This window comes from Loxodonta africana, chromosome 20 (assembly GCF_030014295.1).
Source record: "Loxodonta africana isolate mLoxAfr1 chromosome 20, mLoxAfr1.hap2, whole genome shotgun sequence".
In the NCBI taxonomy this organism is placed as follows: Eukaryota; Metazoa; Chordata; class Mammalia; order Proboscidea; family Elephantidae; genus Loxodonta; species Loxodonta africana.
Window position 1 is genome coordinate 69,413,467 of NC_087361.1, and position 143,545 is coordinate 69,557,011.

Consider the following 143,545-nt stretch of genomic DNA (forward strand, 5'->3'; position numbering starts at 1 on the left):
TCCGCCTCACAGGGTGTTTTTTTTCTAGTGGACCTGACTGGGTGCACCTAACCACAACTGCAGGCCTGTGTGTGTCTGGCAGGGGTTGGCCGGGGTGGTGACTTAGCTGGAGGGCCACTCCACAGCGAGATGTCGGACAAGTGGGGCACAGTGCTCTGTGCTGGCATCCCAGGAAGCTGCCGCCTGTCTCTGGGAAGTGACTCCCTGGCACCTGCCACAGCAGACAAAAACCTGAGAAGCTTTACCCCTTCAGAGCACTGGTGAAGTAGCCTCACAAAGACTGACAAAAACGTGTTAAATCTCCATTCCTTCCATCAAACTGGCTGTTTGTGGTGTCCTAAGGCTTGGCCCTGCCCCAGCATGTGGGGCTCCCACTCTCCATGCTGTTCTGGGGGACACTCCCTCTTCTTTTGGATCAGACTTTTCCTCTCTAGGTTCTGCCTACAGGAATTATCCAAATGGGGCTCCAATCTGGGCAGCTTCTTTCCACCCCAAGCTGCATGCGTAGTGCACCACACACAGCCCTCTTCATCTCAAGGGGCCTGGACGTGGACTAACCCTTGCCAAGGCAGTCTAGGAATGTGGATTGTTGTTATTCCCTCAAAGTACTGCTCAGCAATCGGGCTGCAGTCTGCTCTGTGTGTGCGCACTAGGTTTGGGGCCCTGAGGTGCTCTCTGAGCTGGAAAACCCACAAACATCCTCAAATCTGTTTTCACTCCCTTTCCAAAGCTATTGTGTCCAGGGGAAATATGAAAGCTGCGTGCGGGCCCAGGTTGCAGGCGCACCTTGCAGGTGAGCAATGTTGGCACTCGCGGACTCTCAGACACGTGGACACTTCTCCAGACCTTGGGACTTTCCAGGAAGGAGGGGGACCAGATGCCTCCAATATTTCAAGGAAAAGGGAGGGAGCTGGTCTGGTTCTTCCTTTAGCTTAAACTCAACCATTTCCTCAAAAGCAAGGTGGGGAAGGATGGGCCCCTTCACCTTAACCCAGGCAAGGTGGGAGGTAGTTCTCCCTGGCCTGTGGCGGTGTACTTCTCAAAATCTGCTTCCTTGCCCCTTCGGGTCATTCCACGCCCCTCTGTGAAGACAAGCAGTCAAAGGAGGGACTGAATGGGAGAAAGAGAGGCACCAAAATGCAAACAGGTTAAGCAATTTGCCTCACTAGGCAAAGAGGCTCGAGAAGCCGGACCGTTCCTCAACCCCACCCTCCAGGAAATGACTGCTCCGTTCTGCCCAGCCTTGCTGACCAGACTGACCAAGTTCTTTCCTCTGAGGCCTCTCCCTCTGATCTTGGAGCCCTCAGAGGCTTAGGCACTCAGAGAGCAGAGTGGCCCCAATTCAATGGTCGATGGGTCCCAAGGCCCTGTTCTAAGACGGTAAGCCTCTTGAGGGCAGGGACCACATCTTACTTGCTCCCCATGGTATCCTTGGGGCTTGGCTCAAGCTACGTGCCCAAAGAGCATTTGCTGAATGAATGAATGAATGCATGAGTGAATGAATGGACAACCGAGAGCACAGGAAGGCCCGGCTCTAAGGCTGAGTATACCAGGAGGGACGGCAGCACAGTCCATGGACTTCTGGTTGCTGCAGGAGGACCTGCACCTCTTCCCTCCCAGCCAGACAGGCTGAAGCACCGACAGTATCACCCCTCCTGGCATGGCTGTGCTATGTCATGGGGTGGCTGCTGGACAATACTGCTTTCCTGCTGAGCTGGAAGGGGCTGCCTCCTCAACCTGCAAGTCCACGCACCTCAGATGTGAGCTCTCTAAGCACCTGCCATCTTTGCTTGGAGAACACTTGGTTCTTCAGTCCCGATTTGCTCCCGCCAGGGGGACTGTGGACATGGGGTAGTGGTGGGAGGACAGAGCATGGATGGCTCTCAGCACCCACAGCAACACAGCACAGCAGCCCTGGAGGGCCCAGACATTACGTTCACACCCGGAGGACAGCACGAGATGGCAGAACACTGCAACGAGGAGCAGACAGATGCAGACTCTCCTCTCCCCAAGACTTCACAGTGGAAGCAGCCCTTTGTCAGTCAACCAGTTTGTGTGCAGATGTTTCTAGAGGTGGGGCGTGGTGGCGTAGCAGTCCTCTCCTGCCCTCAGAGCCTGTTTGGTCTAGTGATTCACTGGGGTGTTTCGTGCAGTATGAAACGAGTGCCTGAGGAGTGGACCACTCTGCTCAGATCCAGAGTGTTTTCTAGAAAGGCTAGTCCTTTGAGTCAGCTCACAGGCACACTACCCTGACACCCCCTTTCGGGACTGTGGGCCTGGGCTGCAGGAAGGCCCAGCTGTATCCAAGCAGGTATTGGAGGAAAACCCTGAGCTCACTCCCAGCCTCCCTCTATTTACCCTGTCCCCTTTCTCCACGAGAGTGCTGCCCCCCAGGCTTCCAGGCAGCGGCTGGTGCTGGGCCTGACCTTGCTTGGGCCAAAGGACAGTTACTCTCAGGTTCAAACAACATAAGTGGCTCAGCTCTGGGATACAGTTTCTTATCTGCAGACACCGCGTATATGAACTTAGCCTTCACCAGATGACTGTTCAGTGATGCAAGCACTACTAATACCTTTGTGGCTTAAACATGTGGCAAATGATGGTTTAATAAAGTCTTTGAAGAACCCAGCCCTGTCCCTGCCCAGTTGCCTTGGCCGGCAGCTGGAGGGTCACACCAGAGGTTGTGGCCAGGGCAGGTGGTCCATCATTGGAGTTAGCTTCACCCTCCAAAAACCGACTCTAGCTGCAGGGCTACTCAGGCTCGGGATCTCTCTCTCTCTCTCTCTCTCTGAGGCAAGGTACCTTTGGTTTCAAACACGGATTAGGCGGGGAGAATGAAGGCAGCACCTTCGGTCTCGAGAACTGCAGGTCTGAGTATCTCCATCTGGGGCCACAGGCTGCAGGGCAAGTGCTGAGTGACTGCTTCTGGTCCTGCTGTGACGTGTGCATAGGCCACCCCCTTCTCCTTGAGACAGACATCTCTGGAGGCTTCAAGGCTTGCAGGGAGGGGCTGGGAACCTGGGACTCCAGGGACAGATCAGAGCTGTGTAAGGCATATGAAGAGCGTTGAGTCTCCCCCAGGCAGCGGCATTACAGCACTGTCAGCAGGGCGGTACCCCAGCCCAGGGTCTCCTGATATGTAAATACCCGAATGAAAGCACAGCCGGGCTCAGTCTTGGGGCAGCAGGTCCCCGTCCACACACCATGTAAAACATGAGTTTCCACATCACACTGAATTGACAGAGGAGATTATATCTGCCGTGCTAGAGACGAGACGGGGAGTAGTGCTGACACCCCAAACACAGCAAAGCTTCTGTGTTCACAGGGCTTCATTTCCTTGAGGGCAGCAGCATAGACCCCTGGCCAGGCTGGGAGCATCCTCTGTTCTGGACGTAATGGGGGTAGTCCTCTCTCCCACATCTTGGATTTCACTAATGAGGAGGAAGGAAGTCCAAACCCAGAGCCTTTTTGCTCTCTCTGTAGAGGTGAGCACAGTCCCCAGGGACCAGACACCTGATTTACTTCTGCTGGGGTACATGGTCACTGGAATTCAGTCCTTTGCCTTCAGTGCCTGCTCCCGTTCCCTCAAGCTTCTTCTTCAGAGTCGGCGCAGCTCCTGTCTTGGATACTCTGTAGGAAGGGCAGGGTAAGAGCGGGGGGGAGGGTCGGGGGGGCAGGGCAACTGGTAAAACTACCTCCCAACTGAGCCAGAGAGAGGCAAGGAGGCCTGCCCACCCTCTCCCTGCCAAAAATACTGTCATTTTCCAGAAAGGAGCCAAGCCCAGCTCAGCAACGGACAAGGCTGTGGAGGAAGGGTTGGGAGCGAGGGGAGGCATATGGCCAGAAAGGCATCCTTGGGAAAGACATTGGCCCCACGGTGGCTTGAATACTACAGCTTATCTACTATGTTCTGTTACTCATCAATCCTTTCTGCCTATCTTTGCGGTTTCCTGGGGGAGAATCCACCTATTCTTCCTTTCTCTAGGGACATTTCTCCAAAAGGCAAAGAAAATGGAGATGTTGGGTCTGGAGGGGAAGACGCAGAAAGCAAAAATGAAGACAGTGGAAAGTACCACAACCAACAGGACATCAGTGAGCGTGTGCCAAGGTCAAGGGCAAGCAGTGTGGGGGCAAGCTCTGGGTGGCTGTCGACTGAGCATGGGAGCCGGGTGCTCCAGCTGAGCTCTGGCTCGGGCCACGCTGGTGGCGGCCCGGGGCTGTGGGTGGTGCCATTGGGAGGGGGCTTGTGGTTGGCTGGGCGGTCACTGGTCCTCACGGCTTGGCAGTCCCCTGTACTGTGCCTTTGTCCCTGAAGGTGGTGGTGGTTGGTGGTAGGTCGGCAGCGGTTGTCTCCCCCTCTCCCTCCTCCCACTTGCAAAGTAGTGGCTGTGCTCGAATGGGCTCTGTTAGGCCAGAGAGTAGATGGCATTGACGGGGGACGTGGCCTCTGAGCTTTCGTTGCCTTCTGTTTCCTCCTTGTCCTTTTTGACTGTGTACTGGCCAATGAAGGAGCCGTCCTCGTTGAACTGCCCCTCGCCACCCTCGCCGTAGTCCACCAGGCTGTCATCACTCTCCTGCTGCTTGATGGTGCCGTCCAGGGATGTCTGGCTGCCCTGCAGGGGCTTGTTGTCCTCATCGCTGCCCAGAGAGAGACACAGGATCAGGGGCATCCCACCTCCGGCCCAGAGCATACGCTGCCCGGCTCAGAGAGGAAGGGGCTGTCCTCATTAGAGCCCACCCTGTGCAGCCCTCCCTCGCCCTCACCAGCCAGCTAGTTCTACAGAAGGGAAACTGAGGCCTAGAGTGGACAGGGTCTTCTCCAAGGTGAGGTGGCAGGCGGGTGTACAGCTGGGACAGGAGCTGGCCTCCTAGTCTGGGGTCCTTTCCATGTCCTGGGCTACTCCCCATGGGGGCAGTGTGGTCTGGGGTCCTTTCTGTGTCCTGGGCAACTCCCCGTGGGGGCAGTGAGCAGAGGACAGCAGCTACCGGGTAAGGAGAGTCACAGTGAGAACATGCAGGTGGGAAGGTCAGGGGCTGGGAGTGAAGAAACTGGTGTTCTGGTCCCAAGTGAAGGGGCCCTGGTGGCGCAATGGTTAAGTGCTCAGCTGCTAACCAAAAGGTTGACAGTTTGAACCTATGCAGTGGCTCTGTGGGAATAACACCTGGCAATCTGCTCCTGTAAAGATTACAACCCAGGAAAACGTATGGGGCAGTTCTCCTCTGTCCTATTGGGTTGATATGAGTTGAAGTCAACTTGATGGCACCTAACAACAATGATCCTGAATGTGCCACTGTGTGGTTTTGTGACTGTGGGCTTCATCTCCCATCCTGAGGGGCTGGACCAGCCCTGACCTTCTATGACTTGTGGCCATCAGGAAAGGCTCTGCCCTTGACAAAAAGCAAGCGTCTGGGCCTCAGGCAAACACAACTCTCTACTTGGTGGTGTTTCTCTCGGCTATTTGGTTTATCTACAAACAGATGCTGTTGCTTTGGGTCTGGTGATTAAAAGAGCATGAGGGTAGGGGGCGGAGGGCACGCAGATAAAGTGTGGGAGGCTGGCAGACCGGTGAAGAAGACTGGCAAGGCTTAGGGCGCCCCGCATCAGCCCCCAGGTCCTGTCCCTAAGCCCCTCTGGAGCCAGGGGAGCTGCGGGGGCTGGCGGGTAACATGGCATCTGTCCTCTGGAAGGGATGCCCAGTCAGGACGTCTGCTGTGCTCCTGAGGGGCCGTGGCATCTGCTTGGTACCACATCCTTTCCCCGCTGGAAAACTCTTGCCCTTTAGGCCCAGGGGGGTGCCAGGTGCTGCTGGTGGCACTTCAGAGGGGAGCAGAGCTAGGAGTCAAGAGGAGACAGAAGGCCAAGAGGACCAGCAGGAGGAGGCAGGATGAGAGGACCAGCAGGAGGAGGCAGGAGAAGGCAGGAGAGGCATGAGGCCGAGAGGAACAGCAGGAGGAAGCAGGAAGCAGAAAGCTGAGAGGAACAGCAGAAGTCTGGGTCCTGGCAGGCAGGACCACAGCTGTGCCAGGCAGTCAGAGCAGACACACAGGGCACCCTCCCCTGCCCCCAGCACATACTCAGTCCTTGCTGGGCTGGAAGGCGGATGGGCAGGAGGAAAACAGCCAGCTGAGTTTCCAGTGGAAGGGGCAGTACTTTCTCACTTCTAACCGCAAAGACAGCTGTTGGGGGAAGGCAGCCAGCCAGAGCAGAGGGAGGAGCAGAGGGGGTGGGCATCGCTAGATGGAGAGCTCTTAGCCCAGACCCCCAGAGCTGTGTGGATACAGCCCCACTAACACCGCCTCACCACCTAACTGCACTCTCTGACGAGTGCCGGGAGGGGCTGCCCGCAGTCTGTGCAGGGAGTGCAGCACACCCTTTGAGAATTGGCGAATCTTAAGTGCCAGGCTCCCCAGCCCAGTGTGATGTGCTCCCCTCCTTGGGCCCTTCACCCCACCTGCTGGGGCATGAGGACTGGGGCCACGTGATTCACAGGAATTTCTGCCCTGGTTCCAGGCTCAGTGGGTGAGAGGAAAGAGGAGGGTCTTTAGGGGGTTAGGTCCTTGAAGGGGAAAGGGGGTCTAGGTCTGAGAAGAACAGACTCTCCCACCTGGGCTCCCTCCACCTTTCCTCGTCCTCCTAAGACACCAGCCAGATGTGATAATCGCCCTTACCAAACCCAGTGCATCGTTGGCTCTTCCCTACCCTGCTCTGTGCTGAGATTATTTCTTTTTTTGGGGGAGGAGCCAGGATTACTAGGAGTGGTCTTGGTCTACCACCTGTCGGCCTGCCTCTCAGGAGAACTTCAGGGACACACAAAAAAGAGACAGAAAGCTCCCCATCAGAGTGTGACTCAGCAACTTGGCCACAGGGTGCGGTCAGGGCTGACACCCTCTCCCTTGCTTCTGGCCCCGCCCCCACTGAAAAAACCAGTTGCCATATGGTGGATTCCAACTCATGTGACCCCATGTGTATCAAGGTAGAGCTGTGCTCCAAGGGTTTTCATGGCTACTTTTTTTGGAAGTAGATTGCCAGGCCTTTCTTCCAAGGGACCCCTGCATGGACCGAAATCTCCAACCTTTTGGTTGGCAGCTGAGCACTTTAATTTTTTGCACCACCCAGGGACTCTGTTCCCTACTAGAAAGTCGTTTTTTCTCTGATGTATTAATTTCAGCTTTTTCCAAGTTTGGTACTTGGACTCATCCAAGTGGGGGCTCCAGGATGGACCCTGCAGACTCCCAGATCTAAAGCAGATGGGTGTGATGTGTGTGTGTGTGTGTATGCATACATGTGTGTATATGTGCACACATGTGTACATGTGGGCACATGTGTGTACAATGGTGCTGGCATGTCCATGCGGCCTCAGTGTTTCTGCTCAACAACTTTGGTGTCTAGGAGAGGAGAGGTGAGTGAGGAAGCAGCTTTTCTGAGCACAGGTGTCCCGGGCCCATATTTGAGGAGGTCATTACCCTCCTCTGTGGGCAGCTCTGGCTGCCACTGATCTGATCCTGTTTGGCAGGCTGGTGATGGTCAGAGTGGTGGAGGCCCCGAAAGGGTAAGGAGAGGTGAGAGGAGGAGAGGGGTGACCGGGTCCAGGACACAGCTGGGTGGGGCGGGGAAGGAGGGCTCAGATTAGAGCGCCTCCTCCCACCCCACTTGGTCTGGGAACGATACCTCCATGACCCACCCTGCTTCCTTAAAATATACTTTCTATCAAAACTGGCAGATACCCAGGCCCTCCCAGATCTGAGGGAGCACAGGCATAGAACAAGAGCCCCAGCCTGGAAGTCAGCCCTGGCTTTCAGCTCTGCCCTGTTCCCCTGAGAGCTGAGTGCGAAGTCTTAGGCAGGTCCCTTCCCGTCCTGTGCCTTAGTCCTCTCATCTGTGAAACAGGACGCTGCCCAGGATGGCCCCCCAAGACTTAGGCCAGTTGGTCTAGAGCCCAGAGATAGGCTCAGGTGTATGGGAAGAAGGCCCAGGACCCCTCCCCCATCATTCCTCACCCAGGTGAGAGGCTCTAAGGCAACACATTCCCCAGGGTCATGATGGTCAGGGCTGGGGCGGGGTGTGGGCAGAGGGGAAGCCTGAACGCTGGGCTCATTTCACAACATGAGGACTTTCAGACTCAAAAGTTGGAAACACTCATACAGACAGCTCAATTTGAGTTGTGCTGTTGAATGAATGAAATGCCTGCTTTTGAAGTGTGTGTGTGTGTGTGTGTGTGTGTGTGTGTGTGTCGGGCAGTGTCTCCTGGGGGAGCAGCCTTGTCCAGGACCAAGAGGATGAGCAGACTCTTGAGCACACTCAGCAGCACCCCCTCATCCGCGAGGCAGATGACAGCCTGATTAGGGAGGACGTCCACGCTGTGGTCTCTCAGCCAAGCTGAGCTGCTCTGAGAGACAAGCAGCTGGAGGCACAGAGGCCGGCTGTCCAAGGACAGTGAGGGCAGCAGGCCCGACACAGGGGAGACTGTGTCTGTTCAGGAGAGGAAGGAGGTCACATACCTGTAGTCAAAGGAGCCATCGTCTTCTTTGGGGTCTTCAGGGCCAAGAGGAACATCCTTCTTTTCTCGCACTTGGTCAATAAGAGAAGCAAAGACACAGATAGGATGACTGAAATGTGTGCCCCCAGGCCCTGAGAGTAAAGCCAGGAGACACAGCCCCGGGATCCGATAAAGCACCATCGATACCCCTCTTGTTCTTGCTTCCCGCACCCAATCAGGTGCCTAGCCCCCAGGTTTCCTTACCTCTCCTCTGACCACTGAAATCTCTTCCCACCTGGCCTCCCCACCACCTCTCCCCAAGGCTTCCTAAAAACCAACTAGATGAGATCTTTCCTTCATCAAAACCAAGCGGTATGTTGCTTGCACATTTCTTATCTTGCTCTGTGTTGTAGTTATTTGTTATGTTTCTTATGCCCGTAACCCTCGTTCCTTGAGGGTGGGGGGCTGTGTGCTTCTCCAAAGCTCGGAGCAGAGTGCTCTGTGCTACACATCTCTGTGGAATGGAAAGTGTCTTCACTGTTCAAATGCCCCCTCTTCCCAAACCACCTCTCCTGCAGGCCCTGCCTTCTCGTGCTGATTGTTCCTTCCCTGCTTTTCTGAGAGAAATGCCTCTCAGACACTTACGTGAATGACTCTTCATGTATCCTTTTTGAGGTATAAGGCAGAATAATCTCCCCCAATTTAGGTGAGGGAAACTAGTCCTTGAGAGGTTAAGATGGTGCCACATAACTAATTAGTAACTAAACAAAGACTAGAGTCAACACTAGAATCCAGTTCTGGTTCACTCATCATTCTACTGTACCCTGTAGCTGCAGAAAAGAAGGTTAGCTTTGAAGAACATTCTAGAACGGGACACTTTCTAGGTGGGCAAAGAAGTCTCAGAACTCATCTGGAATGGGGGGCTGAACCTAATGAGCCCACCTAAGTCTCAATGTCAGATGGAAGACCAGCCTTCTCCCTAACTTTGGCTTTCTCTCTTATATAAGAAAAACAATTCCAACGTAGCAAAACTAAGTGAAAGAAAAAATGTGTCACTCACCAACAAAGAACTTTAATTTCCTGCCCTCCCTCACTCAAATTAGAGGCGTAAATCTTTAGGATCCTAGTGGGCGCTTGGGAAGAGGGAAGGAAATAAAATGGGATCTTCTCTCCCTTCAGTTTCCTTTGTGTTGCATTTTGGGGAGACGCTGGGGAAAGACTTGTTCATAGAGATGAGGAGAGGCAGGTACTTGGAGAACTAGGGGTGTGTTTGGTGACAGGGCTTTGGGGTGCAGGAAGCAATTCCATTTTGCAGTCCAGCAGGGTTTTCACTCTCAGGGTAATCCATTTTCCTGTCTCCTGTCAGGGTCCTACCACCCATCTTCCCCCATCTTAGACAGATGGCTCTCTTGCCTCATCTGAAGAACAATCAATATTTCCAGAAAAAAGAATGCCAGAGGTCCTTGTCTTTGACCTTGGTTTGTCTGGGCTGGAGGAGCCTGAGTCCTAAAGAAGAGAGAAGCCTCTTTGCGACTCCAGGGAAGCCCAAAGCCCCGTAAGAGCCATAGGGGCCCCTCAGTGCTACCCGCCACTTAGCCCCTACCTGCTCCTCATGTAGGAGCTCCTGAGCTGTGCCAGAGGGGTCTGTGATTAGACCCTAGTCACACTGAGTGCCCATCTCTACAGCCTCTCATGGGTGTCTCCTTGTGTCCAGACCCTCCACTCCCTGTTCTCTCTGACATGATTAGAGAAAATGCTTCTCTTCCTTCCTCCTTCCCTGGGACATAGGATTCTAATGAGATTCAGGCTGAAAAAAGTCAATTTACTGAGCAGATGGGGTGGTGAGTCAAGGGGAAAGAAGGTCATTCTTAATGGGAGCCAGGGCTCTTTCTAGCCCCTCTGTGGGGCTGCCTGGACAGCTCCTCCGCCCACCTCGGGCAAACCTAATTAACTCTAGTGCTTTCTGGCAGCTCGAAGATGCACAGAACGGGCAGGAGGGCTGCACAGCCAAGTTGGGCTTGGCAAGGGCTGGACTCATGGAGAGCACAGAGCCCCCCAGGGCTGGCTGGGGCCCTGGTGACTCACAGGGCAGCGTGCTCACCCCTCTCGGTCCCCCGGCCCTCCCCTCCCCACAGGCCTCACCTGGGTACTTCCCTCCTCTGCTTCTCTTGATGAAGCAGACGATGAGCAGGATCAGCACCAAGAGGGCGACGGCACACATGAGTCCAATGAACCAGCCCTGGGTAGCGATGTCCGCCTGGTTGTTGGTGTAAGCTGTCGGGGAAGGGTCAGAGGCAAACATGTGAACAATTGTATCAGGAGGGGAGGGGAGATGTCAGGGAAGGACTCCAGCTACTTCGTGTAGACATTCCTCCTGAGCCTAAGCTACACCGAGCAGCCCTCTGGCCCAAACTACCCCACTAAAAGGACAAAGAAAAAATAGTTAAAGAGCCAAGGTCAAAAGGTGAGAAAAGAGGAAAAGGGAAGGGTACAGGCAGCAGAATAAGAAGCAGAAGCCGGAGCGGGTCCTTTAGGAAGGAAGGTTCCCTACGGATGAGGCATGGTGTTCTCGCGAACCAGGGGTCACAGCCTAATGGTGACTGAGGAGGCTGCAGGGAGGCCAGGGATTTGCCATTGAAGTGTGATTCCCCACGAGCCCAGGCGGGAGATACAGGAGCCTGCATATTCTCCAACAGGGAATGGGGGCTGTGGCCACATTGCAAATGTCTGTTACAAGAATGCCTTTATGGGTCTGCACAGGCACGGGTCAGCCCCCTGTCCACCAGTCTCAGGGTCAGCCAGGCCTCCTGGCAGTGGGTCCTGGGTCCTAGGCAGTGTGGAGGTCTCCCCAACTGGACTGTGTGCTCCCTGGCAGCAAAGACAATCCCAGTGTGAGTGCCCTAGACTGGCAGGCAGCGAAGTTGGGGCTGGGATGGTGCCTTCAGCTAACATCATGCCACTCCCAGACCACTTCCACACACGGAGACCCTCGGCACTCTGTGACAAGCTGACTTATCCCCTTACCCTGCCCCCTACCCCAGTGTCTGTGACAGTGGGGCCCTCTTTGTCCCTACCTGGCAGGAACCCATTCTCACACTTGGTATGTGCAGACGTGTCTCAAAGCTGGCAGATCCCTTTGTAAGCTGAGGGGCAGGCAGGTGGGCCTAGAGTACAGCAGCTTAGGTGGCATCTGATTGTGCCCTTGATGGGCCAGTGGCTGCGCGGTCAGGACTTATTCTTCTCCTCTCAAAGGATGGGAGGACAAAAGCAATGCTGCCAAAATGTAGCCCGTCATGGGAACTGAGGCTCAGAGGAAGGAGGCTCAGGGGATGGAAGGGACCCAGCCCAGGGAGGCCTCTGGGGAGCTAGACCACAGCAGGGTCCTTGAGTGTCTGTGGCGTCAGAGCCAAGGTCATCAGCCTAAACCAAGGAAAAGCACAAGGAACAGTGGGGTATTCCATGATCCTCGTCGTATTTGAGGGTCTTTATCTCGTGCCGTTTTATGGGGCAGGTGTCTGAACACAATCCTATCCTCTGGGGGGCAGAAGTTGTCTTTACAGCCTTTCCAGAGCCTCACCAAGAGCACTCACCCAGAAGGTTCTTGCTAAATGGTGAGGGGTGGATGGATAAGTGCTTTTGCGCTTGCGGACCTCTGGCTGCCCAGGGCAGCCCTGGGTTGAAAAGCAACTGAGTCCCATAAGAACAAGGCTTGTGATTACCCTGATCTACCTATTATGCAGGGAAAGTCCCATCCCTGCTTCCACCCCTGCTGTCTACAGTCCATTCTCCACACGGCTGTCAGAGGGATCTTTCTAAGACATGTCAAATCAAATCACTTCTGTGCTTCAATCCTTCAAAGTTTCTCATTTGTATTGGGAAACAAATCTACGTTCTTTATCCCAGCCTGTAAGGCTCCATTAGAGCTGGTCCTGCCTACCTCTCCAGCCCTATCTCATGCTTTACCCCAGCCGCACTGGCCACTCTCATTCCTGTCTCAGGACCTTTGCAGCCAGATCTTTGGATGGCAAATGTCACCTCCCACACAGCCACTCTATAATGGCTCTAATTTATCTTTTTCACAATACTTACAACTATGTTGCATGTTACTATTAGTTATAGTTTACAAATACTTCCTATGGACAAGGAAATGATCTAAGTACTTCCCCATACATTCCATACATTATCTATTTTACTCCTCACAACAATCCCTGAGGTATATTTTATTGTTGTTGTTGCTGTTGATAGGTGCCATTGAGGTGGTTCTGACTCGTAGTGACCCTATGTACAACTGGATGAAACACTGCCTGATCCTGCGCCATCCTCACAATTGTTGCTATGTATGAGGCCGTTGTTGCAGCCACTGTGTCAGTCCATCTCATCAAGGGTCTTCCTTTTTCTTCCTGATCCTCTACTTTACCAAGCATAATGCTTTTCTCCAGGGACTGGTCCCTCCTGATAACATGTTCGAAATACAACAAACCAAGTCTCGCAATCCTCGCCTCCAAGGAACACTCTGGCTGTATTTCTTCCAAGACAGACTTGTTCTTTCTTCTGGAAGTTCACGTTATATTTAATATTCTTTGCCAACACCACAACTCAGAGGCATCAACTCTTTGGTCTTTCTTATTTATTGTCTGGCTTTTGCATGCATAGGAGGCAACTGGAAATATCATGGCTTGGATCAGGTGCACCTTAGTCCTCAAAGTGACATCTTTGCTTTTGAACACTTTAAAGAGGTCTTTTGCAGCAGATTTGTCCAATGCAATGCATCTGATTTCTTGACTTCCATGGGTGTTGATTGTGGATCCAAGTAACATGAAATCCTTGACAACATCAATCTTTTCTTCATTTATCTGATGTTGCTTATTGGTCCAGTTGTGAGGGTTTTCGTTTTATGTTGAGGTGCAATCCATGCTGAAGCCTGTAGTCTTTGATCTTCATCAGTAAGTGCTTCAAATCCTTTTCGCTTTCAGTGAACAAAGTTGTGTCATTTTACATAAGAGGAAACTGAGGCACAGAGTGGCTAAGGGGCTTGCTTGCTCAAGGTCACAGACTAGTAGGTGGTAGTTGGAGTGTGAACACAGGCTGTCTGGCTCCAGAGTCATGCCCTTTGCCCCTCCACCCAGAAGTTACACACCTTGAAAGTGGAACTGTGCTGCGTTTGCTGTTATCTCCCCCAGCATGGAAGAGGCACTCGACTCATATTTGCTCAGTGAATGAACCTTCCACTTCCTTCCCTGCATTCAGTGTACTCACCCACTCTGGCCTGATGGGGCCTCTGCTTTCCCTAAACTTCTCACTGTCCTCCTTTTTTGCATCACCCATTCCACCCAACTCAACTCCCAGCTGTGCGTCTCCTGGGCAATAACTGCTTTTTTCTGCTTTCACCATAGATCCCCATTGGAGGAAGATGGAAACCCAGGCCCTTTACAGATTCACAATGTCATACTTCAGCTGGACCTTTGCTGCCACCTGGCAATCCTTTTATTCGTCTCTTATCGCACCCTATGCACAGCCACCACCGTGTTGGCTATCTGTCACTGGAGGCTTGCTGGCTCCTATAATGCTGAACAGGTTTCACTGGAGCTTCCAGACTAAGATGGACAGGAAGAAAGGCCTTGGCAAAAATCAACCAATGAAAACCCTATGGATCACAATGGTCAGATTCACAACCGATCATGAGGATGGTGCAGGACCAGGCATTTTCTTCATGGGCTGACTTGACAGCTAACAACAGTAACGACAATAGCAACAACACTGTCCCTCCAGCAATTCCATGGCTGTCAGTCCAGAACTACTTCTCCAGATTACTCTCTCCCTGCATCAGCAGTTAACTCACCTGCTTCCTGGACACTTGGGAGGTCCCCGGACGGTCCCTTCCTCCTGTGCCAGAGGGAGGGCTTCCTCCCTCCCCTCTGGAGCTGCTCCTTCTTTGCATGCAGGACCCACTGCCTCACTTTCTTGGGTCTCTAATTCCTAAAAGGATCCCTGAGCTGTCCATCACTTTCAGTTTCTTCCTCTCAATTTCTTCCCCTCAATTTCTTCCCCTCTTTTTTTTTTACTGTTAAAATACGTTGAGTTTTTCTGTATCTCTCTTAAAAACAAAAACCCTTGAACATGCAAGACTTTTCAGCTTTAGCACATGCACTATCCTTTTTATAGGTAAACTCTTTAATCTTCCATGTCCAGTTCCTGCTAACTCCTCCTTCTTCAATGAGCTAGCTTCAAGCCACTGTGTGCTCACAGCTTCAGCTACCGTTGTTGAGCAGATTGCTCACCCTCACCTGCACTCCAGTCCTGACTTTCCAACTGGCAACTGTTTTCTTCATCTCTCATCATCCCTCCAGCCAACTCCCATTCCACCACTGGACTGTTAGCCCAGAGCTTCCTCCTGACAGCTCCTCTCGGATGGTCTGCCTGCAATTCGACTTGTGAAATTCAACAAGCCTTCAATTGTCTTCCTGTCCCCTTCCCTGGCTCTCCCTCCTAATTCTACTACCTTGGCCAGTAGCCTCAACATTCTTCCCATCTCTAAGGGCTGCCATTTCTCCTTCCAAATCCCTCTCAGATTCATCTCCCTGCTCCATTCTAGAGAGGTCCCCTCACCATATACCTATGGAAGCCAATGGATACAATGGAATATTATGTTATGTTCCTATGATACTTCAACCACGCCACCAAGTGCCTACTTTGGAACAGGTCACTGTTTCTTATTTCCTACCACTTGAGGGTTTGGTTCCTCAGCCTGGCCTTCCATAGTCTTCCCCTTCCCCAATCTTTCCCACCCCTACCCTTCTTGCTCTCTGCTTTCCACATTCTACTCCTTTTCGTCGATCTCTGCTCCAACTCATGCCAATCTCTGAACTCTGATTTCACCCCAGTTTACTACACACAACTTAACATTTAATTGCTCTGTTTCATGGGTTCTGACTTCCAATTATGGTGTTAATATCTTTTGAACAGGGGGATCTTTTTGAGCCCCCCCCTTTTTTTTTTTTTTAGTACTTAGCATGATGCCACGTAAAAAGTACTCAGTGAGTACTTATTAACAGATCAAATTAAATTTAATGTAAAATGTTAACCTGGGACACCTCTTTAGTTTTGTACCCTGAACCACCTAGGGGTTGATGGATATTGGCTTGACCTTGTATCACCTGGGCATTGGAATGAAGGAATCACTCCAACTTGTGTTTGGATAGCGGCCCCCACCGTTGCCAGAGAGGATGGCTTGTACGTCTGTGCCATCATCTTCCCAACACGTGTTCTGATATGCTCTGATAGCCGTCTCCACGAGACTCCAAGAGAAAGCTCTTGGGAGAAAAAGTCATAATTCCAGGGAAAAGTGGTAATGCAGGCAATTTAGAAATCAAACATGGCTCTCCATTCCATTCCCGACACTACCACGGGAAGTTCAAATGTTACCTTCAAACAGCCTTTACTGAAAAGGTCAAAGGATTTTTCTGTGAAGTTTGAACACAGATGTTGGCCAGAAGGCAGTTCAAAACTCTGTGGGATCTGGGGTAAGGTGGGCTTAACCAGACACCAACCAAATGGCTAAGTCTCTCAAGAACCAAAAGATGCTCTCACTTACAACGTGGATACACTGCATGAGGGTGTGGACTCTGAGGGGAAAGCATCTTAGCAAGGCTCTACGGCAGTTAGTACATTTGGCTGCCAACACCATACTTAATCGATCTGTTAAACTTGATTTCAGACATTCAAAGACCAGGGTGCACTGATACATTCCTTCTTCAGCGGGAACTAACTGGGAACTAGAACGGCACCCTTTCATTGGGCCCACCTGCCCAACAGACCCAGGTCCAAAAGCCTCTTGTTCTATATTAGAGGCGCTCATTTGTGTGCCTTCTACAACACTGCCTTCCCCGCTTCTCCCCGCCAGGCCTCAGAAACAGGCTGTTCACCAGCAAGGCAGACAGCCCTAATGATGTTTAACTCTAACTGGGGAGAATTTGGTTTGGCCATGGAAGAGAGGCCAGTTGCTCGAAGCCTGCAGAAGAATTATATTTCAGAAATGGGGACGGATCGATTACCAGCTTTAATAGGGATGAGCCTTCTTCGGATGCAATCTGGCCCAGCTGCCCTCACTTAGGCATCACTTACACCTCTCCACTCCCACCTGCCCCATCCTGGGTTGACAGAAGAGGTGTTTCTCCCACGCAGAGCAGAGAGAAGCTGACTGGCACTCAGACCCCTAACGGCCCTCCCTTCCCTGAGCAGGTTGACGTCTCCCTCACTGGGCACTGTCAGCAGCCACCATGCTGCTGCCTTGCCCCATCCCACCCATCCCAGGATGGAAGAGCTGATGGACCTCCTGGCATGCAGGGGTCTACGTTTGCAGCCCCTGGGGTCTCTTTGGCTTCATAGGCTTCAAGGAGGTGATTAACTTCCCATGTGGGATCTTTCTGGTAGGATCAGAGAGCCTGTTAGCATTCCTAGTGGTTTTCTTCTACTTCCTTCCTGAACCACTGTAGCATGTTTGAGTCTGCGGAATAAAGTGATGGTCTGTGGTTGCCTAAATGCCCAAGGCTGGGGCCCAGAAATGCACACAAACTCTTGCCTTGATGAGACAGGAACCTGGGGGATGGGAGGGGGTGAACTTGGCTCTGGAGTCTACCCACAAGAAACACAGCATGCATTTTCTCAGGATATAGACACCACCACCCCACCACCCCCCGCCCCACGAGGCACACACATACATCAGAAAGTGAAAATATTTTCTTTCCCTATGTGGTTTGCACATAGTAATTGCAGCCAGCCTGTGAGATAAGTGAACAATACCCACTTGGAGCTCAGTACATAAACCAGCCCACTGCAGCTTGCGCTGGAAGGAGTCTGAGAAATCTGTAAGTGCCGAGTACCTCTATCACCGTGGAAGCAAGCTATGAGGATAAAACGGCCCAGGCCGAGCCCAGGAAGAGAGAGAAGAATACTCAATGTTCAGAAACTGTTATCGATCATTGCTGTTTTCTTTAAGCTCTGTATCTAATAACTTGCATCAGGTTAGGACATCCCTGGTAGCAGGGACTGGTCCTTTTCTCTCCGGATTTCCTTCTCTACTCCCATCTCTAGCCCCAGGAGGCATCCAGCTCTGCCAGCAGGTATCACTGGCTCTGGCGGTGCTCCCTAGGACGGAACTCTGTCCTCAAACATCACCTCTGCTTCCTGCCTCTGTGCGAGAACCAGGTTTGCAATGAAGCAAAATCAAATGCATGCACCGGTAAGCAGCAGACTGGGACCCCAAGTGGGTCAAAGTCTAGCCACCTGCTCCTCTTGGTCAACTGTCCAGATCCTTTGCCTGGCTCCCAGTGTAACAGGATGGGCCTGGCCACTCACTCGGACAGCCTGCCTGTGCTGGCCCAAGCAGGCAGTTGGACTCCCAGACTCCCTGCATCTTGAGATGGCATGGATATGGGCAGACAGAGACACAGAGGAGGACAGGACCCTGACCAGGAGGGACTGGGGTAGATAGGTTGGGGTGAGGACATTTATACTGATGGGTAGCAACTTTCAAGATGTAAGCTATCAGGATCAGTCTCCTGAGGCCAAGCACAAAACCCAAAACCCAAACCAGTTGCTGTCGAGTTGATTCTGACTCATGGTGACCCCATGCGTGTCAGAGTAGAACTGTGCTCCATAGGGCTTTCAAGGTTGTGATTTTTCAGAAGCAGATCACCAGGTCTTTCTTCCGAGGTACCTCTTGGTGGGTTCAAGCAGCCAACCTTTCAGTTAGTAGTCGAGCACTTAACCAACTGCACCGCTCAGGGACTCCAGGCCAAGCACAGGAAAGGAGTAATGAACGTTGAAGTCAACATTCAGAAGTTCACATAGACTATTGTTTGTTCTACATTGTGTTTTTAACACCCGGCATCTGATGAGGACATCCCTGGGGGCAGGGACTGATCCTTTCCTCTCCTTCTCTTTCTCCAACTCACCCTCAGCCCCAGGGCTTAGCTTACAAGCCACATTCTACAGCCTGGCCAATTTTAAAGATACACACACTCAGACAAGCAAGTGCCCTGGCAGTTTTCAGACTGTCAGCCACCCCTAACAGCAGAGGGGTTCCTGAACCTGCACCCGTTGCTGAGACACAGACAACCTGCTCATTTGGCACAATGAAGACACCTTTCTGTCCACAGCTGAAGCCACAACGATTCTAGTACCGGCGAGCTACCTCCCCTCCCCCAACACTACAAAAGGTTAACTATCTTTAAGCTAAGACAAACTTGGGACAAAAATTAAAACAAAGCCCCAAACAAGTTGTCGCACACTCTGGAATGTTTAACAGCAGGTGATGGGCGTGGCCGTGGTTAAGCAGTGGGACACGCACTGATCCTGAGGCTGGTTCCTGGGGAGGCTTCTGGAGCAAGCCCTTTGGATGGTCCTACCTCCTAATTCTACATGGAGAGGGCAAGCCCCTGTGTGTAAGGGTAGGCTGCACCGCACTCCAGCAGCCATCCCCCCACACACACTGACCAAGTTTGCCCTCTATCCACACTGTAAAATCCTCTGACACCCCACTCCTCCCCCAGGAGGTCAGAGTCCCAGCTTCCTCTCCCCGGGCATGCACCTCTGGCTCCTCTTGGCTTCTGGACAGCTGCAGACAGATGTATAATAGAAGCGGAGACCCGCCATGCAAGGTTACGGATGGGGTGGGGATGAGTCTTCTCTCCAGGGAGCAGAGACAAGCAGGAAGCTGAGAATGAGAATGAGATGCCCCATGCTTGTCGGGGATGGCCAGGCCAGGTCCCCTCTCACCTGTACTGGTCATAAAGGTGATGAAGGTACTGCTGATGCCCTCGTTGTCCCGGGAATAAACCCGCAACGTGTATGTCATCCCGGGATAGAGGTCTGTCAGCTGTATGGGCTGGGCCTGAGCCTTAACAGGGACAGTTTTTTTCGTATGGTTGCCTGGGGAACAGAAACCTCAGTCAGCCTAGGGCCAGGCACTTGGAGTGGAGAGATAGTGCTTTGGTTCCTGGTCACCTGTCAAAGGTAGGAAGGGGGAGGAAGGGCCAGGGGACCGTGGGTCCAGTCCATTGAACAGGCCTTCCACGTAGTGCTAACCCTTACCCGATTACCCTGAAGTTTTCTTTCCTCACCTCAGTCTTAACACTAAGCACATTGTTGACTTTCTTTGTTAAATTCTTAGCATGTCAGCCATGTTACCCTGGAGGTGACTGACTTCCCATATGGGATCTTTCTGGAGAGGGTCAGAGAACCACTGAGCATCCCTAACGGTGACTGGAGGCGAAGCAGGACTCTGCTTCTTGGCTTCCACTCCTGGTTTCTCATCTCATTTCTAGCTGTGTGGCTAATTCACACACCAGGCAAAGTGTGTGTCCGTGTGTCTGGGGTGCAGGGTGAATGTTGGTGGTAGGAGCCACAACTATTTGGTATGGACCAAACTAGGCATGATGAATTCTGTGTCTGTGAATCCCTCCTCCAGCCCAGAGAACTAAGAGCTGGCTTTGCTGTTCTCTAAGAGTTCTTCCAGTGGGATAGCCCAGGTCGACCTTCTGGCTGGGTTAGTTGGCTTAATTGCTTAGAGCATGTGCTAAAGAGGCCAAGGTGGTCAGGCTGACTCCTGAGGAACAGGAGACTTCACTCAGAGGAGAAGGCAGATGTCCCGACCACACTCTATAGTCTAACAAACCCTGGATCCTGAGATCCAATAAAGAGTGACCCGCTCAGCTCCATCACCAGTTCTCTGAGACAAAGAACTCTGGTTTGTGTCTCGGACTGTGGGCACTGGCATTCCGTGTGAGCAAAGCTCAGTTGTACCCAAGCCTGTGACCTGGCCAGCCTGTCTAGTGGAGATATCCGAATACAGGGATTCAAGGCAGAGGCGAGATTCAGCTCCTTTGGGGGCTATTCAGAACTCTGATCCTGGGCAGGCAATACAGGACAGCCACAGCACATGCAAACCTAGACCTTCACTAATGGCCTCAGAAGCCGCTTCTTTTTCCTTGAACCCCTCCTCCCGCCTCACTGCCACCTGAGTGCATATCGATGTCATCCAACCATAACTAACCCAGGTGAAAAGGCCCCTCTGAGCCGGGGGAGTACAAGGAACCTCTCTAATGGCATCTACCACTACTCGCGCTGCCGCCGCCGCCGCTGCCGCCACCACCCGCACAGCAATGCTTACTGTCGATGTACTCAACCACAAAGTCAGTTCCGGGCCCGAAATTGTGCTTCCAGGTGATGTTGGCCCATTTACTGTTGGGGAACACCGTGACGTTCCATATGGACTGCTCATCAGGGGCTGGGAGATGGGTTAGAAGAGGAGTTAGTGATGGTGAGGCAGGTAGCACAGACACACGGACATGCACGCACACACACCTGCTGGGAAAGGACGGAGGCAGAAATGGCTGTGCACAGGGCCCGGCAGAGCTCTAAGCTGCAGCCTTGTGGCCAGGCCAGAGGGAACAGTCTGGAGATGAGCTGGTGCATTCGGGAGGACTCGTTGTGAGGGAAAGCAGGACCGTGTCTATAGGGCCACACAGGTGGCTTAGGAATAAAAGACTGGGTTTCTACATATGGTCTTTGAGTTTCTAACCTGGGGTTCTTTCCTTTTCAGTGTCCTGGCCAGATTAGATGGTGCAGGGAAAGGGGCCAGGAAAAAGGCCAGATGCAGAGAGTGGGAGAGATGGGGCAGCTCTTCCCCCTCAACTATAGAGTTCTTCAGGAACGGTAGATGTTAGTTTCAAAAGCCAAATGAGAGACATGGTGATATTTGTAGGAAGGGTGGGACCAACCAAGGGGGTGCCTTAATGAGGAGAATGGTGATCCTGACAGGTGCCTCTGGCCTGAGGAGCCCCTGGGATTGTTCTTGGGCAACAACGGCCTTGGTTATGTGGAAGACGGCCTCGGACTGTCTAAGGTGACTTGGGGTCTGGAGCCCCAGGGTCCCACCTGGAGACAGCATGAACCCTTGCACTCCCTCTCTTTGGGCCAGGTGGGACCAAGAGAAGAAAACTCCTTGACACCCAACCCACAGTGGCCAGACGCCAGAAGAATTCTGCTGTGTTAGATCCTTGGCACCACAGAGCTCCACGCCAACAGAGGACGTTAATTATCCAGTTCCTCTGAGCTGGGAGCTACTTTATCAAAGCTGTCGTGCCGTCTGAAGCCATAGCCTATGTACAGGAGAGTGGCGCTAATCTTCAAACACAATCATTTTTCAAGAGTCCCAGCAGTCTGATTACCCCATTTCCCAGCAAAGATTTGATAGTGGAGTACTAGCATGAAGTCTTGTATTTCAAAGACTTTACAAGTGTGGCTCGTGTATGTTTTATTAGCATGCAAGGGGGCACTGTCACCAACTCACTTGTCAAAATTAAATGAACTGAGAACACTGGGTGATGCATTTATTCATGATCTATTTGACATGTGACTGAGTCTGCAGGGCTGAGGAAATGATAAAAGATCTCCTGGTCTTTGCTTCAAAGGAGTGCCTTCTCCACTACCACCTTGTCAGTCACCAGTTGCCCCAGGTGAATATGATTCATGTTAGGTGAGGGGCCAAGAAAGAGCCCCCACTGATGGCACCATAGGGAGGTCTCCATGGGGCGGGCAGATGGTAGGCTTCTTTACTTGACTGCCAGATGTTTCTATTGTCCTGGCTGTGTGAAGCTGCTCCAAATCCCAGCTCCTTGGAATTTCATGGCTCTTGCTAGTGGGAATGATTATGATCAGTCATGATTTGTGGACTTGGGTTTCTTCCTTCTCAGCTCTGGAAATATCCAGAGGACCTGGGTTTAAACAGTTTGGCCACCAATATAATATTGACCCAAATCTGACCGTCCTAAAGGTAAAGGAGATTGGGGTGATTCGAGAAAAAAGGTCAAGTAATTTCCAAAGCCAAAATGGGCTAGAGATGGGTGTTGGAGGAAGGGATTACCATATGGAGACACCAAGGTGACAACTGAACAAGTGAAAAGCTCAGAGAGAAGGACCAAGAAAGCAAGCTACCCAGAAATATAAAAAACAAAAAGCAGAAGTGAGAGAAGTTCACGGACTCCTGCAACGTGAGAATTAGGGAGTATCGCTTGAAATCTGAAAGAGACAAGTTAAAGACAAATAAAAGTCCTATCTCTCCCTGAGGAGAGTCAACTTACAAAACACTTTGCTCTAAGATGGAAGACACAGTACCGATGAAAATTTATTTTTAGAATCCTGGATGGCAGAGCCACTCTGCCACTTGAAGGGAAGCTTGGAGGTTTGAGGGATGTCTCCAACCTCTGAGGATAAAATCAGGGGCATGGCCAGGCCCTCCTCAGTGTTTCAGACACAGACATGGAGTGCAGGAGTCCATGGGGCTAATCCTATGTGGCAACAAGGCTGATCTTTCCAGAAGGCAAGTAACTCTTTGCTGGGGAGCAAAACCCACTCCTTTCATTCTTTGTGCATCTCTTTCGGGAACTCACAGCACTTGCAGGACACTGCACCCCACTATATCACAGACGATGCCTTGCTGCGGCCTGAAAGAATGCCAGTCCTTGAACTGTGATTGACAGCTTCTGATAGTTTCTCTTCCTCAGCCAACTTCTCCCTAAAGCGTGCACTGTTTAGATACTAGATAGTGTACCTTTACAGCAGCACTCGAAGGGTCTGGGGAACATAACGTCAGTTAGGAATCATGTCTTCCCTTTCAGCTAACCTAAGCCCATGTAACTGAGTCTAAAAATACTCGCAGCACCAACCATGAGCCTCCATCCTCATCCAGGTGAGTGCAGAGCTGTGGGGTGGGGTGGGGTGGGGAGACAGTGAGATCTAGGGGGGCTAGGAAACTTGCCCAGGCAACAGTGAAGGGTGAGAGCCTGTAATTCTACAGCGGCTGGAGGAGAGTTCTGGGTGCTTCTGGCCAGCCTTGCCGGCTGCATCATGCTGGTCCCATAGCTGGTGTTTGGGCTCACTAAGCTAGAGACCCTCCTGTGTGTGGTAATAAAAGGCTGTTTCATGCTTGGTTCTTAGAAGCTGTGCTGAATTCCCGAAGGGTCTCCTCATGCTAGAACAGAGCTTCCTGGCCTGGCTGCTTACACAGGAACAGCACATTCTCTGGGCTCAGCAGACCAGCAGTGAGATCGACTCTTACCACCAGCCCCTGGAATGGCTGCAATTTCAGGAGGAGGAGAGTAACGGAGCACCTTGACATGATGGGACTCCCTGGTCATCTGTTTCCTGGAAGCCCTGACTTTTGAAATCTTGAAGACTTTTTAAGAGTCTCCTGGGATGAGGGGGGCAGGAAGGAGCAGGTTCCGGGAAGGCAGCTACATGGTGTGGCCAGCCACTCCCCACCCCCAGCCCCTCTGGCTACCTGCAAGGCTGGGCGTAGCCATGGTCAGAAGAGGAAAACTTCCAGGCCACCCGACCAGTGGCAGGTCCCTTTCCTTCCCCCGCTGTCTCCCTTCTGGAGGGCTCTGCCCTGAGCTGACCATTTGGCATGTGGTTGGAGGCTGTCTGCCTGAGGAGGCACCTGGCTCTCACAGAGCACCATATGGCCCTGGGTTACAGAACAGGGACTCCGAGGCTGGGCGAGGGGTACTGAGCAGTGAAGCCTCACCCAGGAGGGGGAGCACTGGGGCCTCCAAGCAACCAGACTCAGAATCCAGTCAGGTGTGAATTTCCAAAGTAGAAACCAAGGAGGGTGTTGGCAAAAGCGTCCCAGACCCTACTTCCTGTCTGGGGAAGCCTGTGGGCCTGTTTCTTGAGAAAACTGGGAAGGAGGGCTGGGTTTGGGGGGACCTAGGGGAGCATGGACAAAGTGCAGTACCGGATTCCTGTATCTTAGTCCCGGTGGTGGTGGGAGGGCTCTCCGTGGTGGTGGTGGTGGTGGCGGCAGTGGTTGTAGTAGTCGTGGCGACGGTGGTGGTGGCGATGGTGGTAGGTGCGACAGTTGGGATGATGGGGACTGTTGTGGCTTCAGTGGTGGCAGCAATGGCAGTAGCATCAGTGCTGCTCACAGCGCCCGTCGCACCCACAGTAGTTGGGGGCAGTGTGGGAGCAGCTGAGAGGAAAATGTAAAACAGCCAGTCTCGGCGGTTTGGCTGTCCCCAGCCTGGACTCACGGCCCCCGCGCACAAGGCAGGCAGCCTCATGTGGAGAGGTAGCTCAGTGATCAGATGCCTCCCCAAGCATAGTGGACTGGGTCAGATGGATCACAGTGAAAACACAACCATGTACGAGGAAGAGAATGAAGCCCTGTGTATGTTTCATTTTCTTCTCATGGTCTGTGTGGCTCCAAGCACCCAGCATGCACCCAGCCATGGGCGAGGATGAGGATGGGAATGGGACGCACACCGAATCGCTCATACCCCAGGGATGGCGTGGAACCTCAGGCCAAGCAGCACCCAGACACAGGCCCAAGCAGCACCCCTTCAGTCCAGCCCTGGAGCCCTGGTCTCAGAGGTGGGCAGGCTGCTGGGCCCTGCCCTGCAGGGGCACAGGCCAGCCTGCCAGCCCCTAGGAGCTGTTTAGCACCCCAATCATTCATTCCAAACAAAATTACCCTTGGTCACATCTGCTTGAGGTCAACGAGCCACCCAAACAAGGCTACGAAGGGAGAACAATCTCCACTCTGCCAGGTAGGCCTTGCGAGTCAAACCACTCTATGCACTGACTTCTCCTGCCTCCATTCTCACCCTCTCCCCGGTCTCCTTTCTCTTCTTATCCACCCCTCTCCCTCCTCACCCCCCCATTTTCCTTTCCTACATACACCCATCTCCCTTCTCTGCCCAGTGACAGCCCTTCCTGCAATTACTCCACATCCACCCTGACTTCTAGTAACTACCTCTCTCCCTAGGACATGTGGGGTGCAGGTCCCCTAAGTTTTTTCTGTTTGCACTAGAATATGGAGAAAGGGCATGAATGGAATCACAGTGTGGTCTGTGCGTGGCTGCACCATCTTTCCCAAGCACAGTTGACAAAGAAATCCCATTAAAAGAAGCCACGGTGGGCTTCTATTCTGCAGACACCCTCACTCGGGGCAGAGTGGTTCAGCTCAGCACTAACTCTCTCACGTCTCCCATCTCACATTCAAAGCTACCCTTTGACATTGGTTAGACTTGGGGATCTGTGACTATATATGTGACAACTTTGCCACAGGCCCTCCTTCCTTCTATAGAGGAGTCATGGAAGATAATAAAGGGCCACTCTAGCCTTACTCTCCAGTTCCAGTATTTGCTGAAGTCAAGGCTGTGACAAGAAGGATGGGGACAAATCAGAGAGAGAGAGAGCCACCCACCTCTCCTTGCACTCCATTTCCTATGATCTGACCACAGCCTACTTTCTAGCGTTGATGCTAATGGGGCAGGAGGCAGGGGCCTAAGACATAAGTAGGCAACTTTAGCTTCAAGGAATAGGGACATTCTACCCTGCCTCAAATCTCTAGATTTTAGGAAAATAATATCCCCAATCCTCCACAAGGGGGCCAGAACAGGGAGGGATACGGGAGAGAGAATTGCCAGAATGCTTTTCTCAGGGAGAATTAGGAGATTCTAATTTTGAAGCCTTCCTGACCAGAGCCTGACCAACAAAAGGCCTTTCATTCCCCTGGGCCTCCACATTACAAGTCCCCCATAGAGAAGGAGAGACTGTTCCTAGGATCCCAGCGGATTCCCTATTCGTAAGATCAGAGGTGTTACTGGGTCCTGAGGGTGCTGACCACAGAAGTCACGCTAGGCAGCTGACTATGCCCCATACATTCCAGAGATTCTTGGGCAAGTTCAAAGCCAAGGACATTCTATATTTCTCAACCTCCAGCCAACCCACAGACATGAGGAGGGAGGGTATGGGGGAGCTGGGGCAGGATGGGGACAACTCTCCCTCCCCGATTCTTTAATCAGGGATGTATGTGGCCCAAGGTGGCCACGCCTGGGATGTAAGCTCAGGGTTAGAGATGCTCAGCATGAGAATTCATCTGTCCCACCCACTGAGATGCACGTGTGCACACGCACACACACACACAAAGACCGAGAGACCCACAAGGCAAAAGTCTGCTCTTTCCCAGGCCTGGTCCCTGGATCCTGCAGCCATGGACACACACAGGCTGGTCCTGCTGCTCTGTGAGGCTGGAAGGAACCTCGAGAGGGCATTTTGTCTGTCTAGGCAGAACTGTTCTGATTTAGTTCCTTATCAATTGTGTATTTTCTAATAACTTCTGGCAAATGAAACATTCACAGGACCCGCTCTTCCATGCCTACCTAAAGAGTGCCATCAGGGACACTCTCTTTTAACTGAAATCGTCCCACAGGGTGCAGTGCAGGGACCTGGGCTCCTTGTTCCACGGGTTCAGCTGGGTGCTATATTTCCCAGGCCCTCTGAATCAAAACCAAGCTTCCCCAAAGTGAGGCACACCCTCACATGGACCTATGCATATACTCACACCCCATAAAACCTCATGCCCCAGCACAGGGCCCCAGCCTTGAGTTCACACATGCTTCCCACGGCCTTCCAACGAGCAGCCCCAGAAACAGATGTTGAGGGAGGCTAGGGTACAACGTGCTTGTAACTTGGCTCTGGTGGTCAGAGACATGAATGAGAAATAGCTTTGAGAAAGCTTCCACCTGGTCTTGTCCCCTCCCTCTGATGGTCACTTCTGCCAGGTATAATATGGAGGAAGTTTCCTCTTTGACCATGGTGATCTAACTGTATTTCCCTCTGGACTAGTGGGAACAAGAGGGGAATGAGAGGAAAGGCGTTGTCTCCCAGGGACCCTCCCCTGGTGGGGCCTACCGTTGGCACTACTGTGGAGGACACAGTCACAGCTGGCCGAGTCACAGCTGGCAAGCCATCATTCTCTCTGGCCTACTCCATTAGCTGTGACTATCGCCCCAAGGCTGGGTAGGGCCACCTGAGAAAACAGGACAGAGGTAAGAAGAAAAGGCTCTGAGAGAAGGGCCAGAAGGGCCAGGCTGAGCGAGGTGTCACAGGTACCAAGGAGAAGATGAGTTTTACCATGGGGAAGGCTTTGTCCACTGCTCAGGTAAAAATAGATTCAGATTATTTCAATCCACTGGGCAGGGTGGGGTAGAGGATGGAAAGGGAATAAGGCTCAGAAATGGGACTATAAGCAGACTGGACCACAGATGAGGCAGACACATTGCTGGGCTAAGACGTCATCTCTAGCCACAACAGGAGCAGCTAGGGAACAACTCTGGTTGGGACTCGGTGGAGGCTGCCAGCCTGGCAATGGAGAGAAGGAGCAGCAACCCTCCACTGCCTAAGGAGCATCCAGGGTGGGTAGACTTGGAAGCACAAGGCCCTACCTGAAGGCAGAAGCAGCCTAATACACACTGAAGATACCCCAGCCATGTCCAAAGGCTCCACCAGGCCTCCAGGGACCACCAAATAGAAGATGGAGAAAACTGAGGAGAGAGATGACATTCTTCCCCCACCCGTAGCATGAGATGGCTCCTATTCATCTTTCTGTCTCCAGAAACTTCCAGGGCGCTGGGCCCACCGAACATTTGCTGAACTGAGCTGAGCTGGCAGGTCATCACAAAGAATACCACTGAGTCAAAGATGAAGACAGCAGCTCCCAGACATTCCGAGGTGGAAGATTCAGTCCAAAAGTGTCCACATGGCATGTGGACTATTCTGGCCAAACCCAGGTTGTCAGGACAGATGGGCAGCAGTCCTAGGAGATGGCAGATTCAGTGGGTGGGGCGGGTTATCTTCACCGGGTGACACATAAACAGATCAGTTTGGGGAGCAACCTGTCCAGGTTTGCAGAGGATGAGGGGGGAGGGAGCATACGTGGGACACCAGGCCCCTGTCAAAGAGTTGGCGTATGAGCTGCATGGCTTGGCACCTGCAGGCTGTGCAGAAGGTCCTTACGCACTTAAAGCCGAAAATAGCTGATGTCATCAGCACATCTCCTTCACAAAACTGTGTCACATGTCTCTGTCACCATGTCACATGGAAGCTGGCACCCAGGAAACATGTTTGATTGTTGGACACAGACCCTGAGATCTTCTGCGTAACATGGTAAATTTGGGTCTTTTCTAAATGGTAAGTAGGAAGTGGGGTTTTGGAATCGCGCCTCTAACCCCCTCTCAATTGTCACTCATAAGAAGGGCAGCACAGACAGGCATAGATGCCCACTGAGCAAGGCAGACCCACCCGCCTTGGATGCCAGGGTGCCAGAAAGGGGAGGTGGGCCAGAAGTTGATTTACCAGTGAGCCTCTAGCTGGTTCCCCTGGTGACCTCCCTGCTTTTCACCTTGCTCTCTGCCAAGTCTTGGGCTACCCTGAGTACATGCCAGAATAGTCACGGAATAGACTTATGAAACGTTAACCAGGGAGTCAGAGAAACCCTTAGTATGGGACAAGGCAAGGTCCCCAGGCCCAAGGCAACCTCTGGCCTTGAATCCTAGCAGAGCCGTTCAGACCCTGCAGGGAGGCCCTGGAGCCCTGCCAACCTGGGTTTTCAAGGGGGTGGAGAGGACTAGGGGAGGGAAGGTCGACGGCAGCTCACCACCCACATGGCTGACCAGCAAATAATGTACGAACTGAAGGAAGCAGGGTGTGCAAAAGAAAGAGAACCAACCTAAAATGGCAGCAGGGAGATACATCAGTGAAGGTGGGAGGAAAACAAATTGGGCAAGGGGGCAGTGACTTCATAAAGCCCACCCTTAAATCCCTTGCCTGGTTCTGGTGTCCTCCTCACAGCCTAGGGCTGAAGGAGGCTCTGGTGAGCCCTTGCCCCACAGCCTTTGCCCTGTCAGGATGAGTCCTGTTCCCATGTCCCTCCTGATGAGACTCAGGTTAGACAGCTTTCAAGAGCAGGAGAGGGTCCCTTGGAGTCTCCTGCCTGGTTTCTCCAGCTTGAGGATAGGCTTCCATGATAAAGAGCCCTTTGATGTTCCTCAAACTCACTACTGGAGGACTAGAGAGGAGGAACTTGGCTAGTAGGTCATCTCCTATGCCAGGATCTGCCTGCCCTCATTTCTGCTGTAGGTCTACCCCCTACCCCAGGCCCTGAGAGTGGAGACTGCTCTTAACACTGAAGACTTTGAGCTGGGGTTGCTGAGGGGTGAGGGGCCCACTGAGACTCCAGGTCCTAGAGCCCCCATCTAAAGACATGCTTTCTGGGTCTCACAGACCAGAGCCCACGGCACTTGGCAGAGCAGGTGCCGGGCCCCCCATGCAGCATGCAAGGCTAGCATGCACAGTGTGCTCCACTGCGGGTCACCCTTTCAGGGGGTGGCAGCCTAACCAGGAGATGGAGCCAGCTGCCCACTCCCCCACTCCTCGTGCCACATTCCTTCTGGGGGCACAGATGGCAGCCCAAAGGCTGTGGATAGTATGTTTCTACCACCCTGAGGTGTCAATCCTAGGCAAGGGCCCAGGGGCTCAGGGGAATCCCCCAGCTTTAGAGAAAACTGCAGCTCCAGAGGGGTCTGGAGCCTGTGTGTGTGTGGGGACCACTTCTAAGTCATTCTCCTTCTCAGTTGGTTGTCAGAGGACAAATAATAAGTGAAGCAGGGAGAATGTGTTTGCTCTCCTCTGCTCCATCCTCCACACACAGCCTCCCTGGTAGCCTGGCCTCCCAGTGGCTGAAAGGGTGAGCCCAGAGCATGCTTTCACCCCTTGCCAGTCCCTCCTGCTTCACCCCAGCTGGCTGGCCTCCACCTGCATGTCCCATGCCATGCCCATTACCTCCATTGCTGGTACGGTACCTGCGGTTGGAGTAGCTTCAGAACACAGCACCCAAGATGGCCAGAGAGAGGGAAAAGGATGAGAGAGAAGAGAAAACAGAGGCACAGGTGAAACCAAAGGACAAGCAAGCAGGGAAGGTTCTGGCTTAAACCTGACCCAGAGGGTGTGGCCAGGTGCAGGCCCCTGCCCTGGGACGAAAACTGGTGTTTGGGGTCATGTTAAACTCCACTGAAGTTGGCATATTCCAGCAGAAACCTCTGCCCCTGGTTCTTAGAGACCCTTCTAACACACTCTGCTCTACCTCTGTTCAAGGACTAGTCATCTAAGAGGTGACACAGAGACAGTCCACCCAGAGTGCTGTCCCAGCTCTTTCCCCAAACGGTGTGTCCTGCCCTGGCTGAGTGGGAATGACCTCCATGAAGCAGACTGGGTGACCTTCCATGATGCCAGAAATTGAGGGCATAAGGCCCTTGAGGCAGGAGGACACCAACCCCAGTGAAAAGGATGGTTCTTGCATCTTCAGGGGGAAGACACTAAGTGGTATTGGAGTAGATATGGGAGGAGGAATGTATTCAGTGGGACCGTCTTAGCCTTGGAAGGTCAAGGAACTCTGATAAAATGAAGCCCTGAATCCCCCTGTCCTGGCATTCTGTTGCCCTAGTTCTTTCCCACCAGCTGTGCTTTATGAAATAAGAAACCAGCTATAGACTGAGAGCCCTAAAAGAAATTCCTGAATTTGCTGCAAATCACTAAGTTGAGAAGAACACCACTCTTTGTTCTCTTGTCCCCTGGGAATGCAGAAGATTCTCTGTGGTGGTCACTGGGGCTGGACAATGGGACTTTGTGTATCGGATTTTCTGTATTGGGGAGGAGACGAGGAAGGAGTAGAGGCTTTCTCTGTATATTCCCTTAAAGAATTTAGTAATCAAGAGAATGCATCACCCCTGCCTGGCTGGGGCTGTGGCAATAGGCATGCATCAGCCACTTACCCAATGTCCTCCAGCCCTAATAAAGTCCCCAAGTGCCCAAGGGGTTGGAAGCATACATTGGGAGGGAAGCTTACTGAGTGACTTGTTCCCAGGTTTACAAGACCAGAGAGGGATGCAGAAAGGACTGTCAGCCTGTCACCAACTCCTGTCCATCTCCCCCCACCCCCCAGTGATGGCATGCTGGGTGGCAAGGGGGTGGATAGGGCTGGGGAGGGATGCAGGGTTGATTACGAACTGAATCGGGAGCCAGGGATCAGGCAGCAGAGGCAGCTGGGCTGGCAGCCCTAGTGAAGGAAGCCCTGACGCTCTCCTGGGTTGGGGGGATGGGAAGCAGTAGCTCTCAGGAGGCCCATCCGGGCCAGGGTCAAGCCTCAGGACCTGAGCTTCAGGAGAAAGCATTAGACACGATAACCTGCCAGCCTCAAGGGTCCCTCCTCAGTCATCTCCTCTTTGAAGTCTTCCCTTGCAGAACGCACCTCACTCCTCTGCACGGCCACTGCACGGCCCCATCTAGACAGAACATTTCTCACCCTGAATTGCAATGAGATATTTTTGCAAATGTCTCCCCTTCTACACTGTGTGTGAACTTCTTGCTACCATTGTATCCCTTGATTATTGCACAGTGCCTGGCACCTCACATTGTAGGTGCCCAAGAAATGGCTGTTAAGTAGATCAACAAACCTTTGGAGAGGCAGAGGGCCCCACCCCCTGCCTTATTACAGGAGATCTGCCCATGTGGGGCTTCCATAGTCTCACTCACATCCCTGAGAGGTTCCTGGAACGCACGCTGGGGACTGAAGACCGCCGTGTGCGAGTGAGCTTAGAGCCCCCTCTGGTGGAGTTCTCAGGCAGGCGAAGCTAATGTGAGGGCCTTTATGCTGCTAGAAGACGCCAGGATCCAGGGGATGGACTCATCTGTTCGTAGTGAAGCTGGATGGGCAAATGGCAATTTCCCACTCCCCGCTCCTCTCCACAGCTTGACAGCTCACTCAATTCAGGCTGCAAGGGGGGTCTATGTTCCTGCTCTACTCATGATCCTGGCAAGTAGCGTCAGTCATGGCAGGCCCCATGTTCCCTTGGGAAAAGAAGGGTTGTCCCCAGAGCTCCATGGGGCACTCTTTGGGGTTAATTAGCACATTTGCTTCCAAACTGCTTTCCCTCATCTCCTCATCCCAACTACGGATTCATGTTCTTTTCCTTAGATCTCTGCAGGAAGGAAGGGTTGTAACTGTAACTGAGCAAGTCAAGACAGTGTGGGGACCCAGGTCTGATGCCAACAGTCGAAGATCTGAGTGTCCAGATCCCAGGCCAGCACCTACAAGATGGGTTCTCAACTATTGAGGGCTTGCAGCCTCCTTTTCTCTCCATCGGAGGCCAAGAGGCCAGAAAGGCAGGCACAGGTCTCGGTGTGTGTCCCTAAGCATCTCAATTAGCTGGACCTTCCCCAGAGGCTGCGGCGAGGCACCTACCTTCATTCGGTGGTGCCGGTGACTCTTCCGTGACCGCTTCCCCGTTGCCCACCTGCGTCCTGGCACTGAGAGTGAAGCGATAACGTGACACAGGGTCTGCTCGTGGCACCGTGAATTTCGTCTGATTGGGAGCGAAGTTTTCTACTATCTGCTTTCCCACTTTGGTTCCATTAACTGGGGAGAGATGGTAAGTAGAGTTGAACTTTAGAAGCATTTACCGCAACAGGGCATAGGATCTGAAACTGGAAAGAGAAAGCTTTTCCTGACTGTGCTGGAAAGGGAAACGGTGGACCCTGCCTGGTGATCTTAAAGACTTGGGGGAGGGGAGACTGGGGTTCAAAGGCAGGGCCGTTTGATTACACAGCAGGGTTAATACTGTTTCACTGATCTCATTATCTCTAGCTCACTGTAAAGTTATGTGGCTTATTCAGAAAGATTTTATAATCCCCAAGCCTTTTCAACAAGGATAAAACTCTAGAGTTCCTTTCTTCGTTTCAAACAGAATTAGGGAAAAATCACTAGAGCTTTTGATTGTTAATGTCTCCTTTTTAAAAGAGCTATTCAATACACCCCAAAGGGGAAGAGGCCAAGTTCAGAGATTTATCCGAAAGAGCATACACGCTGCAGATTGACAGTTGGCTATTCAAATGTTAACACCACCACACCTGGTCCTTTGAATTTCTCAAGGAAACTTTAGAAAACTAAATTTTCAAATATAATGACACTCTTGTCCCAGCACGGTGAAGCTGAGCTCCTGAGGTGATGTCTTCCTGATCCGGCTCCTGATTGAGCCACTGCCTTATCATACATGAGACCTTAAGGTGTCTTCTGAGTGTCATGTGGACTCCTGTACACATTCTGTCTACCCCATCGGATGGAAGCTCCACCAGGTAAAGAACTCTGTCTCCTAGACTTGCAGGTCTTGGAGACTTAAGATCCCTGGGGGGTAGCGTGTCTCTCTTATTAGACCAGAAGTTCCCTTTGTCTCACCACCAGACTAGAAGCTCACTGCAGGCAAAGCTGTGTAAGGAAATTGGGTCTCACCTGCCCCCTCCCCAACTCCATGGGGAACGTCCCCCCTTGGCCCCTCCACCCCTCATGTAGCACTACTCTCTGCATTCATGGACTCTCTTTTCCTCAGGAAAAGCATTAGAATGGGGTTTCTGATTCCAAGATTATGCAAAGAAAGAGAAAGGCAGAACGTACAGGCTACATATTTGAGAGTGTATCCAATCAGGATTCCGTTGGGGTGTTCTGGGTGATCCCATTCCAGGTTGATTGTCTGGAGGTTGGGCTGCCGGACTCTGAAACGCCTGGGGGCACTGGGTACTTGGGGAAGGAGGAGAGAGCAGGGGGGATGAGAGGAGGGGGTGAGGAGGATGAGGAAAACACAAAAAACAAAGCACAAGTATGAAGGCACCACCTTCAGGCAACCACCATGCTGGAGGGCTGCTAACTCAGAACCATTGCCCCAACCAGGATGCAATTTCCCCCATGTTTGAGGGCAATCATGGGTCGGACTCTGTTGTGTAAATAGAGAAGAAGTAGATCAAGTTTTCCTTTAGCAATTCCCCTAGATTCATTACATGTTAGGCTCTGAGCCTCCAGACACCTCCATGTTGGGCAGAGCCAATCCCTGGCAGGGAACCAGTGACGGCTTTCATACAGAGGCTGCAGTTCCCAGTCCTCAGACAAGGATTCTCACCACTGGGTCGAAACAGCAGGCCCAAGCTTCTGCCCTGAGAATGTCGGTTTCCGGGGTGAGGAGAAAGAAACCCAAGTTGGAGTGCTTGGAAAGGATGGGAGGTGCGGGAGTGATCGGAGAGGTGGACCATGAAAACCAAAACAAGAAGGAAGAAAAGGCAGGAATAAAGAAAACAAGAGGGAAGAAGAAAGGAGAGTAGAAAAGAGGAAGAGAAGAAGAGAAATGGGGGGAAACAACAGTTAAGCAGGGAGAGAGGAGAAAACAGAAGAGGGCAAAGGAAATGTAAAGCAGATGAAAGGATTGGCATGAACAAAGAGACGGACCCAGAGCTCCTAGTCCTTCAGGGCACTTGCCTGCACCCCAGGACCAGATCTGACCATAAACCTGCAGAAGGCAGGGTCTATATCTAGGCAACCTTCCGCGGAGCTATCTCAGTGAAAGCTTCTCGGTCATAGTGGTGAAAGAGTTCTTAAAGATGGTCTTAAAACCAGTTGCTGTCCAGTCAACTCCAACTTATGATGACCCCATGTGCATCAGAGTAGAACTGTACCCCACAGGGTTTCCAGTGGCTGATTCTTCAGAAGTAGATTATCAGGCCTTCTTCTCAAGGCACCTCTGGGTGGACTCAAACCTCCAACCTTTTGGTTAGCAGCCGAGTATGTTAACTGTTTGTACCACCCGGGGATTCTGGTGGTCTTAGATGCTGATAAACAAACCAGACGCCTTCTGGTGGTCAGGATGAACGTGGTGCCTTCAGCCTCAGGAGGTGGTGGGGCAACCAACGGTCCGGCAGTGCCCTCAGGGGTCAGTTTGCATAGCCTGTCAGGAATTATATCAGCAGACTGCACAGGATTTCTCTTGAGATACAGCCTCCTGTCAGGGCATGTCACCTTGGTGATGGATTGATCAGTGGGAAGGGCAGAAGCTGCTCACCCTGCAGGTCACCGGCTCCTTGAGATCACACAAAGGTCTGCTTGTGCTGCCATGCAAAGCCATGGTGGAGCTGCTCCAGGCCCACTGGTATGTGCCTACCCTCATCCTGCCCCACCCTGGACAGCCGCAGGGAGGACCTACCTCCTTCCGGGGTGGTGAACTCCTTAGTCTCACTGCGAGGCCCATCGCCTCTCCCATTGACCACAACCATCTCCAGCTTGTAGTTACTGTAGGGAAAGAGGCGGGCCACCACACCACGGGTGCGGTCACCAAGGAAGCTGGCTTGCTGTCTCTTCTGAGACACCCACAGGTTCTTCAGTAAGCTGCTCTCTCTCCAATAGTAGGCCTTCAGGACAGAGGCAGGCTGGTGAGGGGTTGGTCAGGCAGAGCTGTGTTAGTTGTTAGTGGTGGTGGTAGTGACGGGTCTTCCCTTTGCTTGCTACAGGCTCCAAGTCCCAAATGACCTCATCAGTCCCCCACAGGACTGGGGAAGCAGCCTCAGGGTCCCCATTCATTAGCCACTGGTGAATATGAATTTATGTCAAACAAGAAGCAGGGTTTTTGGTTCCAATCATTTTCTGAGCCATGTCACCTCTCTGGGGAATGGGCAAGTTGGCCAAACTTACATCTTAGCTGCTCCATGATGGGACTTAATTTCCAAGCTGGGTAACAGGCTGCTCAGGGAGTCAGTCAGTGACAGACCACACATGTGAGCCAAGGGTCCAGGCATGGAAAGCTCTGCTCTCTGCTCAAAGACCACATCACCTTGAGTTGGATTAGTATGGTTTAGATTGGCAACAGACAGGAGTTGAAAAGTAGCAGGTTACCCCCAGAAGTCTGAATATAAGAAAGGGTTGATTTAATCCCTTGAAGTCAATGGCTTCCTTTGATATTGTCTGAAGATCTTTAGGGATGAGATCGACACACGTCCAATGACAGTGATATGTCCCAGTCAGTGGGATGCTAGGCTGACTGATGGCATGGAGCTTGGATGGGGTAGGATAGCCAATGGAAGGTGGGCATGTCACAGGGCACAGTAGAGAGTTTGCAACATGAGGTCTGATTAGCAATGGGTAAGAAGCCACAGGTCAGGATGACCACAGCAGTGTCACCCAAGCCACCAATGGCAAGGAAAGGAGTAAGTCCAGACTTAAGAGGGGGACCAAATGGAAGCTTTAGCCAGAAGAATCTCCAGGCAAATAGGCTAGGTCCAGCTTAACAGGTTAACACCCAGCTGCAGGGAAAGAGCTCACTCAGGTGTATACACCATCTTGTCTTCCTTCCCCTACTTATCGAACTCATGTCCCAAGAAGAAATTAACACCCTCTATTCAGCCCCCGTTGTCCATCAGCCAACTCTTGATGACCTCTGAGGTCACAGTACCTGGGTCAACCCATGGTTACAGCCTCCCTCATCTGATTTTTAAATGGAGCCACTCATTTCATTAAGGGGGGAGAGCCTGTAACCCCGGGCTTTCTCTCCCTTCTTCCCACCCCAGGCCACCCTTTCAAAGAGGGGGGTCGAGTGCACAGAAGCTGCTCCGGCAGGGGGGACCAGAAGTCGAGGGCCTAGATAACCCACAGCTGGGTAATCCAGAGTTGGCTGGGACAACAGGAAGGTGTTGACATCCTTTTAGTGGCTTTGCCTGTTAGTTGGGACTTTAGAAAACCAGACCTGGGTCAGGCAAGCAGCCCAACCAGGGCCATTAGGAGAGGCGAGGGTATAGCTCAGCAGGTCAGCAACACTGCTCCCAAAGACACCTGTGTGCCCACTCACACATGTATTATAATGTGCTGTGCAATGACAACTCCAACCCACCACCCTTCACATGACTGTCTGCTGAGCTAAGAGAATCAGTGTATTTGTTGCAGGAGTCAGCTGGGTACATTTTTGGAAAGCTAACCTCAGACATCATCTTCTTGAAGCAACTCTGGATTCCTTAAATATCCCTAGCACCCCTTCCAAATATTTTATGCCCTGCATCTGCTGTCCCTGCCCTGGTTAGTGAGCTGGGTGATTAGGCGGCTCGGGAACTGGCTTCCTCACTCGGTACTCTCTGAGCTGGCCCTGGACCGTGTCGGAGTAGACGCGGTTCCACTGAAGGCTGATGGCCGTGCTGTTCAGGACGCGGATTTTAACGTCGGTGGGTGCAGCCCTGGGATCTGCAATGTGTGGACAGAGACCTGGTTATGCAGGCAGGGCTGGCCCTGGACTTTAGGGTCCCCGCTGGCCTGTCCCTCACCCACTCTGTACACTGGGCACTATCTGAGGGCAAGGGTTATGTTGCCACCATCAGACTGTGCTTGGAGGAGTGTGGGGAGACTTAGGGCAAAAGGGGGCAGTCTAAGTGGGAGGACTCTGCCTGCATGTTTAGAGGGAAAGTACTTGCTGCCCTCATCCGCTGGACAGTCTCTACTTGCCCCTCCATTCCATTCCTCACCCTGCTCCAGGTCCTGGGAGGCTGCCCTGTCTGAACTGTATTAGCTGGGGTCCCTTGTTCTCAGGCTTCTGGATGGGTTTGGCCAATAAGAGGTGCCAAAAGGAGATCCCAGGATGGGAGGAAAGTGAGGTTGGGTATATGTTCTCCTGGATCTGTCTTGGCTGGGCTGCAGGTTGACAGCATTGAATGTTTCTACCCAAGGCCATGCTCCTGTGGGTGGCCCTCTTGCTGGTTCTGGGGTCTCATTTGTTCCCTGCTCCTTCAAAGCTCAGGGTGGTGGCTTCCTACTGTTGCTAGCCCTCAAGGTGTTTCCCCAAGCCTTGCTGTTTTCCCTCTGACCCTGTCCATACATTACAAATAGTCCCTTTTGAGAGTGCCACCCATTTCCTGCCAGGACTCTGCTTAACTCCCCTCATCACGTTACCCAGTCTGAAGAAGCCCTCGTCTGGCTCTGGCAGTGATTCTGATCCTATGACTACCTGGAAAGGGAGGTCCATTCCCTCTCCCAGGACTGATTACTGCCCTCCACTTGGCTGCTAAAGCAGCTCTGCCTTGTCCCCTCTAAGCCATCAGAGCACAGCTGCAGGGGTGGCTGGGTGCCATGGGAACTGTGGAACAGCCCACGAAGTCCACGGCCAGATGCTGCTCTTCCCACACTTACCATCCAGTGATCCCCACAGGCCTCCTGTCCGGAAGCGTCTGCCAATGTGGAGGTGAAAAGTGCGATGGGCAGAAGGGCCTGCCGACCCCTCGTGTTCATCTCCCGAGGGTTCGATCAATACATCGCTTCCAGGAAATTGGGGTCACAGGGCCCAAGCCCCACTTCTACTGTCTCATTGTTGTGAACACCACTGTCCCTACCCATGAGCCCAGCGTTGCCCCTTCTGACTCTGCTTTTCCCCAAGACTCACCTCCTCCCTTCCTTCTGGTTGCCCCATTTCACCTACATGATCTCAGGCCAGACCCAATAGGACATGGATCACCCTGAGCCAGGAGGGGGTTTCACTGCCCCCTTGTTTTGCTCAGCAACCTCTTGGACTGATGTGATGGGGCAGACAGGCTACCACTGTCTGGGAAGCCAGGCACATACCTCCACATGCATGTTCAGAATCTCGTTGATTTGCCCAGTGCCAGCTTCCAAGGAACTTTGCATTTTACACACAGTTCCAAGGGCTTGGAGCAGCACTGGGAAAGCCGCCAGGTGGCTGCTCCAGTGTGGTCCTCTGTAGACCCTCCACATCCCTTCAGGCTTCCTCTGGGGCCTGGCCTGTGGCCCTGCTTCTTGTGCAGGTGTCTAATTCTGGCTCTTTGGGACAGATAGTTCTATAGTCTTTGGGGGCTAACATGGCTTGGCAGTGGGGTAGCCCGCCTGGGGATCAGTAGGCCTGGGCTCTGCTTTCAAGCCTGACATGTACTATCGTGTAACGCTGGGCAAGGATTCCCTTTCAGGCTCTCAGTTTTGACGTCTATAAGATGAGGGTACAGGAGTAGGTGATTTCTAACGACCTTTCCAGGAGTGACACTGAGTAATCCTAACTAGTGTTGAGATGATAATATTTCTGCTCCTGACATTGTCAGATGCCTGTCTGCTCTAGGTCACTGTACGGGATGTCTCTTTCCTGGGAACTGGTTGTCCTCCCAGGCTGTTTGTGGAAATCCTAAGACCTAAGCCCCAGGTTCCTGGCCTGTGAGTGGCCTTGTGTGGCCCAGCCGTGAGGGTCACGGGCAGGAGGGTGGAGGATACTCACAATCTTCTCCGGAATAACCGATGACGGTGTCTGGCTCTGGGCCTTTCCCAAAGTCGTTTTCAGCCTGGACTCGGATCTCATAGGGCACGTAGACAGGGGTCTGCCCCACCACATAGCGGGAGCCCCACACTGTGACGTTGTTCCAGGTGTCACGAGTCTCTCTCCGCCGCCACTTGACTATGTAGCGCAGGTTGGGGCCAAAGGCGGAGGTGGCATTCATGGGCTGAGCAGGGAGACAGACAGAGGGACGGAGAAGGGATGGGCAGAGGATCCCAGACCCACCCACAGCATGCCCTCTTTTTCTGTGCCAGGTACCATTCCCAGATCCAGCCAACCCTGGCTAGCTTCCTTGCAGGACTGGGGGGAGCAGGATATCCCCATCCTGCTGAGACCCCTAAAAGCCCAGAGTCCAATGAATTCAGCAGCACTTTTGGCAAGCAGGACCCATTCTTGGTTTTCTCTGTATGCAGCCTCTCTGTGACAAAGGTTTCAACCAAGACCCAGATACTTTGACACCCAGTGTCACCCACATTTGCAGGTGTATAGGAAGGGAAAGTTTTATTTTCAGCAAGACTCTTCCCTAAGACAGGTAGCAAAATAAAAGAGAAGATGGACGATAATATAACATTCTCCGAAGTCAGAAAGGGATGGGTCTGAGTTTCACCACAGCGTGTCTTCCGCTGATAAACTTGAATATCAACAACTAATCTCAGTTCTGCTCAATCCATGTGTCTGTCCTGTCTTCTCCAACAGGTCATAAATCTCTAAGTAAGAGTGAGGTAATTCTGTTCTTTATTCCCTGAGGGCCCCCTTCAGGAATCAGTCCCCTAGAAGCCTACAATGCAGAGCTGTAGACCAAAAACTGACCTTGTGGAGGTCATGAAGATAATGTCCAGGCGTCTTGGGCTGGGCTCAGCCCAGCTGCTGTTACTCTGCTCTGGCAACAGCTGCTGTGAGACCAGGACCTGTGTCTTGTAGACCATGGCAGCGCTTTGAAATGTTTATATTTCAGTGGCTGAACTGCCTCTCTCAGACTTGAAGTGGGTTTAAAAAGTCACTTTGACACCACTGTTATGGGTTTTAAAAAAAAAAAACCCAAAGATGTTCAAGTCTTAACCCCCAGAATTTGTGGTAACCTTGTTTGGAAATAGGGTCTTTGCAGCTATTATTAGTTAAGCTAACATGAAGTCACACTGGAATAGGGTGTGCTCTAGTTCAGAATGACCTGTGTCCATAGAAAGGAGGAGATGAGAGACGCAGAGTGAGAAGACTGCCCTGTGAAGACGGAGGCAGACACTGGCCAAGCGACGCTGGAAAAGGCAAAGAAGATCTTCCTCTAATGGCTTCAGAGGCAGCGTGGACCTGCCAGCTCCCTAATTCAGATGCTGAGCCTCCTGAACCGTGAGAGAACGAATTTCTGTTGTTTTAAGCCCCCATTTGTGGGACTCATGGCAGCACTAGGGAATGAACACAACTACATATCCGAATTTTGCTTTGGAAGATGGAGCCAGTAAGCTAAGACGAAGATGGGATTTTACAATCCTGGCCTAGAAGGAGTCTTTCGAGTCTTCTAGCTCATTCCCTGACTAAAAGAAGGCCTACACCGAGAACGTCTCAGGTGCTGGTTTCTCCTTCACTCTCAACAATCTCCAAAGAAAGGGCCCCTGCATGTGCTAAAGTTAGGTTCTGATGCTTAGCCTAAATCCTTACTAAAGTCTAACTTAAATCCCTCCGTCTGCGATAGAAGTCCGCCTATTTTGCTGGTATTCTCTGTGACTATCATCAGATTGCCAGTCTATGTTCCTTGGTCACCCTTGTTCTGTTTCCTCTCTGGCTCTTAGACTTTTCTCCTAATTGATTTCTGGATGCTCAACTCAGAGAAGAACTAGGTTTCTTGAAAAAAGGTGGCCATCAAAACCAACCAGGCAGCCTGAACCACACTGTGGTCTCAAGGCCTCAGGGGAATAATGGGAAAGGGCCCCCAGGTGCACGCTGCCAGGTGAGCAGGGGCCATCAAGGGGCAGGACTGGGAGGGACTCTTACCGTCCACGTGATCTCCATGTTGTTCTTCCTGGTCCCCTCTCCCTTCACATCCGCGGGATTGGACTCAGGGGCTGGAACCCAATAATGGACAAAACAGTTCACGTTGAATTTGTGCCTTACCAGGGCACGGTAAGCAACCCATCTCCTCTCCACCGACTGATCCCTTCGATGCTGTCTTTTCTCACCATCTATATACTACTCTACCCCATATTAAGGAGCCCTGGTGGTACAGTGGTTAAGGCTGGCGGCATGAGCTCACCCAGCGGCTCTGCAGGAGGAAGATCTGGCCATCCACTCCCATAAAGATTACAGTCTAGAAAACCGTGTGGGACAGTTCTGCTCTGTCACACGGGGTTGTATGAGTTGCAATCGACTCGACAGAACCTAACAACAATCCCATATGTAAATGAGCTTGTTCTGTCTTTTTCTCATGTGCATGGTGGGCCTTCCTATCTAAGATTAAACCCCCCAGAGCAGGGCTAATTTCTTTTGAATTTTAATCCCTTACCAGATAGCATTTATTACAAGGCTTTCACGCTGTGGGTGGTCAATACAGCCCGCTCGGGTTGGATTAGCCCCTTCCTGGATTAGCCACTAAATATGTGTAATACCAGTCTGGTTTATCCTGGCACCGAACATTGGGAGTGTCTCAACTCTCTATGAGCTGGTGTGAGTTGAAAATTTCAAACATTACCCAAACATGTTAGGAAAGGGAATTGGATATAATACCAGGTTAGATATTTCTGTTGCAAATCTTTGCCATTGTTTTCCCCTTTAAAGCAGATAATCAAGAGTTATTCATAATATTAATAAAAAAACAATGGCAGTGAAAATTGACTGGGTGCTGACTATGTGCCAAGCATTATGCTAGTACTTGATAGGCATTTTCAAATGTAATCCTCACAGCAGCCCCATGATGGGTGCCATCTGTTTCGCAGATAAGGAAAACAAGACTTGGAGAAGGTAGATAAGTTGCCCAAAATCACATAGCTGGGAGCTGGGGAACTCAATGTGAACTCAGGGTGCCTGGTTCCAGAGCCTTCTCTGTTAGCCTCAAGTACTCACCTGCTCCACTGGTTCGGTAGCGTTCGGAGGGGAGACTGGGGTGGCTGCTTCCGACCTCGTTGATTGCGATGACCCGGAACTGATAGTTGACGTATGGGGACAGCTGGAGGACAGCTGAGTTGACACTTCCTGGAAACTTGGAATGGTCATGCCAGACCCCTGGTTGGAACTGGTCCTCTTCAAATTGGACGACATAGTCTGAGCGGGCAAGGAAGACAGAGCTGGTCTAGGAGCTTAGTTAGCTATGTTCTTCCTCCTCAACTTCCATTAGTCTTTTTTTTTTTTTTTTTGCCATTTAATTGTTTTTGTTGTGCTTTAAGTGGAAGTTTACAAATCAAGTCAGTCTCTCATACAAAAATTTATATCCACCTTACTATATATTCCTGGAAACCCTGGTGGCGTAGTGGTTAAGTACTATGGCTACTAACCAAAGGGTCGGCAATTCGAATCTGCCAGGCCCTCCTTAGAAGCTCTATGGGGCAGCTCTACCGTGTCCTGTAGGGTCGCTATGAGTCAGAATCGACTCGACGGCACTGGGTTATATACTCCTAGTTGATCTCCCCCTAATGAGATAGAACACTCCTTCTCTCCATCCTGTATTCCCCCGTGTCCATTCAGCCTCTGTCCCCCTCTGCCTTCTCATCTCCACTCCAGGCAGGGGCTGCCCACATAGTCTCATGTGTCTACTTGATCCAAGAAGCTCACTCTTCACCAGTATCTTTTTCTATGTTATAGTCCAGTCCAATCCCTGTCTGAAGAGTTGGCTTTGGGAATGGTTCCTGTCTTGGGCTAACAGAAGGTCTGGGGACCATGACCTCTGGGGTCCTTCTAGTCTCAGTCAGACCATTAGGTCTGGTCTTTTTATGAGAATTTGAAGTCTGTATCCCACTGCTCTCCTGCTCCATCAGGGATTCTCTGTTGTGTTCCCTGTCAGGGCAGTCATCAATTGTAGCCAGGCACCATCTAGTTCTTCTGGTCTCAGGCTGATGGAGTCTCTGATTTATATGGCCCTTTCTGTCTCTTGGGCTCATTATTACCTTGTGTCTTGGTGTTCTTCATTCTCTTTTGCTCCAGGTGGGTTGAGACTAATTGATGCACCTTAGATGGCCACTTGTTAGCATTTGAGACCCCAGATGCCACTCACCAAAGTGGGATGCAGAATATTTTCTTAGTATATTTTATTATGCCAATTGACCTGGTTGTCCCCTGAAACCATGGTCCCCAGACCCCTGCCCTTGCTACTCTGGCCTTCAAAGCATTCAGTTTATTCAAGGAAACTTCTTTGCTTTTGGTTTAGTCCAGTTATGCTGACCTCTCCTGTATTGTGTGTTGTCTTTCCCTTCACCTAAAATAGCTCTTGTCTACTATCTAATTAGTGAGTACCCCTCTCCTTCCCTCCCTCCCACCCTTGTAACCATGAAAGAATATCTTCTTTTGTGTTTAAACTTTTTCTTGAATTCTTATAATAGTGGTCTCATGCAATATTTTTCCTTTTGCAACTGACTAATTTCACTCAGTATAATGTCTTCCAGATTCCTCCATATTGGGAAATGTTTCACAGATTCATCATTGTTCTTTATTGATGCGTAGTATTCCATTGTGTCCATTAGTCTTACTAACCTTTTGGGGAGATGGAGGCACAGGGAGACTTCTTCCCAAGACACGGGAAGGGAAACAGGTCTACATACATTCTGCAAATAGCCCAGAGCACACATCAAGTGAGGCAGAAGTGGGAAGCCAGGGGAAGGCCTCATGCTTGGGGGCTGCTAACATGCCCCTTTTCTGGCTTTGAAGTGCAGGGCCCCTGAGCTGACCTGTGATGGGGCTGTTGTTATCGTCTCCCGGGATCCAGGTCAACCTCACACTCCTCTCAGCCAGGTCAGTAAGCTCCAGGTCCTGGGGTCGGTCTGGCCGTCCTGGCAGCAGAGGGAGAACACAGCACACAGGACTCCTAAGTTAGAGCACTCCCAGCCCGGGACGCCATCCCATGCAGGCAGGTCCCTGACAGGCTTAGGGTCAGCACAGGGACCACCCATTCCCTCAGGGGGCCAAGGAAGAACAAATGCCAACCCCCTCCCAAAAGAATATCAAAGAATGTGGAGGAAGGCAATAAAAAGGATCATGCGGAGCACAGGATGAATTAAGACCAACCCATCTGTTACCGTGGATACTCTTGGAGGGCCAACATTTGGAAACAGTTGCCCTTTTCATTAGACCCATGATGACAACATTCAAAAAGCTGTCATGTATGAAATCTTCTCTCATTTTCCCATGATGGGTACCTTCTACCCTGTGTGCTGAGGCTCTGAGGGGTGGGAGCCCAGGAGGGTGTTCGGACTGCTGAGCAGGGCAGGCAGGTTAGGGAGATGAGGGGTAGGTGACAAAGAAAGAGGAGCAAGGCCAGGGAGGAAACGGAGACTTAGTCTAGAAGTCCAGTGATGGTCAGCAGGACCAAGGAGCCCCAGCTGGCTTCCAAATAGGGGTGGCGGCAGCATCTTTTTGGGCTCCAGTCTCACTGGGATTTCTTTAGCAGGTGTACTGTAAGTGCCATCCTGGCCTGGGGATAAAGCCATTCAGCCACTGACTGGAGGGGGGAAGCAAGAACTTTTCCCATCCTGGCTCCCTGAGCTAGTGATTTCCATATTCCGGCTGGTTACTGGAAGGACCTGGAAGGTAAGTCCCAGGAGCCTACCTCTATGTGTGTGTGCGTGTCTAAGTGTAGATGTGGGGAGGCTGCAAAAAGATGGGCCCACTGAGGATGAAAGTAAGCGGGCTTTCCTGACTGTACCTTCAACACTTCTGAGGCCAAGCTGAGGGAAGAAAACAGGGCCACCCCAGGGCGTGGTGAGCTTGGGCAAAGGTAAGGAATGCAGGTGGAAGAGCAATCAAGGACTTCTGAGCTCAACTGAAGACCATTCAATATTCCCTGCAAAGGAGCAGGACGCAGAGTAGGGTTGTGACATGGGGTGACAGAGGGGTGGACCTGGGACACTTGAAGGTCAAGTTTGGCAGGGGGAGGAAGTGTCACCATGAAACTATACATGGCACATGCTTTCCTGCAGTGCCTTCCTCCTCCTAGGCTCCACCCTTTCAGATGCCTAGAGAGGGCCTGGGCTCATGATTAGTACCAATTACCTTTGGGTAGGAGAGCCAAACGGTTAGTTGGAGTGGCCTGATCAGCTGCAAAGGTAAGATAGGTTATGCAGGTTAGCAGGTTATCCAGGGTTAACGAGGTTATCCAGGTTACGAGGACGGGAATAGGCAGCAAGGATTGAACAGCTGCCCCTGGTGGAGGTGTTCCAGGCAAGGCTTCACCCTCCCTTCCATGGACAGACTTCCACCCCTACCAGAGCCCTTGGGTTTTTGCTACAACTGGTAGTGGAATCTCCATTTTCTCCCTCTCCCAACATTACTTTTGTCCCCGGGCTCACCGCTTCCAGCAACTGTGCCTCCCCACTGAGGAAGGGACAAGAGCAACCAGGCTGAGGGCATCAATACCAATGGCAGCAGGGTGCCCAGCGAGAGGACAGAAGGGGAGGAGATAACAGGGGAGTTGCCTTGGAAGGAAGGGCTACCTTCCCCTTAGCTTGGGACAATTTAGCGTTTACCACCAGGCCTGGACACCAGGGCAGGAAGAGACGGGGCTCAGCCCACAAAGTAGGCAGCATACCATGAAAGTCCATCAGACCAGGGCAGGTGTGGGGAGTAAGGCCAGGAGAGGTTGTTGAAGGACAAACACAAAACTCAATCTTGCTTTAATTAGGAACTGTTTTAACTGACTTAGTGGTACTGAGTTAGCTGTAAAAAACCCCCTTGCCATTGAGTCGAATCCAACTCATAGTGACCTATAGGACAGAGTAGAACTGCCCCACAGAGTTTTCAAGGAGCACCTGCTGGATTTGAACTGCCAACCTTTTGGTTAGCAGCTGTAGTTCTTAACCACTACACCACCAGGGTTTCCAGTTAGCTGTTAAGGAGGTAGAAATGATCACAGTGAGAACCCCAGCTCCACCTTCTCTATCATTCAGGCACCGTGCAGAGGAGGATCTGGGGGCATTCATTATTCAGCTCAGGAGGCAAGTTGTCCTAGACAGCTTGTTCTGAAAGTGGCAGCCCCTGGATCCTTAGATCAAACGGCAAGCGATCACCGTGCCTCATCAGTCTGCTGACCACAGGCATGGCCCTTGGAAACATCCAGGCCCACTGCTTCCCTGGCACTGGGAAGGGACAGGGGAGGTGGTCAGTGCCAGCAGGAGCAGCAGCTGTTACCTAGCACGGTGAGGTGGGCCTTGGCCAGGTCTTGGTCCAGCTCGGTGCTGGCAATGCACGTGTAGCTGCCCTGGTCTCGCTCTGCCACACCAAAGATTGTCAGGGAGTCGTCTTCCTTCTTCATTCTGCAAAAGCACCGGGGTGGGGGGTTGGAAGAGGCAAGTAGGGAGAGAGTGAAAGGCTGCGGGGGCGCTGGACACTGCTGTTGCTTTCTCCCTATAGGGGGATTGCCAGTCAGGAAGAAGAGGGAAGCCAGAGCCCCCCAGGGGATGTGAGGCTCCGCCCAGTGCTAGGGTCTTCACTGTCACCTTGAGTACTTGTAGTGTTTAATGAAGGGAGGAAGAAAGTGGGCAGAGCTAAAGCGGCCCGGAACTGGGTCCACTGTCCTCAAACTCCATGCTGTGTATCTCTGTGCCTTTCTTGTGCCACGTACCCTCTGCACCACTGTCCCACTCCCTCAAAAGGCAGAGTGGTATACTCCTCTTCCTATGTTTCTAGCTCTGTCTTCAGCCCAGACTTGTGTCTCTTCTGTGCCCAGGCCCAGGCCAGGCATGCCTGGTGCTTGTGAACTGTCCTCACAGAGGGGCAGAAGGCACCAAGGAGCAGGAAGGAACTGCCAAGCTGTCAGCAGCAATTGAGGGCCAGCATGCCTGCACCTGAGCCCAGGGCACAGCCCCTGCAAACGATGAGAATGATCGCTGCAAGCAGCTGGTGCCTCTACCCAACCTCAGAGCCCTGCACAACCTGCCCCAAAGGAGGACAGGATAGAGCAGAGAACAAAGCCTGTGAAGGAGGCTCAGACCAGAGTTCTCAACTCTGACTGCACATTAGAAACACCTGGGGGAGCTTTTAAACACTATCAGAGCCTGGGCTTTACCCCCACGCCAATTAAATCAGAATGGGGGCGGGAACATGAGTATATTTAAAAGCTTCCCAGGTGATTTCAGGGTGCAACCCGGGTTGAGAAGCACCACGACCTACAACAATTTTGAGAAGCCAGGATACAGGGAGAGATGACTCCAGCTCCCTCTGCCCCTCTACTGGAGAAGAGGAGAACTGCAGGCAGGGTTGCAAGGATGGAAAGCCAGGGCCCAGCCGAGGTGAAAAAGGCAGGGGAAGAAAGAAGGAGAAAGGGAGGGCATCAAAGGGAAAGTGAAGGAAAGGGAAAGACGTGGAGAAAGAAAGGAGTGGGAAAAAGAGGATAAGAGGGGGAGGAAAGTGGTGAAGGAGGGAAAAGCAGGGAGCTGATGGGAGGAGGGATGTGGTAGAGGTGGGAAAGAAGGGTATCTCCGCTGAGGGGGAGGAGAAGTCCTCCAGCCCATCATGGTCTCAGCTGTTGCTCAGTAACACGTGACACAGGTTCCCTACCCCTGGGTTCTACAGTGTGTCACCAAGAGTGAGGAAAAAGAAAATCACCAAGCCAGCACAGGGAGGGAGCAGGGGAAGAAGGAACCTGTTTCCCACGTAGAGCGGCTCATCGTCCTTCAGCCAGGAGACTGTGAGTTTCAGGGAGGGGTCGTGCTTCACTCGACATGGCAGCTGCACCGTGGTGCCCCTCTTGACCACCTGGTCCTCAGGCATCTGGTAGATCCTGGTGGGATCTGAGGGGAAGCCCAGGGACCCTTCGTTGACTGGTTGTCTGCCCACTGCCCTCACCTGGGCCCACAGCGTGACATGCATAACCTGGAGGCCTGGGGCCAACCATGGCAGGTAGTGGAAATTGTGTTCAGTCGTACGAATGGAGGGGAGGCCTGGTGTGGTAACCCCAAATATAAACAAACCAGAAGCCCTCTCTGCCTGGCTCAAGAATAAGGCCTGCAATTTCTTAGGTGACAATGAGGAGTTGGTGTGGGTAGCAGGCTTCCCTTCTAATTCCATCTGGGCCAGACTGGTTATAAAATGGCTAAAAGTTCCCAGCCCAGGGTCAGCTAGAAGCCTCCGGTAGGCACGCAGGTGCATAGGGAGAACCCCACCTGGAATGAGACATCAGGTGTGGTGCAGTTTCAGGTGACTATCACACGTGCATAACTGTGAGGAGATGGCATCCTTGCCCCGCCCTACACTCCTATGAACCTGGCCCCTTACCTTTGACCTCCAGGTGGACTTGGTTTTCAGCTTTGCCCAGGATGTTGGTGGCGACACAGGTGTAGATGCCTTTGTCCTCTTTACGGATCATCTTAATTTCCAGACTGCCATTCTCGTAGACGTGGTAGTTGCCACCATCCAGGTTGCTTCCCTGCCCATTCTTAAACCTCACAACAGAGCAGCAGGACACAGCGCATAGTGAGAAAGGACCAGCCCGGGGAGTGTGGCAGCCACCAATGGAGACAGCCCGTGCTTGGAGTCTGGGGCCCTGAGCTCTCCTGCCAGGGCTGCCTCCAACCTCTGGGTGGCCTTGGCAGCCACTGTCCCTTTCTGAGCCTCAGTTTTCTCTTCTGTACAATGAGGGGTTCAGCCAGATGATCTGCCAAGTTCCTTCCAGCTTAAACCCTAGAGAATTCCCCGTACAAAACCAAACCAGCTGCTGTTGAGTCAATTCTGACTCGTGGCAACCCCATGTGTTGCAGAGTAGAACTATGCTCCCCAAGGTTTTCATGACTGAGACCTTTTGGAAGCAGATCGCTAGGTCTTTCTTCCAAGGTACCTCTGGGTGGGTTTGAACAGCCAACCTTTCAATTAGTAGTTGAGTGCTTAACCATTTGCACCACCCAGTTCCCAGGTCTTGCCAAATACCTATTATGGGTCAGTATAGGGATAAGAAGGGTGAGACAAATGCCTTCTCTGAGTGCCTGGTCTCCTGGAACTTACCATCGGAGTGTGGGGATGGGGGACCCAAAGAACGGGCAGTCCAGCCGTGTCCGGTTGTAAAGGATCACCCTCATGAGCTGGTTCCGGGGCGACAGCATCCGAGGGGGCACATCTGAAATTCCCAGAGAACCAATCTTGGGTATGGAGTCTAACTCTTCCATTCTTCCTCTCAGGCTCCTCTGCACATGCCTTCGCCATTCAGCAGCTTTCCAAGTACCAAGAGACCTTCCCCACCAACCTTTCTCCTTTAAGAAGCCTCTTGGGACTAGTGAGCAAGCTTATCCATCTGCCTTCAACCTACTCTATATCCAACCTAGCTTTTGCAGAGTTTCCCCAAATTATCTAGCAGGTTCTGAAGCTGCCCTGCCACAGACCTAAGGCATCTCCGAGATACTGCTCCCATCATCCTCTCCCTATGGAGGGAGTGAAGCAAATACACTCAGCATCATCTCCCACCCTGAGATCCAACAGAAAACCCAGGGCAGTCAATCACAGAGATGAGACACACCCCTCTCTCTCATGGGAGGGAGGGGACAAAGATTGACTTCTATGATGGAATCAACCGTTTCTGCATATCCAGCTCTTTGGATTTTAAGTCCTCCATCCTGCCGTAAACCTCATCCTCAGTCTCCATTCTACCACTGCCTTGTCCCTGCCCAGCCTGGCTAAGCTCCCAAGAATAAGGTGGGCCCCACGACATAACAGCCCCAGGAGACCCACTGTAGGTGAGGGTGGCAGAGGGCTGTGGGTGCTTACTCACCCAGCACACTGACAAAGGCGTTGGCCAGCAGGTAGCCGTGCTCGTTGGAGGTGTTGCACTGGTACACAGCCCTACTGCTGATCTGGGTGTCTCGGAAGATGATGGTGTCCCCGGCCACCTCACGGTTTGGGTTGGGTGGTGCCGCTACAGATAAGAATAAGAAGCTCCTCATGAGAAATGGGGGAAGGCAGGGTGAAGAGCTCCAGGGGCTCTGGATGGGCACCCTGGTTTGATCGGGGTGTTGTGGAGGAAGCACTGGGGGGCGGGTCTCAGAATCCCTGGCTTCTAGCCCACCACTCCCCAGCTGTGTGCCTTTGGGCCTCTCACCCAACCTTCTGTAGTCTGTTCTTCCATCTCTCCAATGGAGTAGGACTCCCTGCTCCACCTATACAGCAGCTGGGCAGAGGGGCTGAGGGCGTAAGCTTTGGAAACAGAAAGGCATTTGAATTTTAACAATCTCACTTTCTAGCACTATTTAATCCCTCTAAGCTTCAGTTTCCTCGTCTGTAGAATAAGGATAACATGTTACCTCATTGGGTTTTTATGAGGATGATATGAGATCGTGTGCAAGTATCAAGTGATTAGCAAAGGGCCCAGAACATAATAATAATTATTGCTATTATTATTTTAATCCAACGTGCATACACTTAAATATGTTCTGAAAAGGACAGAACAATATACGAATGGAAGGGACCTGCTACCTTCCCACCTTATGAGCATTCTCCAAAGTTCAACCCATAAGCCAGCGCCAGCTGAAAACGGAGAGCCCTAATAATTGCCAAAGCTGCCCTGGTCTTCCCAGGAAATGTATTCTAATCAGTGAGAGTATTCCCCCCTCGGTTCTCCTTAATGCTGGCTTAGGATGCAGAGAACCAGGACTGGGGAGTGGACAGGACTGGGGTCTTAGTCCTGCCCACAGTCGTTCTGGGCCTGGGGCAAATCAGTAAATCCCTCTGGGCCTCATTTCCTTCATCTGTGAAAGGGGGATGAATCACTCCTATCTTTCCCTACTCTCAGGAAGGCTATGATAAGATGCGAGTGAGCAAAATAAAAGTTTTCTAGTAAAGAACTGCCACTTGCATCATGTTTAACCACTAGAAGGTGACTTTGCTCTGGGAGATTTCTGAAGTAGAAGTGGATGTCTCCGCTTGCAGAGTCTCTGAACTCACCCAGGATCACTCAGACCTACAGGGGAAGCTGGGCAAAGGAGGACCCAGGAGTCTGGCTTCCTCGGCGCCACTCTGCAGATAGCAGTTCTGAGCCCAGAAGCGGGGAATCGGCAGAAGATAATGAAGATGAAGTCAGCGTCCTTATCATCCTTCCTCAGGTCCCCACTCAGCAAAAAACCACAAGGGAAGGAGATGCCAGCAACTTCAATGCCTGCTTGTCCTGCAATTTTCATGGAGCTAACATCCTTCCCAATCACTCCCCCTTAAGTGCTTCCCTGGGGAGGGTGAGAGGTGACCTTTCCAGAGCCAAGGCTCAGCTGCAAGTCCTGGGCTCCGGCTTTGTTTAATGGTGACGTGTTGTTTGCAGCCTTTGCTTGCTTTATCCCCAAAGTGCTGCTGGGACAGGAGAGCCGTGGAGGGCAAGATGTGTCCACGTCTCTGCATGTATAAAAAACCAACCCAATCCACTGCCGCTGAGCCGATTCTGACTAACGGTGACCCTATGGGCCAGAGTAGAACTGCCCTATAGGGCTTTCAAGGTTGTAACCTTTACAGAAGCAGACTGCCACATCTTTCTCTTACAGAGTGACTGGTGAGTTCGAACAACCGATCTTTCGGTTAGTACCTGAGTTCTAACCGCTTTGCCATCAGGGCTCCTTCCGCATGTATCCAGGGTGGTAATGTTTCCTGAGAAAACTGCATGTCCGATACCAGGTTTTATTTTTTTAATAGGGGTGCTCAGTTCTACAGCCGCCCACAGCTTACCACTTACAGGTATGTGTGTTTGGCAATTCATGGCCCCTCGAAGCCTTGCTTTCTCATTGTAAGTATTTGAGATTAAAGAGGTAGCATGATGCAACAACCAGCGTGGTGCCTAGCACACAATAAATGTCTTCAGCCTCCTCTCTACCTGGTCCTTGCCTCTCTATCGCTTCTACCTGCTTCTGTCAGCTGCTGTTCTTGAGTTAGATTCTGTGTTTCCTTCATCTACTTTTGGTCCCATTTGATTGATATGACTGTTCACAATGACCAGACATTTTAAAAAGTAAATGCAACTAGAGGGATATGATGTGAAAACTTAACCAGTACCTCTGGCTGGAAGGGGCCTTGGGATCACCTATACCATCCATCCAAAAAACTAAATCTTCCCAAAGTCAGTGCATACTTAAGAACTGCACCAGTGCATCTCTGCTCTCATGGGGAAGTTCTTCATATCCAACCATAATCTTTCATATTGTTGTATAACCCTGCCTCTTATATTGCCCTCAGCAGAGCGGGACTGTGGTAACCAGTGACAATGGGAGATCTTCTAGGCCTCAGTTATCACTCAGAGCCCTAAAATGAATTTGCAGTCCCCATCCCCTGCACGGCCCCAGAAGTCATTAAGGGGCAGAAAGCAGAGATTTAAGAAAAACTCAAGGGAGCAGAAAGCCCCTAAACATGTTCTCTCACAGGGGAGGCAGGTCTCCTGTCTCTTCAGATGTCCAAAGAGATGGGCTGCTCTGAGAACCTCCACCTCGGGGACAACCCGGGCAGGCTCACAGTGGTGGGGTCTGGTGCCTTTGACAAGTGAGAAGGTTGGTGGGCCCACAGCTCACTACTTACATTGCAAAGGCTCCCCATTCACCATCCACTGGACAGTTGGTTTGGGATTCCCATTGGCTCGGCACACGAGTCTCCCGTCCTCCCCAGGAGCCAGGATGAGGTTCTTGGGTTCATCCAGCCAGTAGGGAGCAGCTAGAAGACAAGCACAGGCACAGACAGGGAAGTCAGATGGCAATGGGCCCACTGGGCTTCCCCTAGGAAGGCAGGTGGCTTGTCCCAGCACCAGGCACTCGCCGCCTGCCCCACAGGCTCATCCTCACTGAGCCCAGCCCGTGCTGGTCAGTCTGACGGCACAGACGCTGGCCTGGCTATTTCCAGGCCACAGAGCAGCAGGTGTGACCTCAGGCTGCTCGTTAGAATCCCCTGGAGCTTTTAAGAGACATGGATGCTGGAGCCCCATCGGAGACCTACTACATCTGACCCCTCGGGAGGCCTGGGCGGTGGAGGCTGTAAAGGAGCAGAAGTGTTGATGGGCACCAAGGTTTTGAACCACTCCTATGGCAGGTGGTAAAGCGGGCACGGGGTTGGTCCCCTTGGGTTTCCCAGGAATTGCCTGGATTCAATTGTTGCTGTAAGATCGGACCTTCTTTTTGACACTGAACTTTGCCTAGAACAGAGCTTCTCAGCTGGCCACCCTCCTCCATTGTAAGAAAATGCTGTGAATATATGGGTATGTGTATTTTTCTGAGATTCCTATCTTCTGGATCAGATTCTCAAAGACCTTCATATTCCAGAAAAGCTTAAGGACCACCTGGTTCACGTGTGGTGCTGAAACCAAGGTCATGGGAACAGCTGCTTGCATGCCGAGGAAGCTCTGTTCTGTGGTCTCAGACCTCGTCATCTCAATCATCCACTCTGCCCGCAGCTGAGAACTGACCACTCACCCCCTAACGGTGAGACTTCTATTGCCTGTGACACCTAGCCGGGCCATCTCTGCGTGTGAAGAAGGGAAGTGATGTTTTTAAAAAATAATGTGGGCTCTATGCCTCCCCATCTTTAAGAGGAGCACAGCTCCATGCATGAGCACACAGCGCAGGCTAGGATGACACACTACAGACGGAAATGCACAAGGAAGGAAGGAACAGACGCGGGACTGTGGCCAGCATGGCTGCGGGAGGAAATTCAGCTGCGGAGGGGTCCTCGGGCACAAAGGAGAATTGGATCATGGTTGGGTGCGTCCCCTTCCCTTCCCTCAGCCCACCCTCCCACCTTTCTCCAATCTCTTTCTCACGCACACAGCCAGGGGTGACACCATCCATGGAAGGTCACAGTTGCCACTAACCAGGGTGTTGGAAGGGTCCCCACTCACTCCAGCCCTGGCCACTCTCAGGGGAAAGGTGGTCACGGTGTTGAGGGCTGGCAGAGTAATCGTAATGAGAAATACACACAACGTACCCTTCACTCTCACCGAGATCGTGTGCCGGATGCTGCCCATCTTGTTGGAGGCTAGGCAGAAGTACTCCCCAGAGTCCTCCTCGGAGATGTTGGTGATGCGCAGAGCCTTGTTGAAGTTCTCAAACTTGGCCTTGTGCGACGGGAGGTCCCCGCCTTTCTTGTACCACGCGATGTCTGGCGTTGGGCTAGGAGACAGACAAGGCAGGAAACAAGACTTCCCAGTAAATGTGGCCCTGTTACTCTCCTTCAGAGTCTGGGATGCGCAGGTGTCTAAAAGGATACTTGGGCCCAGAAGAACTCTCTCAGGGCCCATCTTTCCTACACAGAGCGGAATACGGGGCCACAGACAGCCTGAGGGACTCATCTGACACACTCTCACACACATACAGGGTTTCTAACCTTCTCCTCTCCTCATTATGCAAAAAAAAAAAGAGAGAGATGGCAGGATGTGAGGGAGATGCCCTATTCCACCAGGACCATTTCCTGCTTTTTCCTGCACTGTTGGTGGCTGTTGTTAGTTGCTGTTGAGTCAGTTCAGACTTTTATGGTGTGCAGAGTAGAACTGCTCATAGGGTTTTCAAGGCTGTGACTTTTCGGGAGCAGACAGCCAGGCCTGTCTTCTGAGGTGCCTTTGGGTGGGTTTGAACTGCCAACCTTTGGCTAGTAGTCAAGCACTTAACTGTTTGCGTCACTCAGGGAATCGGCACTACTGGTATGCCCCTCAAATGCGGCAAGGGCAAAGCATGGACAAGCCCCTGCCCCTAGTCTCCTGGAGAGTGGCCCAAAAGGAGGGCGCAGACCCTACTTACACCCCGGAGGCGATGCACTCCAGCAGGAGGTCCATGCCACGAAGCACCATCTGACTGCTCGCTGTGCCCTGGGGATACATGAAGCTGGGTGTTCTCTCTGCAACTCCTCGGGCTGAAAGAGGACAGAACAAGCTCCTGTGAGCCTCCTCCCCAGAGGGCTGACCCAGCTAGGCCAAAGCTGTCAGGCTGGAGAGAAATGTCATCATGCCCCTTGCCTAGCCCTTACCCTCGGAGGCGCCCAGCTGAAACCACCCCCAGGGCCTGGGCATCATTAAGAGGGTGTGTTAGGAAGCAGGGGCTCCTGGAGCCCACTAGCACGTGTGTGAGCAGCTCTATGTTCCCAAAGGACCTGCCAAGGGGAGCACCGCTTCCCAGCCCCCCCGCCCCACCCCCCGAAGTACAGCAAACCTCACCTTCCCTGCAGCAGGGAGGGGGTGTCTGAGCAGTGGGGGTCCCCTCTCCGAGCACCTGGGAGGACAATGTGGGGCCCCCAGGACAGGCCATCTCAGCATCAGTCCTCCCCCCGACCCCCAGAGACGGGGATATGGAAGAAGGAGAAGGCACGGGGTCATAGGACAGATGACCTGCTCTTTGGGACCCTGGAGATGAGGAGTTGGGAGTGAAGCCACAAAGACCCGGATAAACAGTCAGATATGCGGGGAGAGTTATTAATGGTTTAGCAAAGACATGGTCAGAATTAATGAGCAGAGATGACAGGAAATCACTCTGGGGCCAAGACCATCCTGCCTCCTCACTAATGACTTTGGAAGGGGGCTGGGGAGGAGGGTGTTAATTGGATGTGAGATTCTGAAAGGGGGAGAGTGAGAGGAGAGAGGCAGCTAAGATGGAAGAGGCGATTTACAATTCAACTAGGCTGCAAGAGGCCCCTGGCCTGGAATCACTGAAATGAATGCAGTTATAAAAGGCCAGGGGGCTCCCAGAGACTGGAATCCTCAGGGCAGCTGTTGTCTCCCTGTAGAAGGGGCCATGCAAGTGGACCCCGCCTTACCTAAGCTTCCTGTCTCCCAGAGCTCTCTGCAAAGTTCTGTGGAAATGGGTAAGGTGGAAGGGAGGGAGAAGAGCAAGGTGTTTTCAACCAGGAACTCCAGGGAAAGAAAGCTGGCGGAGGCACCTTACAGCCCAAAGGTGTGTGGGTGTAAACACGAAGAGTTAAAAATAAAAAATGCTGAGGCTGCCCACGGTTTAATGGGGCTTAGACTCAGCTGGAGAAGTGAGAGATGGCGGGGAGGCAGAGCTACCAGGAGCTGGGCGTCCTCAGAGATGCCTGCAGTGAGAACAAAGGCTCGTCTCTGGGGATTGAATCCGTGCTGGCAGAGACGACCAGGTGGCAGTGGGAACTCTGGGCCTGTGTCATGGGTGTTGCCAACCAAGAAACTGAAGGCGCTTGTCGGGCTAGCCGGTACCTGGCTGGACCGGTGGGCTCCTGTCCTAGCAGTGCCCAGCTTCCCTCCGTTAGCTATCGGGGAGTGTATTTCATGGAGTTTGCCTCCACGCGATCCTTCTGTCAGGGGAAGAAATGACAAGCCTTGTGCAGTTTCCCACCTGAGAGGTCGAGAGGCTGCTGGTGCGATACATGGCACGTGGCAGGTGATGGGCAGATGTTTGTGGGGGAGAATGGATTAAAGGAGAAGAGGGGACACAGAGGAAGGCACCGGTTTACCCCACAAGTTATTTCTTTCTGCAGATATCCTTGTCTGTCCCACCAGCACACACACACAACAGGGGCAACTGAAGGGGTTAATCCATTATGTGTTAATTGGTTACATGTACCTTTAGCTTCTGTAGGTAGCATCCAGCTGTCAGTACCAAGGAAGCCTGACACCCAAAAAGCTGCATCCTCCCACCCATTGTCACCAAATCACCAAAACAGTCAAGACAGCACACAGTCAAAGGCAACGTAAGGAGAAGCAGGTGTGAGGGCAGGGGGCCCTTGTGTCAGGCTGATGAGTCTGTCCAGAGCTGGGAACCCCGGCATCATGTGGAAGAGGTCCCAGCGCCGTTGGCATACTCCTTCCACGCAGGGACAAAATCTGCAGAAACCGATGTCACCCTGTGGACATTTAATTCACACCACAGCATGCCGCACCATAAGCACACATGACCAGCAAAGCATTAAGGATGGGAAGGAGGAAAAATTAGTGCAGAGTCCCACTGTGGGTGCCTTGACGTGCTATAAAAAGGTCACAGCAATACTACATTTGCAGGAGGTGGGCTAGCGACCCACTGGAGGAGAAGCTACTGGGAAATAAGCCGAAGCTCAAAAAACAGGACCAACCCCCCACAACGAAACTCACTCCTGAGGAGTAGATTCCAAATCATAGCAACCCTGTAGGACTGAGTAGAACTGCCCCACAGGGCTTCCAAGGCTGTAACCTTTACGAGAGCAGACTGCCACATCTTTGTCCCACAGAGCAGTTGGTGGGTTCAAACCGCTGACCTTTAGGTTAGCAGCTGAGTGCTTAACCACGGTGCCACCAGGGCTCCTTAAAAAAAAAAGGGAAGGACATTGTAAAAGCCGGAGGTAATAATAAAGACTGTCGTTTGTTGAGTGTTCACTACGGGCCCAACGCTGTGCTGACAGCTCCTACGGCACATATAATCCTCACCCCAAACCTGGGGCTCTTCTTACCTCCATTTTCAGCAGAGGAAACCTAGGCTCAGCAAAGTCAACAGACTCGCCCAAGGCCGCGCCAGCTAGTTCTGTTTCATATCCTATACCACTTAGCTCCAAGGCATGAGGTCTTGTGTCTATTCTAGGCTGCGCCGCCCCCCTGCCCCCCGCCAGTCTAAAGATGGAATCGGCTGCCTTGGGGACAGAGAATTCCTGATTACTTGATGGTGATGCTCACTTGACGGTGACACCATGGAGACAGCCAGGCCCTGGCGGCTGGTTGGATGAGTTGACCCTAAGCGCCCTACTCACAAACCATGTAGGACTCTGGCAACAGAGGAAAGTTATGTCTTTTTTTTTTTTTTTTTAATTTTTATTGTATTTTCAGTGAAGCTTTACACAGTAGTTTAGGTGTCCGTTCAACAATTTCTACACAAATTGTTCAGTGTCATTGGGAACATTCTTGACGATGCGGGAACATTCTCAGTATTTCCATTCTGGTTGTTCAGTTTCCATTAATCTAGTTTCCCTGTCTTCTTAGATTCTCGTCTTTGTTTTAAAGTAATTGCTGACCATTTGGTCTCACATACGTGATTTTTTTTTAAAGAAGCACAGTACTCACCAGTGATATTCTTTATTTTGTGTGCCAACCTGTTGTTTCACTTAAAGATGACCTCAGGGGCTGGTTTCAGTTCAAGGTTTAAAGGGCAATAGTCTCAAGGAGTCCTCCACTCTCAACCAGTCTAATAAGTTTTTGTTTTGTTTTATTAGGAATTGGAGGTTCTGTTCCACATTTTTCTCCTATTCTACAGGGTTCATGTATTGTGGTCCTGATCAGAAGAAGGTTATGTCTGAACCTGCTGTTAAAGGCTTTAAAAACAGGCATGAGGGCTGCCATCGCCCCTCAATCATTGTCACGAGGCCTCCCTCTACCTTCATGGTACTTAATAACACTAACGAGGGGCTCTGGCATCACTGCTGGGCCACAAGCCAACGCACTCGTGGAACAGCTGCCCCATAGGGGTGGTAAATGGCTTCCTTATTTTATATCATTAAAGGTGCAACTTGGAGTTATATGGGGCTGAGTGGGCCACTGAAGATAAATAATAGACACCTCACTTGCCCCTCCTTCTGACGGCTTTGGCAATATCTTTCTCTTTCCTACCAAAGAAAACCAAAGCAGAAGGGCAAAAGAAGTGAAGGGTGTTTTTGTCTTGGTGAGCGGCGCTGCTGAAACTCTTCCACTGTGTTTTCCTATTCTTACTGCCTCAGCTAAGATTCAATCTCTCCTCAGCGCCTGTTAGGTGAACTGAGGCCCAAGTTGGGAAAACAAGAAGCAGAGGAGGGAATTAAGAGGCTCCAGAGGCATCTGGACTGGCTTGTTAGGGGGCACAGAGAGCTTGAAGAGCGATCTGGGTGACACATGATGTCATTCAGGCTGAGAAGGCTAGACCCGAAGAGGAGGTGATGAAGAAGTGTGGTTGGCTGCAGCAGGATTTACAGGGAAATTTATGAAGGGGAATCCTGCTGGTGGTTTTAGGAGCCACTTACTAAGCGAGGGTGCACAATTTCTTTCCTGGAGAAGGAGGCTCAGAAAGAGGCTTCAAGACCAAGGTGATGGATGACTACATCAAACTCTAAATGGTGGAAGACCACAGAGTCTCCTTGGGTGTCACAGGACCCCCTCTTTTATCACAGAGGTGGGGACCCCTGAAGAGCCCATCCAGCCTGACGACATTTCAGTTACTCTTCCTGTTCTTCAGGGCTGGGGTCTGACCTGCCACCTAATCAAACTCGGAATCCAGACGCTAAAGCTCAGGCCTGTGTGGATGCAGGAGCTTCCTAGGTAGGCCCATCAAACTCAGAATCCAGACACTACAGCTCAGGCCTGTGTGGATGCAGGAGCTTCCTAGGTAGGCCCATCTGACCTCCAGGCCCCAAATAGTCTTCTCCTGTTCTCACAAGCTACGGCTCATGGGCTTCCAGGGGATCTGATCTGCAGGAGGCACCAAGAGATGACACCCTCAACCATGCTGGCCTTAAATGTTCAATGAATAATGCCTCTCAACTGTCGCCTGCAACAGGGGAAAGGTCATGCTTGCTTAACACCTTAGCTGCTCCCCTCTATCAAGTGCTAACAGGAGAAGAGAGTTCAGTGAATGAGAAGGATCCAAGAGCCACTGTCAAAGACAGCCATTAGGGGCAGCTGGGTCCTGGATCCAGACCACCTTTGCTGCTTTGATTCTCAGAACTGAGAAACAGAGACTCGTGGGGCTGGACCCGTGCATCCCATCCACCTCTCTGGCTCTAGGGAAGGTTGACCAAACAACCCCAGGAGAAGAGAAAGACTCTTTGTCTATTAACATTTGATATCTTTCACTGCCAGGAAATTTCTTCCTCAGGTCTACCACCAAATCCCTCATGCTGCAGTTGAAGCTTTTATCCTGACCCAGTTCTCTGCACAGCTGAGGATGTGGACAGATTTTGTTCCGTTAGCCTCTATATCTAAAATCTCTCCCTCCACAGGACTTTTTCCCATAATTATGGCTGCCTTTCTCTGCTTGACTTCTTTTCAAGTTCTTTGTGTCCTTAATTTCAGAAGGACAGAGTGACTGTACAAGAAGACACTGTCAACACTAAACCATTCCCTTTAATACCAGTAATGAGTGCCGTTAAGAAAAGATAATGTGTTCTACACCATGCTAGGAACCATGTGTACATTATCCCGTTTAATCTTCACAACAATCCTATAAGGCAGGTAATACACTCATTTGGCAGATGAAGAAAGTTCTAAGACACTAAATGGCTTGCCCAAGAACACTCAATGGGTATGCCAAGGAGCTGGGATTTAATCCAAGGCAGTCTACCTCAAAGTGCACACTCTTAACAACCATGTCTCCTTGTCTGGGTAGAGTTAATCTCAGACCATCTTCCCCCTGCCACTTACAGGTTGGTGGCATTGGTGTATGTTCAGAGGATAGCTGCCCACTGTAGGAGTCACCAGAACCAGATGTAATTATGGGGTGGCCCTACTGCTACAAAGGAAACATGTCATATTTCACAGCCACACAGACAGATGCACTGGGCAGTTTTCATAGCACTGTGGCTCTCTGTCCTGGTCCTGCACGCAGGAAGGTCTGACCATTTGGAAGAAGGATGAGTTCTTCTTGCTATTTCTTTCTAGAACTGTCAAATTAGCTGTGTTTTGCTCACCATGGGTCTCACTTTGTCTTTCCATCCTTTCTAACTTTATTCATACTTGGGTCAGCCCCGTCCTACCCTGGATTGAGGACAAAGGATCAACGTCCATGTGAACTGTTGTGAGATTTGCTTGGTTTCATAGCCCTGTATAGTTTTCATAACTTCCACTCATTCTCTTGTCATCATACCTACCACTGGTGACAAGCTGGTTAAGTAATGGAGTGGCCGAAATCACTCAAGCTTCTCCCACTGATAAAACAACTCTATGTGCGTGCTCTAATGAATGGTTGATGTTATATAAAGTGAGGAGCTTGGACCAGATGATCTCTAACGGACCCTCTGGCTCTGACATACTGTGGCTTTCAGATTACTTTCCATACCAGATTACAGGGAACCTGATTTAGAAAAAGGCACATTCCACACCAGGGCTCTGCTACTCTTGACACGATGGTTGTTGGCCCCACTATCTTGAAAACAAATAATACCCAGAATCCAAACAATGTCCCCTGCTTCCTCGGGCAGTAAATCTCGTTGGCAAAATCTCAGTGTGGCACTGCTGTTTGGTGCCAAGTTAGAGGTTTTGCCTCTCTCCCTGGCTCGCGTTCCCTCCTTCCGTCCCCCACTCCAGACACCGATCATTGTTTATATTATGGCCCCCTTGGGGACTGCAGCCTCAGCCTCTGAAGCCTAACTGATGATGGGGGCCAGCTGCCTCACCAGAGCCAACAAATGATGGTTCCCGTGGCTGCTCAAGGAAAACCAGACGTGCTTGAGCCATGGTAGGGGTAAGTCAGGTGTGGGAATAGCCAATTGCCCTATTAATCAGATTGAGGAACCAGGTGCGCTATAAATTAGAAATACGCATCACTGATATCGTTCCAGGACTTGAAAGGGTGTGGATGGTCAGCGCTGAATTTTCATGCACCACCAGAGGAGGGCTGGACCGGTGACAAAGTACAATGGACGGGCCAACATCACTTATACTTACCTTGAACATGAACTCAGAGCTGTACTCTTACTCATATTTTCCGGACAGATTATAAAGAAACATGGGACCTAGCGGAGAAATGCACCCCAGTAACTAAGGCTAGTCTACAAAGCAGGGCCTTTCACATCGACACCTAAGAGTTAAGTAAACACACACTACACAGCTTTCTGCGCCTGTGAAACTGCTGTAGGACTCAGACTTCGCTGGCCCCTGACGGTGGGCACTCACCTACCCTCAGATATCCTCGAACCTGAAGACAAAAGTAACCGCCACTGGTTCCTGTTTCACTCCAGCTGCCATCAAGTCAATTCCAGCTCAGGGACTCAGAGTAGAACTGTGCTCCACAGGGTTTTCAATGGCTGATTTTTTTTTGGAAGTAGATTACCAGGCCTTTCTTCTGAGGTGCCTCTGGGTGGACTCCAACCGCCAGCCTTTCGGTTAGTAGCCAAGTGTTGATTGTTTGCATCACCCAGGGACTCCAAGTTTCTACTAAAGCCTCAAAAAGCTCGTTTTTTTTTTTTTTATTAATTTTTATTGTGCTTTAAGTGAAAGTTTACAAATCAAGTCAGTCTCTCACATAAAAACTTATACACACCTTGCTACACACTCCCAATTACTCTCCCCCTAATGAGACATCCCGCTTTCTCCCTCCACTCTCTCTTTTCATGTCCATTTTGTCAGCTTCTAACCCCCTCTACCCTCTCATCTGCCCTCCAGGCAGGAGATGCCAACATAGTCTTAAGTGTCCACCTGATTCGAGAAGCTCACTCCTCACCAGCATCCTTCTCCAACCCACTGTCCAGTTCAGTCAAAAAGCTCTTCTGAAGCCCTATCCTGGTTTGAACAACTTGTCCAGAATTCAGCAACTAGAGATTTGCACATTAGAGGCTACACCCCCAATGTGAGCAACATCAGTCCACCAAACTGGCCACCTTACTCCTGGTGGGCAGCCTTCTGGAAGTGTCGCCTGGGCACCCTGGCCTGGCCAGCTGTCAGGCCTTCCAGGCAGCAGGAGTTAATACCGTGGTATCAGTCAGGTTAGGCAAACTAGGGTTAGGATAGGCAAGGTTACTCCCACGGTTACCGTCGCGACTCACCACTGTACATGTCAGGGTGGTTTCTTAAGGACGAGTCATTATAGGGGTGGTCTGCAATAAACAAAAGAGGGTGAGCAAACAGGAGCCACGGAGAAGTCACGGAGGCATCAACAGGGCAAGAAAAACAGAAACGCAAAGCCACAAAAACAACCCAGGTGAGCACCCGTGGTCTTTTGCAAAGGAAAGACATGGCATTTTTGGAAAGGAAATCTGGTTGGTGAAGAACAAGCAACACAAAACAGCCCAAAAAAGGGAAGAAAAGGTTAAATCCTGCAAAAGAAGGCAATGATAAAGTAAGTTGTTCTTTAATTAAAATAATTAGACTTAAACAGGAATTGCTTGGTCCTACTAGGTCTTCAGACAAACGAGACAAGGATTAGTGGTGTCCCGTAGAAGTCTTTGGAACAACTCCTTCCCAGCAAAGGCCTCAGTTTCCAGGGCTCTGGATCAGCAAGCTCTTGGGGAAGCTAAAGAAAAAGGACTGTTAGTGAGCCCTGGGGAAAAGGGCAAAGTCCCACCTGAGCAGAAGCAAAGTGGCAGGGCAGGAGGTAAATGAGAGGAGAAGGCAGGCCAAGTGGAATATTTCATCAACAGAGAAAGTGGGGGAAAGGGCTCTTGGCAGCGTCCAGCAATCCTGTGCTGACCAGCAGCCAACCTCACCCCCCAGTCTGAAAAGGTGGGCACCACCATGCTCTCCTGGGTGTCTCTGTTGGTAGAATGGGCTCCTGATGAGGAGCCAGGGCGTGGTCTGGTTCTGGGATTAGAAAGGGAGCTTGGGACAGCAGAGAGAGAACGTGAGCTGCAAGCTCTATGCTTGGCCTGGGAAAGGGCCACTGATGATGCTGGAAATTCAGAGGTCTCTAGAATGGCTTGGGGTGAAGAATGCCTTAAGGAGAAAGATCAGTGACTTTGGTGCCAATGTTGGGTGACTAAGACCTTTGGCCATTTAATCCTCAGGGAGAGACAAATTTGGAAAAGGCAGCACAGTTGGGCCCATGTCCTTAAAGTAGCTTTTCACTCTTCTACCACTACTCCCTTTCAGCCACTGGATTGGAGTTTTGACAGTCTCCACAGGGGGTGGACGGTGGTACAGGTGACTAGAAGCCAAGCTGACAGCCCGGAGAAAGCCCAGGACACCGTCCAACTGCCTGAGGGACCAGAGGTGCTGTGCCAGGACATTTGCATATTTGAAGACAGATCAAATCCTGTTACAACTAATTGCAAGTTCTTTCCTGGGACTGGCATTGCACTGCATCTCAAATCTGCTTGACACCCACTGGAAAGATCTCCATGATTGTGAATTATCCCTGAGGATGGGGTTTGTTGTACAAGGCCTAGCCTGGGTTTGGAAAGTCAGCTTGGATATGTTGTTGTGGTTGCTGGGCGCCTTCTAGTTGATTTTTCAACTCATAGCGACCCCATGTGACAGAGTAGAACTGCCCTACAGGGTTTTCTTGGCTGTAGTCTTTATGGGAGCAGATGGCCAGGTCTTTCTCCAGTGGTGCTGCTAGTGGGTTCAAACTGCCAGGTGACTGCTTAACCGTTGCGCCACCAGGGCTCCTTCAGCTTGAGTATATCTGAAGCTAAGGGCGGAAGGTGATCTGCAAAAGAATGAAAAGGAGGGTGGCCAAGAAGGTAACTGTTCTCTCCTACACATAGGTGAAAGGGCCCTGGGTCATGTTCCCACACCACCAGATGAAACAGAACCTCTGTCTTTGGGGGGAAGTGACCCACATGTACACTTGACATCATGGTGTGTGTAATCTAGAGCACGTATATGAAATTCAAGGGGACTTTCTGACTTGTCTAAAAATGACAGGCATTTGACACCAGAAGGAAGCAGGGGGAGTACTTATCTGCCACAGGAGGAACTTTCTCCCTCACCACAGCTGCCCCTACGCAGCAGAAGGCACCAGAAGGGACCCAATACCTGTTGTGACAGGGACAACTCCACTGTTTATCTTTGACTTCATTACAAAACAACATTTTAAAGTGATTTTAGATTGCCCACTATTTTGTATTATATGCCTTTCTGCCCTTCCTTTACTGCAGGTGATTATAAATTGGGTGTGAGAGATTTAGCTCTTCCTAAATGGAGAAACCATGACAGAAACAACCTAGTTAGAACAGGGTCTTTGGAGCTGCCTCAACTTGGCTGTCCTGCCTTCCACCACCAGACCTCGTTCTGAAGGTACAAAAAAAAGCTTGTGCCCCTTCCAGATGGGAAGAAGAGAACACAACTGTGCTATTTTGAGAAACTGTGCCCAATGTGCAGCTGGCTGAGATGCCCAGAGCTTGCTTTCAGCCAAAGCTGTCCCTGGGAGAACTCCAGGAAGCCCACAAAGTTCTGTCCCAATCACCAAAGGGGTTTCTCATCACTCGGAGGACATAATTTTCTGTGGAATACGGGTGCCAGTGATGAAGCAGAAACAAATACCCCTTAGCTTTTTGGTAGAGAGAGGGATGTTTCTGCCAAGTCCAATTTCTAAGTGTCGTTTAGATGTCTAACTGCTTAATTCCACCAAGGCAGACTCTACCACTTCCATATCCCGCTTCCACTCCACCCTGTGTGACAGTGACTCCATCTCCTTGTCTTCACTCTGCTGTGTGACAGTGATTCCATCTCCCTGCCTCCACTCTATCCTTGTGACCGTGACTCCACCTCCCTGCCTCCACTCTGCCCTGTGTGACAGTGACTCCATCTCCCTGTCCCCACTCTGCTGTGTGACAGTGACTCCATCTCTCTGCCTCCACCCTACCCTGTGTGACAGTGACTCTGTCTCCCTTCCTCCACTCTGCCCTGTGTGACAGTGACTCCATCTCCCTGTCTCTACTCCACCCTGTGTGACAGTGACTCCACCTCTCTGTCTCCACTCCACTCCGTGTAACAGTGACTCCATCTCCCCATCCCCATTCTATCCTGTGTGACAGTGACTCCATCTCCCCATCCCCACTCTATCCTGTGTGACAGTGACTCCATTTCCCTGCCTCCACTCTATCCTGCATGACAGTGATGGTCTTGGGTGAATGGACAGGACCACAGAGGGTCTACCTGATTCAGCTCTGGAAGCAGCAGGCTGATTTCAAGCAAGGTCTGGGGAAGGAGAAAGGAGTCCAGGCGATGACACTAGGGGCTGCCCAGGATCAGCTCAGTGAGCATCTTGTTCTTGACATCCCTGCTCCTCCCACTGCCCAATGCTGCCAGCCATGCCCTGGCTACTGAGGCTACTCTGCTGTCCTGGGCAGATCACACTGTCCTCCCTAGCTCTGCCAGCTGGCAGGTGGTTCCCCCTGACATGCAATGAATATCTACTTCAGACTGCCTAGTGTTCTCCAGGGGTCTCCCTGGTCCTGCACGAGGAATACAAAATCCAGGGAGAGGGGAACAAGCTGACTGAAGCTGAAGCTGGGGTCCCTGGCAGGAGCACACAGGGCTTGTTCCTGGGCTCTGGCTGTCCTGGTGGCTATTAACTGATGGGCAGCTCAACATGACTCAAGACAACCCATGGGGAGGCTGCAGGGGGTAGCGGGGAGGGAACCAGAAGAAGGAAAAATGGGGTTCAAAGAAAGAGAGAGGAATAGAGGGAGGGAAAAAGAAGAAAACAGGAAGGAGGGAAGGGAAAACAGACAGGAAGGAATTGAAGGAGAAGGGGAAGGAAATGAAGAGAGGATGGAAAAGAGGAGGAAGAATAGACAATAGAAGGGGAACAAGAAGAAATGATGTCTACGGGGCTGTGCCCATGTCATGGCGGAAAACAGCGTAAGCACACTGACTCTCAGCACCAGCTGCTCACAGGCCAGCGGGATTGCTGAGGAAAGGAGAGAACACTAAGGGGTCAGGACTCCCACCCATCCTGGAAGAGGAGGGAGTGCACCCAAGCTTCTCCCTCACCCACCCTAGCCAGGAGGCAATGCCAAGCAGCTCTGCCTGGGCCCAGGAAGCCAGGAGTCAGCCTCCGCTCTGACCTGAGAAAGCTGCCACCACCCACGTGGTGTTCTTTGTCCGGCCTCCCCCACAGCCCCCACTGTCCACAGTACTGAAAACAGCACTCACAGCGTGTGTCAGACAGATTAACATCTCTTTGGGGCTGTTCTATGGGCAACATGTAACAAATTCGGGGTGTAAATCAACACAAATAACTTGCAATATCCCAAGAAGGTTGAGGACTCTGAAGCACGAAGTGTGTCTCTGGACTTACTAGCTTCTCTCTCCTCTGCAGAGGGCCACCAGCAATATAATGGGTCAAGAAATGCTGATTCACTTTTCTACCCGCCCAACAGTATCAGGGGATTAAAAACCAAAACAAAACTCTGCAACTTACAAAAATAGTGGTTCCATATGGTTCAGCACATGCGTATTACAGAATCAAATAAAATTAATTCTGGTGTATCCAGTAATTTGGATATCCACACTATGGTTTTCTTCTAGAAATAATAATGACTAGGAAAGAAGGAAATTGTCAAGCCAAGTGCATGAGTGGAATGCCAGGTGACCACTGAAAGCAGTGGTCTCAAACTCCCTGTGTATGAGTCACCTGGAGAGCTAAGGTACACAGAGGTCTGGGACAGTCGACGGAGGACAGGGCTGGGCCTTGGTGTGTTTGCTAAGTTCCCCAGGTGATTCTGATTCCTACCAGACTTTGAGAACCACTGACGCAAGTTTAATTCAATTTGACCAAGTAAGGCCAAGGAAGCCAGGGCTTCAGAATGAGGAGGTGGTGTTCCCATGAAGCTGCAGTGGTTCAGCACAATGAGCTGGAAGGATTTCTAGATCAACCTCAGGGACAAGCCTTGCCTCAGACCCAGGTACCCAGGGCTGCTTCAGCTCCATCGGCTGGCTCCCCAGGACTGGCCCTCGGCCCCGGGCAGAGGCCTGCACTTACTGGTGAGGACCTTGAGGGTGAAGGGGTTTTTCTGCTGGATGGTGTGCGTAAAGTGGAAGCGGGCATTGCAGCTGTAGTCCGTCTGCATGTCCTGCAGCATCACGTTAGAGAAGTACAGGTCTCCGTTATGACCCTGCGAGACACGCTTGTCCTGGGTGATGGGCTCCATGGCTGCGAGGAAGCAGAGGTATGGTGGAGGGTCAGCAGTGGTAACAATCAGCAGGACAGCTCAGCTGACTGGGCCCTTAGAGAGGGTAGGGGGTAGGGAGGGCAGGAGCCTGACATTATTTTGTCCAGTCCTCTCAACTCGGATTTATACTAGCTGCCATTGAGGTAATTCCGACTCATGGTGACCCCGTGTGTCAGAGTAGAACTGTGCTCCATAGGGTTTTCTTTAAAAAAAAAAAAAAATTTTAACACCAATTCAACAATTTCTGCAAGTACAATTCAGTGGCTGGTTACATTCTTCAAGTTGTACCACCTTTCTCTGTATCCTCTTCTGAACTGTTTCACCCTCATCAACACAAACTCCCTGCCCCGTAACTTCTTCACAGGGTTTCTAATGTCTGATTTTTCCGAAGTAGGCCACGAGCCTTTCTTCCAAGGTGAACTTGAACTGCCAACCTTTCAGTTGTCATCTGAGCTGTTCACCGGTTGCAGCATACAATGCTTATTCCCATTTTACAGGTCACGAGGTGGAGAATTTAACGTGTCCCGGGTGTGAAGGCAGTACGGGCAGGCAGGCTCCGGATTCAAACCTGCCCGCCGTTCCCAGGCCCTGTCACCACACCTGTCTATCTCCTGTTCAGGCCAGAAGATCTGACTGATTGACAAGAGGACAGAGGGAGGGAATGCGATCCCTCAGATGCTCCCCACATCAAGAGTTCACACTCTCCTGCTAGCAGAGTAAGCTCTCTGAGGGCAGGAGCCATGACCCTTTCATCTGTATGGACCAGCACCCAGTGTAGGATCCGAAATGCAGTAAGCACTCAATAGCTGGCTGAATTAAATGTAATTGAACTTGGCCTTGTTGTACTTCATCAAAATCTAAGACACCATCAATTATAAAATGCACCTTTTGGTTTTTTTTTTTTTAACCCCAAGAAAGAAAAAGAAAAAGAAAAAAAAACTCAATTGTAAGATGCATACCAATCAATGCCGCACACCATCAATTCTAAGACGCTTTCCAATTTCAGAGATGTTAACACATGAAAAATACAACCTTAGAATTAGTGACATCATAAAAGTAGCTCAGAATGCTGACGATATTATCTACATTTTTTCAAGCACTGCATCTGATAAAAACTCAGAAGACCAGGTTCCCAGGCTGTTAGATTTGTAAAGATAGACTTACGAGGCTGACTACTCATAGCTCTCCCCTCTCCATCCTCCACTCGTGTGTGTGCTTTTAGTAAGCCAGCACTGCTTAAAGCACAAGGTGTATGATGCCAATGAGTCCAACGATGGACTGGTCAGTTCTGCCAATCATTTATCAAAGATTTGTTGTCGTGTTACTATATGCCGGGCACTGTGCTAGGTACTAGGGAAAGAGATGATCAACAAAGACAATTCCTGCCTTCAAAGAGCCTACAGCCTTGTAGGAGAGACAGCAGATAAATACATAATTGCAATGCAGTGTGGCGAGTGAAATGCATTAGGTAAGGAGGATATTAACTACTGAAAAAGAGCACTTAGTCTATTCTAGGGTCTTGAGCTGAGACTTGAAGGCTCATGGCTTTTACCAGGCAGAGAAGACCAAGGCGTTAAGAGGTTTCTGAGTAGCAGGAGCAGTTGTGTTAAGGGGTGAGAGCGCAGAGCCTATTCAGAGGGACAGGGGAAAGGGTTGGTTAGGCAGAGGAGCAGGCCATGGAGGGGACTGTGTGTAAGGTAAGGAGCCTGGGCTTTTCCAAGTTGGTGGGGGAGCCAATGAAGGGTTTTAGGCATATGAACGAAATGACCAAATTCACACTTGTAGAAAGACCAGGAAGGCAAGTTATGGATAATTGTCACTCAGGGAAAAGTAGGTGGTGGCCTGGGCTTGGGGGGATGCCGGGAAGGATGGAAAAAGGAAGAAGATGATGAGATCTACTTAGGCGGCAGCATGCATACAACTTGGTGATCAATGTCACCCTCCAGCCTGTGAGTAGGCAGCCTTCCCCCCACCGTGATGAGGGAACAGTGACAATGACTGCGCACAAAGCCATCCTCACCTGGAAAGCCACTCACAGTGCCACCTCGTTGGCAAGTAGCCTCTTTTGTAGCAGACTGGTAAGAATTCAGGGATGGGTGGAATGATGGACAACAGGCAGGTATGCATAAGTGGACAGGTGGATAGACAGATAGGAAGGGAGGGATGGGGGGGAGGGAGCAGGCAGGAAGGCAGGGAGGGAAGGAAGCCAGGAAGATACACAGACAGATAGTAATCCTTCATTTATTTTCATAGTGCTTTATTTTTTTAAAAATTGAAAACATGGGAAAGAACTCAGTTCCAAAGAGGTTCAAGGAGCCTCTTAGTCCCACACTGAGTCAGGACAAGCGCTTAGAATGACGGTGCTCTGTGCCCTTGCTCCACATGGCCTGTCCCCCACCGCTGCTTATCAAAGGTTTCATCCTGCCATTCACCCGTCTGTTCTACAAGGAGAGCGAATCAGGAAATTCAGGCCGACCAGGGACTGAAGGACATGGTTTCTTCTCTTCCCCTCGTTCCTTTTCCTCTTCCTTTTCTTCATCTTCATCATCACGAACAGTGCTGAGCACAAATATTACTGGCCTGTTCTAAATACTCCAGACATATTAACTCATCTCTCCTCACACTAATCCTTTGAAACCAAAAAAACCAAACCAGTTGCCATCGAGTTGATTCTGACCCATGGTGATCCCATGAAGGCCAGAGTAGAACTGCGCTCCATAGAGTTTTCAAGGTTTGATTTTTCAGAAGTAGATCACCAGGCCTTTCTTCTGAGGTCTCTCTGGATGGCCTCGAACTTTCAACCTTTGGTTAGCAGCTGAGTGTGTTAGCCATATGCGCCACCCAGGGACTCAGTCTTCTTAGATAAGTAGAATTATTAGCCTCTCTCTTTTTTTTTTTCCAGAAGAGGAAAGTGAGGCCCAGAGATGTTAAGCAACTTGCTCAAGATCACACAGCAATTGCAACTGGGCTAGGAAGGGAGGCTGGGCAGCTTCTCTGCAGAGCCTGTGTCCTTGTCCTGGAGACCACCTTGCATCTGCATCTCACAAGCTAAGGTCTTCTTGCCTTGGGCAGGCCCTCCCTATTTAACACACCCCACTCCTCTCCCTAAGGTTAAAACATAAATAAAGCACATCAGCCAGGCCCCCAAGACTTACAACTGCTCATCCAGAAGATGACTGGCGACGGGAGTCCGGGCGGGGGGTTGCACTGGAGCGTCAAGGGGGCGCCTTCTTGAACCACAACAGGGTCCAGGTTTTCCTTGGGCCACAGGGGAGACTCTGGGGAGAAATGATTAGAAGAGAATAAAATGAGGGTGATGGCTGGGACCGGAGGCAATAAGCAGGGTTAAAGGCAGGTGTGCAAGGAGGAGAAAAGGAAAAGGAGGATAAGGGAGAGTGAGAGAGGACAAGTTCCATAAGCCTGAGTGAGGGGTGTCCCTTGGGAGGTGGGAGAGGGGTCTTATGTGTAAAAAGAGGCACATCTTCCATGGCTCCTCTCTTTCCCTTCCTCTGACGCCTGGGGTGGCCAGTGAAGTTGTTAAAGACTCTGGTTTGGAAACTTCCTTTCCAGGGAATCTTTCTGAGTTGGGAGAGTTGTACCCCTGCTCAGAGGCAGAGGGACAGGCAAGACAGGCAGGGCACCCAGGCACCTACTGGCCAAGGGCAGGGGCAGCCCTTCTGGAAAGGTCCTCCCTGACCCCATGTCCACCCAGGAGCAGGGTATTTGGGTCCTGCTCCCACGCTACTCACTGGACACCTGCAAGCGGATCCTATTGGACAGGGCTGTGCCGAATTTGTTGCGGGCAAAGCACTGGTACTCTCCCTCATATTCCTCTGGTCGCCCGCCACTGCGGAAGTCAATCACCAGGGTCCCAGACCGCCTCCTCATCGACACCCGGGGGTCCTTGGCAACGTTGAAGAACCTGCTGTTGCGTGTCCAGTGGAAGCTGTGGGCAACGTGGGGCCAGGGCGGTAAGAGAAATGGGTAGGTCCAGGCTGCTGATGGGAATCTCAGGTCCCTAGTCCCAGACTTAGTGCCTTGTGACGAACGTCCCACTCTCAAGCCAGTGGTCATACCACCACACCAATGGGTCCCAACCCTCACGGAACATCAGGACCATTCCAGGAGCTTGATAAAATACAGATTGCCAGGTCCCACCCAGGTGAATCTCCAGAGGCAGGTCCCTGGCATTTGTAGTTCTACTCAGGCAAGGCTGAGAATTGTGGCTCTAAACGGTACGCACTCAAGCAGCCACTGTGGATTATGCTCTTTGGAGGAGTAAGCAGTGGTTTTGATTTGGTAAAATCCAGAATCAGCTGCTCCTTCTAACCTAGGACATTCCCAGCCTCCTACTAGGAATGCAAACTCTGACTGGAATTTCATCCGAGCCAAGCCCATTGGGGAGCCAGCTCTGCTCCTCTGACCTCCCTAATTTTACAATCCACTCTAAGGCCAGGCTGAAGTGGTTTAGGTGATCTGTGTTCCTGCACAGCCTGCGCAGATTATAAAGCTGTGGCCACACAGGGCAACCCAGGAAGGGGAGATTAAAGCAGCAGCAGTCTGGATAAAGCTGAGCCCTGGGGCGGAGAGCACTGGACCGTCCCAGTCATTCTCCTGGGTGGCTGGAGGGGCTGCTACAACCAGGGCCTCATGTTCTTGGCTGCTCGAGATATAAGCTGAAAGCAGCTGGAGAAACGGGAGCAGCAGCGGCTCAGTGTCTGAGTTACTGTCCCTGCAAAAGAGCCACGGGGAAAACACCATGCCCCCAAAACAAGGTCACTGATGGCCTGACCGACCCTTTGGGGTGGCCTGCTTCTCCCACCTTGGATGAGAGGGTCTCTGCTTCTTCCTGGGCTCACAGCTCTGGGACAGACTGGCTCTTGCAAACCCAGTGGCCACAAGAAAGCTCCACCCTGCCTCATTTCTCCTGCTAACAGACGTCCCCTAGAGGGGGGCCTGTCAGGCTTGGGTGTGATTCTCGAATGAGGCTCCTCAATTGTCCAGCCTGTGGTGCTACTTTCAGGAGAGAGGACAGATAGCTTATATCTGCCCTGTCTCCGATGGTTATGTTTAGACTTGGGGGTCAGAAGGCCTGGCTTTAAATCCTGGCTCTGCTCATTCAAGCTGTGCAACCCTGGGAAGGGTACACAAAATTTTTGCCTCCTGTTCATCCCTGCTTCAGGAGGACATCAGCACTTCCCCCATAGGACAGTTAGGCAGCCAAATGCGACCATGCAAGTGACAACGTTTGACACATCTGGCACCCAGCAGGCTTTCAGCTCATGCCTGCTGAAATTTCATTTGTTCCTGGTGTGCAAAACAAGTAAAGGCAAGCTAAGAACGAAAGACTCAAGTTAGCTAGGAAGAGGAACTTCCTGTAAGCTAAACATGGAAGTGGATGAAGGAAACATACAGCAGTGGAAAGCATGTTATACTGAAAGTCAGAAGACTGAAAATCTAGTCCTGGCTAGTGAACCTAGAAAAGCCACTCACATTTTGTAGCCTCCCCTACCCCCCAATTTCTTTGCTATGTAAATTGTTCCTTCCACTGAGTAGGTACTCAATGGATTTATTTTTTTGAATGGATAAATCTAATTTCTCAGCTACCTGGTTTGCCTTAAGTGTCATCAGGCCCAGAGGCAAGGGGTGGTTTCAACACCCTCCTGTAAGGTCCCCTTCCCTCCACCCAGCTGGCATTTCCCCGCCCCCCCCCTCCCGCCAGTGCACTTACCTGGGGGCAGGGTTCCCTTTTGCTTCACACTCAATCAAGATGTTATCCCGGGGGTCCACGATATGGTCCTTCACTGACTGCTTGGTGATGGTCGGGGGCTGTGACACTGTAATAGTGTACACGGGAGGTGTCAGGGCTGCAGGGACCTGCCGAGGTTCCTGGCTTGGGGAATGGCTGTCATCAAGAGCGTCAGGAGCCACACATACAAGGAGGTAAGCAGGAGGTGGACAGGGCTCAGGGCCCCATCCTAGACACCCAGCTCCTTAAACGGGACCACAGGAAAGGGGTGTGTTGTCAAAGGCTAAGCATGGAAGAGTCTGTTTAAGAAGATTCCATAGTACCACTATGAGATAATAAAGGCCAGGCTTTTGTCTTACCTGTTCTTGTATCCGGATGCCTAGCGCATAATAGCGCTTGATAAATGTTTGTTCAACGAACACAGGAACAAAAACTGCTAGAATTCCAGAACTTAGGGGCCATGATGGTTCTGAGCCATGGAGGCTCAGTAGATTGCCAAATTGGAATGAAGGCAGCTGACAGAGGCTTTAGCCCCCTAGAGAAGTTTTCAGGGACTTGCCTACAATGTCGAAAAAGCCAGATCCTCTCACTCTAGGCCCTCAAATGTTCTACACTGTGGTCCCTCAGCCACCAGAGGATGGGAGAGCAGAAGCAAATATCAGCCTCAATCCAAAGGCCTTCTTCTTACTTGCCTGCTCCTCCACGTTCCCCGCCAATGAGAAGGTTTGTACAAGGCTCTTTCCTGCCCACGTGGTAAGGGAGCAGACGGCAGGGCGCTGCTGTCAAGAAGCCCCAGAAGAAGCTACAGCAGGCAGGGTGGAGAGGCCACCAGTCCCCAGGTATCTCCTCACCTGACCTCCCACCCCTCCAGAGGCACCAGCGCAGAGAGGTGAGCGAGGGACTTACGCTCATTCTGAATGCTTGCTGTTAGTTCCGATGGGTTAGCATTGTGAAGGGAGAGAAGAAGAACATTGGTTATTGCACGCAACATGTCGCCCAGGTGTCCTCACACCCCAGCATGCAGGGAGAGGGGTGAGGTGAGCTGGGGAGGGTGCTGTGTGTGGGCTTTCTCCTCCCCATTGCTGTGCAGCTCATTGGGAGAGTAGGGTTGGGAGATGGAACAGACCCAGCGAGGGCTTCACAGAGAAGGTGATGCTTCCCTTGGGAGACTGAGACCATGCGGCTGAGCAGAAAGGCCAGCTTCTGACCAAATGAAGGTGTCACCAGGAGGTGACACTGCTGCTTCAAAGAGGCTGGGCTCTGAAGATGCTGCCTGTGATCTGTGGATGCCACTGAGGAAAATGGGCTCATGGCCAGCGGTGGGAGACTGAGCTGAGGGCAGGACTGAGGCGCGGGGAAGGGGCTGATTTGAACCAGTGCTATGGGGCAAGCCTCCAAGGCTCAGAAGCCCCAAGGGCCAGCGAGGTCCAAAGGCCTCACTTCTCTCCACTGTACCTTCTTCCTCTCACACAGGAAAGCAGCTTCCTTCTTCACCATCTCCTCCTCCCCCATCCCTTGGAACACTCTAGGGACAGATGAATTGTTGTTGCTCTGTTCACAGCCGAGTACCTGCCCCTACAGAAATCCTGCTCTTGAACAAGAGAGTCCGGGAATGAAGCAGAACCTACGGCTCCTTTCTGTGCTTTCCACAAAAGGGCTAAAGAAGCAGGTGGCACAGACCTTCCCTGGCCCTCACCTGAAATGTGCATGTGTCCCTGTGTAGGTGTCTGCATGGTTTAGGCCAGTGCCTCTCAAGCTTTAACACGTGTCTGACTCACCTAGGGGTCTGGTTAAACTGCAGCGTCTGATGCTGGGGGTGGGGTCTGAGATTCTGCATTTCTGACAAGCAACCATGCTGATGCTGGTGGCCTGTGGCCCAGGCTTTGAATAGGAAGGTTCTAATGGTATTTTGGAATTTCTGGGTGGTGTGAATGGTTAACACACTTGGCTGCTAACCTAAAGGCTGGAGGTTGGAGTCCACCCAGAAGTACCTCAGAAGAAAGGTCTGGAGATCTCCTTCCGAAAAGTCAGCCACTGAAAAACCCTATGGAGCACAGTTTTTGGACACACATACTGCCATGATTCAGAATCACTCGATGGCAACTGGTTAAGTGGTGTATGTTCTTTGTGGGGAGAAGGTCTTGGTTATAATGTCTGTCTGCAGGAAGACAGCATGTGTTGCTGTGACTTTTTAAAAATGTCTTCTCCTTCTGATTATGTTAGAAAAGTAGCATGACACTCTGATTTCATGCTGGCGCTGATGGCAGAGATCGCGCTGGTGCTTGTGGCCTGGCTTTTCAGGGTGGGTTGTTCCTGGGGGAAGCAGAAGGCTGCTAGCATCAGGGAGGAGCCATGGGACTTTGAAGCCTTCAGACCTGACCATTGTGAGCTGTCAGGAGGAGTTTAGGGGCTCCAGGGCAGCCTGGTGAGCTGGAGTAGAGACAGAAGCTGAAAAATGCAGAAGAGTCACAGGGAGGGGAAGACATTGGAGAAGGGAGGTGAGCTGGGGCGGAGAAGGGGTGTCCTACTAGCCACACTGTCAGTGAATTAAACACTTGTGAGGGAGACACACGGAAGGGGTCAAAATAACTCTTCCAGTTGGGCCAGGGTTGCGTGGCCCACTGCAGCACTGAAGAGAATTAGTCTCTGCTTTCCCATTTGCCCAAGGCTGCCTGGGCAGGTAACAAGAAGAAACGAAAAGCAAGAACTCTAAGGTTTCTGAACACATGCTCAGCGGGGCTCCCCACTGCAGCATCTTCAGCCATCCCTAACTGTCCTGCCCAGAAAGATAATTCTGGAAAGGCTGAAAGCTAGAGAGGATGGGCATGGGGCGGGGCTAGGAAGAAGGGCCATTCTCAGGAGAAGCAGGCTGACACCTGAACCCACCCCTCTGAACCACCAGCCCAGGCCCCTGGTGTCTTCATTTCAAGCAACAGTTGGCATCTCTTAGACCCTCACATACAGTTGAGGGCTTCGGCTTCATCTGGTTGGGAAGCCTGACAAAGGATTTACTTTGCGCACATGGACTTCAAGCCTCTCTGGCTGGTTCCATTGAAAGAGCCTGAAGACATTGCCCAGGGGGCACTGAAGTCCGGGGGAGGGGGATCACTTGGTTAAGACCCCAGAGAAGTTTGCTGCAGAGTGACAACCAGCTCTCCCAATTCCTGGCCCGCAGCTCTTTTTACAAACCCATCCTTGGCCAGAGAGGTGTGTTAGCCAAGTGGTACCTCAGCACTCTGCTTTCTCCCTGACACTTTGGACAAAGGTGAGTGAGAGGGGAGGCCTTGGGGATGGAGGCACTCGGGCAGCTAGAGCTGGCTGGTGCTGGCCACAGTCCCACACTGAACGGTGTCCCAGGGGCCTTTTGAGAACCTACTTGCCTAAAGGGGTAATGGCATCTGCAGGTACCACAGCGCTACAAAGGAATTTATTACAAGAACAGAATCAACCCAGGAGACAAGCTGCCACAGGGAGAAGTCAGTGGGGACAGCTTGTCTAGGGACAGGGAGGACCCAGCCCCCATCCAGCCCTGTGACCCCCATGTCACACCACCTGCCCTTCCCTCCTTCTATGGAACTTGCTTTACTACAATGTCAACTGGAGAAGGATTCGCTCTGGTGGCTTCCAGGGGAGAGGAAAAACTCTCCAACAGGGCTCTGCAGGGCTTCTTTATTCATGAGCCTCCTTTCTCCCCTGGCTCTGACCATGACGGCCTCTGGCCCCTATCCCTGGAGGATGGAGTGGGAGTGACTGTGTATGTGTTGTCAAGGCCATCCTGCAGCCGTTTGGGACGAAGGTGGGGAGAAAGTGTCTCTCCCCGCCACTGCCCTCCTCTGTGGTTCCTGGGAGAAAAATGCCTGGTCCCCTGGATTTGGGAGCCGGCTCCCTTTTTGGCAAACTCACGCTGGTTGATGAAGTGACCCTGTGCTTTTTTCAAAGGTCATGCTGTTCTCCTTGGTGCTGGTGAACGAGGGAAGTGGCAGGTGGGAGGGGGTGCGTGTGACTCCACTGGCAAAGCCAGGGAAGCTGGAGACGGGGAGATTCAATGAGGGATTGTGTAGCAGTCCGGGGCTCTGTTCCAGGGGTCTGGGAGCCCAAACTCTGCAGCCACAGTGAACCGGAGCCGAAGCCATGTCTGCCCTCCAGGCAGAGTGAATGCTCCCCAAAGGGACAAATGAGTTGAAGGCCACACCTGGCAGGACAGCCTCTGGCCTGATCCCCCTCAGCCCCTCCCAGCTGACAGACAGGGAGAGTTAAGAATGTCACCGTCTGTTCCCAGCCCACTCCACTGGGCCTCAGCCAGGGTGAGACTGAGGACGGGCTAATATGGGATGGCATCTGTTGTGCTGCCTCAGCGAAAGGGAGGCACCTGGTGGAAAAGACCCTCTTCCCAGGTGACCAGGCCCTCTCTGAAGGGGTCTCCTTCCTGCAGTCTTGTGCTCAGCTTTTCTAGACTAGCTTTGGAGATACTGTAATGGCCGCTGGGCCTGCAGCAACCAGAGGGGTGCAATACATATGGGACACGCCCCTGGCAGGAGGCGTCTCCCGCCTTGACAAAGCCTGGGCCACTTGGCCAGCACCTGGAAGGGTGACACAGACGCACTCACCTACTTCATTCAGAGAGGTGCTATGGTCATATCCTGGCTCTGGCATTTACCAGCTGGAAAGCTGAAGAATTTAGCTTTGTCTCCTTGCGCCTCAGTTTTCTAACCTGCAAGCTAAGGATAACGCCTACTTTGTGGACTAGCTAAGAGAATCACATGAGATATCTGTAAAGTCCTTAGCTCTTTGCCTGGCACATGGTAGCTGCTATTACTGTTATTATTCTGGTGAATTCCAAGAAGAACAAAGACTAAAAGGAGGCAGATATGCCAGAGGTTGGGGTGGGGCAAATCAGGTGTCAGATTGGAGGGGGTGGTCCAGAGACCTGGGCTCTTTTCCTGATTTATCACCTATTTTCTGTGTGACCCTGGGCAAGCAATGGCTTGACGTTTCCATGAACACAACTTGGGAAGACATCCCCTCCCAGACCCTCCTCCAGGACACTGAGACAGAGGAAGCAGTGGTGGGGAGGGCGCCCTCAGCCCTCTGCCCCAAAGATGGTACTGTGGAAAGACTGATGTTTGGATTACCTGCTTTAGAAATCCAGATTCTCAGCACAGATGCCAAAGCCATCTATTTATAGGTTCACTTTGCTGAAACCCCTGTACTCCCTGGCCCCAGGATCAAAGTGGCAGGTAAGTGAGAAGAAGCTGCAATAGCAAAAAGAGCCTTCGCCTCTTTCTTGATAACCCAGTTTCCTCTGCACCCCTCTCCTCTCCAGGGACATGGCCTTATGCTCCTTATTAGATTGTCTGCCTGGGACTGTTAATGAGAAACTCTCCTCGAGCCAGCAGTACAGATGGTCTCCATGGGAACAGTTCCTTCCACAACTCCCCTCTCCTCCTGCTTTACATTTGTGGCATGTACACACACATGAACACGCACACACACGCACCCATGTACACATACACATACTTGGGGTTATAAGGAGGGCAGCAGAGTCTTTGCCTGCCCATCTGGCTTCTGGGTCCAAAGTACAGTTACTACTGGCCTTCTCTCCATCTGGAAGTGCCCACTCCTCGGGGGCAGCTGTTACTGGTGAAGTGGGGTGGGAGGAGGGCTGAGATGCCTGGCAACTCATCTCTAAACTATGCCAACTCCAGGACCAAAGGCCTGGTTTTGAAGAGCTCAGTGGGGTCTTCTTAAAGGTTGTATTACTCTGCCATCCCCTCCCCACATGTGTCAGCTGGACAGAGTCCATGTCAATGCTGGCATTAGATGGATTCCCTCTGCTCCTTGAAGCAGGAGGCAGGGTCGGAGGTGGTATGCCCACATCATAGCACTGGGATGCTAAGACATCCTGGCAGAGTGTGGCCACCAACCAATGGGCCATCTAGGACTGTGGCAGCAGACATAGCTGGTGGAGATGTGGCTGTTAGTTCAGCATTTTAAGCCCCTTACCTTTTGATTCTGATGGTCAAATAATGTCCCCACCATGGGAAACTTCCCCACGGCAAAGTTGAAAACCAACAGAAGAACTCAGTGTCCAAGTCTCCAACAGTGGCGTTATAATGGAGCTCCAGTTTAGGGTCTCACTTAGCCAGCCTTCGGTAAAGGTGATTCCCTTCCCAGGCCATCCATTCTCCCGATCACTCCAGCCAAGAAGGCCTGAGGTGTTCAGCTCCGAATCTGTCAGATACTAGCTAAGAACAGTCCACCAAACTTGACCCCTGGAAACTCTGTGCTCATGGGATGGTCAAGACAACAGAGGGCTGTGGGAGGTGAGTGGCGGGAAGAACTCCTGAGTGGCATTCAGAATTCCAGACTCTGCCATGCCCTGGTCCTGCTCAGATGCCCCATCAGCTGGCCTATGTATCAGCTCAACATAGCCCTGAGGGAGAGCACTGAGACTTACAGCCTTAGATTTCCAAACATGAGCCCGAGTCAATTCTTTGGAGAAAAATCCAGCTCTGAACCCCAGAATCCACTGCTGGCCCTTTCCCCAGCCTTCTTCAAATAGTCTCAACTCTCCCCGATTTCCCTACTCTCCAACTTCTCTGCCCAAGATTTGGGGGAAAAAGAGAAAAGAAGATGAAACAGGACTCACGATCCATAGGAATCTCGATGGCTCCGCCAAGGCTGAGAAGCCAGAGGAGGAAGGCTGCGTGGACCCAGGGCGGCGGCTGCTGCCTGGCCATCCTCAGCATTAGGCCCGGCTCCCTGCTCCCCAGCCTTCGGGGTCTGGCCGCCTCCAGCCGCTCTAACTTGGCTTCCTGAACAGAGCTCAGCTGTGGAAAGAAGCACAACAAGTAAGTTTTTCTCGAACTTGTGTTTTGTTCTAGCAATCTTACAGGGCCTGGGAGGACTCAAGCATCCCCTTGTCAGATATTCTAGAACAGGGTTTCTCAATGGAGGAACTACTGGCATTTGGGACTGAAGTATTCTTTATATGAGGGACTGTCCTGGCATGTTTGGCAGCATGCCTGTCCTCTACCCACTAGATGCCAGTAGAGCCACCCCTCCTGCAGTTGGGACAATAAAAAATGTCTCCAGACTTTGCCAGCTTACTCTTCTTCATTGTCTTTTGTCTCCTGGAGGGCAAAATCACCCTCCGTTGAGAAACACTGTCCTAGAAGGAAGAGTAGTTCTGCATAGAACACTCATTATTACAGATTGAAGTATGTGTTGGCACTCGAACCCCTACACCTGTGCATGTAATGTAATGTAATGTAATCACTTTCCAAAATGCAATCTAATGTCATGTTAATGAGGTCGTATCAGTGTCCGGTGTGTTCTAAACCCAATCACATCTGAGTTATTAAAAAAACAGATTAGACACAGAGACAAGTACTGGGGAAGACAGATGCCATGTGACGATAGCCAAGAACCAAGGAAGGCCTGGGGCTACCCACCAGGAAGAAATCAAAAAGGCAATATCCTGATTTGGAGTGTTAACCTCCAGAACTGTGAGAAAATAGATTTCTGTTTCTGAAAGCACCCACTGCGGTATTTGTGTTACGGCAGCACTAGCAAACTAAGACAGCCATGGAAACAAACACTGCCCACTGGCTCAGCGTCCAGATGCCGTGCACCGAGCTCGTAAGAAACACACCAATTGCACAGCCTCTCTCATCCATCTGTGCTGACTGCCTGGGCTGAGTGTGTCTGGGTTAGGGGCCTAGAGATAAGATCACACCGATGTCCTCTGATACCAGGGGGCGGGGAACAGGGAGAAGGTGGCAGCTCTGTGGATGGTGGGTTACATAGGTGGTAACCTGGTTACCCAAAAGACATTTCTTTTCCCTTTCCGATGAATGATTTCTGAAAGTACTTTGTGGAGCTAACGTGTGGTCCCTGATGGCCCTGGAGCGATAACGGCAGTGCTGAGACGGCGGTCCAGGTTCGGTCAACATTTATGACAACTCAATGTCTACATCATCAAGCACAAGAGGCTACTGCAGGGCTTACAAGGGTAAGGGTTAAAAATGGATGTCTGAGGAGCCTGCAACGGTCCCTTAAGAGACAAACCCTTCTTCCCTCCTTCTGAAAGAAAATAGCAAGAACGACCTATAACTGAGACTCAAATACAGAACTTTAAGGTTGTTCTGCCATGGGACCAAGTCAAAGAGGAAGTAAGAGATGGTTTCCCCAGATCCCTCCAGCTTTTCTGAACTAATAGCTACCTATTACATGGTTCCACTCCAGCAGCAACTTGAAGCCTACTCTCAGCTTTACCCCCACCATCTCCCACTCATCCCATGGACCCCGAGGCAGGGAGGGGAGGGACTGACTGAGGTCTCCAGGGCTTCCTTTTGGGAGGGCAAGGGTTCATTCTGAAGATCTGGAGCAAAAGAAGGTCATTGGTCACTGCAGTAAGATGAGGTACCTCTCCTGTGCCAGGACGTGGGGCAAGCTGAAGGATTCTGACTCAGATTTCAGCACTTTATTTCCTGGAAGCTGGGCCCAACACCAGAACCCAACCTCATATATATTTCTAGACTGCATCCACTTAGTCCATCCCCATTGCCACCACGTGGTTTTGACCACCATCGGTTCATGCCACTGTTAGTTACTACAGCTGCCTCCTAAGTGGTCTCCCCACTTCAACGCTTGCTGCCTCTGATTCTCCAATCACAACCAGAGTAATTAATGCTAAAGTGCAAATCTGATTATGCCACTTCCCTAATCAAACTCTCAATAGCTCACTGCTGCCTGCGAGTTAAAGCCAAAGTCCGTGACATGGCTCAGAGGCCTGCCGAACGTGGCTCCTCTGCAACCTCACCTCTCACCACCCTCCTTCTGTGTTCTCGGCTCCAGCCAATGCCATCCTCTCTGTGCATCATGCCTTGTGCTGACTGACCTCTGTACAGACCAACCTCAGTCTAGAACTCTTTGAGTCTACCCTCTCTTGCCCACTACTGGATTTTCCAAGTATGAATTAGAGGTCCCTCCTACGTGCTCTTGTACACCCTTTAAAAAATAACTCGTTGCCGTCCAGTGAACTCCGACTCATAGCAACCCTGTGGGTCAGAGTAGAACTGCCCCATGGGGTTTCCAAGGAGTGGCTGGTGGATTCGAACTGCTGACCTTTTATTTAGCAGCTGAGCTCTTAACCACTGTGGCACCAGGGCTCCCTCTATTATATACTTTTCACTTGGTATTTGTTCCAAAAGCTAGTTGTCTGTATCTTCTATAAAAAAAATAAAGGCTCTATGAGGGAAGGTGCCCTGTCTCGTTCATTGTTCTACTCCTAGAATCTAACACAGTGCCTAAAGCATACCCATTGTTGTCGAGTCGATTCCAACTCATAGCGACCCTATAGGACAGAGTAGAGCTGCCCCATAGGGTTTCCAAGGAATGGCTGGTGGATTTGAACTGCCAATCTTTTGGTTAGCAGTCGTAACTCTTAACCACTGTGCCACCAGACCTCCTGCCTAAAGCATAAAAAAAAAACTCAAAACCATCCTATTGATGGATGGATGAAAGAATGAATGAATGCACAAACAAATGAAATAAGAAGCCACATCGGTCACCAGTGTTTTTTTAAACCTTGTGTTTCCCCAAGAAACCACCAGGCGGTGCAGGAGAGCAGAGGTGTAGTGCTAGGCAGTGTACTATGAAGGGCACTGATTACACACACACACACACACTGACTAGCGGAGAAAAACTCCCTCCCTACACAGGGACCGAATGCTGGCCAGGGAACTAACCAACTGGAGGAGGGTCGAGAGAGTAGAAAGTCTCCCAAGAAGGGGCCCTCTGGCTAGAAGGTATCACAGGTCTTTGGTTCTTCCTCTTAACTCTCTAAGACTGTCCTTACACTGTCCCAGAAAGAGCCTGTCAACTCCTCCCATTGGTTTAGTGTGTATCTCCAAAGACTGGACTCAGATTATCCTACTGAAGCCTTAGTGCTGAGGGAACTAGCACCATGGAAAGGCTCAGCATTCCTTTAGTGAGGGCAGTTGGGATGGCTCCAGTCTTGGCTCCATGGCTGCCATGTTTTGTTCAGTAGCTGCCAAGTGGTAGGAAATGATGGGAAAGAGAAGGAGATCTTATTCCGGGAATCTCGATGGGACTAGGAAGCCAGAAGCTATTCATTAAGCAGAAACACATTGACAGAAAAAAAAGCCCAATTATTCGGGGATGTTTTTAACTCATAATTCAGTGGAAAAAGAACATAGGGATAATCACATTTAGTTGTTTGGCAATTCCCTCCCCCTCTACTCTCTGGAACTCAATTTTTCCAATAGAACCTTAAAGCAGGACGAGAATTAAAGATAATTTCATTTTATCCAACTTCCTCATTTTTCAGATGAAGAAACAAGAGCCCAGAGCAGGGAAGCAACTTGCTCAGCATCACCCAACTGGTTAGTGACAAAACTAGGAAAAGAACCTGGGTTTCTTAACTCCCACTCCAAAGCTTTTCTACCCAATTTTCCTGTCTCTCTATATACAGGAAAGTTTCAGAGTGAAGTTACTATTTTAAAAGAAATGTATGGTTTGGCAGTTCCTCAAAAAGTCAAACATAGTTTATGGAACAGTGAGTCTAAGGCAATGGTGATGAACCAATATGCAGAGAGATGGCTAGAACGATGACACAATGTGAAGAATGTAACCAACGTCACTGAGCTATACATGTAGAAATTGTTGAATAGATATATGATCTGCTGTGTATATTTTCACCACAAATAAAACAAATATTAAAAAATAGTTTAATAGAGAATTACCACATGACCTAGCAATTCCATATATCCCGAAGCACTGAAAATAGGTAATCAAACAGGTAAGCGGCCATGCGTGTGCGTACCCATTATTCGCAACACCCAAAAGGTAGAAACAGCCCAAATGTCCATCAACAGGTTAATGAATAAACACATTTTGGTATATACCTACAATGGAATACTATTCTGCCTAAAAAAGGAAGAAAAAAGAAGAAGAAAAATGAAGTACTGACATAGGCTACAACATGGATGAATCTTGAAAACATTACGTTAAGTCAAAGAAGCCAGACACAGAAAGTCACATATTGTATGACTCCATTTATATGACATATCCGTTAACAGGTAAATCCATAGAGACAGGAAACAGACTGGTGGTCATCAGAGGCAGGAGGGAGAGGGGGATGGGGAGCAACCACTTAATGGATACGGGGTTTCCTTTTGGGATGATGAGATGCTTTGGCACTAGACAGAGGGGGCGGCCACACAACATGTGAATGGACTCAATGCCACTGAACTATTCACTTTAAAATGGTCAGTTTTACATTATATGAACCTCATCTCAATTAAAGAAAAAAAAAAAAAACACCACGAAACGTATAATACTGGTTTCCATAATGTGGTAATAAAGACGTAAGAGCAGAGGCTGAGGAGGGCGCGTTATTTGATTGGACATACACGTGTGCTCAGATGCCTGGGCTGCATCCACTCATCCTGGAAGAAATGGACATGGTTTGTAACCAGTCCCAAACATTAAGTCATCCAAGTCAGGGAAGGGGAGAATCCACTGGCTGTCTGGGCTCCCAGCATTGAGGATCAAGGAACCCAGTGCAGAATGAGGGTGGAGATGGCTCTCTGAGGTATGCCCCCATTACTGAAGTTTAGTTTCCCCATCTTCGTAGCCAAGAAGGGCGGGGTAAGGGGCAAGGGTTTCTAACCTAAAGCAATTAGGCTCACATTTCCAATTAAATCTTAGTTCTTGCAGTATCTTGCTGTAAGGCCCAGTCACATAATCATCAGGTTCCTCACCTAGCCCTTCCAGCAACTCAGTAGGTTATTGTTGGGGCAGAGAAGTACAGCATTCAGAAGAGGAGGTGGTTGACCTGGTGAGGTCCGCCACAGGACTGCTGGGTCTAGAGTGGGTAGGAACCTTCAAGGGGAATGCCATCTAACTAGGATGCATCCGGGGGAAGGGAAGGGAAATCCCGTGTCTACAAGGAAGCGTGGAAAAGACAGGGCCGGCTGGAGAAGACAGAGCCACGTTGACAGTCTTCGAGTGCTGGAAGAGGGATCAGAATTTTTCTGTTTAGCCACACATGGTCAAAACTAGGACCAAATGGGGGAAGTTCCAAACAGGCAGATGCTGCCCTGAGATGCTGAAAGAATTATCTAATAAATACAGCCACCCCACAGTGCCGTTTATAAAAACTAAGTGCTCCACCCACACATGCTACAAATACGCTCTGTTTTTGAGAGATCCTTTTATAGTTAATCAAACATGTAAGAGGTAGATTATAAGGCTATAAATACATTGGAGGGGGTGCCTATTGCAGGAGGAGAGAGGGAGGAAAAGGACAAAAATAAATAAAAACAAAAGAGAAATCTCGTGTCGATTGGTGGTGTACTGCGAACTTGGGAATATCATTAAGTCAATTCTTGTATATCTGATTTCTCCCCTTTCCTGAGACACACACACACACCCCACTACCACCACCAAAAGACAAACCGAGAGAGAAAAGAGCCACCTGAAGATAAATGCTCTGCCGTGTGAAGTAACGAGCTCACCGTTTCATAAAGAATCCAAATGGCATTCCGTCAGGTGTGTTGCCGACATAGTTTCCACACAGCATGGAAGCTGGGTGCTTATCAGAATCACCAGGGGCATCACTTACACACAAAGACTCTTTGACCCTCAAACCTCTAGGCAGTGGCCAAGTCAGGTCTGCAGATCTTTTTTTTTTTTTTTAATTTTTATTGTGCTTTAAGTGAAAATTTACAAATCAAGTCAGTCTCTCATACAAAACTTTATATACACCTTGCTATATACTCCTAGTTGCTCTCCCCCAATGAGACAGCACACTCCATCTTTCCATTCTCTCTTTTCGTGTCCATTCGGCCAGCTTCTGACCCCCTCCTGCATATCTTTTTTTAATTTAGTTTTTTGAATTGCATGTCCTTGTTAGCCGCTGTCAAGTCAGCCCCCATTAGTGATGACCCCATGCACAACAGAATGAAATGCTACTTGGGCCTGTGCCAGCCTCATGATTAGTTGTGAATTGCACAGTTGTGATCCATAGGGTTTTCCTTGGCTGATTTTCGGAAGGAGGTCACCAGGCCTTTCTTCCTCATCTGTCTTTAGTCTGGAAGCTCTGCTGAAGCCTGTTCAGCCTCATAGCAATATGTAAATCTCCAGTGACAGACAGGTGGTGGTTGCCCATGAAGTCCTCTGGCCAGGAATCAAACCCGGGTCTTCTGCTTGGAAGGTGAGAATTCTACCGCTGAGCTACCAATGTCCTCTTAAATGCCCTTCCAAAAACCAAAAGCCAAACCCACTACCGTCAAGTTGATTCCGGGTCATAGCGACTCCACAGGGTTTCCAAGGCTGTAAATCTCCACGGAAGCAGACTGCCACTTCTTTCTCCTGCAGAGCTGCTGGTGGCTTTGAATCACCAACCTTTGAGTTAGCAGTCTATGGCTTTAACCACTGCATCACCAGGGCTCCTTTAAATGCCCTTCCCCTGTTGCTGTGGAGTGGATTCTGACTCATAGCCACACTATAGGACAGAGTAGAACTGTCCCATAGGGTTTCCAAGGAGCAGCTGGTGGATTCAACTGCCCACCTTTTGTTTAGCAGGTGTAGCACTTACCCACTGCACCACCAGGGCGCCTTAGAACCCCTATTATCTTACATAGGGATGCTTGGCCTTGGGGAAGATCCACTGGACCTGACAGCCTCTCAGAGGTTCAGGAGCCCTGGCTGCGCAGCCTGCCCGTCTGTGTCTGAAGGTGCTCCACCACTTACGGCAGGGGGCGGAGGGTGAGGGGAGCTAGGGCAAGTACTGAACTTTTGCAGCTTTGTATTTCTAATCTGCAAAATGGGAATAATAACAGTACCTATCCAGAGGGCTGCTGTGAGGACTTAGCACGGTTTCTACATAAAACAATTAGCACAGCACATGGCACAGATTGCCAGTTGCCATTGCGTCCACTCTGACTCACGGCAACCCCACGTGTGCAGGGTATAACTGTGCTCCAAAGGGCTTTCAGTGGCTGATTTTTTACAAGTAGACTACCAAGCCTTGCTTCTGAGGTGCCTCTGGGTGGACTCGGACCTCCAACCTTTCAGCTAGCAGCTGAGTGCATTAGCTGTTTGTGCCACCTGGGAACTCTTTGCATGGGAGTAAAAAGCTCAATAAGCCCCTGAGCAGGCTTTGAGCTCATTGGGGTTGTGATGGTTAAGGTTGTGTGTCAACTTGGCTGGGCTGTGATTCTGTGTTTTGGCAGTTGTGTAATGTTATGATCACTTTCCTGTTGAGATTTGATATGTGATCACTCCATGATGGGATCTGCTGTGAGTAGCCAATTGGTTGAAAGGGAGTTTCCTTGGGCTGTGGCCTGTACTGAATATACGTGGACATCCTGGCAAGCCTGTGGGGTTTTGCTCGTTCTGGATCCTGCACCTGGCTCCTGTTCATCTTAACTCCAGTTCTTGGGACTTGAGCTAGCAGTTTACCTGTGGTCTTGCCTGCTGATCTTTGGGATTCATCGATCTTCACAGCCTGTGAGCAAGAGCCCTGCTCTCCGACCTGCTGATCTTGGGTTTGCCAGCCCCTGTGGCTACGTGCATCAGGAGAAGCCTCTGTTCTGACCCATAGACTTGGGACGTTCCAGCCTCTACAACCGTGTGTGCCATTTCCTTGATATAAATCTCTCTATATACATATTTATACGCTCTACTGGTTTTGCTTCTCTAAAGAACCCACCTAAGCCAAGGATGATGGCAGCGTTCTGGCTGCCTAGTGACATGACTGAGAACAGCGGCGAGTGGCTGTAATAACCACCCATCCATAACCACAGCCTGCTTCCCATTTTTCCTCCTCTCTGGGTCCTGGTTTGCTGTCTTTCCCAGATCGGGGGGCTCCTGGTGTGGATTCCACAAGCTGTCCCTGGCAGACAGGCGAGAGGCCCATGGCTTCCACAAGCTGTCACCATCAGGAGCTCCCCACATTCACACAGCCCGTTTTAGGCAGCCTGTCTCGGTGGTCACAACACATCTGAAGTGATGGGAGAAAAGGCTGGCAGTGCTGAGACACGGCCCATCTGGCAGCAATTCGTCCCCTGGAGCAGAAACCACCTCAGACTTGGGGCAGCAGTGAGCGGACCTTTCATTCACTTATCAGAGCTGGCAGCAGGCACTGTGCTGGAGAAAACGTGAATGGCCAAGGGATAAGATTTCTCTGCTCTCATGGAGCTTGTGTTCCGGTGGAGGAATGATGGAAAATAAACAGAGAACAAAAAACTAGGTAATAAGTGCAATGAAGAAACCAAAATAGGGTAATGTGATAAAGGGAACTGAGGTGCCAAGGAAGGGCTCTGTGAGAAGGCGACACTGGACCAGGACCTGAATGGCAAGAAAGAGCCAACCTTGTAAAGATGGGTTAGAACGGCATTCCAGGCAGGGAGAACTGCTGGTGCAAAGGCCCTGAGGCAGGACGCCGACTGGCACATGCAAGGAACAGAAGGAAGCTGTGTGGCTGGGGCAGAGAGGGTAAACAGGAAGAATGGAACAAACAGGCCCAGAGGTAACAAGTAGGGAGGTAAGGGCATGCTCACTGGGGGCCGTGCAGGCCAACTAAGGAGTTCAAACTACATTCTAAGTGCCACCAGAAGCTACGAAGGGCTGTAAGCAGTGGAGTGCCATGATGAGATTTAGTTTTGAAGGCCACTCTGGCTACTCTGGGGAGAGGGGGAAGTGATGGGCCCGGGCTGAAGCAGGGAGGCCAGTTAGGAGGCTCTGCAGCCAGCTGGGTGAGGCCAACACCTTAGCTCCCAAACCCCAGATGTTCCACCACTGCTTCAATGGAATCATCCAATGTGACCAGCCTCACGGCCACCTCTGGGGTTTAACATGCAGTGTTCAGGGTGGTGAGGACAGAATTGAGAGTCTCCTTAAGGAAACCCTGGTGGCGTAATGGTTAAGTGCTACGGATGCTAACCAAAGGGTCGGTGGTTTGAATCCGCCAGGTGCTCCTTGGAAACTCTATGGGGCAGTTCTACTCTGTCCTATAGGGTCGCTATGAGTCGGAATTGGCTCAACGGCACCGGTTTTTTTTTTTTTTTTAAGAATCATGTAGTGCTGGGGTTTTCACAGTGGGTCCTAAGGAGCCTAATGGGGTTCTCTGGAAGTGCCTCAATGGTCTTCTCTGAGGCAAGACTAAGAGGAGAGTAGGTGGGAGTCAGGACCTCCCACCCACTCCCACCAGAGCAGCTTTACAGCGCTGCGTTTATATGGAAGTATTGCATGAAGTTTGATGTGAAAGAAGGATTTCGTTAGTGAAACAAAGAACTGGAAGCCCTTGTGCAACAGTCTAACTTTTCCATTGCACAACACCTGTGCCCAAAGGCGACAACGCTTGGATGTGATAGCAAGGCACAGGTGTGAGGAAGAATACGCTGGGCTGAGGCTGTAGTAGTGGACTGGGAAAACCTTCTCGGGCTTCCCACAGCCAGCATTTTGCATCTGCGCTGAGGACGAAGGTGCAGGGGAAAGGCCAGGCTAGGAGTTGGAAGCACTCTGCAGCCTGACAGCCCCTCAGTGCTAGCTCTCCAGGCTCCGTAATCCCAGATCCCCTGATCAACTACCTCGCCCATTCCCCACCCCAGCTGTTTCCCTTCTCCACCTCTCTCCTGAAAGGGCTTCAGACCCCTGCCTTGCTACGGCACTCGCCTAACTTCCCAGTCTCATCTGTTTCCACCTTCCCTCAACACCCGTTACATGAAATTATTTTTGCTCCATGAATAATCCTTGCTGTCTCGCCCATCGCCACCGAGAGACTGAACATACAAACGAACACTGGCCAGACCATATGTGACCACAGAACCCACAGCCTCTACAGCGACCAGCTGAGAAGCTAAACCACAAACTCTGTAGGAATCAGCCCAGGACAGTCAGGACTCAGTCAATGACTGCCAGCCTCCCTATTTTTTGCCCCTGCTTTCAACTCAGGACCAACCCGAAAAAGCCAACTAGGCTCCCAAACCTGTCACATAGGATGCCCTGCTTCTAGTTAGCCCGCCTCCTCTAGTTAGCCAGCTTCCCATGCTAACAACCTCCAATCAGAGAATACCTGAAGTAGTCCCCCCTTTTTTTTCTTTCTTCACTATAAAGCTTTCCCACTCCCCTGCCTGCCTTTTGAGTCTCTCCCAAACACAAGTGATGGAAGTCAGCTCCCTTGTTATAACAAGCTCTGAAAAAATAGCCTGTTTGTTCTCATTTGGGTGGTCTTTGTTTATTTCCACAGTCATTACATAAATCACTCTCTTTTTGAGACTGCCTTTACTCTCTCCTTCTCTCATCCAACTCTTTATACCACCTTTCAGGCTCAGGTCAGGTGATACCTCCTCTGGGAAGCCTTCCTTGGTTTTCCTGCACCACCCCTTCCCACCAAGGCTGTGAGTTCACAAAGCATTCTGGGATATACTCACTGTAATGAGCACTAGATCTCAGTGTAGGTTGTCTGTTCAACTGTCTCTCCAACCACACACTGAGTTCCTTGAGGCTAGAGACAGTGTCTTATTCCACTGCCACAGTGTTCGCACACAAAGAACCCAGGGGACAGTTACTGGATGCTTATCCAGGCCCATGCTCCTCTCATCCACAAGATCTGTACTTTTTTTTTTTTGAAGAATTCACTCCTACCCCTTTCTCAGACTCATCCTACCCCAATTTCAGGGCTAGGCTCTGATCAGTTGAATCAAATTAGCATTCCCTATCCTTTTACCAAAGGAGCCCTCGTTGGCTGCTAACTGAAGGGTCGGCAGTCTGAACCCGCCAGCTGCTCCACGGGAGAACGATGAGACTGCTTTGGTAAAGATTACAGCCTTGGAAACCCTATGGGGCACTTCTACTCTGTCCTATAGGGTCACTATGAGTCGGAATCAACTTGATGGCAATGGGTTTTCCTTTTACCAAGGAGCTCTGGTGGTGCAATGGTTAAGTGCTGGGCTGCTAACCGAAAGATTGGTGGTCCAAACCCATCCCGTGGCTCTGTGGCAGAAAGGTTTGGTGATCTGCTCCAGTAAAGAATACAGACTAGAAACCGGATGGGGAAGTTCTGCTCTGTCACATGGGGTCACCATGAGTCAGAATCGACCTGACGGTACCCAACATCTTTTTACCACCGTGATTGGCTTAGGAATGGGGGTCTAATCCACCAAGAGGTAATGCATTTCATGGAGACTTTTGCTGAGACCTCTGGGAAAGATAAGTTTCCCCTCTGTTCTGAGGAGACCCTGGTGAGGAGCCCCCCTCAGGAGAGAGGCCGGAGCTGCCAGGAGGGAGAGGGAAGGAGGGCTTCCCTGTGGACTCTGAGTATAATCCAACACTGAAGAAGGCAGAGAGAGAAGACCCTTCTGTCATTGTTTGAGTCACTGGTCAAGCATTTCCTGAAGCAAGCAGTACTTGTGGATTTTTTAGTTACATACATTAAAAATTCCTTTGAATTTTTAAGCCAGTTGGAGTTGAGTTTTCTATAACTTGCAGCTGAGCGTCCTAGCAGAATCAGAAATGCCTCCAGAATGTTGGCTGGATGCATAATTTTCCTATCACCTTGCCTTCACTTTCAGTATAAAAAAGTAGCCCTCCTTCTGCCTGCCTCTGCCTGGCCCAAGCCCTGCCCCTTCACAGGGACCTGCTCTTGACCATCAACTATTTGCTCTTTCCTGAATTTCCAAGCTCTTCTCAACTGGGTACCTGCCTCAGCAGATAAACATCTTCAGGTTTCTCTCATCTGAAAACAAAACCAAAAATCATTCTCTATCCCACAGCCTCCCTGCATAGACCTGATTTTTTTCACCACTCCCTCCCCCCAAAAAAAAGTTTTTTTTTTTTTTAATTTTTACTAATGAAAGTTTTTTTTTTTTAAAGAGTTGCCGGCAGCTTATACCTTTACTCGTTCAGCTCCCATTTACTCCTCATCTACCCACACTCTGGAATGCTCCTCTCCGGATCCCCCACTGGCCTCCTCAGGGGCAAATCCAGTGTTCTCACTTTAGGTCTTGCCTGACCTTTTGAGGGCGTTAGACATTGTTAACCATTCCATCCTTCCTAGCATTCTTTCCTCCTTGGATCCTGAAACACCACTTGGAGGCCTCCTCCTCTGAGGTCTCTTTGTCTCTCGGTGGCCCTTCTAACCTCCCTGGGGGCACTGGTCACACTGTCAGGTCCTCTTCTTCTGCCTGATGTTCTCAGTGTCTCCATCAGAGTACTGTCCCTCCATCTCTACTTCCTGTCTTTGTTGCTGGTACACACCCAAGCCAGACACTTGGGAATCACCCTTAAATCTCATCTCTTCTCCTTCCTCATCTCCAGGTAACAAGGTCAGTGATTGTCTACCTCCCAGGGCCTTTCATTCCCCTCCTTTCTCCTTGCTCTCACCCATCTTATCTCTGACCTGCATCATGTCTTTATGTATCTCATGCCCAAAACCAAACTCACTGCTGTCAAGTCGATTCTGACTCATAGTGACCCTATAGAACAGAGCAGAACTGCCCAACAGGGTTTCTAAATCTTTACAGAAGCAGGCTGTCCCATCTTTCTCCTGTGGAGCAGCTGGTGAGTCCAAACTGCTGACCTTGTGGTTAGCAGCCAAGCGCTTTAACCACTGCACCACCAGGGCTCCTTTGTGTCTCATAGATGAGTGCAATAACCTCCTAATTGGTCTCCTTCCAATCCATTCACCATGTTGCTATCAATGATTTTTCTACTACACCCAATCTGATCGTGCCAGTCCTGTGCTGAAAACCCTCCCATGTCACCCCATTAACCTATAAGATCAAATCCAGGCTTCCCCATGTAGCACATTAGCCTCTTGGAGACAAGGCTCCTGTAGGCCTCTCCAACCCCACTCAAACCCTCCATGCTTCCCAACTGAACACCATGCCATTTCCAAGCAGCCGGACTATATGCTACCTTCATACTGTACTCACACTTGGAAGGCCCTTCCCTCCATGTCATGTGACCAGTTTCTACTCAGTCTTCAAGACCCCGCTCAGATATCTTCTACTCCATGAATTCCCCACGCTCCCTGTGTGCTTCAGCCCACAGAGCTGGAAGAGTCAGCCCCCTCTACCTTAAACCTGCCTCTCTGTCGGCCCTTATCACATCTTGACAAAACTGTATGTTTAAACTAGGAGTTGGACAACTTTTTCTGTAAAAGGTCACATAGTAAATATTCTAGGCTCTGTTATAATCACTGAACTTTGCCATTGTTACGTGAAATCAGCCACAGACAATAAGTGAAAGAATGGGCGTAGCTATGTTCCAATAAAACTTCATCCACAGAGACGGACAGTGGGCCGGCATCGGCCTGAGGACTACAGCTTGCTGATCTCTGGTTTAACTGTCTTTCTCTCCCTTTGCAAAGCCCTTGAGGCTTACACCATGCCCTGTTTACTTTTGTGCCCCCAAAACCCAGCCTAGACCCTGGCAGGAACATTGATGGAATTGAAGATCCAAGTAAAGTCCTGCTGCTTCCTTTTTCCCCCCAAGTTACTTGTTTTCTAAGCCTAGTTTATTGATTCATTTACTTTTTGATCTGTGATATGGAGACAGCTGTTCTGTTCTGCCTGCTTCAGGTGGTCGTGAGTACTGAATGAGACATTCAAGGCATTTTTACTATTCCGGCTGCATTCCTTCCTGATGAATTCAAGCGGCTCTACTAAAAGCAAGACCCATGTGCTTCCTCAGAATATAGGGTAAACCTAAATCCAGAGAGGGCCTGTGACCTGTCCAACATCATTCTGCCCACCAGGGCAGCTGGTCTGAGGCTGGGCTGCAGGCCACTCTCTCTCTATAGCATCCTGTCTGCTCTGGGGGTGAAGGCTAGGGTATGGTGCCTTAGACCTCACCTCTTCTCCACCTCACTCCACTCTGCCTCTCCCAGATCTACAGGTGTCCTATGGGAGGGTGACAGAGGGAGACAGAAGGGTGGCTCCATGGTCTCCAAGGCTTTCCTGAGATTCGGGTGCTGCGTCTGGTAGGAGAGTAAACAGGCTTTGATGACTGACTGACCATGGACAGCAAGAAGAAGGATGGCATCAAGGTTTCTAGGTTGTTAAATTGGATCAGGGTGACGCTAGTGACTGGCATCAAGAATACAGAAGGCAGAATAAATCTTGTTGTGGCTGGGCTGAGCTTGGAACTGAGTTGAGCTTGAAATACCAAAGAGCTGTGAATAAAACAGTGGTACAGGCACTCCGAGGCTGAGCTCCTAAATCAATACCCAGATTAAAACAGCTCAGTGCTACCATGGCCACATGCCAGCAATCAGTTCTCAGAATAAACTAATCAGGTGACTAAAATATTACTACAAGAGCCAACTAAGGAGTACATTTACACATCACTGCCACAGGGTATTGTGGGGGAACAGGGAGATAATAAAAGCCCAAGAGAACCAACATAAAATTCTGCCATTCTGCGCTGGATTGAAAAAAAAAAAAGCATCAGGGCTTTTTACCATAGCTGCCAGGAAGCAACGCATTCAGGAGTCAGAGGCAGGAGCTAGAATAAAAGAGGAAATAGAAGCGCATTGAAATAAGGAATAGGGAAGGGCCACGTGTGCAGGTACACAGGAAATCTGCAGTTATCCCACACCAGGTGGAGGGTTACCTGTGGGCAGGCAGGCCCTCTTAGATGCAACCGAGGAATTAAATGTAAGGTACAAGGCATCAGGACTGGAGGAAGCCTCGTTAACAACCTGTGTTATGCAGATCGTTAATACCCTGTGTTATGCAGATGACACAACCTTGTTTGCTGAAAGCCAAGAAGACTTGAAGCACTTATTGATGAAGCGCAAAGACTACAGCTTTCAGTGTGGATTACGCCTCAACATAAAGAAAACCAAAATCCTCACAACTAGACCAATAAGCAACATCATGATAAATGGAGAAAAGATTGAAGTTGTCAAAGATTTCATTTTACTTGGATCCACAATCAGCACTCATGGAAGCAGCAGTCAAGAAATCAAATAACATATCGCACTGGGTGAATCTGCTGCAAAAAAAAAAAAAAAGACCTCTTTTAAAAAGAAAGATGTCAGTTTGAGGACTAAGGTGCACCTGACCCAAGCCATGGTATTTTCAATTGCCTCCGATGCATGCACAAGCTGGACAATGAATATGGAAGACCAAAGAAAATTGATGCCTTTGAATTACGGTGTTGGAGCAGAATATTGAATACACCATAGACTGCCAGAAGAATGAACAAGTCTGTCCTGGAAGAAGTACAGCCAAAATGCTCCTCAGAAGAGAGGATGACGAGACTCGTCTCACATACTTTAGATGTGTTATTAAGAGAGACCAATCCCTGGAGAGGGACATTATATTTGGTAAAGTAGAGGGTTGGCAAAAAAGAGGAAGACCCTCAACGAGATGGATTGACAGAGTGGCTACAACAATGGGCTCAAACATAGCAAAGACGGTGAGGATGGTGCAGGACTGGACCGTGTTTTGTTCTGTTGTACACAGGGTTGCTATGAGTCGGAACCGAATCGACAGCACCTAACAAATGACAATAACAATTCATTCCTAATACAAACCAATAAAGTTTGCAAATGGCATGTACACGAAGATAAATTAGAGCGGCTCCAGTCAGCACTATAATAACCGCACTCTTACTCACATTCTGTTTCCTCCCCCCCGCCGCCCCCCGGAGAACAGAGAAAGAGCCACTGTGTGTCTTGCCCGTGAACATCCTCTATCACATTTGTCTTGGCAGAAAAAATATTCAGGCTGGCCTAAGGGAAGAAATCCACATTGTAAAGCAACACTCAGGCTCCTCCATTGTGTGGCTCCCGCGCCCTGTGCGGCCTCTTCTTCCACAGTCTCTGCACACACACACTCTGTCACTCTGCACACAATCTCTGCACACACACTCCGTACATACTCTGCACACACAATCTGCAATACACTGCACATATGTTCTGCACATATACACGGCACACACTTTTGGCTCACACACCCTGCACACACACTACACACACACTGCACACACAGACACTGCACACACACACTCTGCACACATACAACTGCACACACATTCTACACACAGTACACACACATCTGCACACACACTACATACACTGTGCACACGCACTGCACACACACACACTTTGCACACACCACACACTGCACACACACTCTACACACACTGCACACACACTCTGCACACATTACACACACACTGCACACACTCTGCACACACTGCACACACTACACACACTGCACACACTACACACACTCCACAACACTGCACACACACTCTGCACAGTCTCTGCACACACGCTCTGCACACACACTACACACACACTGCACACACATACTTTGTACACACTCTGCACACACTACACACACTTACACACATTGCACACACATGCTCTGCACGCAGACTGCACACACTACATACACTCTGCACACACCCACCACACACATCGCACACACGCTCTGCACACACACTGCAAACACACACTGTGTGCACATATTGCACACACACTCATCTACAGTCTGGCCCTCAGGCCAGGCACCACTCCCCGAACAGGCCTGTGCTTTCTGTGCGCCCTCCATCTTTGCTCCCACTTGTGCTGAGGCCAGAAATGCCATTCCCTTCCTTTCCTTTTGGGAAAATCCCCTTCTTCAAAAGCCAAGGCCCTGAGCACCCTTCTCCTCCAGGGCCCTCTCCCAGCTTCCCCAGGGAAAGTAGGCTACAATTCCCCTTGTGCACGTCCCTCAGGGGGTCACCATGTTCCCTTCCAGGGACCACTTCCTCTGCCTTGTGGGGCCCGTCTGTCTCCCACATCAGCCCTAAACTTCCTGAGCTCATAGAAAGTGAGCACAGAATAACTGACATCCGTGAGATTAGTGAACCTTACTTTGTATTCCTGGGAGATCTTCTCCCAGCAATGAATCAGTACAATACATTATAGATCGTTAATTGATACATGTCCTTGTTATCAGATAATATATGATAGATCAGTTGTTCACTGTATAAACCTGAGTAACAAAAATAACAGCAATATCCTACTATCTATCCAGCCTCCTCGGGAGCAGACCCTGGCCTGCTCAGCACACACTCATCTCCTGTTTCCTAAAATCTCCCTAACTGCCTCTCAGAGCTTTCTAATGTCTGAGCTCAGGCAGGGTTGTCGTCAATGCCACCGTCTTCTCCGTCCCACAGACAGACTTTCAAAATGTGCTCTCAGCTGCTATCACACCATTCCCAGTCTCTCCCTGACTCCTACCCTGAGGGCTCCCGCTTAGCTGTAGTGGGTGCTGTGGCCCACCTTCACCAGTGGGACTGACCCCCACCACCTCCCCTCTTCCGTCTCTCTAGTACCAGGGAGGAACGCTGCCACAGATGGTGACCCCAGCATGCTCCACTCCCTCCAGCTCACAGGCATCCGAAGGCCAAGGGGTGGGTTTCCCAGGAAACACCAAGTGCCACCTATTGATGATGGTCAGCTTGTCCCAAAGAGACAGTGAGGAGAGAGGCAGAGGGATCTTTGGTGGAAGACAAGGTTAGGAAGGAAAGCAGCAGGGAGAAATCCCCTGACTTCTCCTCCTCAGAGAGCCCCTGGCAAAGAATTACATTTCATCATATCCCCTTCTTTACCTCAAACAAAGCGTCTTCCACAAATGTCCGCCTTCCCACACAATTCTCCCACTTCCCCTACTGGAGGGGCTTAAGAGCCCAAAGCCTCTGGGGCCCAAGAACTTGACAGTCTGGGAAAGTACTTACCAGCCTGCTTCTAGCTAGATCTCTGCACCTCCCCACACCCAGGAGGAGACACAGCTTCCCCGCCCGCCTGCCCGCCTGCCTGCCTGCCTGTGTGGGGTCCAACCAGTTGTCTTCTAGGATTTTCAAATAGCCAAAGAAACACGGGAGGCAGCTCTCCCCTTCCCCCTCCTCATTTCTGCGGGTTGGAGGGGGGTGGTCTCCATCTGCGAGGTGGCTGCCTTTCATGCTTGGCTCCCTTTCATTGTGGGGTAGGGGGAAGCAATCTGGGAGGAGTGAAGGGGGCTGTGTGTTTAACCACTCATAGCGATCTGCTTGGCAGCAGGGCACTCAGCAGGCAGTGCTCGTCCTCTCCTGGCCCCAGCCAAGTTCACAGAGGTCATGGGGATTGGCGGCGGAGGGGGGGGGCGGGGATGGCATCAGGTGTGTGATTGTGGGGACACCTGGGTTTAGGATTAGGGATTTGGCTGACAAACAGCTGTTCAAAATAGCCAGGACTAATCTATAGTTGAAACCTGAACCATTTCAGCATTTATTGCCTTGGGGGAGAGTGAGGGAGAGGATGGGAAGGAAGAGTCAGGGAAGAGCCAGGTCTGTTTTCCCCTTAAGGTTACCTCCATGAATACAGTGTTCATTCTCAGCTCTCTAGAGACACACAAAGCACTTTATGGGGCATTGTGTTAGTCCCGGAATCGACTGGAAGGCAATGGGTTTGGTTTTTTCGTTTGTGTTAGTCTTGGAAACCCTGGTGACATAGTGGTTAAGAGCTATGGCTGCTAACCAAAAAAAGTCAGCAGTTCAAATCCACCAGGTGCTCCTTGGGAACCCTATGGGGCAGTTCTACTCTGTCCTATAGGGTAGCTATGAATCAGAATCAACTTGATGGCAACGGGTTTGGTTTTTTGTTTTTTTTTTTTTTTGGTGTTAGTCTTAAGCCACCAGAGGGGCTGGAGCCTCCCACCTCCAGAAGGCTGTACCCATCAATAGGGTGCAGCCACTTCCAGGGTAGGACGTGCACCCGTCTCACGGCCGTGTCATGGCTGGTTGGGACATTAAGCCTGTAGCTTGGACACAGAGACCTAGGCACTCCTTTCATAACCAAATCACACGGCTCTCCAGAAATTTAGCATCTGCCAGTGGTGGACCTTTAGGCTGTCCCTTCCCTCTCTGCCACAACAATGGTGCAGCGCACATCCCTGTACCTAAGTCCCCATATACGGAGGAAGTGGGGTTGCTGCCTCACACTGTCTCTCTGACTCAAGGTCAATTGAAGCCGTGGCACATCCTTGCCTGGCAGAGCAAGGAAGCCCAAAGCGCACAGGTGACCTGGGCCCACAGCCCTGCTGATGGCCCTACCGCACTGGCCACTGGGCAATCCCTGGGTACAGGAGGAAGGAAGTCACAGATGCTACAATCCAGCCAGCTTTCTAAGGTTCTCTGGGGGCTGTGCATTTTCTCATTACCGCTTACTCATCATCCCCTGAGGGGAAGGCCTCAGAAACACAGGTGGAATGGAAAGAACTCTTAAAGGTAGTCTGCGTAGCTGCCGGTTAGCTGATCAAACACGTTGTTAAGGGCTGATTTAAATGAGGTTTGTGGATTTCTGTTAATTTCTTTTATTCAGGCTCTACTCACTGGCCTTGCTAGTGGTTAACTGAGGTTAGTCTACTTTATATAGAGGTTAGCAGGTAAAACAGGTGGTAAAGGAAATGAAGTTAATATGTTAAAGGGCCTGCTTGGGTGTGTACACGTGGCCTGCCTCATCTGAATCACTGTAGAAACCAAAGTGACACCAGGAAAGGTCTGAGAGGGAGAGGGGAATGAGGAAGCTCCTCACCTCTCCACAGTGCAGGAACTCAGCTTCTCACTTGCCTTGGCTGTCTTCTACCCTCAGGGAGAAGGTTTTCACAGCAATTAGACACACATCTGTATTCACAGCTGGGGAGAGAGATGTGTGAAGCTCCCCACCCCCCTCCCCAAGCCGTGGAGAAGGCACCCCCAGGCACCGACAGCAGCTGCCTCTCCAGGGCCTGCCATTAAAGGGAAGTGGCTCAGAGGAAAGTTGGGGGAGGGACTGTAGGATAATCGTGGGTGAGAGGTCTCCAAGAGTGGGGGCCCAAGATTTGGGAAGAGTAAGAGTGAGGGCCCCCCCGCAGGAAAGATGATGGTAGAGGCCTGAAAGGGAGCCTTGGGATTAGGATTAGAAGCCCTAGAGCTCCTCAGAAAGTTAGACATAGAATGACTTTCATGGATTGAATTGTGTCCCCTCAAAATATTTGCCAACTTGCTTAGGCCATGATTCCCAGTACTATGTGGTTGTCCTCCATTTTGTGATTGTAATTTTACGTTAAAAAGAATTAGGGTGGGATTGTAAAACTTTATCCAGGTCACCTCCCTGATCCAATGCAAAGGGAGTTTCCCTGGGGTGTGCTGAGAGCAGAGTGGGTCCTTTGAACCCAGGGTTCCTGTGTAGAAAAGCTCCTAATCTGGGGGAAGATTGATGAGAAGGCTGACAGAAAGAGAAAGCCTTCTCCTGGAGCTGACACCCTGAATTTAGACTTTCAGCCTGCTTTACTATGGAGAAAGAAACTTACCTTTGTTAAAGCCATCCACTTGTGTTATTTCTGTAATAGCAGCTCTAGATGATGACGACAATGACCACACCAAAAAAAAAAAAAAAAAAAGCCCCAAACAAAAACCAAACCTGTTGCCGCCAAGTCAATTCCAAGTCATAGTGACCCTATAGGACAGAGTAGAACTGCCCCATAGGGTTTCCAAGGACCTTTTGGTTAGCAGCTGAACTCTTGCAATTCTACTCTTAGGTATATACCTAAGAAATTTAAAAACGCATGTCCACATAAAAACTTGTCCATAAAGAGCCACTCATTCACAATAGCCAAAACGCCAGAACAACCTAAATGCTCATCAGCTGATGAATGGATAAACAAAATGTGGCATATCAAAACCCAAACCAAACCCATTGCTGATGAGTTGGTTCCGACTCACAGCAAGCCTATAAGACAGAACAGAACTGCCCCACAGGGCTTCCATTCAAACTGCTTTGGTTAGCAGCCAAGCTCTTAACCACTGTACCACCAGGGCTCCTCGCATATCCGTATGGTGGAATATGATGTGACAATAAAAAGGAATGAAGTTCTGATACATGCTACAGCGGGGGTGAACCTTGAAAACACACTAAGTGAAATAAGCTGCAAACAAAAGACCACATATTTTATGATTCTATGGACATGAAATGTCAGGAAGGGGCAAATCTGTAGAAGCAGAAAGATTAGTGGTTGTCTAGGCTAGAGGGGGAAACCCTGGTGGGATGGTGGTTAAGTGCTAAGGCTGCTAACCAAAGGGTCAGCAGTTCGAATTTGCCAGGCGCTCCTTGGAAACTCTAAGGGGCGATTCTACTCTGTCCTATAGGGTCACTATGAGTTGGAATCGACTCAGTGGCAATGGGTTTGGAGGCTAGAGGGAGGGGGGAAGGGAAGTGACTGCTAATGGGTACATTTTGCGGGGGAAAGTAAGGAAATGTTCTAAAATTGATTTTAGTGATGAATGCCCAACTCTGGATATACAAACAAAAAATCGTTGAGTTGTATGCTTCAAACATGTGAATTGTATGGTATATGAATTATATCTCAGTAAAGCTGTTATTAAAACATTGATGTAAAAAAAGAATGATTTAAGGATTTGGAAGGCTTTGACAGAAAACTGTGATACTTCAAAAAGGAACAAATTATTAAATTTATATATATAGTTTCAAATGTTTAAAGGAATTTAATTAACTAAATTTATAAGGGGGATCAAACAAGTGACTTAAAATTTACTACATTTACAAACAGAATTGTGAAATTTGTCCGTTGAAATTAAAAGTTTAAGGAAGAAAAAAAAAAAAAGAAAATCTTAAGGTTTGGGGATTTTTCACTGTAGTAAATTGAATATTATTTTTAAAAGGCCTGGGGCTAAGTTCTTGTATGTCACCTTGAGTAAGTCACAAACTTTCTAGTCCCTGTCTCCAAATTTGCCCTTTTTTAGTAAATTGCATTGTATGAAGGTAAGGTGCCTCTGGAATCGCCTGAAACCTCTTTTCTGCTCTTCCTAAAGGACAGCTGTGCATCCTCCCCACCGCGCCCCCCGCCATCCATCATTACGTCCTCCAGCTTCCTCACCCCAAGCATTGCTCAGTGGCTTCCCAGGCTCCCTGAGTGGGGTGTCCATTTGGAGTCCAGGCCACTGTCCATCTGAGGACCTTCCATCTGGACCCATCTGCTCACAACTTCACTCATGATATACTGCTTACTCTGCCCTCTATCGGAAACCCTGGTGGTGTACTGGTTAAGCGCTACAGCTGCTAACCAAAAGGTCGGCAGTTCAAATCCACTAGGCGCTCCTTGGAAACTCTATGGGGCAGTTCTACTCTGTCCTGTAGGGTTGCTACGAGTCAGAATTGACTCAATGGCAGTGGTTTTTTTTTCCCCTACCCTCTATTTGGGGATTCTAAGCCTGGCTTCAACAGACCAAGGTTGAAAAGTCATTTGAAAAGCACAGGTTGAGCTCAGGCAAGGGAATAAAGGGGAGCAAGATTACAGAAGAAACCTGGGGGAAAGCGAGATGACCTTTAGCACCTTAACCAGACCACAAGCTTCTGGAGGGCAAGGGCAGTGTCTTGTGTTTTTTCCCGTGTCCTTCACAGAGGCAAGTTCCAGCTCTATGCAGAGCAGGGCTGGGCTTAATAAAAGGTGGCGAACAATGAATTAGCTAGGAAACCTTTCACACCAGGGGAAAACCACCAGACATGGGCTCAAAGATTTAGCTTCAAGAGCTTCACGCAATGTATAATCACTCTGGTACAGGAAAGGATATGGACTCAGGCCATGTGCACCTGAGTTTTACTACTACCTCAGCCCTTTACCTGCTACGTGGTCTTCAGCAATTTGTTTACTCTCTTTCCTAGTCACAGTTTTCTTATCTTAAAGAGTGAGATAACTGCACCTCCTTATTATAAGGTTGCTGTGAAGATGATTAAATGGATCAAATGAGCTACTGTATCTCTTCCGCATCTCACCCCAGGCCTGGCCCATACTTGGCATTCAAAAACCCTTGGCTCTTTTCTCCTTTCCTCCAAGTTACAGCTGGTGTACTGCTTTGCTACATGGTTTTGGACAAGCTGGGCTTTTGAATCCATAAAGTAGACGATGCCCATGCAGATAACCATACATTGGCTCCAAACGTAAACAGTAACTCCTTGTCTATACAAGCTGAATTGGACCAGAGAGAAGAGGCTCCTGCAAGATCCCAGGCCAGCCAAAGCACCTGTGGACTCCCCTCTCCCTTCCCTTTCCATGGTCTACTTAACCAATGCACTCAGCACTCCTTGAGACACCTACCCTTTACTCATGCCAGCTTCTTCCACCAGTGCCCCATGGCCTATGATGTTAATTGCTTCTGGCTGATAAGCACTGGAGTCAGCTCCAGAGAGGGAGCTGGGTCAGCTCTTCTAGGTGACTCCCATTCTGCTGTTAATACTGGCTCAGCTGCTGATATTCCAGGGATAGCATTCCCCAGTTGCACTTTTAAAATTCTTGCCTGATGCATGGTCAGGAGGACATAGAAAGGAAAGGACAGAGCCAGCAGGAGGGAGGAGCGTCTGTGCCTTGCTCCCTTCTTTCAGCCCTCTGCATTTACATCCAATGCAGACATCAGTCTGGATCCAACGGCCACCCTGCCAGGCTTGCACAGGCAGGAGATGTGAGAATGCAGGAGGTCTGGAGGAGGGGAGGGGGGAAAAAGGGAGAGGCAACACACAGGGTGAGGTTTTCTTCCCTGAGTTATAAAATGCACCATTTGTCTAGGAGTCTTGCTAAAAGTGCTGGCAGCTATGAGTACGTACACCAAAGATGCTGTTGGCTCCAGTGTAAGGCAAGTTTTATGCCTTATACCCCGAGCAAGATCATATACTGGCAAGTAGAAAGGGCTTCCTTTGGCTATAGTCTGTGGTTCTCTTATTAGAAAAAGAAACCCAGAGGGCAACACGCCGTCTCAAACCAAAGAACCCAGCTTCCTGTAAAAGGATGGGCTTAGTGGCGCAGCAGAAAAGTGCTGAGCGGGGTCTGGCCGTTACTGTGTAGGTAGACGGCACAAGCTGTGGAGGGGAATAGCATTTGTTGCTGGCACCCATGTACCCACACCTGCCCCTGCGGATCTCAGCGGTCACAGGAAAAGGCAGCAGCCTGGCTGCTGCCTCAGTAGCCTGGAATCAGTTTTGGCGGGGGGAGGAAGGCAAGAAGCAAAATGGACAGTTCCTGACGAAGCTCCGTGCCCCCATCAATCCACAGCTGTGTGTCCTGACTGAGCCTGCATTAGTGCTGTCTTTATGGAGAGAGAGGGCCCAGCTTCTCACTGGCAGGCAGAGGGGCTTAGCTGTGCAAGTGCAATTAACCAGATGGAACCATTTGGGAAATGGGGGACCTGGGGATGCTGGGTACTTTCTCTGTCTTGCGTCAGAGGCAGGTGTCTGTACGGAGTGACCTGGTGAAGCCAGTGAGTAAAGCAGGTGGTGAGGGCTGGGAGGGGAGGGGAGGGGAGAGATAAGTAGGAATCAGGAAGGTGCCTCGCCCTGGAGCAGGAGGAGGAGGGAGTGTGCTCATAGGAGCAGATGCCTGGGGCAGCTCCAGATGGCAGTGGCTGGAACAAAGGGAGAAGAGCCAGGGGGATGGAGGACAGAGACACAGAGGACTCAGGCTGCAGGGTGGAGCTACAAAATGAGATTCACACCTGGAACCTGGCTGGAGGCACGCCCAGGAACAGCCATGTGCCTCCCAGTGAAACTTGGAACCAGCCTCCCTGAGAGCCCACTCTAACCGCAAACCGTCAGGGCGCATCCCAGACCTGGACTGTCTGAATTCAAACCCAGGTGCTGGGCTGTCCTTAGATGTGGGCCTTTGACAAGTTCCTCAACCTTTCTGTGCTTCTGGGTAATAATGGGCCCTACTTCCTAGAGCTGTCAGGAGCGGGATTAAATGTAGAATATACGTCAAGTACAGAGCACAGCGCTTGGTGCCTGGGATGTACTCAGGTGCTGGCTATTAAGATTATTACCACCATCTCAAGAAGCCTGGATCAGCTTCCCTTCTGGCAGAGCTTACTGTTCCCCCAACAGCCGTCTGCCCTGCTTTTGTGTGTCACCTGCACTCTTTCTCTCTCCTCTTTCTTTTTACGGGAATCTGACGGTCCTTTGACAGGTATTTCCCCTTCATGATGTGGGGGTGCCTGGGACTGGAGGAAGCAGTCTGGTGACATGGAAAGAAAAGAGCCCTGAATTTAAGGCTTCTTTTTTTTTTTTAACTTCTAACATGGGCTCGCTGGCTAGCTAGGTTTGTGGATCTTGGGGAAAGTAACTTCTCGGAGCCTTAGTTTATTCATCAATCAAATGGGGATGATGACACCAGCTTTGCTCACATCACAGAATTGTCATGGAAGGTAAGTGATGCAATTAGTGCATGTGGACACGTTAGAAAAAGAATCAAGCTCCGAACCACTGTTAGGGGTTGCTGACTAGCTCAGAAGTGTCCAGAGGTGCAACGTGGAGCAAGCCTGCTCTGCACCAGGCAGGACGGAGGAGGGCGTGACTTGATACCAACCAGGGCTACTGTTGGGCCATGATGCTATCACTGGAGATGGCAGGGGCTCCCAGGACCCTAAAGCTGGGATCTGGTTGGGCAGCCCAGGGTGCACGTGCCCAGAGAGGGCTGTGGAAGGGCTCTGGGGGACAGGGATAGAGCATAGGGAGGGTGTGTGAAAAGTGCCAGAGCTGGACTAAACCCCTGTTCCTCTGGAAACCTGGGTGTCTGCTCCCAGGCTACCTCACTGGCATGCCACTTGTGCCATGACAGTCCTCCACGGAGAGAAAAATCAAAGCCTTCCCTTGTCCCCTCACCTACCACTCACTGCCAGTCAGTATATTCAAGTTCAATCCTTAGTAACAACAACGTGTGAAAAAGCCCTGCAGCCAGATGGATTTCCCAGGCGCTCCCTGCAACCTGATACTGTTTGGAGAAGGCAAGGCCCAGCCTGAAAGGGCCCACATAGAAACTACCTTCATGGAACAACTATATCTGAACTGCTGTCCATATGAGAAATAGTGGTAATAACTTCGATTTATTGAACAAGTACTATATGCTAGGGCAGTCCCTGGGTGGTACAAACAGGCCTGGCTGCTAATCGAAAGGTTGGAGGTTTGAGTCCACCCAGAGGCACCTCAGAAGAAAGGCCTAGCAATCTTCCAAAAAAGCAGCCATTGAAAACCCTATGGAGCACAGTATTACTCTGACACACATGGGATCACCATGAGTCAGCATGGACTGGACAGCAACTGGTACCATATGAAGCCCGGAGAGGTTAAGAAACTTTCCTAAGGTCACAAAACAAGTGGAGCTGGGATTTTCAGATCCAAAGCCCGTTTTAAAGTTTGTCCAGGTCCAAAAGCCATGTCGTCAGTAGGCTCTGCTCCTACTTCTCCTCGCCTCCCCCAGCCCCAGCCCCCAACTCTTTCTGAGGCACCAGAAGATACCTAGAGGGGAGCAGGAGTGAGAGACCAATTGAAATTCAGCAGAGATGCCCAAAGTCAAAGAATAAGGACACCTTTCTCTGTTCTGGCCTCCAGGTCAGGCTAGCCTGTGATCAGCTGCCAATCACTCCTCTGTTAGCACTGCCCCTTAGACACGCCCCTGGCCTGAGACCAAAGCAGAAGTTGCTGGAAGCAGCAGGAAATTCTAATCCAGAATGGAACAATGCAGACCCTGGACACAGGGTGTGGCTTCCCTGCTGTTGGCCTCGGCCGCTTAGTGCGCCCTGGACAACTGTCCATCTGCCGAGTCCAAAGCTCTGCTGGGAGGCGGAGTTCTCAGGCTGCCCCCCATATGCCAGAGCTGTCACATAGAGGCTCGCAGGTCATGGGGGCCCAGGCTAAGGGGAGAAGCAGGTCATAAACCAAGCAGTTTCCCACTTTTTCAATTAAAGTGGACATTCAGAACAATGGCAACTTCAATGCCGGCTGACCGCATCTGCTGGGGAAGAAGAAGCTGACGCTCCCCGCACACCAGCCTCCTTGCATGGCACAGCCTTGAGACCTGGCTCTGTGATGACTCTGGGCTTCCATCTCTGGGGAGAAGGAAGGAGCCCTCCCATTAGAGATTCCTGGGGCCAGGAAAAGAGGCTGCTCTCACCAGAGAGAAGGTACTAGAGGCAAACATGAGGCTTTCACTCATCGCCCACCTACTCCTGAACACCTGCCCCAGGCCCACACCCCACTCACCTTCTCTGCCTCATTCAGCCTCCTTCTTGCAACACCAGAGGAGGCTCCGCTCCAGTCTGCAGTGGGAAGGAAAACTCCAGCGTCCCAAATGGCACATAAATCAATCAACCTGTCTCAAAGCAAGCACAAAGGAGAACCTCAGGGTCACTCCAGGAAAGAAAAGGCTTTGAGGTTCGCAGCTTGCTTGTTCACTGGGGAAACCACATCTTGGCCCACACCCATTTGTCAAGTCTTGCACAGCACAACAGCATCTCTGTCCAACCAGGTTCAGAGCACTCTGCAGAAACAGGCAGAGTCCCCAGGTGCCCAAACATGTCGGATGCTGGGGTGGGGTGTCATCGGCCTCATCTGTTAGATGACTGCCCAGTGCCCTGCCACCATTACCTAAATGCTGATTCCCTGTTGACCTAAAGAAGTCAAGCCACCTCTCAATTTCTCCTACACCCAAGGGAGAATTTACCTGTAATCATCTCATTAATTTTCTGAATTTCCTTAGAAGACCTACTATGTTTTTCTTCCTCATTCACAGATAGGTAAACTGAGTTCCTTATAAATAAACCCACAATACATTGAAAAGCAATCTAATTTCAGGGCCAGGAGACATAGCCCGTTGTGTCATTTAGTGTAGGTCACTTTCCCGTGTGTCTCAGTTTCTTCACCTGATAAACAGAGAGAAGGTGTGTGCAGAGAGTCACAACACTGGCCATCAGGTGGCACTTGGGGGGCTGAAGCCCCAGGTCCATTCTTTGTGGGCAATTGTTTAACCTTTCTCAGCACAGATAACGCATCTCATTTCATCATTTGCTCTAACATTACAAAGTATCTACTGGAAATGGCAGAATCCATCCTTGTGTAGGGGAATGTAGCAATATCTATCAAGATAACTATGCATTTACCCTTTGCCCCAGCAATGCCAGATCTAGAAAGCTACTCTAAGTACGCACTATATGCCTATGTTACGATCTCCAGGTGTATTACCGAATTAAAAAATGACAGGAAAAAGTGTGTACAATGTGCCACCACTTATCTAGAAAGGGAGGGGGGAGGATGCAAACATATGTATTTACTTATATTTTTAAAAAGAAAATAAAAAGATCAACCATAAAATAAATTGTAAAGGCTGATGGGAGGGAGGAATAAGATGGAGGGATCGGGGATAGAAGTGGACTTTGAATATTCCGTGTTTTGTGGATTTGCTTTGGAACATACACACGTTTTACATAATTATAAAATGCAAATAAAAAATTTAAAAGCAATCCCTAAAAATGAAAATAAAATGAAACCCATTAATGTGTCCAGCTGGTTGGCATAACTACACACAGAGAAATAAAAGTGCAGTCATTTGACTGCACATCCTTAGAAAGAAAAACTTTTAAAGATAAAAAGAACTGCCAAAAAAAAAATTCTCACCTGTCTTCGAGTCTTCAATAATCATATGGTTGATGGCACTTTGTTATTATTATTGTATTTTATATGTGTATTCTGGGATAAATCAAATGAGTAATAATATTGGTGTTGCTGAGAAACAAGATTTTTCTCTGGCTAAATAAATAAATAAATAAATAATTTTTTTTTAAAAGGAGACAGATGTCAGACTGATGAGGTTCTGCAGTTCTGACTCTGAATTGGGAATATCAGTATGAATTCATGATATATTTTGTCTTCGACACACACACACACTTCCTGCTCTGTCCACTGAAAGCCTGAGCACTCCCAGCAATCAGATTACAGACTCTAAATATTATTCCCTCCAAAGGGTCAGACTTCCTTGGAGAAATGGCCGCGTCTAAATCAGAGGCAGCGAAAGTACGAGATGAGCCCACCGCTTCTTGTCACTCCAAAAGGCAAACGAAACACCAAAGAGTCAGGCCGAAAGGACTCAGGAGTCAGCCTGAGGACGTTTCCCTCATCAGGCTGAGCATCCACAAGTGTGACAACTGCAACACATGGGAACATACCACGTGTATATAAATCTATGGATCTTTAAGGCCATTAAAGCAACACAAAATAACCCTTAGTCGCCTGTGGAGGATGTTAGGGAATTAGCCCATTACCCTGACGACAGCTGGTTAATAAAGGCAAAGACAGGGGGGAGTGGGTAGAGCTGTGGCTGCAGCAAGACCGGCCTGCCCTGATGATTGTCGACGAGGGTGACGGACATCATGTCCCTTCTATTATTGCCTCCTCTTTTGGCTCCTGGATAGGTTTAAACATTAAAAAAAAAAAAAAAAAAAAAAAACTTTAAATGAGGGAACAAGTCCAGAAATGGGAAATCATTAGAATGCGAATTCTTGAAACTCTTTTGAACAATAGTCATTTAAACCTAACACCAATCCAGTAAGATGGGCAATAGAAATATTATCCCCCCTTCACACCAGAGGAAATACTGCAGCTGTAAAAAAAATCTATTGTCAGGGTTTAAACTCCCGTTGTCTTCTTGCGAAAAGTGCACTAGTACACAGTTGCCTCTTCAGTGTCCTCATTTGTAAATCTGGGTAAATAAAACTGTCATTGCCCATATGAGATAATACATAGGAAAGTGCGTGGAAAACACACCTTCATATTTTGTCGTTGTTGGTTCTGACTCCTGGCAACCCCATGTGTACAGAGTAGAACTGCTTCACAGGGTTTTCAACGCTGTGACCTTTCGGAGGCACATCACTAGTTCTGTCTTCCAAGGGGCCTCTGGGTAGGTTCAAACCACCAACCTTTCAGCTAGTAGCTGAGTGCTTAACTGTTTCTGCCACCCAGGGACTCCACAAATGTTTTACTATTGGAAAACTGGAGATCAGATATGCCCTGTGGAGTTGTTGTGAGGATCAAATGAGATCTGTGATTTGAAGATAAATGGACAGATATATAGACAGACAGACAGACAGACAGACAGAGAGCCCTTAAAGATGAGTAGGATTATAATCGCCATCAATATTTTTATCAGCGCTCATAGAATGTCGGAGTTAAGTAAGAGGTGAGACCTAGAACCCAGGAAATACTTCTCCATCTGACCCGGGGATGGGATGGTCCCAGCCGGTAAAGACACCTGATGCTCTGGAGAGGAACAGGGATCAAGAAGACACCTGATATCCCGCAGGCTGCAAGAGTTCTCTGATGGGTGGAGACCAGTGCCAGTTTGCTGGGTGCCTCGGGCGTGGCCCCCAGATCTTAGAAGGTCAGGCAAGGTGCCCAGGCAGTAGGCACCTGCTGGGATGGAGGACGGAAAGGAAGGGCAGGGGGGACAGTGGAAAGTGCCCCCTAGCCAAAGAGGGGGAAAGCATGTCAGAGAGATGGTGGGAAGGAGCATGTCTGGAGTTGCTGAACAGCTCTGAAAGCTGCTTTCCCTTGGCCTTCGTGTCTCAACGTCCATCTGGGGATTATTTCCAATTTCTCCTCAGCAAGGGTTTATCCCAGATTGTCCTCCCCTCTGCCACAAAGTAAAAGCTGTCTGGGGGAAATCTCTAATACTTCCTCACCTTAGAGTTCTATGATTCTATAAATGCATGTTTGTGAAGAAGTACAAAATCAAATCCTCCTTACTCCCTGGCTTGTGTTTCCTCCCCCTCGATATTTAGTCTGTGCTCAGGGAACAAAGACTCATTCTGAGTCTGTCTCTGCATTCAGGTTCTTCAGTTAAAAAAGTTTTAAATTATTTTATTTTTTGAGTAGGTAATTCCTTCAGAGAATGCCAAGTCCCTGGGTTGTGTAAATGGTTAAACCACTTGGCTGCTAACCGAAAGGCTGGACGTATGAGTGCACCCAGAGGCAGCTCATAAGAAAGGCCTGGCAATCTACTTCCAAAAACTCAGCCACTGAAAACCCTATGGGCACAGCTCTACTCTAACACACACGGGGTTGCCATGAGTCAGAGTTGATGGCAACTTTTTTTTTTTTACTGGCTTTCACATGATATAAAACTCAGAAGATACAAGAGTACACACTGTATACAGTGACAAGTCAGTCTCCTTCCTATGCTGCCCCAGTGCTCCAGCCCCCTCAGCCTTTCCCTGGCCGACCACTGTTACCAGTTTCTTGTGTATCCTTCCAGAAGTAGTCTATGCATACATAAATATACTTTTCAAACAAATCGTAGCATACTACACATATTTTTCCTCTACCTTGTTTTTTTTTCAATTAACAAATCTTAGTTATCTTTCTATATAGTTCATATGAAACTGCCTTATTAGTATGGGCAGCTGGATAGCATTCCATTGCATGAACGTGCCATTGTTTATCTACTCAATTCTCTGCTGAAAGACATTTAGGCTGTTGGTAATAATTGGATATTGAAAATTGCTGCAATAGCTATTTCTGGATAAATATTATTTCTTACATTTTCAAGACTATTTAGAGGATATATTTTTGGATGAATTTCTGGGTCGAAGGGAATATGGCCAAATTGCTCTCCATGATGGCTGTGACAAGTGACACTCCTAGCAGCAATTATGAAAGTTCCTGTCTCCCACACCCTCTCCAACAGGCTGTTATTATTATTATTGATCTTTGACAATTTAATGTGCAGAAAATACTATCTTTTTTGTGGTTCTTGTCTTATGAGTGAAGTTGAGCATTTTCATTTTCTTTGAATTTTTCTATTCTTTGCCCATTTTCTACTGGGTATTGGTTTGTTCTTATCAGTCTGAAGACAGTCTTCACTTATTAGGGAAATTACCTCTTTGCTATGATGTTGTTGTTAGCTGCCATCGAATCGGCCCAGACTCACAGCGACCCACGCACAACAGAATAAAACGCTGCCCAGTTCAGTGCCATCCCAATGACCGGTTGCCGATGGGACTGCTGTGATCCATAGGGCTTTCACTGGTTATATTTCAGAAGCAGATCACCAGGCCTTTCTTCCTAGTCTGTCTTAAGTCTGGAAGCTTCACTGAAACTTGTTCAGCATCATAGCAACATGCAAGCCTCCCTGTCAGATGGGCAGTGGCTATGCACGAAGTTCATTGGCCAGGAATTGAACCCACGTCTCCCACATGGAAGGTAAGAATTCTACCACTGAATCCTCATAACCAAACCCAGTGCTGTCCAGTCGATTCCGACTCATAGCGACACTACAGGACAGAGTAGAACTGCCCCATAGAGCTTCCAAGGAGTGCCTGGCGGATTCGAACTGCCGACCCTTCGGTTAGCAGCCGTAGCACTTAACCACTACGCCACCAGGGTTTCCTGAACCATCATGGAATTATATAATATCCATATAATTATTTGTATCCTGACTTTATTTATGGATTTTTGCCATGCAATTTTTTTTCGTATTTGAATGAATCTTTTCTTTGATCTGTGTTTCATATCATACTTAGGCCTTCACCTTTGAAGATTATTTTAAATGTTCCCAGGTTTTCTAACAGCATTTTTATGGCCTAATTTTTTTGTGTTTCAATCTTTTATCCACCTAGAACGTATTCTGATATCATGTGAGAGAGGGTTCTAACTTTATAAACATATAAGATGGCTGTCCCATTACCATTTATTTAAGAATTCAGTTTTTACTCTCTGATTTGAAATGTCACCTTCATCGTACACTAAATTCCCTTATGTGCTTGGGTCCATTTCTGGACTTTTTCTTCCACTCATCTCTTTATCACTTCATGTGCTGGTACCACACCATTTTAACTACTATAGCTCTATAATACGTTTCATTATTATTTTTTTTTATTAACTTTTATTGAGCTTCAAGTGAACATTTACAAATCAAGTCAGACTGTCACATATAAGTTTATATACACCTTACTTCGTACTCCCACTTGCTCTCCCCCTAATGAGTCAGCCCTTCCAGTCTCTCCTTTCGTGACAGTTTTGCCAGCTTCCAACTCTCTCTATCCTTCCATCCCCCCTCCAGACAGGAGATGCCAACACAGTCTCAAGTGACCACTTGATATAATTAGCTCACTCTTCATCAGCATCTCTCTCCAACCCACTGTCCAGTCCCTTTCATGTCTGATGAGTTGTCTTCGGGGATGGTTCCTGTCCTGTGCCAACAGAAGGTTTGGGGACCATGACCACCGGGATTCCTCTAGTCTCAGTCAGACCATTAAGTATGGTCTTTTTATGAGAATTTGGGGTCTGCATCCCACTGATCTCCTGCTCCCTCAGGGGTTCTCTGTTGTGCTCCCTGTCAGGGCAGTCATCGATTGTGGCCGGGCACCAACTAGTTCTTCTGGTCTCAGGATGATGTAGGTCTCTGGTTCATGCGGCCGTTTCTGTCTCTTGGGCTCTTAGTTGTCGTGTGACCTTGGTGTGCTTCATTCTCCTTTGCTCCAGGTGGGTTGAGGCCAATTGATGCATCTTAGATGGCCGCTTGTTAGCATTTAAGACCCCAGACGCCACATTTCAAAGTGGGATGCAGAATGTTTTCATAATAGAATTATTTTGCCAATTGACTTAGAAGTCCCCTTAAACCATGGTCCCCAAACCCCCGCCTTTGCTCCGCTGACCTTTGAAGCATTCATTTTATCCCGGAAACTTCTTTGCTTTTGGTCCAGTCCAGTTGAGCTGACCTTCCATGTATTGATTATTGTCCTTCCCTTCACCTAAGGCAGTTCTTATCTACTGATTAATCAGTAAAAAACCCTCTCCCACCCTCCCTCCCTCTCCCCCTCGTAACCACAAAAGTATGTGTTCTTCTCAGTTTATACTATTTCTCAAGATCTTATTAGTGGTCTTATACAATATTTGTCCTTTTGCCTCTGACTAATTTCACTCAGCATAATGCCTTCCAGCTTCCTCCATGTTATGAAATGTTTCAGAGATTCGTCACTGTTCTTTATTGATGCGTAGTATTCCATTGTGTGAATATACCACAATTTATTTAACCATTCATCTGTTGATGGACACCTTGGTTGCTTCCAGCTTTTTGCTATTGTAAACAGAGCTGCAATAAACATGGGTGTGCATATATCTGTTTGTGTGAAGGCTTTTGTTTCTCTAGGGTCTATTCCGAGGAGTGGGATTTCTGGGTTGTATGGTAGTTCTATTTCTAACTGTTTAAGAAAACGCCAGATAGATTTCCAAAGTGGTTGTACCATTTTACATTCCCACCAGCAGTGTGTAAGAGTTCCAATCTCTCTGCAGCCTCTCCAACATTTATTATTTTGTGTTTTTTGGATTAATGCCAGCCTTTTTTTTTTTTTTTTTTTTTGGAGTGAGATGGAATCTCATCGTGATTTTAATTTGCATTTCTCTAATGGCTAATGATCGAGAGCATTTTCTCATGTATCTGTTAGCTGCCTGAATATCTTCTTTAGCGAAGTGCGTGTTCATATCCTTTGCCCACTTCTTGATTGGGTTGTTTGTCTTTTTGTGGTTGAGTTTTGACAGAATCATATAGATTTTAGAGATCAGGCGCTGGTCGGAGATGTCATAGCTGAAAATTCTTTCCCAATCTGTAGGTGGTCTTTTTACTCTTTTGGTGAAGTCTTTAGATGAGCATAGGTGTTTGATTTTTAGGAGCTCCCAGTTATCTGGTTTCTCTTCGTCATTTTTGGTAATGTTTTGTATTCTGTTTATGCCTTGTATTAGGGCTCCTAAGGTTGTTCCTATTTTTTCTGCCATGATGTTTATCGTTTTAGTCTTTATGTTTAGGTCTTTGATCCACTTGGAGTTAGTTTTTGTGCCTGGTGTGAGGTATGGGTCCTGTTTCATTTTTTTTGCAAATGGATATCCAGTTATGCCAGCACCATTTGTTAAAAAGACTATCTTTTCCCCAATTAACTGACACTGGGCCTTTGTCAAATATCAGCTGCTCATATGTGGATGGATTTATATCTGGGTTCTCAATTCTGTTCCACTGGTCTATGTGCCTGTTGTTGTACCAGTACCAGGCTGTTTTGACTACTGTGGCTGTATAATAGGTTCTGAAATCAGGTAGAGTGAGGCCTCCCACTTCCTTCTTCTTTTTCAGTAATGCTTTGCTTATCCGAGGCTTTTTTCCCTTCCATATGAAGTTGGTGATTTGTTTCTCTATCACCTTAAAAAATGACATTGGAATTTGGATCGGAAGTGCATTGTATGTATAGATGGCTTTTGGTAGAATAGACATTTTTACTATGTTAAGTCTTCCTATCCATGAGCAAGGTATGTTTTTCCACTTAAGTATGTCCTTTTGAATTTCTTGTAGTAGAGCTTTGTAGTTTTCTTTGTATAGGTCTTTTACATCTTTGGTAAGATTTATTCCTAAGTATTTTATCTTATTGGGGGCTACTGTGAATGGTATTGATTTGGTGATTTCCTCTTCGATGTTCTTTTTGTTGATGTAGAGGAGTCCAAGTGATTTTTGTATGTTTATCTTATAACCTGAGACTCTGCCAAACTCTTCTATTAGTTTCAGTAGTTTTCTGGTGGATTCGTTGGGGTTTTCTGTGTATAAGATCATGTCATCTGCAAATAGAGATAATTTTACTTCCTCCTTGCCAATCCGGATGCCCTTTATTTCTTTGTCTAGCCTAATTGCTCCGGCTAGGACTTCTAGCACAATGTTGAATAAGAGCGGTGATAAAGGGCATCCTTGTCTGGTTCCCGTTCTCAAGGGAAATGCTTTCAGGTTCTCTCCATTTAGAGTGATGTTGGCTGTTGGCTTTGCATAGATGCCCTTTATTACGTTGAGGAATTTTCCTTCAATTCCTATTTTGGTGAGAGTTTTTATCATAAATGGGTGTTGGACTTTGTCAAATGCCTTTTCTGCATCAATTGATAAGATCATGTGGTTTTTGTCTTTTGTTTTATTTATATGGTGGATTACATTAATGGTTTTTCTAATATTAAACCAGCCTTGCATACCTGGTATAAATCCCACTTAGTCGTGGTGAATTATTTTTTTGATATGTTGTTGAATTCTATTGGCTAGAATTTTGTTGAAGACTTTTGCATCTATGTTCATGAGGGATATAGGTCTGTAATTTTCTTTTTTTGTAATGTCTTTACCTGGTTTTGGTATCAGGGAGATGGTGGCTTCATAGAATGAGTTGGGTAGTATTCCGTCATTTTCTATGCTTTGAAGTACCTTTAGTAGTAGTGGTGTTAACTCTTCTCTGAAAGTTTGGTAGAACTCTGCAGTGAAGCCGTCCGGGCCAGGGCTTTTTTTTGTTGGGAGTTTTTTGATTACCGTTTCAATCTCTTTTTTTGTTATGGGTCTATTTAGTTGTTCTACTTTTGAATGTGTTAGTTTAGGTAGGTAGTGTTTTTCCAGGAATTCATCCATTTCTTCTAGGTTTGCAAATTTGTTAGAGTACAATTTTTCGTAGTAATCTGAAATGATTCTTTTAATTTCAGTTGGTTCTGTTGTGATGTGGTCCTTCTCGTTTCTTATTCGGGTTATTTGTTTCCTTTCCTGTATTTCTTTAGTCAGTCTAGCCAATGGTTTATCAATTTTGTTAATTTTTTCAAAGAACCAGCTTTTGGCTTTGTTAATTCTTTCAATTGTTTTTTCTGTTCTCTAATTCATTTAGTTCAGCTCTAATTTTTATTATTTGTTTTCTTCTGGTGCCTGATGGATTCTTTTGTTGCTCACTTTCTATTTGTTCAAGTTGTAGGGACAGTTCTCTGATTTTGGCTCTTTCTTCTTTTTGTATGTGTGCATTGATCGATATAAATTGGCCTCTGAGCACTGCTTTTGCTGTGTCCCAGAGGTTTTGATAGGAAGTATTTTCATTCTCGTTGCATTCTATGAATTTCCTTATTCCCTCCTTGATGTCTTCTATAACCCAGTCTTTTTTCAGGAGGGTATTGTTCAGTTTCCAAGTATTTGATTTCTTTTCCCTAGTTTTTCTGTTATTGATTTCTACTTTTATTGCCTTGTGGTCTGAGAAGATGCTTTGTAATATTTCGATGTTTTGGATTCTGCAAAGGTTTGTTTTATGACCTAATATGTGGTCTATTCTAGAGAATGTTCCATGTGCGCTAGAAAAAAAGTATACTTTGCAGCAGTTGGGTGGAGAGTTCTGTATAAGTCAATGAGGTCAAGTTGGTTGATTGATGTAATTAGGTCTTCCGTGTCTCTACTGAGCTTCTTACTGGATGTCCTGTCCTTCTCCGAAAGTGGTGTGTTGAAGTCTCCTAATATAATTGTGGAGGTGTCTATCTCACTTTTCAGTTCTGTTAAAATTTGATTTATGTATCTTGCAGCCCTGTCATTGGGTGTGTAAATATTTAATATGGTTATGTCTTCCTGATCAATTGTCCCTTTTATCATTATGTAGTGTCCTTCTTTATCCTTTGTGGTGGATTTAAGTCTAAAGTCTATTTTGTCAGAAATTAATATTGCTACTCCTGCTCTTTTTTGCTTATTGTTTGCTTGATATATTTTTTTCCATCCTTTGAGTTTTAGTTTGTTTGTCTCTAAGTCTAAGGTGTGTCTCTTGTAGGCAGCATAGAGACGGATCATGTTTCTTTATCCAGTCCGAGATTCTCTATTTATTGGTGCATTTAGTCCATTTACATTCAGCGTAATTATAGATAAATAAGTGTTTAGTGTTGTCATTTTGATGCCTTTTTATGTGTGTTGTTGACAATTTCATTTTTCCACATACTTTTTTGTGCTGAGACGTTTTTCTTAGCAAATTGTGAGATCCTCATTTTCATAGTGTTTGACTTTATGTTTGTTGAGTCGTTACGTTTTTCTTGGCTTTTATCTCGAGTTATGGAGTTGTTATACCTCTTTGTGGTTACCTTAATATTTACCCCTATTTTTCTAAGTAAAAACCTAACTTGTATTGTCCTATATCGCCTTGTATCCCTCTCCATATGGCAGTTCTATGCCACCTGTATTTAGTCCCTCTTTTTGCTTATTGTGATCCTTTACGTATTGAGTTCAATGATTCCCTGTTATGAGCTTTTTTTTTTTAATTAATTTGTTTTTGTGATTTCCCTATTTGAGTTGATATCAGGATGTTCTGTTTTGTGACCTTGTGTTGTGCTGGTATCTGATATTATTGGTTTTCTGACCAAACAATTTCCTTTAGTATTTCTTGTAGCTTTGGTTTGGTTTTTGCAAATTCTCTAAGCTTGTGTTTATCTGTAAATATCTTAATTTTGCCTTCATATTTCAGAGAGAGTTTTGCTGGATATATGATCCTTGGCTGGCAGTTCTACTCCTTCAGTGCTCTGTATATGCCATCCCGTTGCCTTCTTGCCTGCATGGTTTCTGCTGAGTAGTCTGAACTTATTCTTATTGATTCTCCCTTGAAGGAGACCTTTCTTTTCTCCCTGGCTGCTTTTAAAATTTTCTCTTTATCTTTGGTTTTGGCAAGTTTGATGATAATATGTCTTGGTGTTTTTCTTTTTGGATCAATCTTAAATGGGGTTCGATGAGCATCTTGGATAGATATCCTTTCGTCTTTCATGATGTCAGGGAAGTTTTCTGTCAGCAGATCTTTAACTATTTTCTCTGTGTTTTCTGTCCTCCCTCCCTGTTCTGGGACTCCAATCACACGCAAGTTATCCTTCTTGATAGAGTCCCACATGATTCTTAGGGTTTCTTCATTTTTTTAAATTCTTTTATCTGATTTTTTTTCAGCTATGTTGCTGTTAATTCCCTGGTCCTCCAGATTTCCCAGTCTGCATTCTAATTGCTCGAGTCTGCTCCTCTGACTCCCTATTGCGTTGTCTAATTCTGTAATTTGATTGTTAATCTTTTGGATTTCTACATGCTGTCTCTCTATGGATTCTTGCAACTTATTAATTTTTCCACTATGTTCTTGAATAATCTTTTTGAGTTCTTCAACTGTTTTATCAGTGTGTTCCTTGGCTTTTTCTGCAGTTTGCCTTATTTCGTTTCTGAGGTCATCCCTGATGTCTTGAAGGATTCTGTAAATTAGTTTTTTATATTCTGTATCTGACAATTCCAGGATTGTATCTTCATTTGGGAAAGATTTTGATTCTTTTGTTTGGGGGGTTGTAGAAGCTGTCATGGTCTGCTTCTTTATGTGGTTTGATATCGACTGCTGTCTCCGAGCCATCACTGACTGGGACGCTTGCTCCAGGCTCCGAAAACAGTCGCTGCTTCCCCATATTTGTTTATTCTCCGTCTCTAAATCTGTGTTTGTTGTTCAGGGTTCGTAGATTGTTATGTATGTGATCGATTCACTTGATTTTCCGAGTCTTTGTTGCAAGAGGGATCCGAGGTAGCGTCTACCTAGTCTGCCATCTTGGCCCCGCCTCCATTTCATTATTTTTTAAAGAATTTTCCTATTTACTCTTATTTGTTTATTTTTTCACATGAACTCCAGAATCAGATTCTCTGATTCTTTTTTAAAAATCTGAATGGTATTTTTTATTGGAATCACATTAAAATTATAAGTTAATTTAGAAAGGTTTGACATATTTATGATGCTGAGTTTCCATAGTTCAGAACGTGATATGCCTTTTAATTTGTTCACATTTTCTTGGAGTCTTTCACTTGCATTTTAAAGCTTTATCATATAGCTCATGCACGGTTTTTATTATGTTTATTACTATGCATTTAATCTTTTATTAACCTATCTTAAATGATTAACTGAATATTAATTTTTAATCCCACTATATTGAGTTCTATTTTTCTAAATAATCTATGGTTCAATGAGAAAGTCTCAAGGGAAATAAAAAATATGTTGAGCTGAATGAAAATTAAAACACAACATATCAAAATCTGTGGGACACAGCTAAAGCAGTACTGAGGGAATTTATTATTATTCTAAGTAGACATACTAGAAAAGAGGACAAGTCTCAAACCAATAATCTAAGCTCCTACCTCAAGAACCTAGAAAAAGAACAAAATAAATACAAAGCAAACAGAAGAAAGGAAATAATAAAGAGCAAAAATAAATGAAATAGAAAAAAAATAAAGAAAATTAATAAAACAAAGAGCTGGTTCTTTACAAGATCAATAAAATTAACAAATCTCTAACAAGAGTGAAAAAGAAAAAAGAGAGAAAACACAATTACCAATATCAGGAATGAAACAGAGGATGTCACTGCAGACCCTATAGACATCAAAAGGATAATAAGGATAACAGCTCTACACACACAAATTTTAAAAACTTGGATAAAATGAACTAATTCCTTGAAAAACACAAACTACCACAGCTTCCAATACATAATAGATAATTTGGATAGCCCTATAATTATTAAGGAAACCGAACTCATAATTTTAAAACTCCCAAAGAAGAAATCTCAAGGCCCAGATGGTTTCACTTGAAGAATTCTACCCAACATTTAAAAAAGAATTAACACCAATTCTACGCAATTTCTTCAGAAAATAGAAGAGAACACTTTGCAATTCATTGTATGAAGCTAGTGTAACCCTGCTACCAGAACCAGACACAGACAGTAGAAACAACAACAACAAAACTACAGACCAATATTTCTCATGAACACGTACATGAAAATCTAAAACAAAATATTAGCAAATGGTAATATATGAGAAACTATATCTATATAAGCAATTATTAAAAAAAGAACACTATATTAAAAAATTACATACCATGATCAAGTGGGGTTTTTTCCAGGGATGAAAGGCTGATTCAATATTCTAAAATCAATCAGTGTAATCTACTATATAAACCAGCTAAAGAAAAACAAAGTCACAGTTATATCAATCAATGCAGAAAAGGCTTTTGACAAAATACAACACTCATCCATGATAAAAACTCTCAGAAAAATAAGAATTGAGAGAAACTTCCTCAACTTGATAAAAATAAAAGACCTACAAAAAAACCTACATCCAAAATTATACTTGATGGTGAAAGACCGAACACTTTCCCTCTGAGTGAGCGACAAGGCGAGGATGTCTGCTCTCACTGCTCTTACTCAGCACAGCACTGGAAGTTCTGGTCAATGCAGAAAGACAAAAAAGGAAACAAAAGGCATACAAGTCAGGAAGGAAGAAATAAAACTGTTCCTATCTGCAGACAACATGACTGTCTACATAAAAAATCACAAGAAATCTACAAAAAAAAAACTCCTAGAACTAATAAGTGACTTCATCAAGATCAGAGGATATAAGATAAGCATACACAAATTAATTGTATTTCTATATACAAGCAATGAAAACATGGACACTAAAAATAAAATACCATTTACAATCTCTTTAAAAAAAATAGATGTAAAACTAACAAAACATGTATAAGACTTGTATGTTCAGAACTACATAACACTGATGACAAAAAAAAAAAACCAAACTTGTTGCCATCAAGTCGATTCTGACTCATAGCGAGTAGAACCACCCCACAGAGTTTCCAAGGAGCGCCTGGTGGATTCAAACTGCCGACCTTTTGGTTAGCAGCCATAGGACTTAACCATTACACCACCAGGGTTTCCAACCCTGATGAAAGAAACCAAAATCTAAAGAAATAGACACTCTGTTCATGGATTGGAAGATCCAACATAGTAAAAGATGTAAATTCTCCCTAAATGGATATACTGATTTAACACTATGCCTATTAAAATCTCAGCAAGATTTTTTTTGCAGAAGATTAGTCCAAAGGATTAATGGACCACAACTACCACGGCCTTCACCAGACTGAGTCCAGTACAACTAGGTGGTGCCCGGCTGCCACCACTGACTGCTCTAACAGGGATCATAACAGAGGGTAACAGACAGAGCTGGAGAAAAATGTAGGACAAAATTCTAACTCACAAAAAAAGACCAGACTTACTGGCCTGACAGAGACTGGAGAAACCCCGAGAGTATGGCCCCCAGATACCCTTTTCCCTCAGTAATGAAGTCACTCCTCAGGTTCACCCTTCACTTAAAGATTAGACAGGCCCACAAAACAAAATGAGACTAAAGGGGCACACCAGCCCAGGGGCAAGGACTAGAAGGCAGGAGGGGACAGGAAAGCTGGTAATAGGGAACCCAAGGTTGAGAAGGGAGAATGTTGACATGTTGTGGGGTTGTTAACCAACATCATAAAACAATACATGTCCTTAAAAAAAAGAGATTTTTGGTAGATATAAACAAGATCCTTCTAAAATGTATATGGAAAGACAAAGAAACCAGAATAGTTAAACAATTTTGACAAAAGAAGAATAAAGTGGGAAAAATCAGTCTACCTGGTTTCAAGAATTGTATAGCTACAGTAATCAGGAGCTTATGGTACTAATGGAGGAACAGACACATAGGTCAACGGAAGAGAACAGAAAACCTACAAGCAGACTCGCACAGATATGCCCAGCTGAGTTTTTGAAAGATGCAAAAGTAATTTGAGGAAAGATAGCCTTTTTGACAAATGGTGCTGGAGCAACTGAACACCCAAACACCAAAAAACAAAACAAAAAAAGAACCTCAATGTATGTCTAATACAGATTAAGTCAAAACAAATAGCGGACTTACATGCAAAATGTAAAACTATAAAACTTGTAGGAAAAAAAAAGAAGAAAGTCTTCGTGATCTGGGGGTAGGCAAAGAATTCTTAGACTTAACACAAAAAGCCCTACTAAAAAAAGGAAAAACTGATGAACTGCACTTATCAAAATTAAAAACTTTTGCTCTGTGAAAGACCCTGTTAAGAGGAGGAAGAGTGGGAGAAACCACTCATATGACAAAAACCCAGTATCTATAATGTATGAAAACCCTTAAACCTCAACAGTCAAAATGTAGACCATGCACTCAGAACACAGGCATTAGGTATGGTGAGTAAGCACAGGAAATGATGTTCAACATCACCAGCCATTAAAAAAAACCCCAAACAGTGAGATAGCACTATGCACCGCCAGATTGGCTAAGGTGAAAAACAGTGACAACGCTAAATTCTGAAGAGGACGCAGAGATACTGAATCACTCATGTCTTACTGGTGGGAATGTGAAATGGTACAGCCGCTCTAGAAAACAGTTCAGCAATTTCTTAAATAACTAAAAGTGCAACGACCATATGACCCAGCAAGTACATTTGTGAGCATTTACCCCAGGGAAATGATGATTATGTTCACACAAAAACCTGTACATGAATGTTGACAGCTACTTTACTCATAGTAGCCAAAAACTAGAAACAAGCCAGGTGTTCTTCAGTGGGTGGATGGTGAAACAAACTGGTACGTCCGTACGATGGACTACCACTCAGCAATAAAAAGGAAGAAATTATCAACTAGATGAATCTCCAGGGAATTACACCGAGTGAAAAAAGCCTATCATAAAATGTTACATACTGTGTGATTCCACTTATATAACATTCTTGAATAACAAAATTATAGGAATGGAGAATACTGTTTGTCCAGGTTAAGGATGGGGGTGGCCGGAGGAAATAGGTGTGGCAATCGAGGGATCTTTGTGGTGATGGAAATGCTCTGTATCTTGACTGTGTCAATGTTAATATCCTGCTTGTGATACCGTACTACGGTTTTACGAGGCATTATCATGAGGGGGAATCTCAGCAAAACATACAAAGGATCTCTGTATTGCTCCTTACAAATACATTTGAATCTACCCATCACACCACTGCCATTGAATTGACCGGATTCCATTCGAAGCGATCCTGTAGGACAGAATAGAACTGCCCCTCAGGGTTTCCAAGGCCGTAACCTTCATGGAAGCAGATCGCCACATCTTCTTCCTGCAGAGTGGCTGGTGGGTTCAAACTGCTGACTTTTCCGTTAGCAGCCAAGCACTTAATCAGTATGCCACCAGGGCTCCTTGTGAATCTACGATTGTCTCAAAATTAAAAGTTTAATTTAAATATTTTCACTTGATTCTCTTTGTAGTCCATGTAAATAATTATATTATTTATAATTACAATAATATCTCCTCTTTCTAATTTTTATGGAGCCCCGGTGGAGCAGTGGTTAAGAGCATGGCTGCTAACCAAAAGGTCGGCAGTTTGCATCCACCTGCTGCTCCTTGGAAACCCTATGGAGCAGCTCTACTCTGGCCTGTAGGGTCACTATGAGTCGGAATCCACTTGATGGCAACGTGATTTTTTCCAGTTTTTATACCTTGTTTCTTTTTCTTGGCAGATTCAACTGAATGTTCATCAACACAAAAACAAATTGGGAAGAAAAATCTGCTACCACAAAAAGTAGTACAAACTTGATGGAAATAATTGTTTTATTATATTCTCATTACAGGCAAGCATGGGTTATAAAATGTTTTTCAGGATTTTTGAAACCTGAAACACTTTCCCAGGTGTATCTAAAAGCTATTTCTCCTCAAAATAAACTGCCCAGTGCTCAGAGCTTTGTAAGTACTCAGTAATGATATTTCCAAGAAAGGAGATTCACTAGCCTGTCTTGATAAGTTGTTTCACTAAGCGGACCTCACATTTTAAATGTAAAAAAGAAAAAACCCCAGCTAGAATTGAGCACTGCTATTCCAGGGCAGCTGGCTCTGCATTCTCGAGTCATACACGAGAAGAGAGAGGTTCCCTAAATGCAAGGAGGAGGGAGTCTCCGGGACGTTCAGGACAGATGTGAGCACTCCTCCCCACAGCTCCAGCACAATTTGTTCAGTCCAAACAGAAGAGCAAACAATACAAGAACCAATATCTTCAAAAGGTGCCCATGGTGGCAAAGATGTGGAGAAACTGGACCTCTCGTGCGTTTATATTCTTGTGGGAATGTAAAATAATGCAAACACTGTAGAAAACAGTTTGGTGATTCTTCAAAAAGTTAAAAATAGAATTACCACCAAACCTGACACTGTGGAATTAATTCCGACTCATAGCAACCCTACAAAACAGAGCAGAACTGCTCCATAGGGTTTCCAAGGAACAGCTGGTGGATTCCAACTGCTGACCTTTTGGTTAGCAGCCAAGTTCTTAACCACTGCACCACAGCAATTCCATTGCTAGGTATATGCCCAAAAGAACTCAAAGTAGAGACTCAAACAGATATTTGTACACCAGTGTTCATAGCAGCGTTATTCATAATGACCAAAACGTAGAAAGAACCCAAGTGTCTGTCAACAGATGACTGGATAAACAAAATGTGGTATATACATACAATGGAATATTATTCAACCATAAAAAGGAATGAAATATTGATACATACTAACATGACTGAACCTTGAAAATATTACGCTAAGTAAATCAAGCCAAACACAAGAGAACAAATATCGTGGGATTCTACTTACATGAAATATCTAGATCAGTCAAATTCTTAGAGACAGAAAATAGATTAGAGATTACCAGGGGCTGGGGGTACCACTTAATGGGTATGGGGTTTCTGTTGGGGTTGATGAAAATGTTTTGGAAATATCTATCGGTGGTGGTTGTACAACACTGTGAATGTAATTAATACGACTGAACTATAAATTTAAAAATGTTTAAAATGACAATTTTATGCAATATATATTTTACTACAATAAAATTGTTCTTAAAAAGGTGCTCAAGGTTGGTCATCCAAGGTACAACAATTGGTCTCTATTCACCTGGAACAGCAGAGGAAGGAGGGGCAAAAATCAGATAAGAAAACTGGAATGTGTGTCTAATTGCCTCTGTAAATAACTGCCTCCTTTGCCATGAGACCTGAAGAACACGGTGGTACCTGGCTACCATTACTGAATGTTTTAATTAAGGACTCTATAAAAGAATCCTGACCAAAAGGGCAAAAAATATAGAACAGAATTTAAAATTTTCATGGAATCCAGACTTTCTGGAGCCATGGAGGCTGGATGAACCTCTGAAACTATTGCCCTGGGGAAATTTTTAAACCTTAAATCAAAATTACCCCCTGAACTCTTCTTTAAACCAAACAATAGTTTAGTTTAGTTCAACATTCCTCCTAATCTGCTTTATTCGCCAACTCAAATTTCATTTTACATCTAACCATCATTTTGGCTTCGAAGCAGCCGCCTGATATTGACATTTCGTAGATGTAGTGTGACTATTCCTCTATTTATCTATTTACTGATGAGGATCCTATTTCTTTAGTATTAATTTAGTATAACTAACTTCCAATTAGTAGGCTTTGGTAAACCCAAAAAGAAATAATCAACCTTATGATTACGCTACTAACTAATACTACATTAACATCATTAATAGTTCTAATCGCATTTTGACTACCCCAGACATACGTTTACTCAGAAAAAACAAGTCCATATGAATGTGGCTTTGACCCAATGAGTTCTGCTCGCTTACCATTCTCGATAAAATTCTTTCTAGTAGCCATCACGTTCCTTCTATTTGACCTAGAAATCGCACTACTTCTACCTCTGCCCTGAGCCATTCAAACTAATAATCTAAATCTAATACTTTTAATAACATTCATACTAATTATTCTCCTAGCTATTGGTCTAGCCTATGAATGACTCCAAAAAGGTCTCGAATGAACTAAATATGGTACTTAGTTTAAACAAAACAAATGATTTCGACTCATTAAATTATGAATACATCATAATTACCATGTCTGCCTTGAACATTGTGCTATTTTAAAGAACTCTCTATATGGGATCAAACTGACAACAGCAACTCAAAAGATTAGATAGGAAGCTTAGAGGGCAGTGAGTTTGTGTTAATGATGGTGAAACAACCTGGAAAATGATACTGAGAAAGCACAGCTTGATGAATATAACCAAGGTTACTGAATTGTACATGTAGAAATTATTGAATTGACGTATGTTTTCCTATATGTATTTTGACAAAAAAAAAAAAGTCCTCGGAGTGACTAGTGATTCTGTGAACCCAGCAACAAGCGTGCGCCTGAAGCTATGCCTACCACATACTTAGAGGGGGAAGAATAACTAGTATAATTAGGGAAGTCCAAGAATTCTTCATGAAGTGGAGAAGTGTGAGTGTGCTTGAAGGAAGACTTAAACGGAGGAGGGAAGACATTCCAGTTGGGTAGAATGTAGTCAGCAAATACCCAGACATGGAACGTGATAATGGACGAGAAGAGCCTTGGGCACCATGTTAAGAACAGATGAATGAAGTAAAGTACCCATAAGAAAGAGACATACAGGTGGGATCAAATTGTGGAGCTCCGATTGCCAGTATTAGGAGGTAGATTTTATCCTGCGGGCCATTCAGCAGGGGACGGGATCATGGACGTGACTTTTTAGGAAGGTCAATCAGGCTGATATAGAACTGAGACTGGTGGGTGGACTATGGAGAAACAGGGAGATCAGGCAAGAAGAAAAAAGCTGTGGTTGTTTCCCAATGTCCACAGAGCATTGCTCGAAGGTGGCTGCCTGGCGGGAATGGGGTCAAGGGCTGGGAAACTCAAAGCTGATGCTGCAGAGCAAGCTTGGGGTTTTACTTAAACAGTGTTTATTTGAGGTGCCTGGTTGGAGGAGTGTGGGCGGTGGGTCAATCCCTCACCTCAAGCCACCCTCCACTGAGGCCATCACTGGGTATAAAGCAAGAACAGCAAGGAAGAAATGGTTGTGAGGACTGAGAGCACTGGGCTCCGGCAGGGAGGGGCAGGAGACAGCAGCTGTCAGAGATGATCCTGGAGCTTCAGGCACGGGACGGACACAACAGGAGCAACTCTGGCAGCCCATGGGGGCTAGTTACCAGGATTAAGCACACAGCTAACCCTTTATTAAAATTTCCCCCAGGCACTCTCTACCAGTGAAGCCTAGGCCAGTCTCTGGGCAGTGCAGTTCAAAGTCCCTTTCAACCAGGCAACTCACTCCGATTTTCACACTTTCTCCAGATGACCCCCGTAGGCTGGAAGGCTCTGCCTCTACCCCTTAGTTCAGAATTGAGTCTTATTCCTTGACTCTCAAATGAATCTACCCTTCACCAAAAATGCTTCACTTTTTATTAACCTTTGCAAATGTGGAAAATAAATTTATATAACAAAACGTGTATAAAACACAAATAGTTTAATTAATTATAAGAAAGTGAACCTAGATCAAGTAAGTAAACTACACCCCAACTCCCTCTTGCCCCTTCCTGATTACAAGCCTCTGCCTTTCCCCAGGTGGAACCATTATTCCGGTTTCTGTGTGAATCGTGTCTTGCTTTAATTAAAGTTTTATTACCTAGGTATGTATCCTGCTTCCATAAAGACTGCAATCAAGAAAATTCTGTAGTGCTCAGGTCTACTCTGTAAGACATGGGATTTCCACGAGTCGGAATCAACTCGGCTGCAATGAGTTTGGTTCTGGGTTTATGTATCCTGAACTAATGTCAGCGTTTTTGTTTCCCCTGTGCTTGAACCTTATATAAACAGAAACAAACAGTATATCTTTGCATCTGACTTCTTTTGCTCAATTTTATTATTGTAAGCTTCACCCAGGTTGTATGAAGGCGGCTCATTTTCGCTGCTGTATAATACAATAAATTGCACAATTTATTATCCACTCTCCTGTTGGCAGATATCCACTTGTTTCCAGCTTGGGGCTGTTATGAACAATGCAGCAATGAACTTTTATCATGCAATCCTTGTATATATGTGCACCCGCTTCTCTAGGTTATAAATCTTAAGAATGGACTTGCTGAGTCACAGAGAATACGTATCTTCAACTTTCCTAGACAATGCCAAAATGTTCTTATAGTGGTTGCTTCATGTTATGTCCTAGCAGTATTACTCCATATCTTTATTGACACTAGGGATTATCAGACTTTGCCAGTCTGCTGAGGGTGAAATGGTATCCTAATGTCTTGTTAGTTTGTACCTCCTTGATTACTAATGAAGCTGAACATCTTTTCTTGTGTGTGTTGGCTATCTGAATATCTTTTTAATAAAACATATGTTCAAATATTTTGTCAAAGTTTCTATTAGGAGCTTCTTTTTATTATTAATTTTAAGAGTTTTCAATTCTGAATATGAACATTTTCTTGGTTATATATATTGAAAAAGGAGCTCTGGTGGTGCAGTGGTTAAGCACTCGGCTGCCAACCGAAAGGTTGATGGTTCAAACCCATCAGCTGCCCTGTAGAAGAAAGATGAGGCAGTCTGCTTCTGTGACGATTACAGATATTAAGTGGGGCAAGACATTTTCAATACATAAACCCATTGCCATCAAGTCAATTCCGACTCATAGAGACCCTGTAGGACAGAGCAGAACTGCCCCACAGAGTTTCCAAGGAGTGCCTGGTGTATTCGAACTGCTGACCTTTATGGTCAGCAGCCGTAGCCCTTAACCACTCTGCCACCAGGGTTTCTGTGAATTACTATAGCTATATAATAAACAAGTCTGCCCATCTTGTTCACATTCGAGAGCATTTTTAGCTATTCTTGGCCCTTTGTGTTTCCATATAAATTTTAAAATCAGTTTGTCAAGTTCCTCTAAAACAAAAAATACAAAAAACAACTGTTAGCCATTATCAGTATTGGGAGTAGCTTTACTCATGGAGGTTTTTTTTTTTTTTTTTTTTAATGTGCTTTAAGTGAAAGTTTACAAATCAAGTCAGTCTCTCACACAGAGTTTTTTTTTTTTTTGGATCTGCTTATTACAGAACACCTAAAATTTGCCATCTGTGTCACCAAGCAGCACATCTGTCTAAAGTTCCCAGAAGGTAGGGACTTGGTATAACTGAGGCAACAAGCCTTCCCTGAGCTCACTCTCTTTGCAGGGCGCTTTGTTTGGGTGTGGCGGTAGGGTACAAAACTGCAGAAGGCATGACACGTGCCCTCCAGGAGCCCACAGTCCAGAGGGGAAGGCACACATGCGCTAAGTTAGCTTAAAAGAAAGAATGCAATAAACTCCTTATATCTATCACCAAAAAACAAAAGAAACAAACCCCCCGTCCCCCCAAAAAAAACCGCAAAAAATTCTATTGGAAAAAAATGCTCAGGAGTCTAAAGGAGAGAGCCATCAACATAGGTTCCTATAGCACTGAGCAGTGTCATGAGGGTTTAGAAGAGATGATAATGGTGGTCACGATGAAATCCACCAGCTCAGGAATCACAGAAGAACCAGGGAAGAAAAAAAAGAATAGATTAAAAATTTATAGAACATATCTGTTATGGATTGTATTGTGTCACTGAAAAATGTATATCAACTCGGCTAGGGCATAATTCCCAGTATTATGTGGTTGTCCACCATTTTGTGATCTGATGTGATATTCCTATGTGTCCTCTATGATGTTAATGAGGCAGGACTCAATCTATAGGATTAGGTTGTATCTCTTTTGAGATAAAAAAGAGAGAATCAAGGAGCAAGGAGAGGAAACTCATTACCACCAAGCAAGAAGAGACAGGAACATGCGTGTCCTTTGGACCTGGGGTCCCTGCACTGAGAAGCACTTAGGCCAGAGAAGACTAACGACAAGGACCTTCTCCCAGAGCCGACAATGAGAGAAAGCCTTCCCCTGGAGTTGGTACCCTGAATATGGACTTCTAGCCTCCTAGACTATGAGAGAATAAATATCTGTTTGTTAAAGCCATACATTTATGGTATTTCTGCTATAGCAGCACTAGATAATTAAGGCAGAATTTGGTATTAGGAGAGTAGAGTGCTGCTCTAACAGAAACCTAAAATGTGGAAGCGGTTTTGGAACTGTGACTGGATAGAGGCTCAAAGAGTTTTAAAGTGCCTAGATTGCCTTGAAGGGGCTATTGGTGGAATTATGGACATCAAAAGCAATTCTGGTGAGGACTCAGAAGGAAGTGAGGAGAGCTTTAACACTGCAGATAGTGCAGACAGTGAGAAGCAGTAACAGAGAAACAGCAGCAGCAGAACCAGGAGACCAGCTCGAGACAGTGTGGGACCCAGAGAGCGAGAGCTGAGTGCCTTTGTGAGGGAGGCTTCCTGGTGGAGTGGGGTAACTTCGGCAAGCTAGGCTTGCCGACCAATGGAGCAAAAGAGCTAAGTGCCTTCGGGCTGAGGATTACTGGCAGAGTAGGGGGCCTGCAGACACTTAACGGTAGAGTTAAAGAGCTTTGGAACACCTGCTGAGCAGAGCAGATGCAGGGCCAACCCAAGAGGCGCAAGAAGCCGAGAGTCCAAGGAACCAGGAAGCAGAAGCTGAAGAGACAAGGAACACAGGAAGCAGAGCTGCCTCAGTCTCAAAGGGTAGGGCCACAAACTCTGGGGTCTGAAAGGGTGGGTCAGGAGCACCTTAGTCTTCAAGGTGACATCTTTCCTTTTCAACACTTTAAAGAGGTCTTTTGCAGCAGATTTGTCCAATGCAATGAGTCTGTTGATTTCTTGACTGCTGCTTCCATGGGTGTTGACAGTGGATCCAAGTAAAATGAAATCCTTGACAACTTCAATACTTTCTCCATTTATCATGGCATTGCTTATTGGTCTAGTTGTGAGGATTTCTGTTTTCTTTATGTTGCAGTATAATCCATACTAGAGGCTGTGGTCTTTGATCTTCATCAGTAAGTGCTTCAAATCCTCTTCACTTTTCAGCCAGCAAGGTTGTGTCATCAGCATAATGCAGGTGGTTAGTGAGCCTTCCTCCAATCCTGATGCCCAGTTCTTTTCATATAGTCCAGCTTCTTGAATTATTTGCTCAGCGTACAGACTGAATAGGTACGGTGAAACGATACAACCCTGATGTATACCTTTCCTGACCATAAACTATGCAGTGTTCCCTTGTTCTGTTTGAACAACTCCCTCTTGATCCATGTAGAGGTTCCTCATTAGCACAATTAGGTGTTCTGGAATTCCCATTCCTCACAATGTTATCCCTAATTTGTTATGATCCACATGGTCGAATGTCTTTGCATAGTCAATAAAACACAGGTAAACATCTTTCTGGTATTCTCTGCTTTCAGCCAGGATCATCAGTAATGATATCCCTGGTTCCACGTCCTTTTGTGAATCTGGCTTGAATTTCTGGTAGTTCCCTGTTGCTATACTGCTGCAGCCACTTTTGAATGATCTTCAGCAAAATTTTACATGTGTGTGATATTAATGATATTATTTGATAATTTCCGCATTCGGTTGGATCACCTTTTTTGGGAATAGGCATAAATATGGATCTCTTCCAGTCAGTTGGCCAGGTAGCTGTCTTCCAAATTTCTTGGCATAGATGAGTGAACACTTCCAGGGATGCACCCGTTTGTTGAAACATCTCAACTGGTATTCCGTCAATTCCTGGAGCCTTGTTTTTTGCCAATGCCTTCAGTGCAGCTTGGACCTCTTCCTTCATTACCATCGGTTCCTGATCATATGCTACCTCCTGAAATGGTTGCATGTCTACCAACTCTTTTTGGTATAGTGACTCTGTGTATTCCTTTGATCTTCTTTTGATTATTCCTACATTGTTTAATATTTTCCCCGTAGAATCCTTCAATATTGCAACTCAAGGCTTGGATTTTTTCTTCAGCTCTTTTAGCTTGAGAAATGCCAAGCTTGTTCTTCCCTTTTTCTTTTCTATCTCCAGGTCTTTGCACATGTCATTAAAATACTGTCTTCTTGAGCTGCCCTTTGAAATCTTCTCTTCAGCTCTTTTGCTTCATCATTTCTTTCTTTCACTTTAGTTACTCGACGTTCAAGAGCAAGTTTCAGAGTCTCTTCTGACATCCATTTTGGTCTTTTCTTTCTTTCCTACCTTTTTAATGGTCTCTTGCTCTCTTCATGTATGATGTTCTTGATGTCATTCTACAATTCATCTGGTCCTCGGTTATTAGTGTTGAATGTGTCAAATCTATTCTTGAGATAATCTCTAAATTCATGTGGGATATACTCAAAATTGTACTTTGGCTCTCATGGACTTGTTCTAATTTTCTTCAGTTTCAACTTGAACTTGCGCATGAGCAATTGATGGTCTATTCCACAGCTGGCCACTGGCCTTGTTCTTACTGATGATAATGAGCTTTTCCATCATCTATTTCCACAGATGTAGTTGATTTGATTCCTGTGTGTTCCATCTGGTGAGGACCACTTGTACAGTCGCCATTTACATTGGTGAAAAAAGGTATTTGCAATGAAGAAGTCACTGATCTTGCAAAATTCTATCATGTGATCTCTGGCACTGTTTCTATCACCAAGACCATATTTTCCAACTATCGATCCTTCTTCTTTGTTTCCAGCTTTTGCATTCCAATAACCAGTACTTATCAATGCATCCTGATTGCATGTTTGATTAATTTCAGACTGCGGAAGTTGGCAAAAACTTCCAAAATCCTTCCAAGTATGGAGCTTCAATAATGAAGATAGTGTGGTATTGTGAATGAAGAGACAAATTGACAAATGAAATAGAATAGTGACTAAATAAACAGATGCATGCATGTATAAAATCTTAGAATATGACAGAGATAAAATTAGCAACGGAAAAAGACTGTTTAATAAGTAAAGCTGGAAAAATTGGTCGTCTGTAGGGAACAAGATAAAATTGAATCTCTACTTCACTCCACATACAAGTCAACTTTAGATGAGTTTAGATTGGGGACTTTAAAGTTAAAAACAAAACTTTAAAACTTTTAGTAAAAATTTAGATTAATGTTTTAGACCTTGGAGTAAAGAAAAGAGTTCTTAAACAAGGCATGAAAAGTATTGATTATAAAAGAAAAGATAGGTAAATTTTACTTTATTAATGAACTTTTACTCATAGAAATGTATTAAAGAAAGTGGGTGTAAGTGAATTTAAGGAATTTTTATTAATCAAAATACCTTACAGGAAGGCATTCCAATGGCTGTAGAAAACTGTAAAGAATGCTGCTCCCACTCTAACAATGAGGAAAGACTGCATAAACTAAAAAATCATAACTTTTCTTGAACCTATCAGAGAGCTAAGGTTGCAGGGCAACCAAGTAACTTGAATTCTACGGAGAAAGAGATCACTCGAAGGAGAGACAGGATGTGTAAGCTGGCTCTCCTGTGGCAGAGCATAGTAGGAACACGTGCTGGTGGCCATACAAGTGGATAGGAAAAAACATAAAATTTAAAATTCATGGAACAGATCACATATCCTCTTCAAGGCTAAAATTTTAACAAATGGTACAAGGCTAAGAGTGGGCTAGCATGACGGTATAGAATCCCTGGGAGTTCCAAACATAAGGGGAGTTTCACACACTTGAAGGCTCTTTTCCACACACCATCAGTGGATGCTCACAAGAAAACTGAGATGCAAGGCAATAGACCATAGAGAGCTGCCTGATTGGTGCAGGTCTGCAGGGAAGGAAAACGAAAACAAAAACAAAACAAAACAACCATGCCCTTGCCCAGAACCTTGACTCCTAAGGAGCAAAAGCCTTAAGCCTCTGGGGAAGGGGAAGAAAACACATTTATTCCCATTGCAACTGGGAGAAGGGTAGAAGCGAAAAGCCCTCTACCCCTGGTGGAGAGGCAGCTAAAAACTACAAAAGGTTGATAAAAGAAATAGAAGAATACCTAAATAATGGGGAGAGATATACTGTATTCATGGATTGGAAGATATCAATTCTTCCCAAACTGATTTAAAGATTCAATGTAATACCAATCAAAATCCCAGGAAACCTTTGATAAAAATGAACAAGCTCTTTCTAAAATTTACATTGAAGAGTAAAGGAATTAGAATAGCCAAAACAACTTTGAAAATGAAGAATAAAGTTAAAAGATGCATAGTGTCTGATTTCAAGACTTACTGTAAAGCTATACTAATCAGGACAATGCAGTACTGGCAAAGGAATAGACACACAGATCAACGAACAGACCAGAGAGCCCAGAAATAGACCCACGTACACATGGTCAACTGATTCTCAACAAAAATGACAAGATTATTAAACAGTAAAAATATAGCCTTTGCAACAAAAAGTGCCGGAACAATTGGACATCCATATGCAAAAAAAAAAAGAAAAAGAACTTCAACCATATCTTATGCCATATTCAAAAATAAATTTGAAATGGATTGTTCAAAATGTAAAGCCTAAAACTATAAAATTTCTAAAAGAAAACATAGGAAAATCTCTGTGACTTTGGGTTAAGAAAACATTCCTTAGAACACACACATACATACATAAATCATAAAAGAAAAATTGATCAATTGAACTTCTTTAAAATTAAACATACGTGCTATCTTAAAAAACATTGCTTAGAGCATGAAAAGACAAGACACAGATTGGGAGGAAAATATTTGAAAAGCATAAATCTGATAAAGGGCTGGTGTCAGAATATGTAAAGAACTCTCAACTGAGTAATAAAATAAGCCACCCAATTAAAAAACAAGCAAAAGATCTAAACATACACTTCAACAAAGAAGATATATGGACGTTAAGTAAGTACATGACAAGATGCTCAACATCATCAGGTGATAGGGAAATGCAAATTAAAACCACAAGGAGATACAACTATATACCTGTTAGAATAGCTAAAATTTATACACTCGCAATACTAACTTACAGCAAGGATGAGGAGGAGCAACTGGAACTCACATACATTGCTGGTGGGAATAAAAATGGTACATCCACTTTGAAAGAGTTCTGTAGTTTCTTAGAAAGTTAAATGTACAGGTACCATACAACTCAGCAATCTTACTCCTAAGATAAGTGAAAATATATGTCCACACAAAAAACCTATATGTGAATAATTAGAAAAAAATTTTTTTGTGCTTGAAGTGAAAGTTTACAAATCAAGTCAGTCTTTCACACAAAAACTTATATAAAAAAAAATCAAACCCGTTGCCATCGAATCAATTCTGACTCATAGCGACCCTACATACATTTTGCTATATACTCCCTATTGCTCTCCTACTAATGAGACAGCCTGCTCCCTCCCTCCACTCTCTCTTTTCATTTCCATTTTGCCAGCTTCTAACCCTCTCTACTCTCTCATCTCCCCCCCAGGTAGGAGATGCCAGCATAATCTCAAGTGTCCACCTGATTCAAGAAGCTCACTCCTCACCAGCATCCCTCTCCAACCCATTGTCCAGTACAATCCCTGCCTGAAGAGTTGGCTTTGGGAATGGTTCCTGTCCTGGGCCAACAGAAGGTCTGGGGGCCATGACCACTGTGGTCCTTCTAGTCTCAGTCAGACCATTAAGTCTGGTCTTTTTATGAGAATTTGGGGTCTGCACCCCACTGTCCTCCTGCTCCTTCGGGGGATCTCTGTTGTGCTCTCTGTCAAGGCAGTCATTGGTTGTAGTTGGGCACCATCTAGTTCTTCTGGTCTCAGGCTGATGTAGTCTCTGGTTTATGTGGCCCTTTCTGTCTCTTGGGCTTGTAATTACCTTGTGTCCTTGGTCTTCTTCATTCTCCTTGGATCCAGGTGGGTTGAGACCAATTGATGCATCTTAGATGGCCGCTTGCTAGTGTTTAAGACCCCTGATGCCACTCTCCAAAGTGAGACGCAGAATGTTTTCTTAATGGCTTTTATTATGCCAATTGACTTAGATGTCCCCTGAAACTGTGTTCCCCAAACCCCTGCCCCTGCTACGCAGGCCTTCGAAGTATTCAGTTCATTCAGGAAACTTCTTTGCTTTTGGTTTAGTCCAGTTGTGCTGACCTCACCTGTATTGTGTGTTGTCTTTCCCTTCACCTAAAGGAGTTCTAATCAACTATATAGAGGGTGAATACTCCTCTCCCACCCTCTCTCCCTCCCCTGTCTGGTAACCATCAAAGAATATTTTCTTCTCTGTTTAAACTATTTCTCGAGTTCTTATAATAGTGGTCTTACCCAATATTTGTCCTTTTGCAACTGACTAATTTCACTCAGCATAATGCCTTCGAAATTCCTCCACGTTATGAAATGTTTCACAGATTCATCACTGTTCTTTATTGATGCGTAGTATTCCATTGTGTGAATATACCATAATTTATTTCTCCATTCATCCATTGATGGGCACCTTGGTTGCTTCCACCTTTTTGCTACTGTAAACAGTGCTGCAATAAACATGGGTGTGCATACATCTGTTCGTGTAAAGACTCTTATTTCTCTAGGATATATTCCAAGGAGTGGGATTGCCGAATCGTGTGGTAGTTCTATTTCTAGCTTTTTAAGGAAGTGACAAATTGATTTCCAAAGCGGTTGTACCATTTTACATTCCCACCAGCAGTGTATAAGTGTTCCAATCGCTCCACAGCCTCTCCAACATTTATTATTTTGTGTTTTTTGGATTAATGCCAGCCTTGTTGGAATGAGATGAAATCTCATTGTAGTTTTGATTTGCGTTTCTCTAATGGCTAATGATCATGAGCATTTCCTCATGTATCTATTAGCTACCTGAATGTCTTCTTTAATGAACTGTCTGTTCCTATCTTTTGCCCATTTTTTAATTGGGTTATTTGTCTTTTTGTAGTTGAGTTTTTGCAGTGTCATGTAGATTTTAGAGATCCGGCGCTGATCGGAAATGTCATAGCTAAAAACTTTTTCCCAGTCTGTAGGATATCTTTTTACCCTTTTGGTGAAGTGTTCGGATGAGCATAGGTGTTTGGTTTTTAGGAGCTCCCAGTTATCTAGTTTTTCTTCTGCATTGTTAGTAATGTTTCATATACTGTTTATGCCATATATTAGGTCTCCTAATGTTGTCCCTATTTTTTCTTCCATGCTCTTTACTGTTTTAGATTTTATATTTAGGTCTTTGATCCATTTTGAACTCATTTTTGTGCATGGAGTGAGGGATGGGTCTTTTTTCTTTTTTTTTGCAGATGGATATCCAGTTATGCCAGCACCATTTGTTAAAAAACCTGTCTTTTCCCCATTTAACTATTTTGGGCCCTTTGTCAAATATCAATTGCTCATATGTGGATGGATTTATGTCTTGATTCTCAATTCTGTTCCATTGGTCTATGTATCTGTTGTTGTACCAGTACCAGGCTGTTTTGACTACTGTGGCAGTAAAATAGTTTCTAAAATCAGGTAGAGTAAGGCCTTCCACTTCGTTCTTCTTTTTCAGTAATGCTTTACTTATCTGGGGCCTCTTTCCCTTCCATACGAAGTTGGTGATTTGTTTCTCCATCTCATTAAAAAATGTTGTTGGAATTTGGGTCGGAATTGTATTAAATCTATAGATCGCTTTTGGTAGAATAGATATTTTCATAATGTTAAGTCTTCCTATCCATGAGCAAGGTATGTTTTTCCACTTATGTACGTCTCTTCTGGTGTCTTGCAGAAGTATTTTGTAGTTTTCTTTGTATGAGTCTTTTACATCTCTGGTAAGATTTATTCCTAAGTATTTTATCTTCTTGGTGGCTACTGTAAATGGTAGTGATTTGGTGATTTCCTCTTCGATGTTCTTTTTGTTGGTGTAGAGGGACCCAACTGATTTTTATATGTTTATCTTATATCCCAATACTCTGCTGAACTCTTCTATTAATTTCAGTAGTTTTCTTGAGGATTCCTTAGGGTTTTCTGTGTATAAGATCATGTCGTCTGCAAATAGAGATAATTTTACTTCTTCATTCCCAATCTGGATTCCCTTTATTTCTTTATCTAGCCTAATTACCCTGGTGGCATAGTGGTTAAGTGCTACGGCTGCTAACCAAGAGGTCAGCACTTCGAATCTGCCAGGTGCTCCTTGGAAACTCTATCAGGCAGTTCTACTCTGTCCTATAGGGTCGCTATGTGTCGGAATCGACTCGACGGCAGTCGGTTTTGTTTTTTTGTTTTTTTTAATTACTCTGGCTAGGACCTCCAGCACAATGTTGAATAAGAGTGATAATAAAGGGCATCCTTGTCTGGTTCCCGATCTCAAGGGGAATGCTTTCAGGCTCTCTCATTTAGGATGATGTTGGCTATTGGCTTTGTATAAATGCCCTTTATTATGTTGAGGAATTTTCCTTCTATTCCTATTTTGCTGAGAGTTTTTTTTTTTTTATCGTGAATGGGTGTTGAACTTTGTCAAATACCTTTTTGGCATCAATTGATAAAATCATGTCATTCTTGTCTTCTGTTTTATTTATGTCATGGATTACATGAATTGTTTTTCTAATGGTGAACCATCCCTGCACACCTGGTACGAATCCCACTTGGTCATGGTGAATTATTTTTTGATATGTTGTTGAATTCTATTGGCTAGAATTTTCTTGAGGATTTTTGCATCTAAGTTCATGGGGGATCTAGGTCTGTAATTTTTTTTTTTTTTGTGGTGTCTTTACCTGGTTTTGGTATCAGGGATATGGTGGCTTCATAGAATGAGTTTGGTAGTATTCTGTCCTTTTCTATGCTCTGAAACACCTTTAGTAGTAGTGGCGTTAACTCTTCTCTGAAAGTTTGGTAGAACTCTGCAGTGAAGACGTCTCGGCCAGGTTTTTTTTTTTTTTTTGTTGGGGGTTTTTGATTACCTTTTCAATCTCTTCTTTTGTTATGGGTCTATTTAGTTGTTTGTGTTAGTTTAGGTAGGTAGTGTGTTTCTAGGAATCCATCTATTTCTTCTAGGTTTTCAAATTTGTGAGAGTACAATTTTTCATAGTAATATGATATGATTCTTTTAATTTCAGTTGGGTCTGTTGTAATATCACCCATCCCATTTCTTATTGAGGTTATTTGCTTCCTCTCCTGTTTTTCTTTTGTCAATTTGGCCAATGGTTTATCAATTTTGTTGATTTTTTTCAACGAACCAGCTTTTGGTCTTGTTAATTCTTTCAATTGTTTTTCTGTTTTCTATTTCATTTAGTTCTGCTGTAATTTTTATTATTTGTTTTCTTCTGGTACCTGAGGGTTTGTTTTGTTGTTCTCTTCCTATTTGTTCAAGTTGTAGGGATAATTCTTTGATTTTGGCCCTTTCTTCTTTTTGTATGTGTGCATGTATTGATATAAATTGACATCTGAGCACTGCTTTCGCTGTGTCCCAAAGGTCCTGACAGGAGGTGTTTTCATTCTCACTGGAGTCTATGAATTTCTTTATTCCACCCTTAATGCTTCTATAGAAACCTGGTGGCATCGTGGTTAAGTGCTACGGCTGCTAACCAAAGGGTCAGCACTTCAAATCCGCCAGGCGCTCCTTGGAAACTCTATGGGGCATTTCTACTCTGTCCTATAGGGTTGCTATGAGTCGGAATTGACTCGACGGCACTGGGTTTGGTTTGGCTTTTGCTTTAATGTCTTCTATAACCCAGTTTTTTTTGAGAAGGGTACTGTTCAGTTTCCAAGTGCTCGATCTCTTTTCCTGTTATTGATTACCACTTTTATGGCCTTACAGTCAGAGAAGATGCTTTGCAGTATTTCGATGTTTTGGATTCTGCTAAGGCTTGGTTATGAGCTAATATGTGGTCTATTCTAGAGAATGTTCCATGTGCACTAGAAAATAAAGTACACTTGGTTGCTGTTGGGTGGAGTATTCTGTATATGTCTATGAGGTCAAGTTGGTTGACTGTGGCATTTAGATCTTCCACGTGTTTATTGAGTTTCTTTCTGGATGTCCTGTCCTTCACCGAAAGTGGTGTGTTATAGTCTCCTACTATTATTGTGGAGCTGTCTATCTCACTTTTCAATGCTGATAGAGTTTGTTTTATGTATCTTGCAGCCCTGTTATTGGGTGCATAAATATTTAATATGGTTGTATCTTCCTGGTTTTATTTTCCCTTTAATCATTATATAGTGTCCTTCCTTATCCTTTATGATGGATTTAACTTTAAAGTCTATTTCGTCAGAAATTAATATTGCTACTCCTACTCTTTTTTGATTGTTATTTGCTTGATACACTTTTTTCCATCCTTTGAATTTTAGTTTATTTTTGTTTCTAGGTCTAAGGTGTGTCTCTTGTAGGCAGCATATAGACGGATCGTGTTTTTTAATCCATTCTGCCACTCTCTGTCTCTTTATTGGTGCGTAATTATGGGTAGGTATGAATTTTTTTTTTTTTTATAAATTTAGTGCTTTCATTTTGATGTCTTTTTTTCTGCATTGTTGACAGTTTCTTTTTCCCACTTAGTTTCATGTCCTGAGTAGATTATATATTGTCCTTTCCTCATATTCTTTGTTGTTGATTTTTTTTCTGCTGAGTCTCTATTTTTTTCTTGTATTTTATCTTGATGTGTAGGATAGTTTGTCTCCTTTGTGGTTACTTTATTATTTACCCCTATTTTTCTAAATTTGAACCTAACTTCTATTTCTTTGTATTGCTTTATCTTCCTCTCCATATGGAAGATCTATGACTACATTTCTTAGTCCCTCTTTATTGTTTTAATGTTGTCTTCTTTTACTTAATAACATCGCTACAACCCTGTTTTGAGCTTTTTTTTTTTAACCTTGATTTATTTTTTTGATTTCCCTGTCTGGGTTGACTTCTGATTGCTCTGCCCAGTTTCTAGTCTTGGGTTGATACTTGATATTATTGATTTTCTAACTAAAGAATTCCCTTTAGTATTTCTTATAGTTTTGGTTTGATTTTTACAAATTCCCTAAACTTATGTTTATCTGGAAATATCCTAATTTCATCTTCATATTTGAGAGACAATTTTGCTGGATATATGATTCTTGGCTGGCAATTTTTTTCCTTCAATTTTTTATATATGTCATCCCATTGCCTTCTTGCCTGCATGGTTTCTGCTGAGTAGTCCAAACTTATTCTTATTGACTCTCCTTTGTAGGTGACTTTTCGTTTATCCCTTGCTGCTCTTAAAATTCTTTTTTTATCGTTGGTTTTGGCGAGATTGATTATAATACGTCTTGGTGACTTCCTTTTAACATCTACCTTATGTGGAGTTCAATGAGCATCTTGGATAGACATCTTCTCATCTTTGATGATATCAGGGAAGTTTTCTGCCAACAAATCTTCAACATTCTCTCTGTATTTTTTCTTATTCCTCCCTGTTCTGGTAATCCAATCACTCATAGGTTATTTCTTTTGATAGAGTCCCACATGATTCTTAAGGTTTCTTTGTTTTTTAAAATTCTTTTATCTGATTTTTCTTCAAATATATTAGCGCCAAGTGCTTTATCTTCAAGTTCACAAATTCTGCCTTCCAGTTGCTCAAATCTGCTTTTCTGACTTTGTATTGAGTTGTCTAATTCTGTAATTTTATTGTTAATCTTCTGAATTTCTGATTGCTGTCTGTCTATGGATTTTTCCAGCTTACTAAATTTTTCATTATGTTCCTGAATAATCTTTTTAATTTCTTCAGTTGGTTTATTTGTGTGTTCCTTGGCTTGTTCTGCATATTGGCTCATTTCCTTCCTGATGTCTTAAAGGTTTCTGTATATTAATCTTTTGTATTCTGCCTCTGGTAATTCCAGGAAGACACTTTCATCTAGAAGATCCCTTGATTCTTTGTTTTGAGAGCTTGTTGAGGTGATCATGGACTGTTTCTTTATGTGACTTGATAGTGACTGTTATCTCTGAGCCATCTATAAGTTATCGTATTGATTTATTTTATGTTTGCTTACTGTGTCTTAGCTTCTTGCTTTGTTTTGTTTTGATATGCCCAGATGGGTTGCATGAGTGAGCTAGCTTGATTATTTTTGCCTTTGGAGCTCTGACATACCACACCCAGATGGCTAGAGCTGTTATCAGGTATATCAGTCTAGGAGTCCACTCACTATTCTTGTATGAATTCACCTCAGGTGTCCAGGTAGCTGATCATCAAGTGTGTGGTACAGGCTCTGTCCTACAGTCTTAGAGGGGCAGGGGTGATTGGTGTAGGTACCGGTATCTGGTTGCAGCAGAGGGTCACACTCTGA

General features: G+C 47.8%; 1 protein-coding gene across 2 annotated transcripts; it reads right to left on the reverse strand.

The window, feature by feature from the left end:
- Positions 1 to 3,694: 3,694 nt before the first annotated feature.
- Positions 3,695 to 80,947, reverse strand: NFASC (neurofascin). Of its 2 annotated transcripts, XM_064273324.1 has the most exons (29): positions 80,758 to 80,947; positions 74,091 to 74,196; positions 72,109 to 72,305; positions 71,515 to 71,637; positions 68,170 to 68,340; positions 55,369 to 55,480; positions 54,560 to 54,744; positions 53,165 to 53,296; positions 50,391 to 50,534; positions 49,631 to 49,742; positions 48,908 to 49,074; positions 48,276 to 48,423; positions 46,823 to 46,947; positions 45,689 to 45,733; positions 44,368 to 44,469; positions 42,554 to 42,751; positions 41,489 to 41,559; positions 39,446 to 39,668; positions 37,304 to 37,419; positions 35,399 to 35,603; positions 33,826 to 33,948; positions 32,620 to 32,793; positions 30,182 to 30,196; positions 24,274 to 24,507; positions 20,647 to 20,763; positions 19,254 to 19,406; positions 10,620 to 10,751; positions 8,500 to 8,569; positions 3,695 to 4,638 (listed from the first exon to the last, which is right to left on the reverse strand). In XM_064273324.1, the coding sequence occupies exons 1-29, from the start codon at positions 80,855 to 80,857 to the stop codon at positions 4,407 to 4,409; spliced, it is 4,032 nt and encodes a 1,343-aa protein (XP_064129394.1). In that variant the 5' UTR covers positions 80,858 to 80,947; the 3' UTR covers positions 3,695 to 4,406. The 2 variants fall into 2 exon arrangements, with proteins under 2 accessions (XP_064129394.1, XP_064129395.1); XM_064273325.1 differs by lacking the exons at positions 19,254 to 19,406; positions 20,647 to 20,763; positions 24,274 to 24,507; positions 45,689 to 45,733 and adding an exon at positions 63,287 to 63,337.
- Positions 80,948 to 143,545: the final 62,598 nt, after the last annotated feature.

Excerpts from the sequence above, each read along its gene's own strand:
- NFASC (XM_064273324.1), bottom strand. The coding sequence starts at position 80,857 with ATGCTGAGGATGGCCAGGCAGCAGCCGCCGCCCTGGGTCCACGCAGCC. Across the intron at positions 44,470-45,688 it reads TTTGGCTCTCCTACCCAAAG|GACGGCCAGACCGACCCCAG; the intron begins GTAATTGGTACT and ends CTCTGCTGCCAG. Across the intron at positions 42,752-44,367 it reads TAACAACAGCCCCATCACAG|ACTATGTCGTCCAATTTGAA; the intron begins GTCAGCTCAGGG and ends TTGCCCGCTCAG.